The sequence below is a fragment of the Tauraco erythrolophus genome, chromosome 7 (genome assembly GCF_009769465.1).
Source record: "Tauraco erythrolophus isolate bTauEry1 chromosome 7, bTauEry1.pri, whole genome shotgun sequence".
In the NCBI taxonomy this organism is placed as follows: Eukaryota; Metazoa; Chordata; class Aves; order Musophagiformes; family Musophagidae; genus Tauraco; species Tauraco erythrolophus.
In genome coordinates, this window is record NC_141471.1 from 43,098,317 (window position 1) to 43,242,495 (window position 144,179).

Here is a 144,179-nt window from a genome sequence, read left to right on the forward strand (position 1 = left end):
CTGAACACAAGACAAGAAGGAAATTGCTACTTTTTTAGTCAATTTCATTTCTTCATTTAGCATCGCCTCTGTTTAACTAATATGCAGTTTGATTTTAGCCAGACACTCAGAGACAGCTTTTATGACACTCACATCAGAAGAAGCAGAAAGGGATGTCCTCTCTGCACTGCTGATACTGAGGCTTTCCATGATTTATTTCAGCAGCATCACATGGATATTGAAAAGGACAGCAGAAACACACGATCCCACAAGTGATATTTCATGTACTTCCCACCAGACTTATCTGGAAACATGCAAAAAAAGCATTGAAGACATCCTTTTCCTGTTGCTTTCCCTAGTGTCCTGAGCAGGAAAATATTAAAAGTGTCAAAGACGACACACTAATCTAAATTAAGGCTGTAGGCATCTTCTCATTCAATGACAAAAAGAAGCTAACCTATCAGAGCAATTTTAGAATTAATAAGTTTTGTAAGTACTAATATATAGATCTAATCTACATTCAGTGTTATCCAAATTAACTTGTGCTGAAAGAAAAAGTTCTGTATAATGAAGAGAAACAAAGGAAGTTCACAGAAAAGCTGGGAGTTGCAATGGGAATCAGAGTCAGCACTACCTCATGTTCTGCGTTGAAAATTTATTCTTACCGTAATCCAGCTTCCTCATCCATAAGGTGGAGATAATACTCATCTCAGTTCCAACAATATGCCAGTAACATCTACAGATAAGCCATCAGAATTGCTATTACTAATATTATGTATGCTTGGTGTGCATTTTTTACTTCAAAACAGCTTTACAGATTGCATTTGTGGTCTACTCTCAGTGTTTTGAGGATCATTTTTTCAAACTTTAGAAAAGTTATTCACAATTTATTTACTACATTTGGGCATATTCTTTGCCACTGACTTTAATTCTGTTTTAGAGCTTATTAGTTTTACGTGATTTTATTCTCCGTATGATGTGGGAACTCAGTAGCACAACGACTCAACAAACACCAGTTTTACCAACCAGCCAGATTTAACAGGCTATTTCTTGTTGTATCCTATAAACACAGTGAGGAGCCAATCTGATATTTAATGATGCAAACCATAAGTAGAGGTAGTGTTTTGTGCCAAGATACAATATGTGGAGATTGCAAAAGCTCACAGCGAAATTTCTGCGGAAAAAAAAATACAGTATGGAGGCTTCTGAGTTGTTCTTTTATGGGAATCAAAACTTAGGATCTTTACCATGAAAAGCAGATAAATACATTAATTGCAAAAGATACTGATAGAATGAGAGAACACCTCATATTGCCCATGGAAGGTATTTGCAACAACTGTGCTTTTCATGGGAAAACTTTATCAGAACAGGATTCCCAGATTTATTTTCATGTTCTGCCATCCATGGCAGACTTTGGTCTGAACGATAAAGCAGTTTGATTATATGTGAAGCACAAAATGTACTAGCTTCTAAAGAAGGCTTATTTTTTAGTATCTGTGAAGTTGTTGAAGAATCTTACATAAGAAGTTATTTATAATGACTTAAAATTAGAATTTTCTTTGAGGTACCCTAACTAAATTATAGAAAAAAAAAGATGTGTGAAACAGGATGAGGTATGTTTTAAAAGTAGCTGCTTGTTTTTTTAAAAACATCTTTGTAGATCTCTCAAAAGTGAGAGTGGTATACTAAGGATTTTCTGAACAGGCACAAAAACTACAGCTTTATAGTGCAGAGTGCAGTGGACTATAAAGTGCTGCCTTTGCTCACATACAGACAATAAAATGAAACAAAAAAAAAGTCTTAAAAATTCAGAATGAAAAAGTAGAGTTGCCAGTAATGACCTGACTCACAGCTCCTGAGTGCCTGCAATTGACAGTAATGGATCATTGGAAATGTTTTAGTAACACAGACATCTCTCCTGAACAAACTGACATTACTACAATCCATCAATTTGCTGGAATTCACAACCACGCTGGGCTTTATTTCTGAGCTATTGTGGTCAACAGCTACAGTCAAAATATGTGTTTCTCTTCCAGTTCTCTTTTTTAAATCATATATCCTTTTATTGCATTTTACATGTATTTCTTCATTTGGTTTTACTCATCCTTACACTTTTTTGTAGAGTTATGGGCTACAATTTGTGAAAACTCTGCACAGTTGTAGAAACAAATATTCTGTTTGATCCTCCAGGACAGATTTAAGAAGTCATTGTCAGCTTTAGCATATCTGTCTGTATTAGTCATCCTGCATTAAGATAGTAAGAGAAAAGATAAGGGTTTGTATAAGGCCCATTGAAACAGAGGGAGTCTTTCTATTGACATCAGCTATTTTGTACCATGTTCCTCTAGCACGGATTAGGACACAAAGAAGAGCTTCTCATGCCAAATTCTGTACTTACTTCTTCATGTGTGCTTATTTTTATTGAGCAGGCTCAATAAAGTCTACTGGGACTGTCACTCCTGCAACCTTTATACAACTTTTACCTTACTTTATGCAGTCTGTCTGGGCGAGGGGCCAGCCCTTCATATTTTACAAAGGAAAGCCTTTTTCTCTGCCCATCTGAGTTCATTCCTTCGCTTCACCCTCTTATTTACTGTACCCCCTTCACTAGGCTCAAAGAGTTTGGTCCTTTGTTGGTCATTTACTCTTTGGAAGCAATAACACTGGCAAAGAGATGGCTTTTTCAAAATCAAGCCCAAAATATTTGCCCACGGGAACATATCATTTAGGGACATTACCTTTAGGGACAAAACGGTCTGCCTGCCGAGCGCCGGAGCACAGTTCCCCTTTGACATCTTGCCAGATTGGCTCACGCCTGCCATTTTCACACGAGCTACTGCCCTCAGCCTGCAGGTCATGCAGCCGCCGGCAATGCTGCGTCTACCACTCTCCCACTCCCGCAGTGCCCAAGGTCTGTTTTCCTTTCGACACTGAAAACTTCCTGTAGAATCCCAGATGTCAATCCCAACCCACCTGTGAAGTCTGGGTGGGAATCTCTACCCCAGGGGAAGACACCAGGCAGGCAGAGCGGCGCTGCCAATGCTGCCTACAAAAGTGATGGATAGTTGGATTTCACTCATGGGTGAAGGAGAGCTTGGCGAGAAACAGCTGAGTGTCATAGACAAAGAAAGGGGAGGACAGGGGACCTGCCAGGGAGTACAACTGTCAGCAGGACCTACCATGTCACCTAAGGCCAGGATTACCTAGGCAATGGTGGCTGAAAAAACAAGTTGAGATGGATGTGGAAAAACTGGGATCAAGAGGAGAAAAAGCAATTAAAAGCAGGTTGTTTATTTGGGAGGAGACTGAGGTGGAGAAAAAAGGTACAAGGGCAGAAAAAAGGAGAGTCAAGAAATGGGATAATAGGAGATACTAATAATATTAACTGAGGCTGCTTGGGAGTATCTGTCAGGTGGCCATGCCCTTGACTACTGCAGCCTGTTGTCCTGAACCACAACAACCACTCAAGCCTGTTGTTCTCAGCACACCGTGTGTGCCAACCTGCTGGCATTGTCAGGAGGACTGGGCGAGATGGGCACAGGGGAACATCTGAGGCAGATGGATTAAGCATCTGGTGTTGCCATGGTGGTACCTGTGCCAGGCCTGATAGTGTCAGCCTCTTCCTGACCTCCTCCTCCTCACACACACACCAGCAGAAGGAAATCCTCTCTTGCCACTACAGCGTCATCTCCCCCGAACTGCTTGAGTGAAACCGATAGAGGCAGTGGAGCTTTTTCATTGGCATAGCTTCATACATATTAGGGGCTTTGCCAGAATAATTTCACTGGCTAGGAGGGGATGATTATTTTTATATGCCTCTACATAACATATGTGTGCTGGCAAAATCATCCGAAGTCACTTCACTGCTTGCCTAGTCCCAAAGAAGGAGTTAACACCTTCAAATTCAGTGAGTGGCAGAGCGGGTAATGAAACTCAATTGCACCTATTTCTTCACAAAAACCCTACATGAAATTATTGCATACTTCCATTGAAAGTGTTATTTTTGTGACAATAGGGACTAGGTGAAAACAGAAGTCTCTTCCTTTCAAATTGTTTTTTCCACTGACACTTTTGCAAAATAACCCTTAAATCTTTTTTTCAGTTTCCTACAGACAGAACTTTCCTTGCAAGTATTACCATCTATAGATATTGCACAAATTATCCTTAAAAAGAGTATGTAGCATATTATCCTCAGACACATATGAATCCAAATACTCACTGATGCTGATGGGTGAAATAACTAAGGCTTAGTTTTCCAGCAGACAGATGTGCTGCCTTTGAGTGCCGGCGAGGCTTATGAAGTTTGGCTTCAAATATGAAGTGAGATTATCAGTGAGGAAAAAGAATTTGTCTACAAGAGTCAATATTCTCAAAAACAAAAAGAGGAGTCCTACAACTCTCACTGAAGACAGACAAGAAGAAGAAAAAGAGGCTTGTTCATTAAGCAGAAGACTTCATAAAACCCAGAGAGCAGCTTGCAGAAAGAAACCTGACTGGCTCCACACCAAGATCTCTATAGTGGAGATAAACCCAAAAACTTCACTAAATAGATTGCCTCTTACTCACTCCAAGATTTTTTTAATGAAAAACTGTTCCATTTTCTCAGAGACAGTGACTGAATCTCCACTGAATAGCACCTCCTGCGTTCATAGCACATTTACAGCTGAGCAAAGCACTGCTAAACGCTACAAACGAAGAGAGTTACACAAAGTACTGTAAAACTGGAGAATCCAGGCACTCCTAGGAAAAATATGGGATTTGAGATGTTGGCCATTGCCAGCATTTTTCTTGTTTAGTTTAGCAGCCCACTAGAATATTTAACAATAACATATATTCTTTGTTAACACTCTCTCATGTAGAGGGATATTTTATACATAGTGCCTTTTTCAATAGGAATAAGATTTTAAGCTGCTAAAGGAAAAGCTCTATTTATTGCAATTCGTGCATCACTGAAATAGCCAATAACTTGGAAGTAGATAAACCTACATGCAGTGTCAAAAATCACCTTTACAAGCTAAATCATGTAAAATGACCCACATACTTTTTTATTGTTGTTGTTACTGCACTGCGAGGAAAACTTCTGACATGCAGGTAAAATGATTTTTGTTTCTTATTGGAAAATATTGCATTTCCAACATATTTTTAAATTAATGAAATCAGATGGAAAGAACTTGCACTGATTCAATTTTAAAAAACCAAGATGAATATATATTGAATATATATTGACAAATGCTCTTCCATAATTCTTAGCAGCAGTAATCACACCTCTCCAGGTTTTTGATCTAGAACTGAGAATTTATTTGGGACCCAGATATAACATTTGGTAGCTGTACACAAGAACAATCACAAGTGAAGCCTCTCTTTACAATGATCATCTGTTCCCTCTTTCAGATGGGTTGGATAAAGATGAGATTCCCAACTGAAATACTTTGACTTTGCGAAAGCAAAAAACTGACAAGCAGTCTGATCCTGAATCATAGCCTGATCTTGTTCCCATTTAACTCCAGAGAATTTCTACCCACTGCTTATATTCTTTCATGAAAAAGCAGAGATAGCTCAAGGCAGTAGGCAAGGTAGGCAGCAGCCTAGAGCAGAAAGCTGCCTACACCATCCGGGAGAAGATGGAGCGTGGTGCTCATTTGCAATTCCACAGCCCTCACTCGTACACTGTCTCACAACTCAAATGCACTGATTAAGACCAAGGGCTTCAGCTGAAATTCTATCAGGCTATGAGTACACATCAGTCTCAGCTGCTCTGGAACTGGATAGCTGATTTCTGAAATATTCTTCTGCCTTACAAATTTTGTATTACCATGTAATTCGCCTCTTGAAGAAATTTATGTTTATGTATTCATCAAATAAACCCTCACTTGATGCTGGGGAATATCTGTTTCTCTCAATATGCTTTCATAGCTGATGGATATTTTGTTTTGCTTTGTTCTGGTTTTTAAATCCATGTAAAACAACTCTGGGCTGATTTCAGTTTCACGCTGCACATATTTCTCCCAGAAGAGACTGACATTTTTCTTTCTATGGTTTCAGGGAATATTTAAACATTTTGTATAGAAAGAACAGCAGCTTCAGCAGAGATCCTGAGAGACCCCCACCATGGCCAATGCTACCTACCTAGCAAGGAGGCACAGAGCTGGATATCAATTCAGAGAGAAGATGGGAGACAGGAATAGGAAAGCTTCAGTGCTGCAAATGTGATCGGTCATGTATAAGGCTTTTCCTCCTGCTTTTGGGAGACAAGGACGAATCTGACTTGCCTGGCTCCAGAACTGTGCACTCTCAGCCCAAATTCACTAGTTTAGGGGTGAGGCTTAGCTTCTGCTCCTCTCCAAGGCATCTCTCACTATTGGCAGCTGGAGCTGGTTCATGTATAAGTGCCATAAAGAACCCCGAGAACTAAGCCTGAAATGATCCTCAGACTCTTAGAAATAGGCGTCATGAAGCAAAATCTTCATGTATTTTCCTACAAAGGACTCCTATGCTGCCCTTAGCATTTGGATCTCCAAATAAAGTCACTGGTCCTTCTAGTGTGCAGGTGCTCAGCTCCTTGAAGGAACACAGGATAAAGCTCATATTCTGTTTGTTAGGCTTCTTTCATTCCCCCTTCATATCGACTCCTAAATTTTCATCTTTCTGGTCTCCCTTAACAGTGAGGAAATATAAAGAAATCTGTGGGTGTTTTTAAGCACTTTAGTTGCCAAAGTATGACTTGAATGGCTATAATATGTGATTCAACTCAAATGAGTATCTGTGTGTTCTCACCATTTCAAGATTACCCAAAAGATTACACTTCCTTAGAGCTGTTTGTATTGCCAAATCAGAAACTTCAAATGAAAATCTGGTATTTGCACATTCTTAGTCAGAAACCATAGCAAGTGTTATTAGCTTTCTGAACAATAGCATGTAGAAAACAATTTCACCAATAAGGAAGAAAACTTAGCAGGAATCCATTGATCAGAAGATACAGGAATTATTACCATTTAATTCAGGGGTTTTATGTGATAATAATTTCTTGTTAAAAAATGAGGGCTGTTAAAGACATCACAAAAGTACTGTCAGAGACTTTAACTAAGAAAAAAATATCCTTGGATGTTGCCAAGAGAACGGAGAACATTTTTGGAGTGGAGCATATTCTCCTCTGTTTTCCCAAACAGGAATACTTTCCCAAAATAAGGACAATAGCAGATTCCCCCTTTAGGGCTTCAGTCTTTTAGCAATGGTCAGTCCACAACCATTTGCATGAATTCTGATTTGCAAATATAAACCTGAAGTTTTTGTGTATTTCTGTAGCTGGTTGCAAAGGATTTTAATTTCAGTATAACGCTACATTACTGAGTATGTGCTAACGCTCTTACTCCTCTATGTTGCTATTACAAGTCAGTCTGCTGGTCAGGAAATCTGCGTTCGTTAATCTTGCCAATTCTCTGCACTGTGTCATGCGCTGCTCATTAGGAGCCACGGGCAACCAGACTGTCTCAGCTGATCAGTTAAAGAAGTTACAGGAGCCTTTCCCATCGCGCTGCTAGTAAAGACATGAAGTCTGCCACTATGGCAGTTCTCTTCAGAAGAAGAAAAGCAGCAAATGCTAATTAAAGAAGGTGCCACAGTAGGCTGTACAGCAAACGGCATTCAGAATGAATGTTGGAGCGTGAAGAATGGAAAACTTTCCTTCCTCTTTCCAAGAAACACAGCAGAAAGTTAAACACCAAATAACCTCTCTGAAATAGTACGATTTGCATGTATTTTCCCAATTTGTGTATAGCAATGAAATATCCTTTAGCCTTGCTTTAAGAACTTAATGGCAGCTTCCAATGGACTTTCAGCATTTCAACAACTCAGAAGTTCATTTTCCCAACGCAGGCTTCAGCCCCAATCCAGCGGTGGATTTACTTGGCCTGTCCGTAGGGACATACTGGCAGGGTGGGTACTGCTGTAATTCAGGAGCAGGGTTTGCAGTTAAGCGCACAGTGAAATAGTGAAGGACAGAAAAGCTTGAAAGGGTTTTCATCTTACAGGGTTTTATATAAATTCTAGTGTACTACAGGTTACATATCAGGACTACTATAGCATATCTTGCATGAGACGAAGTGTGGGACTACAGATTTTCTAGTTGGCGTACATCTCCTGTAAATCCAGGCCCATTTTATGCTATCTTTGAATGTCACACCTCCCCTAAGCAAACTTTTCTATTGATCATCTCTTTCGTTAGAGTGTTTTTCTCACAGAAAACCAGAGTTCTTTTGCTGTAAATTGCACTCCCAGTGTCCTGCTATGTTCACAAGCAATGCTGGCTGTCCCTCTTCTTTGCAGCTAACTTTTATGCATTTCATGAGAACTATTATCATGGTCTGCCCACTCAACTTTTTGCACAACTATGCAGCTATGCTTCAATAACCTTTTCAGCATTCAAGCTTCCTAAGCCTTTGATGTTTCTCCATACTCTTGTCTAGACTCTCTCCTGTTGCTCATTATTTCTCCTACAATACAAAACTGGAGTGGGTATTTCACCTGGGACCTCAGCAGGACAACATAGTTACATACGTATTTTTCAGTTATTACTTAGGGCAATCTACACATTAACTATTCTGGATTATTTCCTCCAGAGTAAGTCTGTTTTCAGTTTAAATTAAACTATGTAGAGACCCATTTATATAGCTCACCTGGAGTAGCTACTCCATCTCAAGTTTTCAGTTGACATTTTTCCAAATTAATGTTGTCAGTATGTGCACACATGCAAATATATGCATTCTCCCATTTCAGACCTACCACCTAGATCTATCCTGTACAAGATGGTTAAACTTACAACAGTTCTGCACTTTAGTGACAGCTACCAAAGACAGAAGGAGAATGTCAGTCAGCATTGCCAAAAACAAGACTTAGCTTTGCAACACCATCCTTTTCAGCTATCTAGAAGCCATCTAGATTTATTTTTATTACTGCAAAGGACCTTTTTATTATTGTAATGGATTGGATGTCATTATTGTTCACCTAAAAATATATTTAAATGAAGTCTTCAATGTTATTTTACGAGATTAATCAACGCATCACAGCACCAATTTTCATTCACATGGCAGAAAAGGTCAGTATGCAAACGCAATATGCTAAAAATGGATCTGCTCTGAGTAATGCCCAATCAAGTTAATGAAACTAGATCCTAAAGACAAACCTTAGATTTTGTTTTACCTCTGATATTTTGAATCTGTTCTACAGACTAGCACTTGATTCAAAACGTCAGGGAGAAAAAGAGAAATTAAGTAATGTAGAAGTAACATTTTCTTTCGTTATGCACAATCTATTTATAAAGTGGCAATCTTTGCATTACTTTTTCCATGAAAAAACACTGATTATCAATCAAAGTTTATTCTACTTTTCTTCAACTTCAATCTTTTTCTATTTAAACTTGAGTATAAAATTACTTATTACTTCTATATATATTAAATGAACATTAAAACTACATTATCATATGCTATCTTTTTTTGTACCAGGGAAGAAATAATAATTGTTTAAGCTATTTGAATGCAACTACATAATTCTGAAGAGCGGTCTGGTCAGTATAATCTTGAGCCTTTTGCGGGTGACGAAGAATTTTGCAAATATTTTTTGTTCGAAGTTGGGAAATTTTAACATCATATAAAACATAAACCATAAGCGAAATGATGGAAAGACCCATGACTTCATAAAAGCATGATTAGAATATTTTTTCTCCTATTAAAGATCTGAAATCTTCAGATATATGGGGAGGGAAAGCAGAAAGCATTAAGTGCAGTACGTGTACCACACTTAATGTGCAAGTTTGTAACTAAGAGAACAACTGAAATATATACAAAATATGTAATAGTTATTATACTTGCAAAGTAACTATGGCAAAGTTGTTAATGTTACACAGTTATGGACATGATATCAGTGCTTAATACCTACAGCCACAAGTTTTGCTAGGTAATATTGCTCAGGAATAAAGGTATCAGGATTTGATAGGTATCATAGTTGTATGCACATACATCTGAATCCACCCCTCAAAAGTCCTTTGTGACTAACACATCCTGGAATAAAACATAATAGAAGACTGGTACGACACAGTGAAGTACACATAACTTTCCCCAGCTGAACTATCCTTATTTATTAAGGAGGGCTTCTGTTCAGCATCAAGTTACTCATATTTGTTAACTCTTCCCAGCATGAAATTTCATACAGATAAGGCTTTACTCTTCTTATTTTTCAGATACGTTCTTCGTATTTTTCTTTCTTAATTACCAGTACGATTATCTGCTAGGTTCTTCCATCAAAGTGTTACAATATTGATAGCCATTAATACTGGAAACATAGAAAGGAATAAAATTCAGAGTCTATCTTCACTATCACAGGGGTTCTAGATCATGCCAGAAAAAGATGTACCTAAGAATGGAAAATATTAGATCATGCTGTTACATGTCTCTGACATTACAGATATAAACAACTCACAGGTCAGAACAAAGATTTCATCACTTGGATGCAGACCGATGTAGAGGGAAACATGGAGAATACGGCATTTTTCTCTGTTCCCTTCCTAAAAATTCCCAACATTTGTTTCTGACCTCTGAAGGGCATTCAGCTGTTACCTTTATAAAAGCATCTGTTAAACACTAGCACTTTTTCCTGAGTGCTCGCTGATCCACTATCACTGCCATTCTTCTCCATGCAAAATGTTTTAACATTTACTGTCACTGAATCTCCTCTGCCATCTTGTTACTTGGTCACACTCAGTACAGTCAGATCCTTCTGCAACTCTTCCTAGTTGACTCTAGCACTGTCAGCAGGCTTTATTACTTCAGTATTACCTCCCTTTTCCATTTGTTGAACCACCCAGGCACTTGGACTGATGCCTACAGGACTCCATTGGTGACTTCCCTCCATTGTAAAACTTGACCATCTACTCCCCGTTGCTTCCTAACTTGTAACCTGCTAATAATTCACAACAGGAGTTTCCCTTTCATCGCACGGCAGGTTTCTTTATAAGCCTTCAGGAAAGAATTCTACTGAAAACTTTCAGAAATTGAAGTAGATTATATCCAGATCACATTTTTCCCCAAAATCATTGCGTCCCTTGGAGAGTCGAGAGAGCCTTGTTTTGACCTCTCCCTGTTAAGCCATGATGTTTAGCCTGCACAACGAACAACACAATCCTAAATTATAACTGACTCCCTGTTCTTATTCATTCCATGTGGCACTGCTGAACTGTAGCTGTGATTTGATAACACTCATCATCCCAATCAGCTCTTTACACACATGTGACAAGAGTCTGGCTGTCAGAAAATGAACAGATATGAATGATGGAAAAAAAATTTTTTACAAGATTGTTATTTCCCATATCAGTTTTTTCTTTCTTTCTTTCTCCAATGCAATGAAAATGAATGGAGGTGTAGGAGAGAGGAGAAAGACCTCCAAATGGTGAAGGCAGCTTTCTTGGAGTGCATAGTAAAGGAAACCAACAAGCCTAACACCAATGGAGCAGCCCAAAATGAAGGCTTACAAGCTCACAGGTGTCTTCAACCCTTCAGGAGACAGAAGATACGGACATTTCTAATGCAATTCCCTACGGAAATCAGGTTTACTGGTGCAGCTGCACACCTCTCTACCATCCCCTTCCCTCCCTCTGCCCCGTACCTTCTGCCTGTCAGATGACTTTCACCCAGCTCGACAGGGACGTCGAAGTCCGAAAAACCTCCAGGTTCTGTCAAGCGCTATGGCAAGGCAGGAGTCGGACGCAGGGAAAGAGAGGCCAGCAGTGCCTCCCTTGAGCGGGAAGCTGGGAGGAGTGGAGCACTCATCCCCTGCGGCCAGGCACTCGGAGGACAAGAAGAAGGAGGAGGAGGAGGAGGACACTGAGCCTGGAGTGACCCGCAGCACAGCTGGGAGGAAATGGGGTGCAGTGCACTATTTGGTAAATTTACACGGTTTCTCTCCACATCTCCACAAAACCCCTTTCCACTGATGTTGTACTTGTTGCAGATGTCTTGTTATCCAAAGTTTCAAGAAAATGCGGTTTGCGTCATGCACCCTGGACCTGCAGCCTTTCAGAGAAGCTGGAACGTAGGTGCAGGCGGGGGCCTCAGGATATACAGGCACAGCTGAGGGGTGCAGGGCCACCAGCTCCTGGTGGTTGGGGAGCCTGTCCTACTCGTTGGCTTAGGCAACACCAGGCACCTCACTATGGAGCAGTGTGCCAGGATGAAAACAGAGTCATCAGGGAATTGTCCCCGAGTCCAGCACAGGCTTACCTAAACCAAGAGGGTTTGAATTGAACTTCTCATTCAGAAAATTGTAATTTTCCATTTAAAATTTCATTGTGATGCTCTGTTAAGAGAGCTCTAATGTATTTCATTTTGTGCTGCCACACAGCAATAAAGCAATACTGTCACAGCGTATCTGACACTGGAGCGGTAGGTATGGGCTGATGATTTAATGATGCGCTTTTACTGTCATGTCTAAAGAATTTTGGCTGGCTGGTAAAGCGGATAGCAGACAAAGGGCAAAGTACAGTTATTCACACCCTGTTTTATGGTTTGGTTTTTCTCATGTTATGACATGAGATGCAAGGAACACAGCACAAAGGTTTCTATCTGCAAGCAAAGAGAAATGCAAGATTCCTAACACAGAAGGAAAATCCATGGTGATATGCCCCTAAGTATTACAGTGCTTATCTTTTGAGATACTTATAACTATCCAAATATATTCATAGATACAGATATACGTATAGACGTACTAAACCAGAAAAAGCTTATGTCTTATTCTAGATAACAATTAAAACATACTATATGCAACTATGATGTCCTTTCAAAAGTGACTATTTTGTTACAGATTCATGTTCATCCAAAGAAACTATAAACAAATCAGCTCATGCTTACTAGAAGGGGTATATTTTCCTGGATTTATTATTATAATTTAAAAAAAATATAATGCTTACGGATCAATCTTGGTAAAAATACTTGAAAGCAGCAATATAAGAGCCACAGCCACCTTTCCTAAAGATGTGTTCCAAGCAAAATCCAGGTTCCAGTTCCCTGGATTCTAATGCTGGTAGCCAGTTACTTTTCCTGTAATAGTGTGAACAAGATCCTAAATCAAAAAAAAATAACAAGCTCTAAGAACATTCAGGTCGAGAAATGCATGTTCCATGAGAACTTTTACTCTGAAGTAACCTTCTTCAATTGTATATACAATTTTAAAGAAAGTGAAGGCAAGGTCTGAGCAAATCAAGGTGCAAAATTGGAAGCAGAGGGAAGGGAAAGACTTTCACAAATTAAACTTTTACACACTACAGAGTTTTGCATAGGTAGGTCAGAAAACAAAAATACATGAAAGAGCTGAAAAGTAAAACAATGTAGGTTTTAAAAGCCAAGATTAATCATCTCTCTTCCCTTTGAAAAAGAGCATTTCAAAAAAGCATCAACAAAATGCAAGTAAGATGCCACAATAAAAAGATATATTATATACCAACAAATACATAGTGTTTGAAGAGGCATCACAAAGCCTGCATCACAGCCTTGAAATAGATATTTAATCCCACAGACAAACCTTAGTTTAACTGGGTACAAAGAAAAGTGGCTTACATGTCAGTTTCCCTATATTGAGCTCAGACAGAAAGGCATTTGCCTTATTTTTTTTTTTATTTTTTCTGCTGGTAACAAATCTAGAAGAAATAGGGGTTTGCTCTTTTTGTACATTAATGCATATTTTTGCTACATTAACGTGAAAGAATTTTTCATCCCGTATATTTTAGCTGCACACATAAATATCAGAGGCAAATATCACAGAAAAAAACAAACCTGGTTTAGAAACAGACTTTATGCCGTAACATATCACAAGCAGAGAGTTAACTTTTTAGTTTCCAAATCACAAATACTGAAACATTCTTTGAAATGTTAACATTTAATTCTTTAATAGTATCCTCAGAGACTTCACAACTCTCACCTAATTTGAAGGTAATAGGTTACAGCAACTTTTATTGCTGCACTGGACATAATTCTTTTTCTGTGTGCTTTTATGTTATGCCAAAATTGCCTAAGTGCATATGAGTAAGTAGGGGGGAGGAGGTGGTTTTGTTCGTTTTTTTTTTTTTAAAGAATACATTTAAATGAACGCTTTTGCTTTCTGCTTTGGTTTTCTACGAGCAGCATTTCTGACCATGCAGCATCTTGCTATTGTTCCTGTCCGTACGCACCACATCTGTTCCACAGAACTTCCCAATTTTTACTTTTTTTTTTTTTCCCATAAATCACGTTGTATTTCATATGCATACCTTATCCAGAAGCGAAAAGAATTCAGTGAAATGTCCTTGACAGCCCATCAGAGCCCTGCTTTGCGTGTGGGAAGGTGGCAGTCATCTGACCCCGGCTGGGCTCTCTGTATGCCTCTCCCTGTCTTGTTCTGGCAGAGGAGAGCCCACCAGAAAACTGCTGGCTTCTCTCTTTCAAAAAGCTCTCTAAATGCCACATCTTGAAAGCACGATGAGGAAATATACATTTAGAAATTGATTTGCTGACTGTGGCAGAGCCTGCGAAGCAGCAGCAGAGAAAAAGGAAAGAGGACTCACCAAGATACATCCTGGCGTGGGGAGAACAGTTTTGGTAGCAACCCTCAACAGTCTGGAAGTTAATACTCTGCTTCTCTCCTCTTTTCCTTTCTCAGTTCCCCCCAATCCTAATTTCCCCATTTAAGGGAGAAAATAACAAGGCAGAAGACGCCAAGAGACTTTCATGACATAAACAATAAGGCCTTCCTGTGCCAACATTTCCTTTAAAAACACTTGCCAATAAAGCTCCTGGAGGCCAGCAAGAGAAAGAAATGCCGAAACAGCCGTGACATGAACTTGGCATATTTTCTGACTCACTCACTTCCCTTGAGACAATCCCTCCAAGAGAATGCTGAAGGATAATGGGAAAAGAAAATTTCTTCCAGTGAGAAGGACTTCAGCTGCCCATGCCATAGAAGAAAACTGCCAATTAACTTTATTTCTGTTTACCTACAGACTCACTCACGCACCCACCTCCGCTGGCATGTTTCCTGACTCACATACTGAGGTTTGCACATTCATCTCGTAATCCTGATGTCTGAAAAAGGCAAGAAGACTGTTTTCTTTTAAACATAAAATACTGAGAAACCTCAACTCCAAATAATTTCCGAACAGCAGAGAGAATGATCAATAACTGATAAAGGGTAGCCAAACACTTGGCTGCTTCATATAGTAAATCCAGATTTCCTTTTTCCTTATCTCTGCTATTTATACTTTTAATCATTTTTTAGTGCCAGATGCGCAAAGCTAAAACTATAAAACATTAAGGATACTCACATATCTTTTGTATCTGTAACAAAAGATTGTCAAGACTATTTTGTCTTGTCAATCCATCTCATTTTGAGTAATACCATGTTTTGAAAACTAAATGGTATGTTAAGAACCAGAAATTACAATCTCTTTGGAAATCAGCACCTTACATGCACCAACACGTGTTCACTCCCTCACTCCCGGGCTATGGCCGTCCCCTGCCTGAAGTCCCTCACGGGCAGGAACCTGGCGGCTTCAGCCGTATCTTCTCATCTGTGCCTCCGTCTCCACCTCCAGTGCAGGGGGACCCTCCCCAGGGGGCTAGAGCCCAGCTCCTGAGGGAAGGAACGGGCAAGAAGCAGGCGGCAACACAGCCGCTCCTCCGCTGCGGGGTCATGGCAGCTCCTGCCTGTCCATGGCAGGGGCAGGCAGGTGGAATAGGATCTGGCCAGGCTTTGCTCCAGGGCTGCCACCCTTCTGTGCTCCCCTCTAATGCCAGACCAGGCGGCGAAGCCCCACCTTGCTGGAAGACAGAACAAGCAGAAATTTCTGTTGCTTTGGGGGGGCTGTTTGATTGCTGGCCTTAGTCTTGCGATAGGGAGACACCACCTCCTCCTCCCACATGTACCTGATTCAGGGGACTGTGCAAAGATCCATCCATCCCTCCAGGTGAACTTTGTGCCCTGTTGCTGAGTGAGCTCGTGCTCGTTCTCCGTTCCTAAGAAGGCAGCAAGCACTGCCAAGGGCTCCTAGCTCGGCTAAGGGTTGCTACTGCTGCTGGGGTTTCTTTGGTTTTGTGTTCAACTTCTTAGATCAGCATCAGGTATCACACATCAAAATAACCACTGGTGAGGATCTGCTGGCCTGCTCAGAAGTGAGGGTTCACCAGACCTGCAGCTGCATAACTTTACCGTAACATAGTCTGCTATCATACACCCCTGGCTTATACCTTCTAATAACTTGCTTGCTCCTTTAGCACTTGGGCTTATGTCACACTCAGCAAATCTCCTGACTCTCACTAAGAGCCTGCCTACCCCTGGAGGCCCTCAGAAATCGTATCTAAGCCAGCACCACCAGACCGCATAATTTTGGTTTGATTTTTTTGTGGATTTTTTTTTTTTTTTGGCATTCCCAGCTAGTATGGTGCTGCTGGTAAAATACTCAAGTATGCTATAATGTATGTAATCTACATTAGGAGCTACCTACTAGCTCACCTTGACTCCTTCATGACTGCTGAGCACCTTGTCAACACACTCTCTCTCTCTGCAAGCTTCTTTTTTCTTAACCATCTTTTTCTGCCTACTGCAATGCTGACACTAGTTTGTTTTTAGGCTTGTTTTCATCAAAATCTGAGAAAAAACGTGTTTTTTTGTAACACCACCAGGGCAAGCCATCTGTGGTTGGCTGGCAAACTCTGAAATTCAGGGCTGGGGCAGAAATATTTAGGAGTCAAAAAAAGCTGACTTGCTCAAGAAATTAAAGTCATTCTGACAATCTTCCAGAGAGCCCCTGAGGAAAAGGGAGGGAACGAGAGAGACTCAAGGAAAATGGATGGGAGCCCAGCATGGAGATTCACGCCAGAATGGTTCCTGGCCAAGAAGGAAGGTTGGCAAGTAGACAAATACAGGCTTTCATAGGCAGCATTGTAAACAAGACATTAAAAATATTAATCCATTTAGATTTCAAGTACCAAGATGAGATTTACTTAAGAAGCAGAATTATGCTGGTAATGGCTCCTCAAATATTTCAGCTGAATGTCAAAATTTTTGCTCAACTGTATCAAGTGAAAATACAAGGAGCCGTTGACACTACAATATTCAAACATTCAGTCGTATGGCAGTGCTGGAAAAACCCAAAGGAAGGCAATGGAATGCTTGAGCCTTGGGCAGAAACTCAAGCCCTCGCAAGGAAACTGCATTCCTAAATTATTTTTACCTTCATTTCTACACCAAAACACCAAATTGAAGGGGTGAAATGGTTTCTTAAAACCAAGCTTCCTTTCAGAAATCTTTTCAAATAAAACGTAAATTACCCCTATTGAAATACTTTGTTTTCAAGTAGAAACAGTATGCTAGAACAGAATGTCTTTCCGTGTGAAAGAAAGTTTAAGTAAATTTGAACATCTAGGACATTCAAAAAAGTTTCTTCTCTCCTACAGGAATCTGCAGGTTTCCCCTTTTCCCCTTAGAAAATACTCAATCATTTAGAAAAAGTGTGTATTTTAATTTCTTTTTTTCAGTGTATTGGAAAAGTAATTTCCCCCCAAAGCAAACAGGCATTTATCACAACTGAAGTACAGAAACATAGAAGAAAGACCTGCTTTTTTAGTGCACATGGTGTCATGTCACCTTCAGCCTGACACAGCCAGGAGACTCATGGATCATCTTCTATATGCTGGTGAGTAGAGTTCACCAGCTTGTCCATCAAGGGGCAAGCATGTCAGGCGCGGCCCACAGGGCAAAACAAGTGCCTTAAACAGTGAGAAAAATATGAGCTGCAGTCACTATATGGGATTCAGGAACGAAGAGAGTCAGGAATCGGAAGATTCCTGTATTGGGGTAAAGGAAAGACTAGTATTTCCTGAACTAATGATGTCGATCCCTCATGGAAGTACACGTACACAGCTTGTGCTCAAGAGAGATCTTTTTACTCTCTCACTAGCACCAACAATCATTGTAAAATGCCACGAGCAGAAAGACTGAGATATCTCCATTCAAAGCACTAAAAGTATTCTAAAGAAAAGGCTAACATTCTCCGCTGTCTTTAGTCACTTGAAAAAGCATTAACTTAGTAAAAAGGATAGAACAGCATCCCTTCTCTCACAACCTAGGATATACTATACACCCCTCAGAATTATATTTCTTATCAGGTTCCTTAAAGAAATAACAAAAATGAAAAAATAAAAAAACGCCACTAAGCTCTTTCCTTGCTTCTGTCTGTAGCCACTCAAACTTATCTAAGCTTTCCACAGTATCTGCAATGGAAGATTTGAGCAAAGAAAAACCTCAAAATACAGAGTTAAAGCAGCAGTAACTCCATTGTGCTTAGGACTGAAAAAACTAGATTAAAGATTAAAGAAACTGAGATTTTATAACAGTTTAAACATTTAAATGCAAATGCAAGTAGCAACACATGAATAATAGAAATTCTGTAGCACTCCTGATCTTATGAATCATACTACAAAATCTGCTTTATGCTCTCTCAATGTAACCAGAATGAAATACTGGCATCTCAGATATTTTGAAATGATACACAAGCAGCACATTTAATAGCATTAATTTTATTAAGTTAAGCATTCTATCTCGGATGCATCTGTTTCAAAATGTTCTAGCTGAAGGTGTTTTTAAGAAAGCTGTTTGCCTATTACATACCACAACCAGTGCAACTTCACAGTCCAGGGAGGCATTTTCATCACAAGAGAGGAGAAGCTATTAGCGAAATACTGCTTGGCAAACAGTAGCTCACACACTGAAGCTGCAATATTATCCCAGCTTTCCTACATATTAAGCATAGGACTATGTTCAAAGAAAACATGTGGTCATAATTAAATAATAATTATGACTAACATTTGTGTAACACCATTCATCCAAATAGTTTAAAGCATTAGGTAAATCTGTAAACAATGGGTCTAATCCTGCACCCTTTACTCACCTAATACCATGCAGTTCAAATGGACTATGTAGATCTTGTCTACACACAAGATTTAATTGTTCTCAATTAACTCCATGTGTCAGCACTCCAGCGTTTCTTGTTCCTGGTTTAGCTTAATTCACTCATTGCTTACTACAGGTGAACATACTGTTTCTACACTCTCACTGATTAAGCATCACTTTTACAGACACTTTCCTACATGTATCCCACAGGGCTTTTCAAATGTCAGAGTGGCCTCGCTTCTCCTACATGTTTCTAATAAGCCAAATATTATTTTACAGATGAAGAAGCTCACTTGTTGTGTGCTTAAGGGACTGACCATCACATCTGACTTGCATCTGTAAACTCAGGAGGTACAACTTCTATTCTCATACCTTAATCACACAAATAGCCTTCTTCATCCATCACGCTCCAGAGTAAAACCACAGGAAATGGTAAGAACAGGGGAAAATTCTGCAGTTTCTAAAAATAAAATATATTTGGAAGCAGACATGCTCAAACCACTTTTATACATCCTGGTTCAAACGATGTCTGTTGCAGAGAATCAAAGTTGCTAAATGAGTTAAAAAAAAAAAAAAACAAACAAGAACTTGCAGACCCTCTGGACATTTTGGTGTCAGTCTGCCTTGACAGTCAAGTAACAGGAGAACAAGGCGAGAAACCAGGAATACCTTAGTCAGATTTCATTTTGGCTCTGCTATGGACAGTTACTTAATTTCTTTGCTTCAGCTGCAGCATCTGTAAGTCAAGCCAAATCATCCCTTCCTCTTACAGATCTTTTGAAATTCATGAAAATCCCTATGGCCCTTTGAAGACAAATACTGTTTACTAGTGTTGCTATTATTTAACTTTTAGCATTTTTCATCTTGTATCTTCAATTTTGCATAGAAGAAAGTCACTGTCATATCTCATTCACACTACAATTTAGTATATTTTCCTTCCAATTTTACTCTTCCTTTGCAAGAGGTATGCTCAATTTTAGCTCTTATATATACTCCATGTAACTTTGGCATACATCAGAAAGCCTTTTTTTTAGCACCAGACAAAAGCACTGTCACAACATCGATCCCTCCTATAGAAGAAATTGTGCAAAAGTCACTGCAACTGCTTACACCCTGTGGAAGGATTTCTCTTGAATTCAGGAGAAGCAGCTGCACAGCTGCTAGTTAGTACGGACACAGCACTCCTTGTTCACTGATAATACCTACAGCTATGCACACTTAATCCTACATATAGATAGTGTTTGTGGACCCTATATATGATTGAAAATGAGGGTATTAATGGTTTAATCTGCAACACATTAAGAGCTTAGTTTTAACATGCAATGAAAAGGACACGTTACATTAAAGCGCATTACCTTCACATGCGAGGGTGGGGATGGAGAGGTTTGCTTATCTCATCAGTGGTACAGGCAGCATCTGTCTGCAGCACAAACGGGCAGTGGGCAGGGGAGCTCTCTCATCCTGTCCTGCCAAAAAAAGCAGCAGAGGTGCTATGCTGTCTCCTGCCAGGACACCCAGAGCAGCACTTCTGCTCAACAGCACCTCTTCATTTATTTCTGCAGTGCCTAGGACAGGACTGCAGCTGTAAAAGCCAACCAGTCTCTCTCCCTTCCCATGGACCAGATCTTGAGAGACCACGGCTAAACATTGAGCCAAGGCAGAGAAACCAACAGCAACTCTATTCAAAACCAGGCTGTAGCCACCTCTGCTCCTTATCTGTGCTCTTTTCTTGGGGTCAGGCCAGAAAGAGCCCATAACCCTGCTGGCAAGAGCACCTCTGGCACTGCTCCACATCCTCACTTATGGCGGGAGGTGGGCAGCACGCAGCCCAGACAGGGAAGGGATCCTGAGGGGAAATGGGTGTCACGCTGCCAGGCACCACAGAGCTGCCTATAAACACAGAGACTCTCAACACTACCTCTCAGCAAATCTATAATCCTGGGGAACTTGTTCACAGTAAGCTGTAAGCCACGTCACGCAGGATACAATTCACTGATGCACCACTAAGCACAGCACTGAAACAATTCACACAAGGCTTTGAAAGGGTCTTCTCGTGGCACTGGATTTCAGCCAGGACGGCTGAGAAACTACCCGAAGTGAAAATGAAATGAAATTTCATTAAATGAAAGCAGACAGGACAAACAGGCTCGGCTGTTTGGATTTCCGGAGCTTCTGAGGAGTAAAAACCAACTATCAGGTTTGATACAATGACAGGCTGGTCCATGCTTTCAATTCACTAGCAGTGATAACTGGCTTTTGCTTGGAAAGCCTTTATGTTTAATGCTAGAAATACAAAATCAAATCTGCCTGAGATACTAGGTATGTTTGTCAAAATAGCCAAAAGTTTTAGCTGACATTACGGTAGCTTATAAACTGCGATAGCTCAGGAGTGTGCCCGATAGAAGTAGCAGCTCCAGAGGATAACAACCATTTCAGGCATCTTAGCTATACGCCCCTGAGTCGGGAGTTGGCTGTAAGCACATCTACAGAAGATATGAAAAAACGTTCAGGGGCAGAAAGCAAGTCAAAACTTTTACTGAATCTAATTAGGACAAATGAAGGTAAAAAATTCAATTTTTCTTTCATTTTAAACCAGCCACTTCTTATTGCTATAACTGCATCTCACTATCACTCCTGTTGTTTATTTATCACGATTCACTTACAGACACATCCTGGCACTACACGAGTTTATTATACCACTGATCTTAAATTTTCATATGCTGCTATTCTGGGGCTCTTGCGTCCCTGAAGATGTAGCACTCCAAATCTCTGTAAGTACAACAGATTCTGAACATCCTCACGGTACATCTTTCTGACATGGAAGCAAATTCAGCAGACAGTAAATACGTAACTAATATCAAAACACTTCTTCAGACCTGACCAAACTGCTGGTTGCATTTAACACTGAATAATGAACAGGTAAAGGCCACTCTTCCAAGAGAGATGACATTTCTCAGTGTAAAATAGAGGCCAGATTCTGATGAGATCCTTCTGTTCATCTAATTTCACTGGCTTTGACAGATTTTCTTGAGGCTGAAATCGTGCTGCGATAGAGACCAAGACTAGGCAGTTCAGTTCAGTTGTCCACACATGACCTCAAGTATCCTGCCTGGCCTCTACCAGCTGCTCTGGACCCCGTATGAGTCTGAGTAGGTTACATGTAGCATCAGCCAAGCTAGATGCCTACCTTTGTTCATCCCTCCATGAACTGATTGCTGTTCCTAAAAGACCTGAAACCTGGACAATTGTTTCCCTCCAATTTCTAGTGGGCTGGGTGTTTAGACCCTTGAGGATCCTGGACATATTTCTGCTCCAGGTTCTGGAGCATCACAAACAGAATAAGACTATAGTGCTATCTGCAGAACTCACATCTGAGCAGAGCATATTCCATATTCTTCTCAAAGGAAGCTTTGAGACCTTCCATCTCCTGGAGTGTACACATGCAACAACCAAGAAAAAAAATCCACCAGTGTCCTCAGGCAATTTCTATCTCATTAAGATGTAGCAGAAGCCATTGGCCACATAGAAATGGCAATTCTTTTGCTATTTGTCTTTGAAATGCTGCATATCATGACACCTCAAATCTTCAAACTGAAAACTTTAATGAAGGATAATCTGATCAGCCTCCTCCTCACTGGATGAGTATACTTCCACTTGAAGCTAATAATAAACTTTCCTTCCATTGAGATTTAACAACACAAGGACATAATCTAAAAAGGAAACCTGAAAATTAGGCTAAATTTTAAACTAAAATACAAAATGTGATTTTTCACCTTATACCTGCATCACCTTCTGATATATGCAGCTGTGGGAGGGTATTTTCAGAAGGGAGGAAAGTCCTAGGAAATAAAATGCTTTTAGTAGAGTGCTGAATGGTTTCATTGAGTACTTTTAGCCTGGCCTCTGGAGATGCTCTGCAAACATTTGCAAAACTCTAAAACAGAGCCAGGGTTATGTCACTATCTTTGGTACAAATAATTTGTTAGGAACTATTTTGTTCTGGCACAGGGATATATCAAGAGAAGATGCGTGAACTGGATTGTTTTCTTTTGGTTTAATGTTGTTTGTCAACTGAAGGCTGTCTTTATGAAGAAAGAGCAAGGTGCCAAGAAGTACATTTCACCATGCCAAAATTAAAGGGAGGAGTTCAGAAGCAGGCTTTTATTACCTAATTAGTTTTATCAAATGACACAGATCAACTAACAGGAGATAATTAACAGGAAAAAGGGGTCTAATGAAAAAGTTATCATCTGGATGCTCTCCAGAAAACAATTCTCTCTCTAGGTAAACAAGTACTACTGTTGGGAGGTCAGACATAAAGCGCAAGGAATGGAAGTCTTCTCAGGATAACAGCCCTCAGTGGAGTTGAAATGGAAGAAAAAAGTAGTGGGATAAACTACACCGAGAAGAAGGGATAACTTTTTACTAAAGAAGCTAGTAACTTTAGATAAAATTATTCCTATATGGCCTATAGATATCCCACCAGTTGTTTGTGTTTTTTTTGAAACACAAATCAAATACGTCTTGCCAGATTAAGATCTCTATTCAAAATGAAAATTAGGACTTCAATAACAACAGCCACATTCACCTGCTCAAGAACAAATTACCAGAATAAATTTTTTACAGCTAGCAGGGAAAACAGCAGCTCACATATTTTATCTTGATTGCCCTCCTAAGACTGAGAAGGATGATTGCAAAAAGAAATACAGAATTTCAGATAATCTGCTTTATCCAGAATAACCAAATGTAGTATCTGGAAGGTATACAACATGTACTTAGGTTTCCTTTCCATTATTTTCCCAATTGCATGATCTAAACTAGTCAGACAATTCAGACTGGTGTGGCTCACATTCAGATTACATCAACTTTTAATTCCTACTTTGAACAATACTTTCAAGTTTTCCATTATTATTTGCTTATCTAGTATATACCTAAAATACGCAAAATTTGACCAATTATTTTAGCTAGTAAAATGATACCAGACACGCTTAACAGTACAAAGACATTTAAGAATCCCTGCCGGAGATTAAAAAAACACAATCAAAAATGAGAATTTAACTAAAGACATGCGCCCCCCAGCAACTTGAAGAGAAGTAACATCAATTTTTATAAACATTCTTTAAGAATCGTAAGTGATGCAACAGAGGAGTTTCATTATGCTATTCTTTCCCTTCATCCACCCCCTCATCCATCATCAGTTAATTTGAAAACAGATGGGGCAAAGAATTTATGGGAAAATAACTATTTCTTGCGGTCAACAGTTCCACCTTTACTGCAGAGATGTGGGGACCACAGGAAAGTTTCATATGTATTTACAGTACACTGTAGCAAGGACTGCTAGACCCAGAACTACTAAAGGAACCTAAACAACAGTCACTTTAAATGGAAATACCAACAACTGCCATCCCAGAACTATGTTAAGAGCAGGCATAAGATGTTTATGAGGCCTTGGGATGTCCTGGGCAGGGTTGGGTAGCACTGCTGGGAAAGAGCTGTCCGTTTGGCTCCTGCTAGCACACCTTTCCCTGCACGGAAAGGCTGAGTTATGGATGAAGTCCTAAATCAGATAAGACATCTTGACGACCCTGCATCCAGTCGAGAACACCTGCAGGGACAGAGACTTCAGCCTAGACTTAAATTGCTGATCCAGACTGTCATGACCCTTTCCACAGGAGCGCTGACATTCCCAACAGCCTGCGTGGGGAACAGCTATCACCAGTTCTCTGTGTCCAAATGAACTTAGAAGTCTGATACTGGATTTTAGGGTCTCTGTGATAAGATATTCCAGGAAAAATACAAGAAAAAAGAAAGAGAGAGCTCAGTACAGGAACACAAATGAGTGAGCTCACGCAGGCACAAATAGAAAGCAGGTTTAATTGAGGAATGAAATAACCAGTAGATGAACTTATTCCATATGCCATTCACCTTTAAAGCCCTGCAACAGAAAAGACTGTAAGACTCACAGTCTTCACAAGTCCCCAAGTGACTCCGCAAAGAGCAGGGATTCTTTGCCAAAAACAGTCAGCCTTCTCTTTCCCCTAGAGAGTCAGTCCTTGGCTGGCAAACCTTAACCACTGCGATATCCAGACCTGCACATGGATGAGGTCACTGGCCATCATCAGCACATCAGCATGTGTGGTGCAGATCTCAATGCACACGAGAGCCAGCTTCTCTCCTAACATATGATCCTTCATTCCCACAAAACAGCACAGCTCTCTCTCTTCTCTCCCTGCCCCACCACCGCCTCCTTCATGTTCTTTCTTCCATCGTTTCCCGTTACGCTAGAACTGACTGCAAGGCTGCAAGGCATGGTGCCATCATACTGGGGCAAAATCATCCTCAGCTCTGCCCACCTTGAAAAAGACTAGCAGAGGAGGAAAAATTGGCCAAGCCAGGACAGTGAGCAGAACCAGAAAAATAACCATCACCACTCTCACCATGATCACCTTAAGATTCCATCAACCACCTTCCTTCTTCCAAAAGAACTTGCCCAAATAACAAATTACTATTTTAACTGCACAGTCTTTCTCTCATAGTTTCTAGCAGGTTTTGATTGTATGTGCTATGCACAGACACTGAATTTCCAAATGCTTTGCTTACTTCTTCTCTTTTAATCCTCCCCCTCCTGTGTGTCCTAACCAGCAAGTATCTACTACGTCTACCAAAGAACTAAGTAGCAGAGGTTCCTGGACTCAAAGTCCCAAATCAAACTATTTAATGTTGGGCAATGATTTTCTGGGTTCAGTTAGGCCACTCAAACTTATTCACCCCTACCTGTAATGTTGGGAGGAGACTCTTCCCATAAATGGGTCCACAGAGTGGATCTCCTGAGATCATCCACAACCCAGAGTGATCTCCTGAGATCATCGTTCCTCCACGCCTACGGCATTCCTGCAGACAGCTCTGCTGAAAATTATAAGCTTTAAGGCAGTGTTCTCTGCACACAACCTTCCTTCTTTTTCCTAATTTGCAGGGAAGTTTCAGCCTTCCTGCCCTAGCACCCCACACCCCAGACTTATACTGGTGGCACAACATGAACCCAACAGAACAAACAAGCTGAAGGAAAGGTTCACACTTAATACTGCTTCTGCGATAGCACCCTGGCATTTTCAATCTGGTCCTAGGAGTACTGAGGCTAAATGCAACACACCACCAACCCGTGGCCACAGTACCGAGACCTCTCCACAAAGATGGAGTTGGTTTGGGAAGCATACCTGAACATAGGGAAAAAGTTATTATAAGGAATGTGGGCAAGAGAGGTCATCCAAACAAAAAAGCCTCAGTTGACCAGATCACTGTCCTTGCCTAGGAATACAGGCATCGTACACAGGAGGAAAGTCATCTGTGCTCAAGCTGCATTTAACACCCAGATGCATGTGCTGTTTTCCACAAGGAAAAGCTGTGTGTCAGGTCAGAAGACAATCAATCACGTTTTGTTTTGGATCAGCTTATTGTTTAGGACACACGAACACAGAAATATCAAAGGCTTTTTGAAATTAGCAATGTAGAATTATATGAAGCAAATGTAATGAAAACACAACAGTCTCTTTGCTAGGGGTAGGCAATACTCAGCCAAACCCTTCCTCTGATCACCACTGAGAACAATGCAATATGGAAAAAAATCAAATTATGTATTAGAAGAATGAAGACTGGAGCCTTTCCACTAAGTTACTGTTTTCCTGAATCATTAATTGCAAGACAGCTTTCTATGTCACAGCAGCATTTTAATTATTGACCTTTTATATGATAAATTTACTGTACATTTTTGAGGATGGACAAAAATTTTATAATTATTCTAACATGCTTAGTAGTAATAGTTACAAAGGACACCGAGAATTTGGTCCTTGGTTTGCTGTTATAGAACTCAAACCAGGCAAACGGATGATAAGCAATCAAAACAGGTTTAACAACACGTGATTAGTTGCAGTCATATTAAGATAGAGCGATTCTTATGCATCTTAAATGGATTATTTAATTAAGTGATATGCATTTCAGCAGAATGCACTATGTAAGAGTGTGTGCAAGTTGCATGCATGTCGAAAAGAAAGCGTTCTTGCAAATTCAATACATACAGGTGGGAGCTGTCACACAGCCTGTTACTAAGGATTATCCAATACTTCCCGTAAGATAGGATTTGCTTATAATTTTGACACACTAATTGTCTGGGCTGAAACTTTCCATGTTGGGTGTGTGCCTCAGGCTATTTTTTTCTTACTTCACCAAAACTGTTCAAGGATTTCCAAGATAAAAGCCAGGAAAAAAAAGACATTGTTTTACAGTGAGAAAATAATATCTGGTAGCTTTTCCTAAAAGAATTCAAATATCCTTGTTTTAAACAGGCAGAAGGTGCTTTTTATACAGGGAAGTGGCTTTTGCCAGGCCAGTTAAAACCAGTTCAAATCTGATTGCACTCCAGACATCTGCAAACTGGTGGGAGGTGCTGGATATGGGGTTTAACGCTGGGTACCATCCGTATGCAAGGAGAGGAAGGTGAGATGCCTTCCCTGCAATTGCTGGCACCTGTGCCACAGCTCAAGATGGAGGTCAGGTGGGACCAAGAGCAGGACAAGGCTGACCCACACTCTTGGGTGGAAAACTTGCTGAAAAGAGGAGAAAAAAGGTATACCTGGCCCATATAGACCACTTACGTAGAGAATAGAGAGTAGGATTCCCTGAAGAAGAGGTTGAAAAGAAGAGGATTTAATTAGCTGACTGAAGTGACTTGGATGTATGATGAAAAGAAACAGACGAGGTCACCGGGGCGGGGGGAGGGTACAGTGCTTCATTTTGCTCAATCTTCTGTGTGTTGTGCAGGTAGAGGACTGAAGTAAAAGTAAAATGCAGTTAAAATGATAACTCAGAAACAGACAAGGCAAAGCTAATGTTCTCAGATAACAACTACAACATGCCACTCCCAAATATTTAGGCACTTTTGTGAAGGTATTCTGTTATTTAGACTCTAAGTATCCCCATAACTGCAGTCAGAAATAAATCTCTGTTTCTCAGGAGCAGATCTCTCTTTTTAAAGGGTTTATAAACTCACCCCTCTGTCTCTATGGTTAGAAACCTGTCTATAAAACATGAGAAAGAAGATTCGAAGTACCTCAAACGGCAATCAGGTGGATAGCTCTGAGATTTTTTTAAGGAAATTTATGCCTTTGAAAATCTTCCCCGTTTCCTTAGAAATCCAGCTAAAGACAACTTCATTTCAGCAGTCCTGGAGAAAGGACACTGGGAGCTACCAATCACAAGTGAGAACAAAACTTTAAACAAAACCTTTTGGAAAGACAAACAGTGTGTTTACTCTATAGCTACTGTGTAGCCCAGCACGCACCTCCTTAGCTACCTACTACACAAGCCTAGTGGCAGCACAGAGTCAGTGTGGGCACAATCCCCATGCCCCTGCCTTCGGAGCAGCCACAGCTCCGACCCAGCTCCAGTGTGTTGCTCCACTATGGCTGCGACATGCTGGCACACCCGAGGTCACCCTGCCCAAAGGCAGCAGCAAAGCCAGGGAAGTCCTGAACTGCTGTCCTCTGCAGGCAGGCGAGCGGGACAGGGGCTCTGCCTCAGCAAAGGAGAGTTTCTCAGGGTTTTCACCGACTTCTGCAGTGATTTTTGAGCAACAACCAGAAAGGAAGCGCAAACGTTGGTTAATCATTTACCCTTCTTGTGTTGGTTGCTCAATATGGAGCTCACGCAACTACACCATGGTTTGGAGTCAAAACGGAATGAAATAAGGCAGAAAACTTTCTGTGACTGGGGGTTCAAGGTTATACCCAGAGATTATTATTAGAAATATACACAGAAATGTATTAATTTAAATTACTGATTACAATCTTTTTTCTTTTTTTTTTTTTTTCTCCAGTCTTCAGCTCACTTCTATGTTGTTCACCTGTTCTTTCAGCAGTGAATTCCACTTTCCACAACTAGCTGGTTATACAATAAATTAGTCTAAAAGGCAAAAGATGAAAAGGAATGCTGGCTGTGCAGTTGGACTCTGCTTTTCTTCCTACCTCATATGATATCATTTATTCTCAGACATAAACTTCAGCACCCATTACGACAACACTATTTTCATTGATTATGGGCTTTATAATACCGACTTTCCTTCAGCGAAGAAAATCACCTTCTCCCAGGAGAGAGATGATTTGCAATTTCATAATAATTGTGGTGTCTCTTAAGTAGTTGTAATTTTAACAGGACAAAGTACATCATTTACAAGGAAAGCAGAACCATTACACAGCACAGTGCTACAACCTTTTCAGAATGCAAGCATTTCCTTAGAGAGAGAAGAAAAGCAAATCTAATTATCTGTAAATTATTCTTTTTCTTATTATTTGGGACTTAGCATACCATGCATTTAAGACGACAAATACAGAAAAACAAGAGATTCAGAAAATTTAGGATCTTGAATAATTATCTTTCACTATTTTAATGTAAACTATTAGACAATATTTGAAGAATTTTGATGATGAAAAGGAATTCAACAGAAATTTCACAAGAGATGTATTTGTCGAAGACAGATCTTCTGCTCTCCAGTCCCGTTCCTCCATTGCACAAAACTATTCCCATTAGCGCTGGCTGATGTGGCACATGCTCCCAATAACATGGCAGAAGAGTGGCCTCAGTGGATACATAGCTTCTCCTCCCCCTCAGTTCTGGATACATTCAGTCTTACCACTTGTCACTGTCACCTGTTTCTTCCCTACAAAAATTAACTCTAGAACTAGCAGGAGAATTAAATACAATATACTTATGCTGCAACTCCTTGATTTATGTTTGATCTAATCGCTAAATAGTCTACTAGGGACTTGCTAGATTTGGCCCAAAAGTTACCATCAACAAATTATGACAAAATGTGCGTTGATGCACATAAAGTGAAAAGAATTGCCTCAGAAAAGCAACACAAAGCACCAAGTGAATTGGAAACGGTCTGTGAAAGGCAGAGGGCATGCCCTGTAGCTCTTTCATGCTCTGGTTGTTTTTTGTGAGCTTGATTTATGTATAATTAACCATTTTTTTTCCTGCAAATAATTTCATTCGAAGCTCTGCTATCACTTTACCCCTCATCCACCTGCCACCGCCACATAAAGCGGTCCTGCTTAAAATGGTGACAACTGAAACATGTTGCCACAGCAAGAGTCCAAACTCTCTGTGTTAGCATAAAATCGCACTCTCATCTCCCTCCTGCTCCTCCTATCATCACAGGAATGAAAAAAATTCATAAATTGTAACTCTCAGTCTAATAGAGCCTTGGCCAAAATTCAAACTCAATAATTAATTACATTCTGCCTCTCCAAATTCCCACACTAGGCTGACTAAGAGAAATAACTTTTCTTGTCCCCTCCTAGACAACAGGCTAGACAACGGGTTTTTATATGGCTAATGGACACAGCATTCCACCTCTGAGGGAGCTGTGAGGTTAACTGGAGAGAAATAAGAGGTATTTATAATACTTGGATAAGAAGACAGCAGCAGATGAAAAGAGAAGAGTATTGTAGGAAGTTTGAAGTGTACGTCAACTCAAAAGCTAAATCATTCTTTTCCAATAACACTTTCCATTGAGGTAGTAAAAGCACAGATGATCATACAGGACAGGCAGCTGTCAGGACTTGGTGTCTGAGAGACTGTCACACAGGCTGAATGATTTGGGATAGGGGAGCATTTGAGACAGTTCAGATATAGTTATGAAAAGCTGACAAATCAGTAAGGTAAAACACATGTAAATATAGCACTAGACCTCTATAAAACACTGAAGACACCCAAACCATTACAGTCTGAAGAATATGGAGTATTAACACTATCCTATGTTCTCAGACAGCCATAAAACAAATCAGCACCTCATGGCACTATTCAGTAAACTACCAATATATCAAGAGAAGGAAAACTATTATGATACTTGTGCTATGCACATAACATAAACCACTCATCGCACTGGGATTATAATTGGGATTTTCTTCTGAGGCTGATAGATGAAAACTATAACCTTAAGCAGCACTCTCAAAGATTTTATTTATTACATATTTCATGTGTATTTGTAAAGGACTTAATTAGCTTCTTTCCCTCCTAGTACAAAAGAATGTGCATCATCACTGAAAAAAAATCACAAGGCAAGGCTACCGTGAAGGGTCTTGCTAGTATTACATGTATTTCACAGTGACAAAACAACGGTGCAATTCTTTCTGAATACTGGAGGTATTGTCCATAAAACCTGTTTCGTTCCTTCCTTAATGTGGTCTGTGTCATATTTGCTGTGTCTCAGTTTTACAGATGCCATATTCCTGCAGCCTAGAGGTTGTATCCATGCAAGCAAAAGACATTATTAATATATAGTGACAAACTATTTTTTACATTGATCAGATTACTATGGAGAATATACGCAGTGGATGTTGCCAAAGCATAGGATTGTTTTCTATGAACCAGATGGTAACTTTCGATCCTGTTTCTTTTTAATTTTGGTTTCTAAAAACTCGTGCAATTCTAAATCAGAAGCAGGGTAATTTCCATCCAGCCTAACTTGAAAGCCAGTGTTGGAACAATTAATTCAACTCCAGTCCAATTCTTTGTTCATTCCACTCATTTTCAATCTGTAAGGCACAAAGCCTCCAATATTTTTATTCAAATAAGATTCAAGCTTAACATCCACTGCATACTGCGCCCATGTCCTGATGCACCCCGTGCATACTCTTGAGATTTACTGAAAGAATTCAGGCACCTAAGGCTTGGTCATCTACCCCAATGTCAACACCACACTGTCTGGGCAGAGACTCAGGAAAACAGCTCAGGTGACTAATTAGTATCACAAACTTTTGCACAAGAAATCAGTCTTCTGCAGTGGAAGTGCTGGGTCATCATACGCTGGCTGAGAGAGACAATAAAAACTCAGTTTTCTGAGCACAGAAATATTAAGCAGAATGTTTTTATGAATGTTTCCTTTACATAAAGCTTCGCATAAATTCTGAAAGAAAAAAAAAGTTACAATTGTTTACTATCCTGGTACTTCTTTAGATTTCACAAAAAAAAAAAATCAAGAACATATACACAAGTTTCTACATTGTTTAATTTACATATATTTTATACATAAAAGTCTAAATCATCCTTTGCATGTAAACAGACATAAAAAATACGACAAATAACTGCTTTTCTAAATACACTACTTTCTGTTACCAGGTGAAAAGGATGGAGCCATCAGACAAAGATTACCTCTATGCCAGTATTTGCTTTAAACTGGAACCTGTTCTCAGAACTATCATCCACGTATGTCCAAAGACTGGCAACCCTACATCTCCCAGTTCAAGAACCTGATTCACATGAACGCTCTTCCTTCTGATCAGATCTGTAACTCATCGCTATATAGACACTTCCTATTCATTTCAATTTCTTAACTATTCACATTATTGCTGGGTATGGTGAGACCACAACATACACTGCCTTCAAAGCATCATGTACTGGAACTTTTCAAGTCTCCAGTAAATGAGTAGCAGGAGTTAATTCCCATCTTTTGTTGAGCTGTAACATAATTTCATGGATTGAGATGCCATTAGTTTCAATTTATACATACCACAACCAAGGGAAACGTCGTATCACAGAAAGGGTGTTTCACTTTTATTTTTCACCCAAGTGTAGACATCTCAGTGCTTTTTTTCTTTGTGGTAGGTGTTTATTTTTTTTGTATATCACCATTTGATTTAGAACAGATTATCACATAACTCTCTTACAAGCATGGTCATCAATATCATGGTTTTCTTGCTTTCATCCTTATTACTCTCATTGAGGAAAGATTTGCAGTATACAACAAAAGAGCCTCAATACTGTTGCAATGCCAAAACACATGAAAAGCATCACAAATCACAGCACTGTGTATCATACTTTCTTCCTCCTCTGGTCACAAAATGTAATTACAGCTGAATCGAGGCACAATGCACAAATTGTTCTCACAGTGTTTTGCATGTACATCAAGCCTTTTATCTACAGATCCTAATGTTCTTCAGAAGTCTGAATTTAGATCTGCAGACTCCCCACAATACACAGCTAAGAGAACGAGATTCTGCAATTAGCTGACTATCATTGCATCAGGACACATAAAAGAAACGCTTTACTTGAAATGGTATTCCCAGTTTGAAGAGAATTCATGCACCTACTTTTTCAGACGCTTCACTGAACAATCCCCTCACTCTCATCCCAGCAGCTCGGACAGACTCCAAGGGGAATTTACGCTCCTAAACTCCAGATGATGAAAATAGTCTGAAAATAAAGGGGAAGAACTGTTAATTCACCTAAACTACCCTTAGCTCTGGCTGGGTATCCCGAGCAGAAGGAAAGGAGGCAACAGGAGGAATACATGCACTCCCCCACGCAAAGACACTTAGGAAACATCTACTCAGGGTTAGATCTATTCTCAGGGCTCATGTGCAAAGACAAACCATCATAGGGAGGGGAAAAGAGCCTGCTACGATCCTATTTACTAGCTCACATCCAGGTGGCCTCTTAGGGATGTTGGACTTGTCCAAATAGAGCATTTAAAGGAACAAGGGATTGGATTATCATTTAACATGGGCCACACCCTTTAAATAATCAACTCATATACAGAACCTGAATATACAGATACAATACAGATATACGATATAGATATACTACATAGATACTCATCTACAGATCCTGCCTAACTCATCTTCAACTTCAGCACGCCTTCCTTAAAGGCATCCAGGCTGAGTGCCTTTAAGGAAAACCCTAAATTGATGGAGAACCCAGGACTTTCTGTGGTAGTTCTCTTGGCATCTTTGAAATTTTTAGTCACAGCTCCTATTTCTTCCCAGAGTTGGAGGCACAGGCACTTGAGGAACAGAGTCCAAACTACAGCATACCCTTTGGGTCTTAAAAGAATTTTTGCTAATTAGTAAATGCAATATAACTGTCTCCTTGTAAAACTTCGTTTTTTAACTCAGTAACCATAATCATGGGGGTTTATAGCATTTGAGCTTAATTTTTTTTTCAGCTCTTCATGGGCTTTACACAACATTGAAGATCCTTCTCTGAGATCCTGGGACTTCAAATGAATACGGTGATAATTAGGTCAATCCTATGGAGCATAAATCTGAAATAAGGACTGAGACTTAAAAACTTTGTAAAAAAATGTGTAAACCCCTCCCCGGCCCCCCCCCCCCCCCCAAACCTCACAATGCTAATGATGAAACTCTTTGCAGTAAAATGGACAGTCTGTTTCTCTAAGATTTCCAGAATACCTGAGACATTGCTGAATCTGAGGAACTTAACTAGCAACAGTCTGATGTGATATGGGTTGGATCAAAAAGCTTTCTTGATTTCAAAGAATAGACCGGAACATCACCTGGAAAAGTGACTCTTTGGTAATCATAGAATGGCATAGGCTGGAAGGGACCTTAGAGATCATCTAATCCAACCTCCCTGTCATGGGCAGTCCTATCTAGGGACTAGATCAGGCTACTCAAGGCTCTGTCCAACTTGGCCTTGAACACCTCCAGGGAGGGGGCATCCACAACTTCTCTGGGCAATTTATTCCAAAGTCTTACCACCCTCGTAATGAAGAATTTCTTCCTAAGATCTAATCTAAATCTGTTCTCCTTCAACTTAAACCCATTTCCCCTTGTCCTATCAGTGGACACTCTTGTAAAAAGTCCCTCCCCAGCCTTCCTGTAGGTTCCCTTCAGGTATTGGAAGGCAGCTATTAGGTCCCCCCAAAGCCTTCTCTTTTCAAGGCTGAACAATCCCAGCTCCCGCAACCTGTCCTCATAGCAGTAGCTCTACTGATGATTTTAGTTTACTACCTATATTTTTAATATGTATTAGTCAGTACTCTATTTCCTCATTAATTTTATACCTTTTGTCACGGGCTGTTGTGGGTTAACCTGACTCATTGATAGCACTGTGAATGAGAATCAGTTTTGCAGATTTTAACTGAAACACAACTAGTGATAAAATATATGAACATCTGGATCCAAGAACTTCTTGAACAAGAATCTAAAAATGTCTCACACAACGGAGCCATTACATTACAGAATTACTGTACACTACATACATTACAGAAATGCTGTTTATATTTTGTTTTATTGACATGGTAAATTACCAGCCTCGTTCACTGTAACACATACTTTTAAATTATCTGTTCAGATTTATCAGTATAACTAGATTTATTACACATATGTAGACACCTGTTTTATAAAACGTATGAACTGTGCCAGAATGACCATGCTGGAATCCTCTGGCTCTCATCCAAGAGGAAACGCATTGCACGCTTAACTAAACTGCCCTAAGAAGCCTTCAATTTTATAATGAGATCACCAGCTAATGTAAGAGACATTTCATGATTTGCTAATCTCCATGTCAAAAAAGACTAAAGAAAAAATACTAAGTTTTGGTCATTTGGCCCTTATTACACAAGATGAAGACCAAGACTAACGCTTCCTTTCTTCTGAGAAGTGGCTGATATCTTTGCTGTCGATCTGGTCTCCTTTTACGCAAACATTTAAGTCTTATTTGTAACAGAAGAAAAAGTCAAAGGCAAAGGATGAAAATGGGAAAACCCCCAAATTCTCAGATGAATATAAATAACAAACCTGCTTGTTTCCAAGTACCACTCCAACATTCATCAGGGGGTATCTCCTACAGGAGACATCCTTCTAGAACCACTGCTGGAGGCCAAGTGGGACACCTCTTGTGAAACCTCAAGTATCACTGGGCAACAGTGTGTTGGCAACTGAACCGAGATGTTAGCTACATTCCCAAAGAGGAGATCGCAGTCAAAGGCATGCTTCATGACTCAGATTTGGTGTTGAAAAGCCTTCTGTGTTAGGAGTCTGGTGGGAGTAGTTAATGACAGTAACCTCTGGGGGATTCCACATGCACCACACCACTAGATGAAAGGATGCTTCGAAAAGGTTTCTGCGACTCTGCCTACCAAGACATCTCTGCCTTGATCAACGCACACTTTGGTGCTGCTGTAAATGGACTGGCCATTATCTTTCCAAGTACAATAGTTTAATAAAATAAATCAAGACTGAAAGCTCAAAACCTGCATTTAGTTGGCTTTTACTCACGTTTCTGAAACCTTTTGACAGGTAAAGTTTTGATTCAGGCCATCTCTATGGTGTACAGAAGATAATCCACCAGACAGATTACCAGGTCGTCTTCAGCTTTAATCTACAGTCAAGCTCTCACACTAAGCCAAAAATTCCTTATAAAATTTTCAGTGATTAAGAAGGGTGTGCACATGCAGAAGACTTAATATTGTTGTCTCCTGGCCAAACTAGCTGGAACAGCCCCTCTTCACATTTGTAACTGCTTAAATATTTCACCAGTATTTCACAGAAGCACATGGTACTGTCACTTGTTCAAAGTCAGCATTGTTCAGACAGAGGAAATATAGCCTTACTACGGTATGGTGCAATGGCCTTTACCACATGCATTCCGAATTCTTCTTAATGGCAAACAATGATGCTAGGCATCCAGAAATCGTGTCAACAATATTGTTATATTGAAGATTGAACAAATGGATTTCTCTGTAGCATTTCATAAGCATCAAAATACATTTCCATTCCTACTAAGCAAGAAGATGTTTTGTTCATTTAGTGCTAAGTGGAATAATGAACCAATTCAGTCGTGGGGTAAGACTGATTTCCAGAGGTCTTGAGAACAAACACTTCAGTAAACAAGTATTTTGATGTCTCTGTGTTTGTGTGAGGAATAGCCACAAACACAGGAGAAGGTAGGAAGAAAGGGAAAACACCCTCGAGCTACAGCTACTGTGGGACATTGACAAAAAATGAGAGAAGTGGAAAAGATGCTTTTGGGTAAAGTATTGCTAAAAGCATTTGTGTAAGGAAGCTCTTCTAAAAGTATACTAATGAAATTTTAGTGGTGATGCTTTTTTTTTTTTCAGTTCTACCACATTAAAAATTTTCCATCTTTCCTCAGCATTTGTGAAGATCTTAAGGAGCAAATTTTGATACAAATAAGCTGACCACGATAAAGAATAAGATGATTTTTACATATTAACCATTGAATGTTTCACAGATAGCAAGGATGCATCTCTGGTAAAGATATGCTTCAACTTTAGGGAAAGAACTCCAGAGTTTCTTTTTTTACAGTACTTAGAGAGGAAATCGTTTACCATGCTGATCTAGATAAATATTTCACGGTTCAATTAAGAGCTTTACTTAGATTTTAGACTTCATTTTGTCTTTTGCTTTTAGGGCTAATTTATCTTATTCTCCTCCTTACACTTCTCTAGTAAGGCTACGTATTAAAATTTCATGTCCTGTTCTATACAATAATTTAAAAAAAAAGCGACACACTATCGATGGTAAAAGAGAAAACCTGAGCAGACTGCCTTGCAATACACAGATTGCTTTAGAGAGCCACAATAAGAGAATAAAATAGTAGCATTATTAATAAATTTAGCAATGAATAATCACAGGTCTAAGAATTATCATTATCTGATAGTGCTTGAGCTAACAAGTAGGACAACAAACCATCTCATTTTTGAATGGCACTGTCAAACTATTTTAAGAAATTATTTTCATGTGACTGTTCCTTTTAAGAGTTTTGTGGAAATTGGAAATGGGAGAGTTTTCTTTTCAAGATTTTTGTTGTGCTCTGAACATACAGTAATTGTGTTAATGGTCCTGCTGAAAAGAGTTTAAAATCTGATATTTGCTATAAAACTGCAAATGCAAATCTGTGAACTTCTCAAAACCTAAGAAGAAATAAGACAACTGAAATTTGATACTTAGTCACTCCAAAGAGATCTTTTCCTATCTCTACAATTTCAGCTTGCACATATCATTATAGTCATAATAAAATTATTGCTCATTTTGCACTTTTACAAAAGGGGGCCAATGTCAGAAGTCAGTACCCCTGAGTCCCAATATATTTTCTGACGTTCATAACCAACATAAGATCTTTACAGCTTCCTCAAGCATAGCATAGTAAAACCTAAATTAATACCTAATCTAGGGAACTAAATTCGGATCACAAAAACAAAGGTTTGATACACTTTCATAGAAACTATTTCTCCTGAAAAACACTAGGATTTTTTTTTGTAAATAAAATTGTCATATCAAGGAGTTCACCAAGAAGAGGATCCTGCAGTTTCATTTTTTTGCCTTTCATTAAAAAAACTATCTTTTGCAATAAATAACAAGATAACACTATATTAATATGCATTACTTGGTTAATTTACTAAGATCCGTTCAGCTGTTTGTAGTGCACTCGATCTGCGTCTTCTTGGCCATCCAAGAGTCGTGCACAATCTTGACAGCTACGAATAGCGAATCCACTCTCCAACACACTGGAAAAAACTGCAAGAAGTGCCACATTTCCAACAACATCTGAGAAACTTCATGTAGTTGTAGCAAGGTCAAGCATACTCAGTCCAAATCTAGATGAAAGTCTGCACTTTAAACAGCCCTGACCTAGATGTGTGGAAAAGGTAAACAGTAAACACTGACCCTATAACTGTTTACTGAAAATGATATTTTTAAGTCCTTTTCCCATTTAATCTCATCTGTAAATACGTAAGTCTCAAAAAATTGATCTCCATTTCCATAAACTCAATTTGATTATCTTGGCGATGACGTTGAAAGCATTTTTGGCAGTTGCAACTGAAATGGTTAAAATCTGAATACCTTCAGAGATCTCCAAAACCTTCAGTAAAAAATTCTATTTTTATATTCAACTACCTGGCAAGTATCTCAAGAGTAATAGTAGCCTATCTCTTGCTATAGGATGCAGAAAATGTAGATCTGTGCAACACTATACAAAATCATATGTGTAAAATTGTTACTCTAAATATATAACAAAGTGGCTTTCAGATCACTGTAAATTTTTAATAAAATAATGAAATTGCTTGTAGAAGTGCAGACAGATAACATAATGTAATGTTACCCTACTGATATATAGAATCATAGAATCATAGAATGGTTAGGGCTGGAAGGGACCTTCAAAGGTCACCTAGTCCAACCCCCCTGCAAGGAACAGGGATATCTCCAACTAGATCAGGTTGCTCAGGGCCTCATCCAACCTGGCCTTGAATGTCTCCAGGGATGGAGCATCCACCACCTCTCTGGGCAACCTGTTCCAGTGTTCTACAACTCTCATGGTAAAAAATTTTTTCCTAATATCCAACCTGAATCTACCTCCCTCTATTTTAAAACCATTACCCCTTGTCCTATCACAACTGGCCCTCCTGAATAGCCTCTCCCCATCTTTCCTGTAGGCCCCCTTGAGGTACTGGAAGACTGCTATAAGGTCACCCCGGAGCCTCCTCTTCTCCAGGCTGAACAGCCCCAACTCTTTCAGCCTGTCCTCATAGGAAAGGTGCTCCAGCCCTCTTATCATCTTCGTGGCCCTCCTCTGGACCCTCTCCAACTGGTCCATGTCCTTCTTATGTTGGGGGCTCCAGAACTGGACGCAGTACTCCAGGTGAGGTCTCACGAGGGCAGAGTAGAGGGGAAGAATCACCTCCCTCGACCTGCTGGCCACGCTCCTCTTGATGCAGCCCAGGACGCGGTTGGCCTTCTGGGCCGCAAGAGCACATTGCCGGCTCGTATTGAGCTTCTCGTCCATCAGTACTCCCAAGTCCTTCTCCTCAGGGCTGCTCTCGATCCATTCTCCGCCCAGTCTGTATTTGTGCCTGGGATTGCCACGACCCAGATGTAGGACCTTGCATTTGGCCTGGTTGAACTTCATGAGGTTGGTACGGGCCCACCTCTCCAGCCTGTCAAGGTCCCTCTGGATGGCATCCCTCCCTTCCAGCGTGTTGACGGCACCACACAGCTTGGTGTCATCGGCGAACTTGCTGAGGGTGCACTCCATGCCACTGTCCACGTCACCGACAAAGATGTTGAAGAGGGCCGGGCCCAACACGGACCCCTGAGGGACGCCACTCGTGACCGGTCTCCACTTGGACATCGAGCCGTTGACCACTACTCTCTGAGTGCAGCCATTGAGCCAATAATATAATTTGAATGCTGCACAATCAAAAGAAATCTGTCATAACACCCCACACAATACAGAACAGTCAAACACTTTATTCTTCCTGTCAAACAATTAACTGCTGCTCTTTTATCACTGCAAGTGAGTGTATAAATATTATGCTAACTTGCAACAAAATGACCTGGAATTCAAATTTACACTTGGGCTGAAAACTCACAACTAGCATAGATAACTTAAACAACATTCTCCCGTAGAATGTATTAAGTAATTAATTGGGGTAAAAAAAAAACAAACAAACAAAAAATAAAATCACACGCCCAAACACAGGACAGAGTCCCTGCAATGCTTGCACTGGGTTAATTTTAAGCCATGTTCACCTTGCATGAAGCAGTACAGTTTCAAATGAAAAAATCAGGACATCTCTGAGCTCCAAGGATAAAACCTGGCATCAAAGAATTAAAACCAAAGGGACTATTTCAGTTTCAGATGTGCTTTTCAGGAACTGAGCTTGCGCTCTGTTTTCGTTACAAGCTGCTGACACCCTCCATGGGAAACATGGTTATTTCAGACTTGTACTGCAGCAAACAGCTCTGGCGATTCCCTCTGTCCCACGCTGGGTGGCCTTTCTCTTTTCCTGAAGGGAAGCAGAAATACTGTGCACAGCCGACGTCACTGCCTCATTGTCACCTTTCCGCGCAGCCACCAGACCTGCCTGCAAACTGTGTGGGATGCCAGGAGAGGAGGAAGATGCCGGTGGCAGCAGCTCCCCAGCCTGCCTCACCAGGGACGAGCGCCCCCGCCACTCTGCGCACCCCGCAGAGGAAGATCACACAGGGATGCTCCCCTCTGGGAAACGGTCTGGAGCACAACACGCCTTGGTTTTAGCGCAACCACCCATTTGTACCAGAGACAAGCCCTAGCCATGAGCTAGTAAAAAACATCACCTAAGCCTAAAACACCCTGGTCACGGTTCCATCACAGAGCGTAATCACCTTGCCGTGGGAGATTATCACCTTGTAACGTAGGGACTTGACAACAGCTATTTTATGGAAACAAGCATCATTTAAAAAAAAAAAATTAAGATTACAGGTAAACGTTAACATTAAGTTGAATCTAAACATGAAAGAAAAGCTGGGTTTTTCTTCCTTGCCTTGAACAAAATTATGCGTGCATAAAGGACCACCACAATCAAGAGAGAACTCTTATTACACGGTCACAAATAACGAAATGCTCTTGGCACTATTCACTCAGTTCTAATCAGCAGATAGAGTCAAAAAAAAAAAAAAACACCCAACCAAAACCAAAAGACAACACACTAAAAACACATAAAAAACCAACCTCAGGAACAACAGGAAGCAGTATCTTCTCAATGAAAGTCATGATTAAAGCTTTTCACCCAAGTAGGAACCTTCCCAATTATTTCCAGCACTGAGTAACATCTTGAATTTAGCAGCACTGACCTTCCCTTTCAGTTCGCTGCTGCAACGCTGTTTTCTAGCAAAGCAGCAATCTGCAATCGGAAATATAACACATACGCAACGCAGATTTCAAACAAAGGACCATTGTCACAACGAGGAGCCTACCACGAATAATCTTGTTACTGCCATCATGAATGATCTGAGTCATGAAGCATCTGAAGCAATGTTTCAGGCTACAGTGTCTTGCTCATGCACAAAGCACACCTGGCTATTTCACCCAGTAAACAGACGCTTGGCAAGGCTATGTGGTTTTATAAAGAGAAACCCTTGAGACAGTACAGCCAGGGCTGCAGAGTTACGAGGAAATTAATTCTTCTATCATTATGTGTTTACCTTTCCCTCCTTTGGGAAAAGGGGAGACATACCTACTCCTCCCTAGCATATTTTGCTTTTCACATCAGGATAAAACACTTCAAATAATTCAAGATACAACTGATGCAACCTTACACGGTCTGAAGTACTCAATACTCAACCAGCGCTGGCCTGTGCCTCGAGGAACACAGGCTGGGCAGCCAGCACCCACAGGTCACCTGCATCTGCTCCGGCACACAGTTACTGAGCAGTTCATCCGCCTTTATGGTCCTCACGAGCATCACGGGTTTGGTGACATCCACCCTTCTGAGCAAGGTATCGGCATGCAGAAATGCACGCAGAGTGAGGCTGCACGGCTGCTGAGCCAAAAGCCCTGGCAGTCCCTTACAATAATCCTGCTTAAATAAACGCTGGTGACACAGCGCTGCACAGGTACAAAGCTGGATGCACCCTGCTGGCATAGCGCCAGTTTTGATGGTTCTACAGGCTTTAGAGGGGAAAAGTGTCATTGTAAAGTCACTAAGGATTAATACCAGAAAACAAACATCCAGTTACAAAAAATATTCACAGAAGGGGAAAAAAAGTGCACAGGAGTCAAAATGCATCCTTCATAAACAAGAAACCAACTAATTTTAACTGCAGAACTCAGCAGCACCCTAACTACCAAACCTTCGCCAGCCCCGGACAGCCTGGGCAGGCAGGAGTCCAGAAAGTAATAAAATGATTATTTTAAAAAAAGATAATCTGAAACTGAAGAGAATACACAAGTCTTTCTTAATAAGGGAAATGAAGTTTCCTTATGAACATATTCTGAAGCTGAACATACATTTTAACCTGGAATAGAGGGAGTGCTTTGTAAAAGCATTATGTAGATCTGAAGCTGCTTTTATGTAACTCAATTTATTGGAGAAACACGTTGTATCATGTTTTTAAAATAGGATAGAGATAAAAGTATAATCACTGAAATATTTGCATATTTTGTAGTACAAAGAAATAATGTATCCTAACAGACTATTTGTTGTCACATTAACTTCAAACAAATAAGAAAATAAGGGTTGATTTATTACTGTGTGTCTTGGGCTGTAGGATGGTAAAATTCCACTGACTGTAGTTTAAATAAACATCTAATAAAAGTAATGGAAAAAATCCTATCAATTTCATAATTCAGAACAATGTGGTACGACATAAAAGTGTTTATTAAAATAATTTACGAATGTACCTTACTCATTTATACCATTTAAAGGACTAACTTGTAAACTGCAGTTTCTTAAATCTGCACTTTAAAGAAGTGTTGACATGTTGAGGGTTGCACACCATATCCTTCATAAATAACAAGCCAAATGAATCTGTTCTAACTGCAAAACTCAGCAGCATCTTTGCCTCCAGATGCCAGTCACGCAGCCTCCTGCCCTGCCCCTGCAGCCAGCCACGCCTCCTGGTACTCTCCAGTTCCATTTTTGACCCCACCATTACCACTGGGACACTCTCCAGAATCTGATAGTTCTAATTGTTATCTCCCAACTTCCATCTTTAATAAACTGCAGATCAGTTTGTAGATCCTCCCATGGCAATGTTGGCCTCAGTCAGCCAAATGAGTCTTCTCCCCTGCCTTGTGCCTCATTGCAGCAGGCAAGGAGGGACAGACAAGAGGAGGAAGGGGAAAATGAATTTCGGCATGCACATACACACATCTGCGTATAAATATGTATTTATGTGTATACAGTATACCTAAAATCAGGTTCAGAAACAGGGGAGGTATATATAATTAGAAATGAAAGATGGAGAGCTGAATCCACAGAATCATCAGCTGCTTTGGTTAACGGCTCCCAAGTTTTGCTCCTATTCACAAGGCAATTCTGGAGCAAAGCAGCACATACTGAAGTTCAGTGGCAAACCAAACGCAACAGCTGTGGTTTGATTTGGTATGTTGGTCGCATCCAAAAAAGTCTCACAAAAATTCTCTCAGCAAAACCTGATGCCCATGAAGGGCGTGAGGAATGTGTGTGCTCGCACCACCACACGGTTTAGTGCTCAGGAGCAAATGAAATGATACATAAAAAAGTACCGAATACCCTTGACCACATCCAGTAGTAGGATCACATTTAGAGTACTAACAGGATTTAATAAATCAATTTTTAAATAGTTTCAGCTCTTTCAGAGACGGCAAGTGGATTAACAGAGTGTTTATTTCAAGTAGTATAGCTAAGGCCATACAACTCCATGTGTAGATATCCCTCAGAGTAAGAATGTCCTGTCCTAGTTAAAATCAATCTAATGTAAACAGAGATCAAATTAAATCAAAAGACGACATTCTCAATGCAGTTCGAGACTTTCAACATAGTCCTTCATAATTCCACAGGTATTTTGGAATGGTACAGACCAACCACAGATTAAAAATGAAAGAATAATTCCCAGCTATGTATTTGTATCTATTTTTTCATGCTCTTCCAATAATAAAATATTCTCCCATAAATGCTATGGAATTGTAGCATCTTGGATTTCATCTTTCAAATAACAAGGATGTTTCTGTGTAGTAATAATCCTTGTGGAAGTATTAGCAGGTTATCATTCCATTTACATGTAACTTGAAAACAAAAATTTTAAAGAGGTGGAGAAGTTTGAGACTAATCTTTCTTTATGTCGTGCTACTAAGAAAAAAATTCTACAGTAGAGGCATAACCCCTAAATAAAATTGCTGATAAAGTCTTACATTTCAAAAAGCAGTAAAAAGTTCCAAATCTAACTTTAAAAAATAACTTAAAAAAATCAAGTTATGATGAAATTTCTTAACCCAGGTCATTAGCTGTGTTAACATTTGCAGCATATTAGGGGTATTAAGCAGAAGACATTTTTATTTGAGTGTAAAACTTTGGGACTTTCCTCATATGACCTTCCTGGCACACTGCCAAGGCTCAGCTCTTGTTGACATTTAATCTGAACATAATCCCCAAAATCTCTGTGCCATTGCTGAGTTGCATGGGAATGATTCCCCAACAACGTACAAGGAATTGTGCTGTAAATTTCATTTTCAGCTCATGGCTGTTCCCCTTCCTTTCCAGCTGCTGCAAATTATTTGAATAAAACTGAAAAATCTATACCCTTTATTTGTTACAGAGCCATACAGTACACCTAAAATAGAAAACAAGTCTGACACTTCTTATTTCAGTTGTTTTCCTACTGATGGCTATCATATTTTTAAGGCAGTGAACTCCAAAAAAAACAATAAAATTCAGCAGCTGATGAAAACCCTGGCTAATGAATTGCAGCAGCTCAAACAACCCCATCGACTCTAAGCAGGAGCAAGACCACACTGTAGCTGAGGGACAAGGGTTTCAGCTGAGGGTACTTGCACTTGACTGCAGTCTTCTGAATGAGCAATTGCCTTCACAAGACAAGCAGACACTTAAAGAGTTTTTTTTTTTTATTCAAAGATGCCTCTGATCTCTCAAGCCAACCACCTTTTGTCATGTAGGCTGTGAAAAATAACAGTGTCCAGGATTTCCACATCTGTGATTTTTGCCACTTGTGCAAGGGTAGGGACTGAATAACTGATGTCTGAACAACACTAACGAAGCTGAGACAACACAGCAATTTGTCCCGCGGGGAAGTGTAGAAAAGCCCCAAAATCACTGTAACAAGATGAGTGCGGACCTCTCATTGTTTTCCACGTGCTCAGGATTTCACAAGTATTTTTCCCCTGCATTCAGGAAGGAGCTAGGCAAAGCAGCACTGACTTTAATCTTGCTAATGCAGGTCCGAAAAGCAATAAATCATACAGCAGTATAAGCTTCACTATGGGATGGAGAGACCTACCCACTGACCTGCATACTTAGTTCAGGAACAACTTAAGTGTCATTACAGTTCATGTGAGCTCGTGCTGGTCTACCTGCATTTGCCGTGGCCAATTCCTGCCTGAAGCAGAGATTGGCTCTTATTGGGGCTTCTTATTTCCTGAGTGATGCCAAGATTTTCCACCTCCTGTATAAATTAACTAAGTAAAATGAACAAGAAAGATTAAATTAATTATTCCCTGCAAAAGATGAACTCAATTTAAGAAAGTGTAAAAGGATGACAGATAAAGTAATTTTAAATTTTTTAAACTCTTAATTTGCAGCAGAAAGTTTGCTTTGTTCAGCAGACTCTTCTCCCTGTGCATTAAGTCCTACAAAAACACTTCCTATGCCAAGCTGACAAGGTACCAAGGATCATAATTCCATGAGAAAAGGAAGTGCTCTAAAGCATTCATGAAGGCTTATTCTATTATCTGTAAGTTACTTCTAATGCTAATCTCTCCATACAAGTAAACACATATCCACTTTCAAAGGCATTCCTCTGGGATGGGGGTCCAGAGGACCTTTCAGTTCTTCTCCTTCTGCTCTTCAAGAAAGCTAAACTCCAAAGAAAAATAGGAGCTACTGCTCCAGTCCTCTGTTTCCTATAACAGAGTGTCTTAAACCAACCATCAGCCGCTTAAGTCAACGGGGAGCTGTCAGTGTTTGGTTTAGGCCATGTAAGAGCAAGAAATCGAGAAACATGTTTTTACCTGGCCTTCAGCCAGGTATGGTGCCACCACTCATGAGTGGCTGCTATAATGAGATCTTTTGAAAGAGTCATATCTGAGATGTGAATCAATGAACACAATGCAAACCCCATCCCCTTCTCAGAGGGGAAAAATCATTGCAGGTTTATCATAAATATTTTTAAATGTTCTGGTGCCAGCCTACTGCCAAAAGAATTCACTGATAGGGGAAGGGCAAGGTCTGTTTGCGATGCAGTCCTCCCCAGGGAGATGCATTTCACGGCTCACAGCCAAAGCCTCCAAAACGCCTCCAGGGTAGCAGTTGGGCTGGAGCTGCCCCATCACGCCTTTCCACTGCAGCCGGATTTGCCTATTTTTGCAGCTGGCACCACCAAAGGCTACAAAAACTTGTAGTCAGCAAAATCCCTTCCAGATCAACTTTTCAGTCTCTCCAGTTAATAAATACCAAGAGCAGTACCTGGACTGGCAACAACTGTAAACATAGTTTACAGAGGAGTCTCTGTACCTCTTTCAGCCTTTTCTCTCTCGTAACCATTTCTGTGTGACTGCTATCATCATGGCCCTCACTAGCCTCAAATGAAAACTGCCCACAAATCAGTTTGTAGAATCATCATTTCACCTGGCACTGACACAACAAAATCCTTTTCGCTCATTGTTTCCAGTCCCCAGTGCTGTACACAGAGCGTCATGATGAAGAAAAGCTATACTGGTTAGTCCAACTACTCAGCGGTGGTTTCTTTCATTGCTGCTCCAGAGGCACCAAGAACTGACTCAGGAGGTTAAACCTTGATACTAAATACAGGTTCACTGTGCAGCCAATCCTATCATTTTCAAGACAAAAATACCAAGTCTGTGCAGCCTACAACTACTAGTGACGTACATCCTACTAGTACACCATATACTACTTAAATGAAAAAATACTTTCAATGGTGAGTGAGTGAGGAAGACTATGGTGTTAATAATGTCTCCATTTGCAACTAAAAACTCAGACAACAGAAAACAAAGTCAGAAAGAGAGCAACCAAGGATCATAAAGAATATTGCATATATAGGTACATCTTACACAAACCATTTTTGGAAGAACACATTCAGCCAAAGCATCAGCATTGCTCAGGAATCCAACAATCCCTTCCAACGCAGAACTGCAGATGGCTTTACAAACTAGAAGTCCCATAGAGGCAAGTAAACACTACCTATTTTCATGTAAAGTGTTACAAGTGAACCCTGAAGGGTGAATCGTAAGTGTGAAGTTAAAAAAAAAAAAAATCCTTGTGTGCAAGCAAATGCGTGATCTGTATGTGCAATTACCGTGCCTCTATGTGATAAGTAAATAAATACATACCAGAACAATAATTACTTCTCTAACTTGCTGTTGTGGACCTGTGACAACACCGGCTTTGTGAGCAACTGTTGTACGTCTGCTGGAAAATGAGCTGCACGATGGAAGACCACTCTCTAGAAAGCCCACTCAAGCTCACAGGGTTTGGTTTTGTAGTGTTGACAGATTGACATAAAACTTGAGTTGTGCCCCTAACCTGACTCTTATTCAAAGAGACAAGATCTTAGCACTATGGAAGTGGTGCTGTAAGCCTGAGCAGATGGCCCACAGGGAGGAGGAGGAGGCGGCTTGATATTGTTGCAGATAACAGCGCTAGCAATGCAGTCAGGAACCAAAAGCTTGTATTTCAGCACCCTCCTCAAATGCTAAGCCCGAAAGAGACTGGTCTAGTGTATAATATGCACCAGGATTCAAAAGCTTGTGGGGAACTGGCACAGCCAGCTCAAATCTGCATTTCTACATTTTTTCCCTGCAAAACATGGTTACCTTTTCAATAATGCCTGCTGAGAACAGTCCCTCTCCCACACCATTATGCCACAGGTGTCATCTGGGAGCATGCTAGTTGGCACGGGCCATAACCATGTCACAGAATGGGCTACTGGCAGGCAGCCAAACACCACCCAGCCATTCGCTCACTCCCCTCCACAGTGGGATGGGGGAGAGAATCGAAAAAAAGGTAAAACTTGTGGGTTGAGATAAAGGCAGTTTAATAGGACAGAAAAGGAAGGGATAATAAAGATAAAAGAATATACAAAACAAGTGATGCACAATGCAACTGCTCACCACTCGATGCCCAATGCCCAGCCAATCACTGAGCAGTGGCTGCCGTCTCCTGGCCAATTTTCCCCCAGCCAGCTCCTCCCCAGTGTTACTGTTCAGCATGATGTCATATGATATGGAATATCCCTGTGGCCAGTTTGGGTCAGCTGTCCTGGCTGTGTCCTGTCCCAGCTTCTTGTGCACCGCCTCCTCAGCCTCCTCACCGGCAGGGCAATACAAGAAGCTGAAGAGTCCTTGACTTGGTGTAAGCACAGCTCAGCAACAACTAAAACATCGGTTTGTTATCAACATTAATCTCTTCCTAGATCCAAAACATGGCACTATACTAGCTACTAGGAAGAAAATTAATTCTATCCCAGCCAAAACTAGGACAGCTAGAAATTAAACGATATGGGCAACCATAAGATACAAGTCCTGGCCCTGGTTAATTTACCAAAGTAGACAGTCTAGGTGAAGTGAAGCGGAGTCTTTCAAGCCCATCACTGTAGCTAAAATACAAACATCGGAAACAGGGCGGTACAGCATCAAAGAGTAAGACTCCAAATCATAGTCCTGTAGCCACAACACGATCATGTTCACACCATGAGAAAGTGGGACACACAAATAACTTCTAAATGCAAAGTACAATATTTCTCTGAAAATAAAGAGGCCAGAAGATGAGTGCTACAATAGATATCAGGGTGCTGGCAAAGGCAAAGTGTGAAATGGATGCTTTCCAGCATTCAGTTTAGGAAGACAAACATTGTTTCACAAATTCACTGTAGCCCTTATTTTCCAAGCTCCTTAACTCATGCCAAAGGGCTTGGACTTTCCGAACATCCTGTTCTGTTTCCTCCACCGCTAGCCTGTGTCCCCAGTGCTAAACGTCTTTATTTTAGAGCCTCATTTTCTATCATTTTATTCCAAACTCCTTGCTCTGTAGGCTTTGTATTTTACCTCTGGGTAAGAGTGAAGACAAGCAGATTAATGAGACGTCTGAACAGCACATTAAGTTACACCTATTTTAAGAGCCTTCCACAGTAAGCATCCCAAGGCGCTGTATAAAAATAAAACTACACAAATTGCATTTAAAACTAACAAAAAGCTTGCAGATGCTGGCATGCCTTGAAGCATAAAGATCGATGATTAAATGATTCAGCAGTTCCCCAAAGTCTCAGAGCCACATGAACACAGACCATTTTACCTGTCATTGCCTGGATGCATTAGCAATCGGCTTGGGTGTAAAGCTGAGGCATCTCCATGACTGGCAGGAAAAATATCCCCCCTGATGAGGGCAGGAAATCAGCTGGAAAACTGACTAAAGGCAACGCCTCCTGCACCTCTCAAAGGCAGCTGCAGAACACATTTCTGGTCCATTCTTTGCCTCTCCACAGCTGCAAGAACTTCAAGGTAGAAGTGGTCCCTCATGGGGGTGACTACAGCAGCAAAGGGTCGGGCAGAGACAGGAAAGTCGTCTCTCATCCCAACGACTTCTATCCCCCAGATCCACTGCTCTTGGGACTCCCCTAGCGATGCAAGAAACACAAGCAATGACCTTGGCATGGCTGATGTGCACACTGGGCCCAGTTCATCCATCCACACAGACACATCTCCTGGCTGCTGAGGTAGGGTGACATAGGAGGAGGCATTCCTCCTTGGTATGAGGGAACTGCTGCTGTTGATGTGGACAGAAAAGCAGTCCACTTTCTTCCTGCTTCTCTGCATAAGAGTTCCCATCTTGCTTCCTTCCTCTTCCTTCCCATAGCAGCATTTCAGGGTGAGACCAAGGCACGCAGTCACAGATGCAAGGAACCAGCTGTGACCTCCTTTGCCTTAATGAGCTGCATCTCTACACTGTCCAGTCACAGTGCTCCTACAGATGCTCAGACCCAATGATTCCAGAAGGCACCTCTGAAGCACCCCAGTGAGGAATCTGGGTGACCCAGCACTTGGTCTCGTGCTCATCAGGAGCTGCTGCTGGCTGTCAGTACCTATGTCATGAGACCGTGTGGCAGAGCTACGAGAAGCCGGCACAGGTCCTGCCGTGCTCCAAAACCCCAGGCCCCTCTGTGCAACCCTGTTCTAGGAATGCTCCAGCGTGGATCTTCATTCCCAGTTACCAGGCTGACCATGCTGCTGTTTGGTAAACGTCTCTCCCGTGTGAAGCTCCCATGTAACTACTTCATCTTGCCCTGTCATTTTGAGGCAGAAATAGTTAAAGCAGCATACAGACAACCAGCTGGTCGTTGCTGAAACCTACTTACCTTTCTTGAGATAGTTTAGGAGAAAAGAAGCAAGCGATGCATTTGTGGCCTCTTCAAGCAAGTAGTGGTGGAAGATCAGCTTTGGCCTGTAAACCTTACCAAACAGCAGTGTGGCTCATGCTAGATTCAGCCCTACTTTAAAATTACTTATTTATTCACACACACAGAAGAGAAAAAATATGTAACAGCACAAATTGTAAGTGGACAGTAGGCTGCGGTTGTCACAGTGAAACCAAGCTGAGGCGCGAGGGCCAGCAAAACTTTCATCAGTTCACATTACTTTGTGTGCAGCTGAGGTGATCATCAGCACGTGCATATTCTAGAATTTCTGGAATTAAAAATAAAAAAAAAAATGTTATAGCTGCCAACATAGTGACATTAGTGAAAAGTATTGACTCTAGTAAGTTAGGTAAAACCCGAACTACAAACTTAGGAAAGAGAGGTGGAGTAACAACGTAAGCAGAACTGGAGGTCCTGAACAATGCTGGAATCACATTTTGAAACCGACTCAAGAGTGTGCCTGTGAAATCAACCGAACAGACAAAGCTGGGATGAAATGTGTTTCATTTTACACTGATGCTTCAGTAAAGAAGGCCCAGACAGACAAGACTTCAAGCTCACACTGCTCAAGTAAGGAACGCTTTCCTCACCATCTGGCTTAGAAGTCACTTGGATTCCAAAGTAGCCTTCTAATTGCCAACAGGAAAGCAGGGAAACTATTTTAAGTAAGCATCACTAAAATTAAATGGGAGATGCAATGAAAGGAAAAAAGAAAGTGGTCAGTGATAAATACAGTATAAAGATTTCACTATTTATACTTTTAAGACTATTTATACTTTTAAGGCTATTTATATTTGAAAGCTTTTCCTTTGAGACACTGACAGGCAGGCTTCCAAATTCATCAGTCTGGTATTCATTCAACTACATAGTATTTATAGAAACATGAAAAGGCCAACAGAAATAAGACAGATATTAAAATTAATTTCTGTCACAATTCGGGGTTATTATTATCATGTCACTTTCAAGTTCAGTCACACATAAACAAAACATTTCCCAACATTACACTGGTTAAGTGTTTTGAATGAACTCCATGAAATCTTGCTCAAGCAACACAGCACACCATGAAAAAACGGTTTGACACAGTCTGACACAACTTATGTTGCCAGCAGATAAGCTCTTTTAGATGAATTTGCTGTGCGGGTTTGATTTTTTTGTGGGTTTGCTTGCTTTGATTTCCCAAAATGCTGAACACTTGATGTCATTCAGGACAACAGCACAGCACCTGAGATGACAGGGCCATGAAGAACCTATACAATACCAACTCACCACAGCACAAATCTAAAGGGCAGAACTGAATGGGAAAGGATGCCTGAGAGCAGGATGACTGGTGAAAGACTGGCAATATGCTGGAGAACTGCTGAAATACTCTGCACAGTCCTTGCCCAAAATGTTACATTTGGCTCTGCAGAAGCCAAGGTATTTGAAAGCAAAGTGCAACTGCTCTTGCACATCTCTGAAGTTCCTCAGAAAACATCGACTGCGCATCTGGTTAAGACATCCACAAATCCAAGTTAGAAAACACAAGGTGCACGCTGCTTCTCCAGTAACCCAGATGACCTAACTTAGTTTCAGAGTCAACCAACTGCTTTCTCCTAAAACTGAAATCTGTTACTAGCTTTGTTCATATGTCAACACTGTTTAGTTTAATTAGCTGGCTTTCCTCTCTAGCAGTCTTTTCCCTGATGTATTTATTAAGAACTATCTTATCATGCCTCAGGTTTTACTTTGCTAGCCTATTCTGCTAAGATATAGGCTCTCAGAAATGCTTTTTCTCTCCATACCTGTTCTAGTTTGAATCAAATTATATACAGTGCAACACATGAAATTTAATGTTGTACATTTTTCTACAATGATCATAAAATTTCCATGCCTCTACCTGTTGCTCAGCAACATAGGCTGCAGCTCCACAACAGGTTGTTGCATCTCCTGCAGCCAGGAGGAAATGGCCCACCTTTTGCAGGAAGGTCCTAAACCTTAATTAATTACATAATTAAAAATTCATACCAGCTGGATGCATATCCATAATTCCCCCTTTTTGTTTACTAGTTTTTAGGACTTCATGGTGAGCAGAGACCCAGTTAAATAGTTCCAAAGATTTTTATTCATTCTGTCCATAACATTCCAACTCCATAAATTCTCACTTCCCTCCTTCTGTCAGGATAGCAGCTTTATCTTCTTTGGCAAAGGAATTCTTACTCTGGCTCAGGGTCTCCTTATTCTATCAAAGATTCTTCAATCACATCAGGGCCACCAGATGTTGCTCACCAACATGGGCTACAGCTCCACAGCAAGCTATTGCATCTCCCACAGCCAGGAGGAAATGGCCCACCTTTTGTAGGAAGGGCCTAAACCTTAATTAATTATGTAATTACAAATTCATACCAGCTGGATGCATATCCATATCTATCACTTTCACAATACCCCTATTCCCTTCTAGATCTGTATTTATCTTTCCAGGGGCCACAAACACTTATCCAATTAGGTCTGGAGATTTGCCTTGTTTTGATACAAGTTTCAAGGACTTTTTAAAATATTTTCTCTACTTTTAAATGTTTAGGCTTTTTAGTCCAGCCAACTTAACTACATACCAACTTCACTACCTTTTTTCCTTAATTTCACAGCCTGTTCTTCTGTGAGAAAAAAGTGTTATTTATGGACTCAAGTTTGCTTATGTTTGTATTAAATTTAAATGGAAACAATTAAATGCAAGGTTCATCCAAGCTTATTCTGCATAACCAACTCTTCTATAATGTCCTCATGCTACATCAAAACGAAGCCTGAGAGAGCACATCAATATCTCAGTTCAGTAACCTTTTTTAAGAAGAAATCATATTCATAGCCTGTCACAGCTTGCACCCAAGACGGTCAATGTCCTAGGTTTCCAAGGGATCGCATCTACTGAGCCATTTACAGCTATATTTCTAGAAGCAAAATAAACATGCCCAAGACTGTTGAGACCAACTGGCACAGAAAGGTGCCATGCTATTCAACTCTCACCCTCCAAAACAGGGTGGCTGCTTCCAAACTGCCTACTGGGAATAATCCCAAGACAACTTTCAAACTTTACCTGGGAATAGTTCAGGTGAGCTCCCGTAAATATAAATCAAAACTAGGCCAGGAACAGATACCAGTAGGGACAATTAATTTCCAGGACCTGGGAATGCTTCCTAGCACCATTTAACTTACTAGTACAGACATGTCCATTGCATGAAGACCTCTTAATGCTTGCTTGGACGACCCCGAGTTCTTCATGACTCTTTGTAGATCTTCATTAGCTTGTCATTCTTTCACCTACCTTCTCAGAGATCAAAATAATTCTACTGAGAGCATACCAGCCACAGCTTTTAGGAGACTTTTCTCTGGTTCTACATATTAATCTTTGTTTTGTTTCAACAGGGATGCTGAGATCTTTGTCTCAAGTTTCTTCTTCAGGACCGTTTTCAGCTTTACATTCGTATGGTGTTTCTTTGCCTCTGGCAAACAAAACACTGCTCTTTCCCCTAGCTATGCTCTCCTGACGGATGTGTCTTTCCACGGAAAGAAACGGAGTCTTCTTCCTCGTATTGCTAGGAGTCCCAGATCTTCATGTTGTTTTTTTTTTCCTTTTTTCCAACTAGTTATCTCCATTTTACCTTCCTTTTTTTTTTTTTTTTCCTCCTGGCACCACTCTTCTTTAGTGTCATCTGTTTCTCCCTTTTTGTCCTGAGTTCTCCATCACAACAAATCAGTCTTTCACTTGATTTCTCCACTACCAACTAGTGCTAGCCTCTACACTGTGATTATAGCCACATGCATCTGTGGTCAGCTTCCTCAAAGACCTCTCCCTTCCAACTACTATTTTTATATACAGCTGTGCATTCAGATCACCTCAACTGCTTCTTCTCTTCCCTCATGTCTTTAGCTCCCTGCCTCTAGCTGCATCTAAACTACTCAGATATTCTCTCTCCTGACTTCTGTCAGGTGACATTTCTATGTAAAAATAGACCCTATCAGGTAACACTAAAGAAAGTAAATCTCTTTCTGTTCCTGCATCCAGTCGCAGTGTCTTCTCTGCTATCCTTCATTCAGTGCTGCATCATTGCACATCCTTCCTTGTCTCTGCCTTCAAGGAAAATAAACAGCCAGACAAAATCCATCCAGACTCTAAATTTTCATTAAATGCTGGCTTCCTCTGGCCACTGACTTTTAAATTTTTGGCCACATCTGAAACACAGTTATCTGCCCAGTCTAAACTAAGCTTTCTCAGGTGAAAGGCTTCAGTTGTGACCCAAGGCAGAAAATCTCCATATCCTTCAGCTACAATAAGTTTAATCCACTGACAGTTGCAAATAGGTCCTGCAAACACCCGAGAAAGGAAAAGAAGAAAGTGTAATTACAATGTACGGCAGGAATTCTTGTACATGAAGCTTTACTACAACTTAAAGAAAAATTGATGCCTACCTAAATAGAAGAAAACGAAAGAAGTAGTGGGAAGAATTTCATGTCAGAGATCAATAAGCTCAGTTTGAGTAATCTTCATTTTCTGATAACAGGCTAGGTACTAAGAGATAACTGCTCATGCTTGTGAAATAGGAAAAAAAATGTTTACATGAACCTCAGATACAGAACATAATTATGGGAGTTTTCTGCAAATTGGAAATGATTGCAGAAGCATGTGGCTAAAAAGAAAACACAGTTCAATGATTTAAAAAGGATATATTTTTGCAAATCAAAGTACAGATCCCAACCCTTGATTATTCCCATCAAAGTGTGAAACCATATTAAGGAGTTGGATCATACGATGTAAACTGCACTTTATTGTGTTTTTTTTTTTCCCTTGAAACAACACAGGTTTTACAGGACAAATAATAAGGACAGATCTTCAAACGTCATGTGGATGTGTAGGAACAGAGTGCAAAGCAGAGCGTCTTCTGAACTTTTTATTATATGATAAAAATAGCACTTTATTTTGAGAATTAGGAGTTTATCGGTTTCTGAGAATTGGGAGTTTATCGGTTTCACTCTCAGTGCAAGGCTTTCCTGCATATCCATGCATGCAAGAAAGGACAAGAAATGAACGGCAGGAAAGCCTTGTGCCCTTAATGCTTTGGTTTATCTCCAGAACTTAAAATCCAGCAATGCCGCTAAATATATCAGGCACACTGAGACACAAACAGAAAGAGTATGCCAATTGCTTTCATGTGAAAAAGCATCCAGGCATCAAATTTAATTGTCAATAACTGAGAGGATTTTCAAAGATGCATATGGACATAAGCGCCAAGTTCAAAAGATATTCCAGGTTGGTCTAAGTGATCTAATTGCTCCTGCAAATCCACAGTTCCTGAAATCTATGAAGTCTCCCTCACTGTTGTTAAAAATTCTGGAACGTGTATCCACTATAAACACGATACTAATTATAATTAATTACATTAATTTTCTCTCATAATTTCCACAGTGAGTCTCCTAAAACGAAGCAGGCCAAGAATACGTCCAAACAGGTATTTCCTCTGCTAGGTCACCGAAGCATGCTGTTGTACCTGGCCCATTGACCTTGGCAGACCTCCACCTAAAACTGATTTAGGACATCAGTGAAAATGAGCTCGAAGGAGTTTTTGTCTTTTGAATCATCATAAAATCACCACGAAGTCTGAAACTGCTAGACATTTATTGCCAGAAGACGTCCCGGAGTCTCTAACAGTGTATCACCACCAGTCAGGTTGGTACTACAGGGAGCCTCACACTTCACCTGACTGCACCAGCCTCACCTGAACCAGTTGCAGAAAACCTGTTAACACCTCTCTGGCAGATCACATTTATCTGCGACCTCTGTTACAAACCACAGTGCAGAGACTGATCCACAGACCCTGGCAAAAAAAAATGGAATCTTTTAGCTGGCTTTAAATCAGTGTCATTTTTTCCCTTTCCTAAAAATGTTTTCCCTCTTCCCTTAAATGCAGATGAAAGTGCAGTCCCTGCCTCTGACCAGTGCTGACATGCATAATTTTTTAGAAAGATGTATTAGAGTAAAACAAAAAAGAAGATGTATCAGAGTAAAAGCCTACAACATTAATTCCATACTTGATATAAAATTTATGGAGATAAAACAAAGCGCAAGCCTTTCAGAGTTCCTTCTAAAACTTCAGAAATCTTCCTCTGAATTCCCATTGTTGCTTTGACTTGCTTTTTCGACTAATTCTTTGCCAGAGGTGCTGTATAATTGTTTATGTCTCATCTAACCTTAAGTGGAAGTTGAAATTCAACAAATAAATATGCAAATATCTGCTAGTGATTTGTACTTGCAAAATATAATCCAAACGTTTATTGCATTCCTATTTAAGAAGTTCCCAGTAGACACATTTCTAGCAACGAATTAAATGCCAATAAGATCAGATTTCCTGAGAGCCAAACGTGATGGGCTAGGAAATCCATGTAAAGAAATTTCTGAACAAGATTCCAAAGATAAATCCTTTTGTTACAAAAAATATTTGAAGAAGTATGCTTAACAGGGAAATGTGACTTATTGGTTCAGTATTCAACTACTCGCCACACATTTACATCAAGGAAAAGCATTTTTCCCACCAGTTGGAGAATTTGATTGCATGGGGTACCGGAAAAACAAAATAAATAAAAAAATCCATTGTGAGAGGGCTCTTTCACCATTCTAGTCAAAGTGGATGTCTTAGAATATGTCAGCTGGACAAACCAAAAATACAAAAATAAAAGATGATTAAAGATAGTGTATCTTCACCTAGCAATTGGTAACTATGTGTTCCAGCCAGAGAAAACACTGGGAAAGCTACTGGAGGAGTTTTCCTTTGGCTCAGGGAACAGATGAGCAAGAGCTCTCCTAAGGCATTGCTCACAAAGCCAAAAGCTGTTAAATTCAGCGGCGGCTAAAGCAAGTTGCAACACAGTCTGCTCCAGCCTATGTGGACAGAGCCAAGCTGCAGTATAATAACATTTAGGGGAAAAAGAGAGAAAGAAAACATACTTTATGGTTTTATCCCAAGTCCAAACCATGCTCACGAAGCTGTCTCAAGCAAGTCAGAATACAGAGGTAGAAAAGACTTTCTGCGGAGAGTGCTCACCTCTAGCAGCACAGGTTTTATACTGGTATTTTCTAGTGCTTATTCAACCATGTTTTCAATTCCCGAAGAATAAGGACACTTTCTTTAGAAAATTATGCCACTTGCTGTCCTCTAGGAAGACCCTTCCAGTCCAATAAACGGCATCTCTCCTGACATGCATTCTTTCCCAGTTAATCTAATTGTTCCTATATGCCACTTCACCATCCCAAGCATTTTGATCAAACCGTTCTTACAGCACTGCTTTCTCCACGCCCTCCTCCAACACGAAACCTCTGTCTTCATCTGTCCTTGCACATTTCTTCATGCCCATTCCTTCATGCTTCATTTTTCTTTCTCTTCTCAGAATTTCAGTTAAACCACATAAAATCATAAATAAAGACTAGAGGGAAGTTTAAAAAGCCACTGAAGCAAAAAACAGGCTGGAATCATGAATTAAGGACTGTTTTCTGGTCAGCTGTGACACTCTAGCTCATTGCATAAGCATGAGTGTAAAATTGTTCTGCAGCTTCAAATAACTCCTATCTGTGTAATTTCCACTTAATTTAAGAATTAGCTGGAGCAAACTGTACTGGCATTCTAAGGAAGGCAGAAAAAGTTAAGAGGATCTAGCAGGTTTTGATACAATGAGTGCAAATCAGCCAGTTTTTAGGATCCCACAAGAACAAGAAATCACTGCAGGTTCTCTTTTAATATTATTTCAAGGAAGCAGGGAATAATAAAATTTAAACAAAACTATGAATGCTAATACATTTTACAGCAGTTTCTTGTTTAACCTCTGCCTTCTCCTGTATGTTAAAGCTTTACCTTCAGACAATCTTTGGAAACATAGAACATTGAATCCACCCATGCAGAGTGGGAATCCACCAGGGTCAGCCTGCCATTTTCCCACTGAGGACATGTTGCCAAAAGAAGTGAGCACTCCCTGTCAATTTCACTTATCTTTTGCTGCCAGCCAAGCTGGTGCTCTTCCCATAAATCCCAGTAATTTCCAGTCGGTTGGTGTTCAGCAAGAGAATTTTAGCCAGAAAAATACAACCTCCTGTATCTCAAGAAATTCAGAGCTAGTGAACATCTGCATTGTGGCTACTTATCAGGAAATCTTGATGGGTTAGTACTGCCATTGTATGTTGAAGTGGCTCTACACTCAGTTTTTTAGTACCTTGTATGTCTGTATGTCTTACAAACCCACTCTGAACCTGTGAGAAGTCAGGCTCTCTCAGTCGGCCCCAGTCAGGGTGAGACTAATGGTGTGCACAGTTAGCATCTTAATATAAAGGAAGTCAGAAATGGCAAAACTTGTCATAACTGCTCAATAGGATTCTATCTCAGTACTACACAGCTACTGTAACTAAAGGACTACGACATGTTTTAACCTGACACTCTCACAGTCAGCAAAAATTCCGTACTTTTCCGTGGTTACAGTCAGACGTGGCAGAGAACACTTTCCTTGGTTTCTGGGTGACCTTTATGGAAAATCTGCAGCTTTTCTGTGAGATGCACATTCACTTCAAGTCTAAGTTCAGAACGTATAATTTCTCTCCCTGAAATTTTATTATTTTACCTTAACTTCTGCTTTTTTTCTGTGATTATTAAATCAAAGGAGGGATGGTTGGTTTTTAAATTAATTTGTGAAAGGACAATGAAAGACGCTGATGGCTAGAAGGATGGGAACGAGCTTCTAAGAGATCAAAAGAGAGAGAACATTAATGAGCAGATGTGTCCTGAAAGTTTTCTTAAATGCAAGCACAACGACTGTCTCAGGACTGATTCATTACAAATACAGGTCTGCCCATCCTGGTACTAGGGAAGAGCTCTTACTGAATCCCGAGTAGAAAGGGAAAACAGCAGAAGGAGCCCCAGCCATTTTTTCCTTCACATTTGAAGGAAAAAATACAGTAGACTCCATTTAGTCCTTGCTCCTCTACAAACAAAATCATCCCAAGTGAAAACACAGGAGTGGCATCCTCCTGCCTGATGAGGATCGCAGGAGCTGCGGCTTTTGTAGGAAACCATCTCTGACCCCTCAACCGCACTCTGACTTCAGCAGTACCCAGAGCCCACAGAGAGCTCGTGCCCTCCGAGGGCCAAACTCTGCTGCTGCTCTTCACAGAGCAGCTCAGATACGAAATACTCCCTGCACACAATATCCTTGCCTATTACACAAGAGAAACACCTAATTAAAGAGCCCTATATATCACATAAGACCAAGGAATGAAAAATTAACCAGTCAGTGCAACTTTCAGAGCCATTAGACCGTCCTCTTCAGCCACTGAGTTGGGCTGGCAAGGTCGAGACAGCTTTGTGACTGAAAAGCAAAGCATTTGAGGCTGTATTTCTTCTTTATTTTCCAATGTAATTTTAACTGGTTTAGGTCATCATACAACTCAAATCAATCAAATAGACACACTGGGTTACAGTTTGGTTTATGTTTATCTTTCTGTGTTCTCTTCTTTAGGAGGGGCACTTTTTAACTTTGAAATAAACTGTTCTCTGTCAGGAATACCATTAGCCATCAAATCTGGCTGGCTGCACCTAAAATCCATTTTAAAAAAAACCTAGGATATACATGCATTTTAGTTTGAATTTCCTGATAGATTGCATTTGCACTTACTTGAGTAAAAAGTTAAAACTTCTACACCTCTCACTGCCTGAGGGAATCAAAAAATATTAGCGCTGATTAAATATTTATTTTGCAGCAACATGAAATCTATCATGCTGCAGAAAATTATTTTGAATGATACCGCTTCAGCAAGGCTGTGACTTACAGCTTTTCATTTTACCAAGTTATATGTTCAATAAAGTTACAGCTGGGCCAAGAAAACTCTGTTTTGTTTTGGCAACGCATCAGACAGCATCTTCTGGTTTGCCAACACAGGCAGAATCTTGTCGAGCTGTGGGATGCTCTTGGATTTACTACCTATTAGCAAAAGTATTAAGAACCACTGAAAGGTTCCAGCCTCTTCTACAGGCTTGCATTAGTTTGCACGCTCTGAGTTTGCACACAAAAATATAGCAGTCTTTTCCCACCTTTCAGGGACAAATTAATAGGAGAGTGTTAAGTTTCATGCTACTAGGACTTCATTACTTTTACAAGCTATGCTAAATAATTCAACTGCACTTGTCAAATAAGTGATTAGAGAACATTTTGTGCTGCAGTGTATGTTTTTACTGTCTGTTTACCTCAATTGACAATATTAAATCATTCACAGAGTCTCCTGCACAACAGTGCAAACAATTGAGACTCTAAACTCGGAGAGGAGAGCTGTGGGACTCAACGGACAAGTGTATATAGGATGTGATTAAAGAAAAGAGCACTGGATTAAAGCCACAGATGAGGAAATTGAAACAACAGAATTGAAGCCTGCTCTGAGGATGCTGCTGAATGAGAATGACCTAGAAGCAAAGCTAGCTAACACTATGCAGATTTGTAGCAGCTTCTAGACAGGCTTTCTATAGAGTCTCAGACCCTGAAAGTGGGCAGAAAGGCAGGGAATGGATTTATGTTGCTTGGAGAGACTAGGACTAATAATATTCAGCCAACGTTGACTTTCTCAACCTTTGAGTTACTTTCTCATCCATATTTTCACAGTAATATATATCAGGGGGGCAGGAGGTTTTGGCTAGTGCTAGTAGCAGGGTACAGTAATCTGAAGTATTCTGTATTAAAGAGGAACCCTCAGGGCTGAAATAAAGGTGCTTCTATGTGTGAAATGACAATGGTAGAAGAATTAGATTAGCAACCTCCCCTTCCACCACATTCAGAAGGCAAGACCGTTTCTGCAATTCCAAAAACCAAACAGAATTTCTGACCCAGTTCACGTTGTCCTACCTGCCTCTCTTCTGCATGGGCCAGGTCCTAGGAGCCCACTCCACTCAGTAGGACGACCCACACAGCCAAACGGTGCAGATGTAGCCACATGAACAGCTGTCTCTCCTGCTGATGGGAATTGATCTGTTTGGCCAATCGGCAATTTTTCAGAAGCAGTCTTCTAAAGGCTATTCAAAACAAAACACTGTCCGGATCCAAATCCCTTCTGGTAGCAGCCACGCATACGCTGTACCAGCCTTCTGCTACCAGAGCCACATTGTCCTCCCAGGGCTGCAGTAAACAGCAGGACCTGCTGCCCTGAACATCACCGTGATGTTCAAGTTGGACTCTATGTCAACACGCACACACACACAATCTGCTATTTTTTAAATGTACTAGTCACCAAATGCCACATTTCCATTAAGCAGGAGAGAACATTCCCGATCCTCGCATTCTCTCACGGCAGTAGAATTTCCCTGAATCAACACTTTTTGCAAAGTTATGTAACAGTGAGCACAGCACGCTTAACTCTCATCTGAGTAGACATTGCGAGCACAGTATAAGCACCAGGGTACTCCTCTACACCAAACTGTGCTCTAACCCAGCATGTGAATTTTAAAAATAAAAAAAAAAAAAGAAAAGAAAAGAAAAGTGGATTTATTTCTTGGAAGAGAACAGTAAGCTACCCAGGCAAAATGATGGATTCTTGTATAGGGTTTATTAAATAAACAAAGTGCAGGAAACAAGATTCAATAGCTTTTAAATGCAGTAAAATTGAGCTTTTAAAGCAAGAGCAGTTCTTCAACATAAATAACAAATTCAGGACTAGTAGTGCATTGGAAATGAGCCAAAGGAACTTCCCAGACCTCAACACAACTCCTCCTTTTTGTCATTTGGAGTGCTTTCACAGCATTGCCTGAACTGAAAGAAATGCCACAGAAGCTCTTCATGATAACCAAAATCAATTTTGCAGCCTTGTGTCCTACTGTCCAGTACAGGCATGTTACAGTACAGTAGGAAAGACTGTTTTCCTTTACCTTAAATGACTTAGCCATGAGCTTTCACATGGAAGAAAACAGCAGCAATTCGATGGCTCAAATACATTTACTAATGGAGATGGCAATTTTCTTCCATGGCACAGCCTCCTCCACTCCTTTGCAGAACTGAAGTATCCATTAAGAGGGACTCAGTGGTAGCAAAAACATGAAAAAAAGACATCCTGAAGTTTGTTTTCAAATACTCTCCATGGTCAGTATTATGGCTATCAGGAATTTGCGAAAACCATAGGTATGTAATATATTTTCAAAAAAATCACAACTGTTACTGCACAGCAACCAGCCAAACATGTTTGACTCCTGACTAACCAAAGTCTTCTCTCCCTTCTACTTCACCACAGCCACGAATCCCTCACCTACTAGCAAGGATAATTAATCTTTTTTTATCCTTTTCCAACCTCTTGCCCTTCCCCACCTTTCTCTTTTTCTTGGAAGTCCATGAAAGCAGGCATAGCCTCCATGCGCAGGGACACAGATTTACTTATCTCAGCCACCTTACTTTGAGTTATCACACACAAGGGTATTTCTCTTCTCTACTTTACTTTTCCTATTGGTTTAGTCTAATAATTTTCCCAATTCAGGTTTAGACTGCCATGTGTAAACCATATGTACACATTAGTCCGGAAAAGGAGAGCAGTAGGGATGGTCAGAGTACAGCAACCACAAGCTGGGTACCAAGTGCCCACTACCTGCTCACAGGTCGGGTATCAGGTATTCTGGAACATGGAATCCTCTGATATGCCTGGGCTCACCCTCAAATTACCCTGGATAGCTCTAGTTTCTTAAAGTTTTACAGAAGAGCTTTTTCGCAGGTCTTTCAACAGAGCCGGAATCACGTGAAAACTCTCCTGAATATTTTTTTTTTTCATGCACACACACAGCCAGCACAACTCTTAGCTATTGCTCCTGTCATAACACTGTGGAGTTACATTGTACATTCCTGTAACAGAAGCTGCGCTACGTAAGTCCAGTAGGATGACATAATTCTGAGCTCAAGTTGATGGGTTTTCCATTTGCAAGATTTTGCACAGTAAGTCCCAATTATTTTTGGGTGTTAAAATTAATGAGATTATCAAAGTAACAAAAAGGAGTCAGGGCTATTCTTGTTCTACATAGTGCTTCGTTTTTCTTCTAGTATAAAATAACTTTTTTTGATCAACTAGTTTAATGTATTTTCTATGAAAAGGATTTGCTGCCTCTTATGCAGTAAAACAACTCCCTGCAGTTGATGAGAACTGAAAGATGAGTATCCTCCACATCCTCTCAGTATCCTGTACAGGTCCCAGAACAAACATACAAGTTATTTCTTTTTCAGTTTTGGAAAAAGCAGATTATTTTGTATTAGGAATTCTACATAATCTGCTAAAAATTTATCCTGCCCTTTCTACTCACACGGATATTAACATTTCAGATATAGCCTTTGGCTATAGAAAATCCTATGTTAAAGATGATGGCCTTATGCTCACAAAATAATTGTAAGAAATGCTGAATTCATTCAGGATTTTAGTTATATCACAGAAGGGATTCAATAAACATCATAGATAAATTACCAGTTTTCAGTGCTCTCAATACAAAACACAAGCTACTAAGTCAGTCAGGTGAAATATTAGATTATGCAGAAAGATGTGTCTATGGACTCATCAGTCAAGAGCAGAAATTGGCCGAGTACTGGTACGGATGACCACAGCACACAAAACCTGCACACTCAGTGGGGCTGTACCCATCTCTGCGTTTCTTCAAGGATCTGCTCAAAGACTTTTCAACGTTTCACCACTGAAACAAGAGTGACCTGCTCCGGGCTCTGATTTTGGAAATCCTGTGGCTGCCTGTACCACATAAGAGCCTTTGTTGGTGGAGATGTGGATTTAAAAGGCCTGAAGGAACTCTTACGATAATCTGGTCTGACTTCCTGCCTGGCACAGGCAGTAATACCTCACGCAGCAATTTCTTTGCAAAGCACGAGAACTTGTAACTCTACTAGAAGATATTTCAGAAGGCGATCTAATCTTGATTTAATTACTTCGAGTGATCTACCACATTCCTTTCTAAGTGTTTCCAATCGTTAATTACACCTACGGTATCATATTTCCAATGTGAACTCCTCCTGCTTATCTTGCTGTGTTTTTGTCTGTTGGAGCTCTATCCTATCTCCCTACACAGATATTTTTAGATACTAACCACATCACACCTCAAAACTCTCTTACCCAAGATAAACAGTTTGCCTGCTTAGCAAATCAAAATAGGGATTCCTGAATCCAACGCACAGCAGCTGTGGTGGTATTATAGATAGCTTTTGCATATACAAACTAAAAGAGAAAAGTCAATTCAAGTGCAAGGGGATGGCACCGAGCATCTTCTTTAACAAGCTTTTCCAGCTTTCATAGCAATCACCCATTTGTAAGACCTGGAAATTTGGGATAAATAGCACTGCAATCTGGCCAGTTTCATGTTTAACTTAATTGATAAATTCCAGCTCAAACCAGATTAGCAGTTATTAAATACTATAGTTAACTCATAAAGAAATAGGTGGTTGACAGCAGGTGGTTTTCTACTACTCGTATGTCGAAATCACATAAAAACTGTGCTAACAGAATGACCCAGTACTTCTGCAGGCACTGCCAAGGCAGAAATCCAGGAGTGAGCAATATGTACCCTAAACCACTTCCAGTTGTGACTCTGGGAAACAAAATGAGTAAATTTCCACTACAGCTGTCACGCTATATTACTTAGGCATATTGCTCAGACATTTGTATTACTGTAGCATTCAGAGGCTCCACAGAAGGCTCTCTTGTGTTAGGTGATGAACTACAAACAGAGCGAGGCTTAATTCGTTTTTGCAGCATTTGCCCAGTTCTTGTATGGCTGAATCCTGGTAAGGAGACAGAAGGAGGACTTGTGTCCTGCCTGGATCACGGACGCTGACGAGATCAGTGTACAAAGACTGCTCAGAACTAGAACTTTTTCTGGTGTTTACTACATCCCTGTGCTACCCATGCGATTCTCAACACGTTATAAAGTTCCTTAGCTGACTCTCTATTCCCGAAGGGCTTTCAGTCCTTCACACTGATTTAGTGTAGAAGAGCAGCGTCTTGCTGTCTCTGAGATACACTATATATGCACACACCTTTGTAACTGCTAATACGTGGACATACTCTCCATATACTGATACAGAGCAAGAATACGCAAAGCCAGATTGTCTGTTATTTACAACATCACTTTAAAATTTTCCGCAACAAAAAAACGTGCTATGACACCTCATTACTTTTTCACAACACTTCTGTTTTTTCCATTAATATTTCACATTTCTACTCACTTGTGGTTTCAAACAGTTTACATTTTGCATAGCTCAACTGGTATTTTTTTTTTTTTAGCTTCCCTCTTCCCTATTCCAAGGATGGCCCTCTGCAGATCAGGAATACAGTTTATGTAGATGTATCAACTTTTACTGGTTTAAGATGTCAGCAGGTTTAAAAAACATTCCTTCTAATCACAGTTCCATTTGGAAGGTGTTTGGCTTGAAATAGGTGCACGAAATCCAGCTAACAACTCTGCAAGCTCTTACTTTAACCACCGATAAAAAACAAAACAGGCAAATATGAGGGGAAAGGAAAACAGTAACCAACACCCCTTCCTCGGTATCCTGTCAGCAGCTATTAAAATTGAAACTATTACTCATGACTGAAAAGTAATTACTGTATTTCTGTAATGCTCTGAACAGGTTCATATGGCAGCTGCCTGTACGAACAACTTAATATCGTAGACCTGGTTATGTTATTTGACATGGCTGCTTCATTTTCTACATAACACAGCACATGAGTATCAGCATTCTCACTAGCAATGAAAGAAATAAAAGATAAAAGCCTCTTTTTAACACCCCTTGCTGTTGGTAAGAAAGACCTTCTTCTGCTATTTGCTTATCTAGCAGATGCATAGAGAATCTGTTTTCAGAATGCAGCAGCCTGAATCACATGACATAGAAGAGGAAATATTCACTCCTAGAAAAACTTGCTCTGTCTCTACAGATACATTTATTTAAGTATGTAATTCATAAACTCCCACCACCACATCTCAAAAAACAAGAATTTACTACAAAGCTATCTATTTTACCAGCATGTACTCTAATATTTCAAACTGCAAAAAAAGTTCTCCTTATAAGTGAAGATTTTAATTGACTGAGTAGTGAAAACTATTATAGTCTGCTGAAAAATAATTACTCATAAATTCCTTATAGGCAAAAAGAAGTTTCCAAATCTATGCAGGGATCTAATTTTGATTAAAAGACCAAATAGAGGTTTAGTAACAATAAAAACAGCCAAATTTTGTTACACTCATTCTGCAATACTGTCCCCTTTTCGTTTTGTGTTTTAATATATTGACCCACAGTATGTCTAGGATCTACTCTGAAATGTTTAAGCATAGTTGTTAAAAATTACCTCCAATTACTTGAATATCTTACTAGAGTGGAATAAAAAAAAATCTTACCTTATCAGAGCTTCATTTTCTGTTCTTTCACTGAAAAGAGTAAAGAAATCTGTATTAAAGATCCATTTGGTAAAAAATACTTTCTAAAGTTACTATTTTAGTTTCACTTCAATTTACACCAAAACGATGGGGTTCTTTTCACATAACTGAAATAAATTTCCGTTATTTTGGAGAGTTAACCATTCTCAGCACTCCGAGGTGGAGGCCTTTATTTATTTACTATCTTAACAAGCTGTTCTGACCAAACATTTCAAATGCTTTGGAAATATCAATACAAACAAAAGATCTTGTCAAGCCATCACCTAAACTGCAGGCTGATTAGGCACACTTTATAGGTTTGTTTTCATTGCAAGCAGTTATTTTATGATCAGTATTTGTATTGCTATTATTTTTATTGGGCACTTGGTATTTTCTATTATAAGATGGACTTGCATTGCAGTATGCCCATTCAAAGAGCTTCCCAGCCTGGAAGGTTTTTTTAAAAGTAGCTGTTTTCTACTCGATCCCAAAACAGGTAGGGTCAGCCACAGCTGTAAAAGAATGAAAGCATCAAGTCATATAATTAAATGTATGCTTCAAATAAGCCATTCTAAATGGCACATTTGCTAACAGCTTACCAATATATATAATGAAATCCAAAACCTGAAAAAGTTTTAAGACTATTTTGATAAAGTTCCAGCATGACTCAGAACAATCAATGAATTCTGAGGTCTGCAAAAATATTAATTAACCTTTAATTTCTTTGTGACTTTTGCTCAGTCCTTTACAACTGAGGCAAACTATTTGCAGGCATCAGCATTATAATTGAGAATTGGGTTCTGGTATCTCTGAAGTAAATGGGCATTTTTTGTCACTAATGTATGTAATAACAGAATCACACTTTATCTTACTTCATTTGCTAAATTAGCATAATACACAGCATGAAATAGAAAATAAAGAGCCAAGTTAATAAAATCTCACAATTATTATTGGTATTTTTGAAAAGCAGATAAAATCACGCTGAGTCACAAAAAAGCATCTTCACCTCTAGCACTTTCTGTACACTTCATTAGCCATCAGTCAGCATGGTTAGAAATCTACAGATGAAGGGAAAACACAGAGACCTTGCTCATCATCTTTGTCAAGGACGAATTTGTAGCTTGACCTCAAAGCATGTGATCAATGCAGTGGCTGAAGAGATGAATTCTCTGCTCTACAATGAAAATACCGTGTTTGGGGGGACAGAAGGGTTAGTAACAGAGTCTTCTAGGAATGGCTTTGACTCTGTCAATCTGAGGGAAGTAAAGCTAAAGTGAATAGCAGAAGTGCTTCTTCCTTTAATTTAGAGTAGGTTCACCTGAAATTTTATGAGAGATCTATAGAATAAGCCTATTTCAGAAATGGAACAGGTAAACAAGAGAGGTCCATGAAGTGCAGAAATCCATTTTGAGAAAAGGCATAAGATCTCATTTTTATCAATCAGTTGACATTTGCAACGTCCTGATTTCACACAGTGGAGTATCTGCATATGCTCACCTTTAAAGGAAGAAGAGTAACTACGAGGTCATTTCATTGCTTAACAAAATATATAAAAAGCTCATAGGTTTAATTTTCTACAGCTCTTAATACAGAGGTAGAGATAATCAGCTCTTAAAACATGCCTCAACACCAGATCACTTCACATTTACCCATCCGGCTTTAGGTCTGGATCACTCACTGGACGTAACTTAAGAAAGGTTTTGCAGGCATCAAGGGACAGAACCAGTAGGTATTGTATCACTGGATGCTACGCAGGGTTCCAATAGGATTGAGTGGGATTTATTTCAGCATGAGCCAAATCCTTCTTACTTTTCTCATGCAAAACACCCATTGAAGATGCCCAGAGTGCAACTGAGGACACATTATGTCTCTGATTCTTTATTACTCACCTGTCTCAATACTACAGCGCTTCACAGCACAAAGTTTATGGGACCAGAATGGTTCTTTGTGGGCAGGGAAAGGAATATCTTACAGAATAGCCTGTTTTAATCACAAAGCAGTTACAGAGGCAAGTCCAAAGAAGACTAAAAGTCAGCCTGGACTTGTGACAAGATGCACAGCTTTTGAAGCAAAGTATTTCTATGCTAGAAACACTCACAGCACAGGCTGCTTTGAAGCATATTTAACTCATCCTACGTACTTTTAAAAGAATGAAAGCTGACTTTGGCAAGGTTTATGACTCCTAGAAAAAAAAAAAAAATCTAGCATGCTTAAAGAAACAGTTTGCATAAGCTTCCCTTATCTGATCTAGCTGTTGATAACAGGACAAGCTATAATGAGGGCCATGAGCACCTCCCATCACACGTTCTCACGGACCCTGCTGCCTGCCTAGCTTCATGGTCTCAGTAGCCCTCAGTAGTCCAAGAGAAGAAAAAGAAGAAAAGAAGGGCCCACTATTGTTCTCCATCAGGTAGAAGGAAGCTTCTCTCTATCTGCACATCATCTGGCTTCTATCAAAGTGGAGATAACTTCCAGCCCAGTGAGCCCAAAACCACTGGATAAGTGAGGCTCCGAGCATTCAGTGGTCCCTGCAGAAGACTTGTCAGGCTTCCTGCCTTATCTTCCTCTGACACCTTGGCAAAGAGTTTCACATGGGCTCTTTGCTTTCACGTAAAAATACAACATTTCCTGTTAAATGCTTGCACTGCTTTCACGCTTAATGACCTCCTTGCTTAGATGGAGCAGAAGATCTCTACAAAAAAAAAAAAAAGCTGACATTTTCATTGCAATATTCAGATGTGTCATATTTCTAAGCATATGCCTCTTTACAGTAAAAACTGTACTCTGTGCCTGTCATCAAATGTGTTACCTTTAGATGCAGTCTGGAGGGATTCTAGCAGACTGCTTCAAAAGCACATCAATACAATGAAGTTAAACTAAGCAGACAACTGTCCACACTCAGTGACAAAAGGCTCTGTCATTTCAACAAGGTAATTACCTTTGTCCTTTCAATTCAGATACAAAAAAAAATCATAAATCATTTTGCAAGCTCCATCTTTTTCAGAACTCCTTATGAATCAGCTTTGTAAATACTAACACTGAAAAAAACTACTGACAGAGATTGCTTTAACAACATACTTTCCTACTGATGCTGTTCAGGAGTCTTGTTAGAGCTTAAGACTCACCACCAACTCCAGTCAAACCACAGAAAACTAACACTGCCAAATTGATTAGATGGCAGAATAGATACAGATGAAAATTTCCTCCTTTACCAGACTTAGAAAATTTTTGACTGCATGAAGTTGTACAGATAAAAGCGTTCCTTTTAGTTTCAGGCGCTATTATTTCATCTTTTATGTTGCACGCTGTTTAGCAGAAATTGCAAACCTGAAGGAAGATAAAGCAAGATATCCTGCCATTAACCAAACCATGGGTTTGATCCCTATAATGAATACACCCAATTAGCTAGAACAAGTTCTTTCCAAATGATTCAGCATTTATCCAGTACATAGTAAGAGAAAAGGCATCCAGGTGCACATCACAAAATTTAGATACAAATGACATACTCTGCCTAAGTCTTTTGAACAGATATCCCATTAGGGATGAGGGCACTACTCTTCTTCTACATATATTATTATCCAAAAAAATCCTATTAATCCTATTAAAAATTACTTTTAGGCTCCTGAAAGCCTTCGCAGACCTTCTCAATTGGAAAGAAATAACTAGAGGGAAATTCTTTAAAGTTACAGAAAGATGCAAATTGTTCCACTCTTCTAGATAGATTCACCATCGTCCCAGAATTTGCTTCAGTTTACTTTCGTAGTCCTCACAGGATGCTCTGATGTTCAGAAAGCCGAGCAGGCCTGGAAAGGCAACCAAGTTCTTGCTTCATCACAGCCAAGGAAGGAAAAAGAAAGGGGTGCGAGATGAAGAATCCCAACCAGGAGATAAATTCATTCCCAAAGCCACTCCAGTAAGTTCGGCTTTCAGTTCTGCTGTTTAGCAGCTCCCAGTAAGAACTAAAATGCACATCAGGAAAAAAAAAAAACACCAAGAAACAAACTCAGGAAAAAAAAAAAGCAGGGGAAACTCACTGACCTCCCTCAGCAAAATTCTTCCTCAAGATACAAGGAACTCTGCTGGCACAGAAACATAATTTAATTCTTCCTGCCCCGCCAGTCTTGACCCAAGGTCATTTGATTTCACAGTTTCAGCACTTGCAGTAGTTCACAAGTTGTGCCATGCACTTCGTAGAGTGAAAAGCCATGACTGCAGCATGCCAAAGTCTAAACTCTGAAAGACATTTTCATTTCTGAAACTCTACACAGCATGCCTTGGACTGTTTGGTGCTTCCTTAGGGAGACCCAGGCTCCGCAGGTGTGGGGAGGCCGTGGATATGCGTATGTGCAGGTTAAACTCTGGCACCTACAGATGCATCCTGAGAGTATTTACTAACAGTACAACCCTAATCATAATTATATGATATGCTCTCTGCAGGATAAAAGGCTAGAAGAAAGCCCATCTTTAAATTGGAGAGCAAAGACAAGATCATAGCTGGAAGGCAGAAAACACATAAAATCGCTCCATATAAGGCATATGTACAGATTAAAAATTAACCATCATTGCCAAAAAACTGCATATAACCCCACCCACAGCTCTACAGGCCCACACATAACTGCAGGAGGAACATGTGGTCCGTGTTCTGCTGCCCCATCAGCATGACCAGTCACAAAGCCACTGTCTCATGTCTGTCCTTCTCCCAAAGAAGGGCTGAATGCGCAGGCACGTTCCTCTGTCTTCACTCACCATTCGTTACTGCTCTTGATGACTGGCTGTCACATAAATCATAAAGTCCAATGATAGTTTTTGGAAGCTAGTCCTCCTTCTTGGTCTAAGAAGTTTTAAATTTCAGCCAAGTGGCTTGACCTAACTGTTCAGAGGCAGAATAAGGAGGAAGCAAAAATCACCACTGCTACTGTTGTATGTTTGTTGAGTCCATCCTAAAGAACTAAAAACTCACAGCTGCTTTACTGATAATGCTACGAATACGCTGTGCAGAAGCTATTATCTTCTCCGGTAAACGGTGAGTCCACAGACAGTAATGTCCATAGTTCTGTTTTGCCAGCACTTCCATTACAATTCTCTGTTTTAATGAAGAATTAACAAAATTAAAATACACTTTGGCTAGTAAACCTTCAAGTTCTACTACAGCATATTTCATTTACGTTATAAATGTTAATGTCACCATTTTCCTTGACTTAAAATAAAGACAAAGATAAGCTGATTTACTTTTAAAATACAAATTGTACCAAAAATTATTGTTTCAATTCCATAAACTTATTTCCTACTCTCTTAAAAAAAGATACTATTTGTGCCATTAAAAGGAGAAGCTAATGTATTATTCCAACATAGCCATTTCATAAAATTCAAGAGAGCTAAGTAGATCTCAGAAAAACATATGCATAACATAATCACATGCCCTAAAACCAATTTGTTTCTCCTTCTGAAAGGTATTTAAGGATGTCATCTCTGTAGGGTCTAGTTCAGTGCCACCAGAAGTGCAACAATTCACATTTAAGTCAATGAGAAGTTTTCTATTCACCTTAGAATCAAAAATCTTGCCTAAGATCAAGAACGCAATTAAAAAAGGCATCAACAAGTTGAAAAGAAGCCTTCATACATCTTTTTGAACTATCAGTGTTCACCACTTTTCTGAGTATTGTCCAAAACTTCACAAAAAACTAACAATAGTCAAATCTGAGGGGAACCTTCAAGCTTCAAATGCAACATACAAACGTGGTGAAACACAAAGTTTTAGGGACTTTGGGATATTCGTCCCACATGTGTTTAACCACATACTGCATTTATTGGTGGAAGCTATTGCTTCTGAGATTGATTTTCTCCTCTCCTCCTTCCTCCTCTTCAACTGAGGAGGAACCCAGAAAGCAGACAAGCTGAGGCAGCCAAAACAAGGTGAGACATTTCATCCTTAGTTTCATATAGTTTTACACCAGATGCCTGATTTTAATCATTGTCTGTATGTCTGCGTAAGCAGAAACTACAGCAGAGATAAGACTTGGACCTTCAAACCTTGTATCAGAAAGGACCTATTTTTCTGCTTATAATCACCCCACTGACACGAGAATGACTATGATTGTCTTAATTGCCCCTAGTTCGTCTTCTATGGGATGGCAGAATTAAAAAAGCTAGTATCTTCAAGGACTAATGTACAGTAAATACTGCTGCACAACATCCCCAGCCAGTGAATGCCATCATTGAGTCCTGGAATAAAAGATGACAGGCTTTGCTATGTTGCCTTTCCCAGGGTGCCAGTCACAATCCAACACATCCCAGAGCTTAAAGCCTGGCAGCCTCCATCAACTTATGATACATCCAGAACACATACTTTTTCCCCAATACATTTTCTAATAACTAAGTTGGTGGTGCCATGTCCTCCTTGGGATGGCAGATGACACTCATCACGCCTGCATGCTGGAATGCAGCTCTCATGGTAATTCCCATCAAAAATTAAAGCAAGAAAGTTCTATGAAAGCAGAGGTTTAACACATGCATCTAATGAAAAAAATCCCAAAATTACAGTGAACTACCCCATAGTACATTAACTGCTTTATCTTTGACTTTAAGATCTTTTTTTTTTTTTACATTTCTTTCTTCTGTTTTTTGCTATGTGTATGGCACACGCCCTCATTTATGTCTCACATAAAGCACATGTCCCAGTAAATCGTCTCAATGCAGTTCAGAACTATGGCCACACACTACAGGATTTAATCAAGGAATATATGTCCTTAAGCTCTGCATACATTTGGAAAGCTATGAAAAATACCCTCAGAATAAATAAAACCAAAATCTGCCATTTGAAAGTGAGTGCAAAGCAAGCTTAGAGATGAGAATAATTTCTTCGTATTTATGGTACAGTAAAGATTTTAAGGAGTATTGTACAACAACACTATAGAATCATCAGGCCAACAATTCTGCTGGGAAGTGGTTTTCAAACGGTAGCTTTGGTTGCCTGTATTAGAGAAACAGACAATGTAAAAGAAACAAGTATTTCTAAGAAGGCTTTGGAAAATGTGTCCCTATGTCCAGTATATACAGCACATATAAATCTTCACTGAAACACAGTCACGTTTAAGTAGTCTCTGCAGCTGCCTAACTCCTCTTCATCATTTGTGAAGAGGTGGTGGTAAACATCATTAGTGACAATGACATCATTTGCTAGTGATAACCAACTATGACTAAATTCAAAATACTGTTGAATCAAGATTTTCTGGCTAAGCTAAAAGGATAAAAGCCTTAAGAAATGATATTTGCTTTATTTTCTGGAGATAAGGTCAAGAATGCTGAAGCTCCAGGTTTTTTTGAATGGTGGAATTGGGCTAAACTCCGATTAAGAGACAAACTGACAGATTTAGACATTTGTTTAGTACCTATATAGTAATGTATCAAAGTCAATCTGTTGCAACTGCTTTTTTTTTTATTTCTACCAAAAAAAAATTATCAAAGTACTCAAATTCAAAAATGCAATCAGGCACATTGAGAACTTCTGAATGTACGACTCGCAGGAAAGGGGAAAGCCGTATTTTCCCTATTTTTGATGCTCCATTAAAAAAGCTTAATTTACACATCTGCATTTTTAGAAAGACAGTAGTGTTTGCTTGTTTTTTCCTTTTTTATCACAGATAATACTCAGCTGCTGGGTTTAGGAGGTATTTGCAGTTGTAACTCAACAGACAAATCCTTTGTCAAAAACAGAGAACAAATAATGGGGATTTACAAAGCTGTAATTATACTGAGAGGGTTTATGCATAAGGATGTATTAAAAGAAACACTGTAAGCAAAATAATTTTTTTTTAAGAAATCCTCTGAGCATTATCACCATTTACGCTAAGGACCCTTCTATAACGTTACCATAAAAGGGATTTTACATGCATGTCATCCCTAAAGGACAGCTGCATCTGCCAAGCTCTGCTACATAAGCTGAAGTTGGTAGCATATACCTGTTTTACGGTTAGCAAATAGATGATAAACGAGCAGAGCGCACGTTGAGCCCAAAGCAGTAAACCACGCTAAAGGTAGACGATGTACTCCAGCAACCAGCCAAAGCACGTCAGCTGCTGAAGCCTTGGCAGAGAAACAGGAGCAGAGACCAAAAAGCGATGCCTGCAGCCCCGCTAGCCAGCTCCCAGCAGCCGCACGGTTGCAGATGAGCATAAGCAGGAGAACAATTGACCGATGAGCCCACTCCAGCTACAGATCAGGCCACTGGCACGCGATCGACTGCACAGCACTTGAGTAACACACCGCCGAGGAGGAAGACCATGTTCTTGCCTTTGCACTGATCCATCCGCTCAAGAAAGGCATCTGGACACACAGGAGTGGGATGCCCCAACCCATGGTGGACGTGGCCAGTGTTTCAGATCTCCTGTTTCACCAGCAGCCTCCTGAGGACAGGCACTCCCTGAGCACCAGAGACCTCTTGCTGGCTGCACGGCATTCCGCAGCGGCTTTGTACCAGTTACAGCTGTGTCTGAGGATGCTCAGAAGCAAACTGCCCACCAGCTTGTCCCAAGACTAGAGAAACATAAAAGCAAAGATGACTTCAAGCATTCCACTATCTGAATTAAAGAGGTTAGGTTTCACTTTGATACATTCCATGAGCAGAATCTAGCCGAGAAGTTATTTTACAATATGGCGCACATTCTTGAGCTGGGAATCAAAAACAAAATAATTTTGTTTAAAATAAAACATAAAAACATCATCTTTATGATCTTACTGGTTTATTGTTAAACTAAAATGGGAGAATCTGACTGTTACTCAAGAAACTATAGTAAATAAAACCTGGATTACTTCCCCAAACCTGTTCTCTAATATCAGTGACTCATTATCGTAGTTTAAATTTCATAAATAATTAATTATTGGTGGGCAGTAGCATGCAGAGTTATGCACTGGATTTTTAAGGTTACCCTTCAACACACCAAAACAGTTGCTAGTGCTATGTATAAAAAAAACCCACACTGGTTTATAATTAATCACTGTGATGGAGACAGGCACTACGATTAATTAGATGGTCAAGAGAAATCCAGATCGAATGCAATAGACATCAAAACCCCAAACAATATGTCCCCCATGTAGAACTTTTTTTATAATATATTCATCATAATGTTTTGACTTCTGGCACGGATCTCTGAACCAGACAGGGCTGAAGGATGGCACTGAGACAGGAATGCACGGGGAGAAATAAAGTGGTATGAGGCATGTGCAGCAAACCTATGGGAGGAATGGGTGGCATCACCCCCACTATCCTTCCACATCAGTGTAGAGCTGGTGGTGAAAGGAGATGCTCAAAGCCCGCTGGTAGTGGAGAGGGGCAGAGAAGCGACTCAGAGAGAACACGGTGAGGAGAGGCAAAGGTTCACTGTCTTCCACTCTGATCACTCTGATGCTCCATGTCCATAGCCAACAGGCAGGCACAAAATATCCTTCTTTCTCTTTTCTCTATTTTGTTCAAAAAAGGTTTTCATTCTTGTTTTGCTTCCTGGTTATAAAGAAGGAATTCTTTTCTGCAAATGCATCAGAAGTACAATATGACAAAGCAACTGAATATTTCAGCTAAGTTACAATGCGGTAGAAATCTGCATTTTTCATTTTACAAACCAAAAGAGTTTTTGTTCCATATATCGTTTCAACATGGTTTGGTTCTGGTTTGGTTTTTTTTTTTTCAGGCTCAATCTATTACTTTCATATTTGGGATCGGTCATATGGACTATGTAATGGAAAAGCTCTATAACTTATCTGAATCATTATTTTATTTTGTTCTCCTGTGGTTCCAATTGTTCATTGTTAATTAGATCCAGCCATAACATCTCATTGTGCAAAAGGCATACTCTGTTTTAATCAAAATCTTGGACGGCATTTTGGATGGCATCTTTAACAACTTGGACAGAACATTCTGTGGTTTCCTCACCGATGAAGAATCAAAATGATTAACTATGAACATGTCTTCCACTGAATGCTGACAGTTATTATCAGGATACTTGGATGAATATCTGCCAGTTTCATGGAACCATTTTTACATTTCCTTGCCTTTTTTACCCTATTTCTTCACTCAAAAAAAGAAAAAAAAAAAGAACTGTAAACCTGTCCCATAGGACGCATCCATGGTGAACTCCTAAATTTCTCATTTTATGCTATGCTGAAAGTGATGTTGTAAACACAAAATATGGCTGTGATAGTCTCATTTATTTGAAATCAGACCTTTTTATTATGATGTGTTCCCTGGAAGTGTTCAAGACCAGGTTGGATGAGGCTTTGAGCAATCTGATCTAGTGGAAGGTGTCCTTGCTGATGGCAGGGGAGTTGGAACTAGATGATCTTTAAGGTCCCTTCCAACCCAAACCATTCTATGATTCTATGATTCTATGTTCAAATGATTTTCCCCATTGTTTTAGCAGTGAAGAGAAACGGCTGGTGTTTCGGAATGAAACACACCAACAAGCTCATGCTTACGGACTGTCTTCCTAGCTGTATTTGCTGTTACCTAATCACCTGTCAGTAGCAGCTCCATCACCAGCTAAAAGCAACTGGAGAAACAGCCACGAAAATCATTCAATGCCATCCTAACAGTAACTGTAATTGTAAGGAGAAAATTATAGAGACTTCTCTTATCCAGCTAGAATTGTCTAGAGTTTAGGAAACCAAGATCATAATAGCTTATAGCTATGCAACTACACCGTCTGCCTGACTGTAGCATAAAAATCAGCAAAATCTAATACGTTGTCTAGCCATCAGTTATTCTTGCTTGCCTTCCCTTTGCAAGAATACAGGCAATAATGTAGTTGTTTTATAAAAAAACTGTATTATAAATTATAATATCATCACATCACATTTTGTTATGTAATTACAGATAGATGTAAAAATTTGTTTGCTTTTAATCTTCTAACTTTTTCAAATAATGAAAAGCTTTCAAACGTAGCCTGAAAGGAAATCTAATAAGCTATATTTGCACATACACGCGGTGATTTTGGATGCCTGGGCATTTCGCTGACAAACTGAAATGTCTTTAATGGAACTCTGTTTCCAGTAAGAACTGAATACCATCTTTCAGATGTTTTAGGTTATGCACTCTAAAATGGCCTTATGCCAACTCATGAGTCACTTCTGAAAATGTAAGATCCCATATCCAGTATCAAAAAAACAGCAAAAAATAAATTCCTTAACTATTATCAGAGTATCACCATATTTTGGAGAAAATGAAAAGCCCACTTTGGTTGGTTTCTTTCCTAAAATAAAACAAAACACCACGGCAAAGATTTTCAACCGACAAGTTAAAAAAAAACACTCCCCACAAAAATAAGCTGCCTTCTTAAACGGGGGAAAAAATCTTATTTTAGATTTCTCAAAATTAAACAACTTCTGCCTGTATTTTAGAAGACAAATCAAAATAGCAGTAACAAAAGCTTGTCTACTTGTTTGACGTGGTGGTATGTAGGCCACTTTAGCCCATTTCAAGCACCATGCCTCTAGGAGTTTAAACCAAACATATCATATATCTACCATGGAATAGAAATGCTAAGGGTCAAAATTCAAAAAAATTTGCTCATCAAAACTATCAGAAGCAGCAGTTTGCCTGCACACAGCTTGAGGAATTGACATTTCCAAACTCTTAAATCCTGCTTTGCCCTGAGTTCACATACGATTGCTTCTGTTGCACAGCACAAATCCTGCATTCATGTGAAAAGACACTGAAAAGCAGAGACCAGTGGGATAGCAGCCCAATTCCTCATCACACAACTTTTATATGCGTAATTCCTAGCAAGTTCTGTAAAATGACTGACAGACATAGACTTTCGGGAAAAAAAAATTTCAACGTAGCTGAAATTGTGTTGGTTTAATGCTACGGCACAGAAGACAGCAGCTCTATATGCCAGCAGAGCGGGAAAAAACTCAATTGCTTTTAATAGACAAGCATTTAGTGCAACTAGTATAATCTGCAGTGACGTTTGCCCGTCCGTTACGTAAATCGAAAGCTAAATTTTTGCTTTTGTACAGCATATTGCCTATCTCCAACACAGTGCCTTATCAGCTTTATCTCCATTTTTAACATATTTTAGCAGCAAAAGAGGGGGGAACTTATCAGATTCTTGAGATGCTTTCTACAACTCCTGTTTTCTTCCATTCTCTGTTTATGTTTCCATGCAAATATCAATTCAGACAGGCTTCAATAGGAAATATTATTTGTTTAGTTAAAATGGCTCATATTCCATGTCTAACAACTCTGAGAAGTTTAATGCTCCATGGAAAATCATTTAAAAGGAAAGAAAAATTCAGGAAATTCCATGAAGAAAAGCTGCGATTTCAAAAATCAAGGACGGCCAATCCATGTAACCCATGTCATTCCCTCTTTTTCTACATTTCAGAAAAAAAGTGAAAAAGCAAGGAAATGGGTAGTTAGAGACATCACTATTTTTACAACCCAGACATCATACAGAACATACGAATATCTATAGAAAATCTACAAATGCATCTTAAGAAGCAAGGTGCCTACCTTGCCTTACATTTCAGTGGTGCACAATCCCTAACTTTTGGGGGCACAAAAAGAAACTCTAAACATGACGATTCTTAACACAATGGCTACAGAGATAACTTCATGCGCGTGAACTGACCAAGCTGTGTTTCAGGGTGCCTGAATCAACACGGTCACAAAACACCAAGCATGCTCCCGTCACCTTCCTGCAACCTTCCTGGCAGCAGTTATACTTGAGAAAGTTTCCAAAGCGACATTCAGCAGTGGACACAGAGACTGGGAGCTGCCCACAGAAAGAGCAAAATAGATAATGACGGACCTGCTCTGGTAAAACATCAGTTTATAACTTCAAGATACTTAGATTAACATTTAATTCTCTCCCAATCTATCTGTCCATCTATCTACCGCTATCCACCTCTGCTGCCACTGGGTAAAGGTGATATCTTGATCTTAACCCTTTTGAGATAGCCAGCTCCCATAGACTAACTTGGTTTTAATGTATTTTGATAGACAAATAAAGATAAGTGCCAACAAGTCTGCAGGTTTAGGATTCAGTGAGCAAAGAATCGAGTGATTAAAATCTAGTGATTTTGCAAGACAAGTTCATAAGAACTATAAATACAGCACACAGCATCAAAAGACCTCATCAGCCAGACATCTGAGTACCAGAGGAGATACAAGGCATAAAAGAAATCAAACCTTCAAAAACAACATACCAAATTGATTGGGCAACACTGGAGTCTTACAGGAGACGCTTTACTGTGTGCATATGCCAAACATGTTTATGATTTCTCTTAAAAGGCCTATCTTGCGTTATCCTGATAGTAACAGAGAGCTTGTGCCATGCCTGCCTTCCCACTCTGTGTATCCCACAATAACAACGCTGCCTGCGTGAGACAGAACGTCCCTTCCAGGTACGTATCGCCTCCTAAAAGGGTACTAAAACCGTCCCACGCCGATGCTTTCAAGGCTGGATCGTGAGCAAAAATCTCCGACTTTCCCAATCTGAGGCACGAGCACAGAGCATACGCGCACGGAGGGTGCTGCCAGCTCGCCGGGAAACGTATGAGTGCAAAAGAGACGCCGATCGCTCGGCCAGCTCTGCAGACCATGCGCAGCCTGGAAATCTCTCTCTCTCCAAGACGAATTGCACGTTTGCTAAACCATGCTGCTGACGCTTCCACGCGCGTCCGACGGAAAGCCGCCTCCATGTGAAGCTGTCCTGCAGGAGCACTGGGGTGGATGCCAGGCAGCGGCAGCCGCCACGCCGGCTCACTCAGCACCCCAGGTACCCATGCCCAGCTCTCCCTGACACAAAACCTCCCACAGACAGACCAGAGCACACGAGTGTGCCTGGCAGCTCCTCAACAACAGGATAAGAAGACAGTTTGGAAAAGCATTACATGAGGAGGAGAGAAATCCACGAAACTGCTGACAAACTCACTCAGAAACCTCATGATGCTCGTGCAAGAAGCAGTAACTGGAATTTCAAATATAAAATATACCGTCTACCCCTATACTAAACAATGCTCTCTGTCTTATGTTGAGATTGTGCACAGGGGCTGAAAAGGCTGCCTATGTCCACCGGCTGGAGAGGACCGTGACACCAGCACCGGCCGATGCTCTGCCCTTTTTCAGAAAAGAGGTGCTGAATGAGACAAGCAATGGCAAAACAACAACCCTAAGCTGTCTCAGTGCAAAGGGAATTTTTTCCTCATTACAGTGCAAAAAACATGGGGAGGCTGTGTTTTCATTTAGTTTTCTTTGAGTGTGCTTTCTTCTTTTATTTCAGACAGGTCTCAAGCTAGTAAGGCCAAGAGCAATCTCGTATTTACCCGGCAGACCCCAGCTGTGGGTAAGGTCCTCACATCACGGTAGCATTACTAACATTTTTCCCTCTAATTATTTTTGCCCAGTTTTTTATTCTCTGGGTCAAAAAGCAAGGAAGAGCTTTTAAAACTTAACAGGGATACCTCCTCCTAAAAAGAATTATCTAGAAAAACTGCAATTCAGAATTAGCAAAGCCTCATGTCTCTTCTATAGAGGCTTTTCGAGCCCTGTAAGCAGAGATCTTTTTATTTATCAGGCAGCAGAAAGGGAAGGGCTTTCCATCAGGTGACTTTGAAATTCTTGGTCAAAGGTTAACTCCGTTTTTAACGTCAAAGTACAGAAAATCTTAGAGGCTGGAAGAATACAGGGGTAAGGGCTGCCCTGAAAAAAAAACAACTTTGGAGGGACGTTACCAACCCGAAACCAGGCAATGAAGGCACATAAAGTTGCCTCCTGCACTACACCTTTTCTCACTCTGGGTTTCACAGACAGAACCTAAGAAGTGAAAAGGCAAAGTTCGTTTCGGAAAGTTTGAAATATAATCAGGTTTTTCTGGCTGGCAGCACCGAAGGAAGAAAGGCAATTTCACTAATTAAGACCTGAACTTCTGCTTCGACTTCAGTTTTTCATGATGTTACTAGATATTTAAAAATATGGTACTCATTCATTGCAGGGTGCAGCACCCGCAGGGCAGTGAGTAATGGTTTTACCCCTGGTTCGGTACTGGCAGCAGCATGTTGGACTGGAAAATGAACCTCTATTTCCTATCTATTTTTATAATCAGTTTATCTATCATCTGCTTAATTCTTACCCTCATATGCACGATGGAAACAAAACATTTAAGTCTCAGTAGTACGCTGCCATTGACTCAGACAGCTAACCAGCGACACTGACTTGTAACTGAGGACAGCATTTGGCCCCAAACAGTACGTCTGTAGTCTACATGAAAAATTCATGAGCTAAATCTTTTCACTTCTTTTATAAATAGGAGACAAAACGAGAGAGTCATCACTTAGTCAGCCAGGGAATGATTCAAAATCTAAACCTAGGATATCATTTTAAAGATAGAAGCTGGTAATAGAAACAAAGTATATTTTCTTCTCATAACAGAAGGAGGACGGGATTAAGTTATTTTATTTTATGCCATTTTTTTTGCTTTCATTAATTGAAGAAGTATAAAATATCAGCGAAACATGGCAGTAAGATATCAGACACAAAATAGAAATCTGTAGTATTATATGCCTGGGTATATTTTGTTGCAGCCCTGAAGTCATACATGTTATTGAGTTCTTGTTTATTTGCAAGCTTTCCTGTTTCTCTAAAAACAGACATTACTTTTGGTATGTTGCAACTAACTCTATATTATGAAGTGATATCAGCTGTGGGGGTGACAGCTGGCAGGAACTTTTGAATCGGAGGGTCTCTTTCTAACTGATACACACGAAGCTCTGTATTAGCTCTCACAAGATGCACTGTTTACTAAAGATGATTATCCATGAGTAAATAATGAGTCATGGTATCCTTAAAAAAGCAAACACACAGAGTTAAAGAATAATTTCTAACATGGGTAAACAGACAGCACTGAAAATTGAATCACTTACACATATTTTTTCTTAATAAACTGTTAAAAAATAGAAAAGCTATAAAAATAGCCATAAGTACATAAAAATATGTTAGAAGATCTTGGAAAGACTGTATCATCTCTTTTCATATGTCTGCACCATTTACAGACATACAAACAGGTAAATACAATCTTAAATACAGGCAGGAACAAATGGAAGAGGGATTTTTATTTGGATGACAACACAAACACACCACGGTAATTATGTCATTCTTGATGGGTTACTACACTATCCTTATACAAATGCAGACGGTTGAAATGCTACATATTGGTAATCAGGCAGAAAAGCAGCACTGTAAATCTAACACTGCAATTACAACATGCAGATAAACTGCTCGTTTTTCCTATATGTTATCAGACAACTTCCTAGCACTTTGAGAATTTACTGTTGGGGCATTCATCTCCAGACAATCACCATCAGGGGTGAAATACTCTCCTCTTCGTTATTGCTACTTTACATATGCATCTTATTTCTAATGTTACCTTATACGTTTCTACATTCACCATTAGGCTCCAAAAGTTCCTCTGGGGAGCATGAAGGGAGAATGAAGATTATGAAAAATATGCTTGTATGATGTCCATTCAAAACACCATTCGTTTGTAAGGTCTTGGCCCACAACAGTTTGTTCCCAGCCGTGCTGCATAACCTCCTAGACACCTGTGAAGCTGACCAGCAGTTTTAAAATAAAAATTAAATGGAAGCTAATGATCCTTGTGACATCTCAGCAGCTGAGAGTGGTGGCTCTGGAGTGACTGCAAGAGTTAAAGACCATAAACATACTCTACTGGAACTGCACCTTCTCATATAACCTTCTGAAATGTTTACTTGTAAGGACTAAAGCAGAACAACCTGGACTCTAACAAAAAAAAAAAAATATATATATATATTTAAGGACATTAAGGAATTATGTGAATAGAGGAAAAAACATGCACCTAACTTGCTTGCTTTGTGAACACTGCTGCGTTAGAAAAAGATCCAGACCAAAAGTTGAAATGGGTGCTGTCCAAGTGTTAGGACTTTATGTTAGGACATGCTCTTTACTTGACATTCTACATTCTAAAATTAAGGAAGTCATGAAATATTTGAAAATTTCATGAGGATGAAACAGTCACACTAGATTTCTTTGGGAAGTTGGGTTTTACCCTGACACCTCCATTCAGGCTGGGTATGGCCAACACGTTTTGAAGAGTGCTGCCCTGCTGGGGTATCAACCAACTAGGGGAACACATGCCAAACGTGGTAGTTCTGACATGGAGACAGGGGTGCTTTTCCTCCTTTCTTCCTTGTGTACTTCTCCTAGCGTATTGGTCTTGAAATGTAGTCGCTTGTGCTTTGACCAATATACAACCTCCATACAGTTAATGACAGTTCAGTTTCTTGAGACTATATGATTTTAAATCACAAGTTTCTAAAAAGTTGTCATTAATATTTTAAATAGCATTTTTTAGAGAAGAACCAGACAGCTAGTGAGATGGCCAACCACAGAATGGATCACACAACCTGTCCTACAAGTTTCTTAAATTACAGACACTTACACTTCTGAGTCAGGGTCATATGTGCACATAAACTGCAGTTGTATGAGGTACTCCTCATTTTTTGGCTTACTGATGATTGCTAAGATCACTGAAAAGGCACTGAGTAGCTTTAGCTGCCAATGACCATAACAGAAAGGATGGCACTTCTTCCTCAATGGTCCTCAAAACTTAAAACACTACCATAAAGAAAAGGAAAAGGAAGAAAAGATGAGCAATCGGAGCACTTCAACTAGAATAAAGACCCCTTTAGGGTACTTCAACTGCCAGTCTGAAGCTTAAAGGGAAAATGAAATAAAATCTAAAATGTCACATGGAACTTACAAAGTTATATACACCAAACGTTAGGCAAATACAACAGAATCTTATTTTTGCTGTATTTTGCTTTATATTATTGTGTATCTTTAATTAAGAAAAAAATATTACACTAAAAATAGGAAATACTTCAAGGTGAGTATTTTCCTCATTCTTTTTGTGATATAAAGGGTTCGTATATCTCAATGTTGTTATACCAGAGTTAAATTAGGTCAAAGGCATTATTTAGTGTTCAAAACCAGAACATGTCACCACTATTAAAAATGATCATACATGAGGGGACTTCAGTAGCTGCCTATCCCTCATGCTACCAAAGTTGTATCATTCCATATTATACAGCTGCTGGTACTTTATACAACTCAGATTCCTATCGATGACTACCAAGGTGATAACACCATCACACACAGACCAAAGTGTTAGATCCATCCTTTCTAATAAGTAGATCTCTTTGTTAAAATTAAAAAACCCCTACCACTTTCACTTTTTACAGTTACCTTTTACAACTACTTTCAGACAATTCAGACGTGTCCCCAACATACACACGCAGACACCTTGCAGTCTTTGCTAATGTCATGTGCTTTCACTCTCTCTATTCCAACTCCTCCCTGAACTCTCTTCTGTTTAAACTCTTCTGGTTAGAAAAAATAATAAATAACGAGGAGTACACAAAAGGGAACGCAGTGTTCTAGGACCTGGCTTATGTGAGCCATAGGAAAACAGTAGAAAGCTGAGAAGAGCTGGGATTGCCGTAGCGTGACGTCATGACCTCTGTTTACACCCATAAATTATATCAGCAAAGTGACAGTGTTCTGCATGACCCTGTATTGCTTAATTTTTTCTTTCTTTTTTTTTTATTATTAGTGTGATGGTCTTTGCTTTACCGATTCTAGTTACTTCCTCCAATGTGATAACGGTCTAACAAAACACATATTTCTCCTACACGTCCAAACACAAGACCCAATTTTACTGTCAACACAGCCAGATCAAAGCAGCTAACCTGTTATGGAAACATCAAGGCCAACACCCTAATAATGTCCCAATTTCTTATGTTAACCAAAGCGATAAAATTATTCTTAATTAACGGGTAATTCAGCAGAAACAAAACTTGAAGATAAGTGTTGACAGAAAACAAAATTTATTGACTCAAAAATATAATGCATTTACTACCAGAAATTCAGCTACTGATCTACAAAATTCTCAAAGGTATAAAAATATGTGTTATGCTGCACATCCAGAGATAACAAGAGTACAGTATCTTAATTCAGTAGGGTTTGTTGAATTACATAACATTGATTAGAATACATTAGCTTGGATTAAAATAGAAGAGCATGAATTGCTTTAAATATTAATACCACTGGCTAACACACATATAAAGGTATAAGGACTCTTATACCAAGTTCTCACAAACTTTTGCCAAATTTTTCATAAAGGTATCAGTAAACAAGAAATACAACAAAATTCACCAGTGAGATTCTGCATTACATCAGAAAAAAAAAAAAAACCACAAGTGATATAGCAAAAGTCTGAAGAAAAACAAGAGCGCGGTATAAACTTAATCCCTAAATATTAGACTTGCCATATATATAGATGCAGATGGCTGGGTATACTGTTTCCAAATTTAGTACTGTAGATAAAATTATTTCCATCTTAAAAACACACTGTAAGCAGATCATTCTGCTCACAAAACCACTGAACTTTGGAAAATGGTAAGCTTATATCTACCTACCTTTATTTTTGCCTTTCTCATTTCTCTGGCAGTAATGACTGCTGAAAGCAATCTCACACTAAGTTTCATTCTGGAGTCCCAACCCCTGATTTCAAAAATTGCAGGAAGATGTATATTTATTACACATACATAATGTTGACTGAATTTCAAAAATCATTGTTGAGATCATAACTTTTTCTTCCTGACATATCACTGCTGGGCACTACTTAAGGTCATAATTTGCCTTTGATACTCACCGAGACTTTTTCACATGGAAATGAGACAGTAATTCCACCTCTTTGATATTATTAAAAAGGTAGCTTGTTCTCCACTAGCAACATTATTGAAGAAAACACAGCCAAGTAAATTAAAAGTAAGGTATCACGAAGACTGCTGGCATCTGCTGGCTATAACCTAGTAGCTCAGATTTGCTATGCTGATACAGTATATAAAAGAAGTAACACCAGACATCATTTTTTCTGACTCACAAAACATCCATCCAGAAATACAAAAAGCATGCAACAAAGACGAATCCCCAAAGATTATCCTCAATACAGATAAACTCAGCAAAAGTAAGCATTTAAACTGTAACTTCTATCTGCCCATCTGCTTTCCCCACTTAGCCTGGCTCTCCTGATGGGAAAACAGGTGAGGTCTTGAATTACTCATATGTCGCTCTGTAGTTTTGCCCACGCCCTTCTTCCTGTTACACCATCACCCCAGTGTTGTGAAATTTGGACCTCCTAACAGAGATTGCAGCTCTTAACCTTCACACAGCCATAGGGAAAGCTTAGTCCTATTCAGTCCCATGCCTTACAACATCTGCCAGGTTGAATCTCTCAAATTCTTTCTGCCTGCTGCTCTTTCTGCGTTTAATACTCATTCTCTTACAGAAGAAAAAACGACATTGAGGTTTTCACAATCCTAATTCACAAATTGTTTCAAGATCTTTTAGATTAGATTACTTTCCAAAGCAAACACAGTAACACTAAACTACTCTCATTTCCCAAACACAGGCTGGCTTACGACTGTGCAGGGCACGCAATGCATTTGCTTCTTTCAGCTGCCCAAGTTCACAAATGGCTTTCACAGACTTCAGGAGATCTTTGCAAAAGTATGGCACGTTCCACTCATCCAAAGGTATTCAAAGGAGCAAGACCTAAAGAAATACTGACAAGATCAGGCATGATGTATCAGGAAACCCTTAGCAACAAAACATAAAAAAAAATAAATACAGACTGTAGATTTGATCTTATAGATCAGGACCTATGAGTGGTAAAGGTCTGCCTTTAAATATATTTATTGTGCCATCAATTGATTAACTCAGCTGCAGACTTAGGATCATCAAAATGGACTACAGCTATATCTACACAGACATGTTTTGAAGCTCAAGTTATAAATTGGCTTGAAGTTGAACTTCATAAAGGGGAGTCCAAGCTTTTTGTCTTGTTGCACGTTATGCTTGCCTGGACAGTGAGCAATATCCTGTCAGCAATCCACTTCCTTTTTGCCTTCCATCTCCAAGGTAAATTGCTGACAAGCCTTCCTGCTAGTCCTCCTAGCTGAGGAAACAAAATACATAAAAAACACTGAGAAATAGAAAGCTTTTAGAAAAAAGGCAGCCTGCAGTCTTGCTGCAAAACACAGGTTAAAGTGATGTGAACTTAACATTATGGGTGTAAATTTTCAGCTGCCATTTGTTGATGAGCTCGAGGTATGAGCAAAGGTAAGGAAATGTCTGGTACACGCCTTGGCTGCTAGCCAGTGTCCATACTGGTCCCCACAGGGCTGTCTCATGAGTAGGGGTAGTAGTAATGGGAGAGGGAAGACTGTCTGCTTGAGTTCAGGTTTTGTGGATGCAATTCCACCACTTTCTTGCTTTCGGAACTCGGTTTTTTTTTGCTAGAGAGACATGTAATCCAAGAAAGAGATCTCTGGAAAGCTCTGCGAGCCAAACTGGGCAGCAAAGGTCAAGGGAGAGGTGAGGGCAAGGGTTCATAGAGTAGTTTGCTTATGTAAATGTGGCTTTTTACACTTAAATTCCTATGAACAAAGTATGATCATAAAATTACTCCTAAACAGCAGCCAAGTCCTGGCTACTTTTTATGCCAGTATGACTCCATGGGATCAAAGGCAATGATCCTGAGCACTGGCCCCTTACGTGCAAAGAAGAGAGCATGAATTCTGGTTCTAGGTTTTAAATAAGCTCGTAACTTCAATGTGTGCACGGAAAAATGCATTTAGGGCACTTTTTAAAGTTACAGAGAAGCTTAAGTTGTTTGTGTAGACAGAAGTAGTAAGATTTGCTGTTATTTTGGTTATGAATTCATATTTTTATTGACTCCTCTGAGTTTATTATGGGCAAGCCTGACAGACCAGCTTATTTCTGAAGCGTGCTCTACACTTCCCATTAAATGAATCTATCTTAAACTATTTTTTACTTCACTCATGTCTAACCAAGTGAACTGCAATTCCCCACATCAGACTGCCTATCTCAAGTTGAACTATTTCAGAAAGTTTCCATCACTGAATGGCTGAGACTGCAAAGCACCTCTGGAGACTGTCTAGTTGACCCCCCCCCCCGCTCAAGCAGGGTTACCTGAAGCAGGTCACCCAGGACTGCATTCACCTAGGTTTATATTATCTCCAAGGATGGAGACACCACAATCTCCCTGGGCAACCTGTGCTAGTGTTCAACCAGTCAAAATGGTCTTGCTATTTCTGCAGAAATAGCCAAAGGAAATGTGGGGTGTTTTTCCTATATGCAAAGTTTTAGACTCTTTTTCTTTCAACTACTTGAGTTCTCCTATTCTTAGAAAAGAACCTGTAATTTGGCAAGCAAGGCCTTATGACAAGAATTAAGCCTGCCATTCCTGTGAAAAATCTAGTCAAAAAGGGAAAATGAGGGAGAGGAGCTTGCCTAAGTTTATTTATGCTCCACAAAAAATGTTACGGGATTTGAGTAGAAGACTTGTTTCATTCAGATTCTTGAGTTTACCAGCTTCAGGCATTTCAGAAGATCTGAAGACATCTGAAAACAGAAAGAAGCATAGTATATGTACATATGTTTCTCCATATATATAGCTCCACACCAGGTAACAGGCACTGTAAAGAAGACAGTGCAGAACCTGAAGGCCAAAGATACAGTCCTAGCTGCAGAAACAAGCGCAGCCAGGTCTGCCCTCTCCCCCAAGAAAGCCCAGTGAGCCTACGGAAGTTCAGTCTCTTGCCAGCTAGCTAGCCACGGTGCCTGCCCCATGCTCCTCAGACTGCAGTCTGGCAAACTAAGATGGACTGGGGTAAAGGAGGAAAGGCCAAGGGAGAGCAGTTGCCTGGCACAGCAACCATTGGTCTAGCTCAGTCTGGGGAAAGCCTGCTTGTCCCTCCTCTTCCAGTCATCAGCCCAGAGCCATTATTTGGATGGGCTGGCATGGCTCCATCCACTCCACATCCTCTGGTTTGGAGCTATGAAAGCCCCTCACCAACAGATGTCAACAAGAATACTTCCAAAACCTGGCCACTGGGCACTAACTTCTTCTGCCTCTCACAAAAAAAGGCAAAAGAAGGGCTGGATAATGATGAATTTATTGTTAGGCAGGTAGAGGACAATTGCTGAAACACTCCACAACCACAGCTGACAAGTTCGATCATAACCAGGTTTGACCAAAATTGGTGAACACTGACAGCATGCAGAGCCGTGCCACAAAAGGAGGGCTGAAGGCAAACACCTGTAGGTCCATGTAAGAAATGGGCAGTCTGTCCTAAAAAGAAAGTAAGGCAGAGGAAGGAAGGAGATGGAAGCAGCAGAGGAAGGGAAGCACCCTACCCCAGCCTCCTCCCAAGTATCCTATGCCAAAGCAAGCCGCCTTATCCACGTCACCAGAGGTAGGACAGGGAGACCAGGAAGGCTAGCTCAGGGAACAGTTCTATAGAGAGGGTATGACTAGGGTGCTCCCTCCCTCAGGAATTAGAGAATTCAGCACCTCCCTGTCCCAGGCCACACCATTCCCACCCACACCTAATCTCCTAGGAAAGAAAGCACTTCTATCTTTGCAAAACTGAGGAGTGTTTTGATGCAAGGCCTCTTGAAGAGATCACAGTAGAAGATCCTTCTGCCTTGCAGAACACACTCCGACCATTCACAGACCAGAAACGCATGGCCAGAATGGCTGCAAGCACATTCTCTCATTCCTACCAGGAGAGTGACCATGGGTGAGATTCATCTTTCCCAGGCACAGGATGAAAGCAGAAGGGCTTCCCAGGAGGACTGACTATCAGAGCAGTTTCTGGTTTCTCCCAGAGTTCAACGGAAACGAAGACAGCTGCCATCAGGACGGTATCTTGTGCAGCAACCTACCTGGCAAGAAAGAAGGCTTCATACATCTTGGAGGCTATCCCCATTTTTGCCGAAGTCTCACAGCATGTGGCAGTGGTCACATACATATGCAGCATAGCTACTAAATGTGGAGGGCAAGGGAGGGCGATGCCAAAAGGCAGTGGGATGAGGGACCAAAAAAACCCCATAACAACAACAAAGAACCCAACAATCACTCATGCAGAAAGATGAGAAGACAAAAGCATAGGGTCCAGTCAACACAATGGGTAGCAAGACTCTTGTCACTGACTTATCCCTTTCCGTGGCAAGAAGACCCTGTCAGAAGGAACCAAGGACAGTCCAGCCCACTCTGCCAAATGCAGGAGTATGGCAGCTGCCTTCAACATGTGCCAGATTCAGCAAACAGGGCAAGTGACAGGACATGCTATGGGGCAATAGGGTTGAGGATGGCATCTCCATGCACAGGCACAGGACTCTTCAAGGAAAGAAAATGTCTCTAGCATCCCCATCCTATTTCTGGCAAAGGAGAAAAGTGTGAAGTAGCTGAGGCAGGAGACTTTGGTGGGGGGAGGGCACAGGGGGGGAGAGCACTGAACGGTTTACAGTAGTTGAATGCTAAGATGGATAATCAGAGTAGATACCCTTATGGTGCAGAGTTAAGCCATTTTCAACTCAAAATTCACAATAACCAGTGACAAATTACTGCTACATGTGTATCATTTACAGGCAAGGACTACATGCTCCTCGTATTCCACGTAACCAACAGCATTCCCTGCGATCTGATGTTCAGAAGTTCCATAGTTTCAAATGAAGTTAAGAGGAACTGTAGTTTTCAAGCACACATATCACTACATGATGCTAAGCACCCTGAAAAGCGAAGCAGCACCATCTGTGACTCTAAACCTTCGTTTATCTGAATATACTCAAAGACTTTAGTCTGGAGGAAAGGAGGCTGAAGGGAGACCTTATCGCTCTCAACAATCACCTGAAAGGAGGTTACAGTAAGGTGGTCTCTTTTCCCAGGTAACAAGTGATAGGACAAGAGGAAACAGCCTCAAATTGCATTAGAGGAGGTTTAGACTGGATATTAGGAAAAATTTCTTCACTGAAAGGGTTGTCAAGCAGTGGAATAGGCTGTCCAGGGAAGCGGACAGCCAGGTGGAGTCACCACCCCTGAGGGCACTTAAAAGATGTGTAGATGTGGTGCTTAGAGACATGGTTTAGTGGTGGACTTGGCAGTGCTAGGTTAACGGTTTAACTCCATGATCTTAAAGGTCTTTTCCAATCCAAATGATTATATTATTTTATACCCAAACTAAGGCTGCATAATCAATCCCAATTCTGGTATTTCTTTTCCTTAGTGCTTGACATTACAACCTTAATAATCAGTAATTTATGCTGTTAAACAGTTGATCCAAGTCCTCTGGCCCAACTAAGCTGTTTTATTCTGGTCACATAGAGAACTTCAATAAACCAAATCACTTCAGTAAGTCACATCAGTGAAACAACTACAGCACAAAATACATCCAGTTCCACGCTGCATAGGACGTACTCTGTGTTCCAGATATAATTTTCTCTATATTTGCAGAAATAAAATAATACTTTAACATTTAATGGAAGTAATTATTTTGCTTTAATTTTTTTTCACAAATATTTTATAGGCCAATACTCTTTTAATGCATATGTGCATGGGCATGTATATTCTAGATTTACATGGATACAACTATGAACAGAATCTTTCCCTGTTTATCTAACTGGATAATGTGTTTCACCTTATCTTTTTTAGGAGGATAAATGCAATATGGAAAGTAAGACACCTAACTTAAAAAAGAAGGCTTAAGACAAACTCTTCCATTTCCTGAAGCCATGAAAAAAGTTATTCTAACCCTTATACAGAAATGCTACAGCTCCTAATTACACTTTGAAGCACCTTGCACACAAACATGCTCCATTTTTTAAAGAGGTGTTTGAAATACTAAAAAAAAAAAGCCAGAGATAGGTTAATAAACTATGGAAATAAAATTATTTTCATGTAAAGCTAGAAAACAGAAGGTATGATGTCATATGAAGACAATCCTACCTGTCAAGAATTGCAAGGTGGTAGGCAAATAGGCCAGGAATGATAAGATTGTACTGAAGGCCAGAGGAGAAAACATAGCTAAAGAAGAAATATTTTCAATTTATTAGTGCTTGTTCTTTCTATAGGTAGGAAACCCAGAAGCAGTGGCAGCAGCGCTCCATACCTGCTGAAGTACAGCTTGGCTGGAGCACATGGCAAGTAGCTGGCATGGCTGAGTCGAGGGAAATAATGCAAAGTCATGGGTGCGAGGTGCGGAGTTAGCAGTGTGCTAAGGGAGGCCAAGGTCCAAGACCAAGGCAGTGGAAGAAAGACGTGAAGGTTTGCAAATCCATGAAGCATGAGAAAGGAAAAGGCCCAGAGTTCAAGAACATTGTACAGATGTAGATAATGAGAGCAAACATGACCCATGACTCAAGGAAGCTGACTTGTAATGGTGATGAAAGCAGCTGTTCTAACCCCCAGAAGTACATTTTTCTTGTGAATATTAAAATGGTTCATCCATATGTGTATGTCACTAAGATTATCAGTTACTGAGCAAGTGACCAGTGATCCAACTACTTAGGTAGTTGACAAGTACTTCTAATTTTCTTCAGAGCTCCTCTATTTTCCTACACCACAGCTGTTTCAAAGTACATCTTACAATCAAACAACATTGTTGCTGTACCTGTGGCTTACAGATCTTTCCTACCAACTCCCATGAAGTAATCCAGAAGGCATTCAGACATCAGTGCTAGAAGAAGCAAAATATTTAGCAGGTGACCAGAATTAGTGATCTTCTACCCAAGATAAAAAAGCATGTATGGTGTATGCATACCTATAAGTAATTTGCTTCTACACTTATCGACTTCACTCCTTTCTCATCCAGCAAAGGAAAGACTGACATTTTGACTTTATATTCACTTGAAGAGACATTGATCTTCTTGCCCTGTTTTCTACCTTCCTATTCAGCAGCCTGACAATTACTCCTTTTATTTCTTCAAATGGAAAACAGAACCCTAATTTATTGGGTTAGGTTCACCAGAGGACACAGAACAGTTCTGTAATCTAGAATGATCACACTGCTTTCATGCGTATAATCTAATTATAACATAAGAGTATTTGCCGTTTTAGTTCATCAGTAAAAATTATTACAATTCTGTATATTTAAGACACTTGAGGATATACAGTAATTTTTTTTGAACTGCAGTTTATTCCTCTATTCTAGTTTATTGGTTTAAGCACCTTCAATTTCTAATAAGCTACAATAGGTCAGAGCAAAATGAGAATTTTTATGATCAGAAGCATTCAGAATTGAATACACAACTTAATTTTCTTTTTTTAAAAAGGCATTTTATTTGCTTACAATTTCACTCTGTCTAGTTAGAGGCTGTGACATGCACTTTGGCAGTGTGACCATAAACTGAAAAGGCTAACAACAGAACCAAATTTTTCAACCGATCTTTTTACTTGCAGTGTCACCCTACCATAACCACGTTGAAAGTAGTAGTGGTGAGTGATGGAACTGATCTCATTCACAAGTGAATTAAACAAGAGAAACAACTTATGCAAGATTCAGTTACTTTATTCAGAATGTCCTCTTGGACCACATACAACTGATGAAACAACAGAGAATTGAAAAATTACAATTCTTTAATCTTTACACAGAAATTAAGTTTATTTATAGTCTGCTCTCAATTTTCATAACAAAGGTTCTCGTAATGCATGCGTTGTTTGTTTAGTTATCCCTGTAAAACATGTAAAATCCTCGCTCATCCCTGAGAAGACGGAGTATTTCCCCACTGCACACTGACAAGTTCACAAAGCGTCAGAAGCAGTAGTGCCACACTTACGGCCACGTTGATCATTCTGCTGCCTTTTTTGACGGGATACATTAACCCAAGCAGACTCCTGGACTAACATACCCACACTGCATTTCCAGTGTAGACTTCCTCAACCGCTCGGAGGCCTTACTTCAGTCAAGTAGACAGAAGAAGAGTACTGCCTGTGTGACTTGGCAGAATTCTGCTGCCCTAAACCTGAAGAGACACTGATCTGAACTTATTTATTCATTTGAATGGGACCATGTAGGAGAGAATCTAGGAACGCACATGTAACCGTTTCTGAAATTTGGAAAGGAGGGAACACAGACAAACTGTGGAAATATTAAGAAAAATCTTTCCTGATCCATCCTCTGACTGTGTCTGACAGAAAATGCACAAATTTAGATTCTGACCATACTCCCTAGAAACCCATGGCATGGATGTGCTGCCTTGTTCCCTGCAGGCAGGCAGGCAGAAAGTGCCTCAGCAGCACCTCTGCCTTTCCTCCAGACGCCAGATTCTCACGTGCTCTGGAAATCCAGCATGTGAAAGGACAAGATAGAGGAAATATGCAGCTCTGCATTGCTACCCTGCATCCTGCAGTACAGCTCTGCCTTCTGCCATGACAGCCATCTCCTATTACAGAACAAATTAGTTTGGCTGGAAGAATTCGCACTTTCCAAGTCCTAGAAGAAAATCCAAGGCATGAGGGCTCACAGAAATTGTGCTATCGTCCTTCTTGTGCCTTCTCTCATCTCAGGCTATCTACCTGAGCTTCTTTCACATTGCATGCCTCTTTTGCCTTCTTCAACTTTTAGTAATAAGCAAACTCCAAATCAGTAAACCAGAATATGATGAAGGAGAGATAATGAGCTCCAGAATTTCCTTTTCCAAGGAGCCAAAATTCCTGGTCTCACCCTTCCGGTGGCAAATGAGATTCTTGCTGGAGGATGTCCTGCCTCAAATCAGGTGTTTTTTTTGAGGTTTCATCTCTTGACTCCCTTCCAAATAGAATCGAATTTCAAGACAGGCTACACTAGACAATAAACTCTGATAAACTTCCATGATTTAAGTTTAGTAATCTTTCTCCTCCCTACTTTTATCTTGGCTGGGTTTTTACATATAGCCAAGAGGAAAAATCCTGTTCATCATCAACAACACGGAAGCCAGGAGAGGATATATGCCTACCACAGGTATGTGTTATTCTGCAAGCTTCTTTATGGAACATCAGTATCTGCTATCAATAACAACTTTCTCCCTTTCACCTTTAAAAAAAAAAAAAAAAAAAAGTGGCAAACGACCATATACCGAACAAGTGAAGTACAATATGGACATGAGAGAAAGACAACTTCAGATGTCCTGCTACTGTAAACTCTTTGAAAAATACCTAAAGAAACCTGTCTGCAAGATAAGCAGCCTTCAGTGAAAGCAGATTCACTTTTTCCAAAATCTTCTGGTTTGGGTGGAATTTGGAAAAAGCATACATGTTGTCCTCACATAATAGAAAATGATCAGACAATAAAATTAATACTGCAGCATATAAAAGAGTGAACAAAAACACCACTACCACTTTCTACTCAGCAAAAGAACATTCCCACACAGAAGGAGACAGCAAAATAAATCTGACTTTACATAATGACTTGGATATGCAAAGAATTTCAAAAGCACTGAACAATTTGGAGTAGCCATGATGTGCTCAACACTAGCTCATACAAGACTTGATCCAAAACCACTAAAATGAATGGGAGATTTTCCATCGACACTAACAGACTTTGGTTTGAGCCCTTTCAGCTCTGAACACCAGAGTCCACACAGTTAAAAAGCTGATGCAAACCACAGCTAAATCCTCCCTCTTCCAACATGGAGCCATAGGACATTTAAATTTCCTCAGGACCATCCAGCAGCATCACCCTCAGTTTCACAACTGGTACGTCAGAACTAGATTATTCCATCATTAGCAAGTAACAATGGAACACACCAGCTCATCCAAAGGTCAACAATTCAAATAAACCGAAGGAAGGCCGAGACTAATTTAAGGGTCCTGGGACTAACATGAAGGGCGATTTTGAGACAGTTAGTAGAAAAGAAATAAAAAGTATTATGAGAAAGGAAGTAGGCATATCCAGTTTCACAAAACTTTTGTTGTTATTGTGCCTTAAACAGCTGTTCTATGAGAAAATGAAGCGCTATACTTTCCAGTGACTTAGTCCATCTTATTCATTTTTTAAAAGACTATACATTTAAAGTTATATTATTTACAGTCCAAAGTAAGGGGGAGAACTCAAGCCTCTCATTGTAAGGCAAGCACTGCTAACTAATGCAATTGCATTGATTATGATAAAGTCTCTTCAAAATTACCCTTTTACTACAGAAATTTCTTATCAAGAACAAACCCTTTTCTCTGGTGTTTTTTTTTCCTCGAATGTTTATGACACAAGTAGCACTGAACCGTAAAATGAAAACAAATCGTTTTATGAAAAGATTCACAGTCTATCAATTATGCAAATATGTATTTACGACAGACTAAGTTTTGTAAATAAAAGCTAAATATATTATTGTAACTAGCAGATGGCTCAGTCTGGACGTATGAATTTTGTGTTGTTAAAATAATAAAAGGAACATGCGTATACTGTAGAAAAAAAGTCTCATTCGCCCTCCTGAGTCAGAGCTGGTATTTATTACAGCATTTTTAACGTGTCTTTCTCCTTTCAACGCCTGGATCACGGGAGTGCAAACAAGGTTTCTGGGGATCACGGATCTATCGGGCTCCGGCCACTCACCGGAACAGGTGCGATCGTTTCTACCGGCAAATGGCTTCTTAAGGCTGCCAATTTTCCCTTTTCCTTTTTACTCATACGCTGCCTGATCAATCCACCCACAGCAGCTTTCAAGCTTTCCTCTTCTATATTTAGTTATCAATTAACACATTTAGCTTTTTAACTTCACGGATTTCTGTTGTTGTTGCTGCTGCTTTAGAAAGTCAAACAAAACTTGAATGGATAAACTCTTAACGAGGAAATACCACCTATGCTGCAAACATAAATAAATAAGGAAACGCCAGCAGACACGCGCACCGCCGGCTCCCCCCTCCACCTCCCCGGCACCGCCGATCCCCGCGGTGATGAATCCCGGCGGGTGCCGTGGTTCCCCTCCCCGCCTTCCCCACCGGGCCGGGCCGCCGCTCGCCCCCGCCGCCCTCGGATGCTGCGGGCGGGCGGCCGGCGCCCCGACGGGCCGAAGGATCTCTCCCTCCGACAGCGCTGGCGCGCCGCTGCCGCCGCTCTCCCCGCCGGTGACGGCTAAATATAGTGAGCGGCCAGGGAGCGCGGCGCGCCTCCTCCGCAGCCCCACCGGGACGGGGAACGGCCACGACGGAGGGTAACGCGGCGTGCCCCAGGGGCACTCCGGGATGCCAACCTGCGGAGCCCGCAACCCCTGCCCGCCGCCGGAGCGCCCGCCCACGCCTGCGGCCGGGACGCGCTGCTCCCCCGACCCCGCACCGAGCGGGAGCCCGAGTGACTTACCGGCGGAGCGGAGCGACCCCGCTTGCCCCGCGCCCCTCGCCGGGCGCGGCGCGCTGCCTCTCTCCGCGTCGCTCCCTCCCGCCAGCCGCCGTCTGGCTGCGGACGTGACCTGGATTCCCCCCGCCTGCGCCGCCGCCTCCCGCGGGGCCGCGCACACGCCGCGCCGCGCTGCGCCCCCCGGCCCCGCCCGCCCCGCCGCTGCTGCCGCCGCCGCTCACCTCCGGCCGCGGCGACCTGCTTCGCCTCGCCTGGCGTCCGCGCCTCCTCGCCGCCCCGAGCGACGCGCGGCAGAGCGGAGCGGAGCGCAGCGTTACGCAACGCGCCCCGCGGCCCCTCCGCGCCGCGGAGAGGGTCGCCAGGAGGCGGGCGTGGGGCGGAGGGAAACCGCGGCGGAGCCGAAACCGCCCCCGGCGGCCACTTGTAGCGCCGCTGGGGCTGGCGCCCGCGGGCGGCCGGGATCCCCCCGGCTGCGCCGCGGCACGGCGGGCGGCGCCCGGGCAGGGCGGGCCCCGGGGCGCCGCCGAGTCACCCCTTCGCCTCGCGGGCCCCGGCGGCGGGTGCGGGGACCGGGCTGCGGGCGGACCCGCGGCGCTCGTCTGCCGCGGAAATTAAAATCCCGCGGCGGTAACGCTGCAACCGTGGATCGCCCTGACAGAGGGGCACGGGCAGGGAAGGAGGAGGAGGAGGAAGAGGACTCTCCTGTGGGGAGAGGCTGAAGGCAGCGGCCTCCGATGCAACTTTGCCGCAGACACAGAAGCTGTGCCTCAGCCTCTGGAAGCGGGCACGCCGGGCAGCCGCGTTTGTGCGCGCACACACACACAGAGTCAAAGGGCTTTTTGATTGCACCTTCTGCATCCTGCCAGGCCGTCCCGGTTATTTACCGCGTGCCTTTCCCAGATAGGCGTTGACAGGTGCACCACGCCCCGAGGCCTCCATCACAGGGGTGCAGGCAGCCCCGGTGGGCGCAAGCGGCTGGAGGTGCCATCTGTGCAGGGGATGCCCAGCGAGGCTCTCGCCTTGCCCCCGCGCCTCTGGGTTTGAGGAACGAGCCCAGACCCAGGGCTGGGCATGAGGGCGGATGGGCAGAACACTGCCCTGCAGCCGACCCGTGCAGGAGTCGGCAGGGATGAGGTTGGCTGTAACCAGCACACCCACTCTGACAGGAAAACGAAGGCTGATGGGCCAAAAGCCTACAAAAATTTGGGATAAATGGGGGAAATTGAGTCTGAGAAACACGATTGCTCTGCCTCGGCCCAGCAGAAACGCTGCGTCTTGCTCATAGCAAGGCAGGCAGTTCTGGGAGGCCATAGGTTCTGGGAGGCCTTCAGTCACGCTGGGAAGGACGTGCTCAGAAAAAGATGACGGTGCATCCCCACCACCCATCTCTAATTCATGACGCAGGAAAATCAGGGAAGGAGAAGTACCCAGACTCTCATTAACAGCTATCAGCTTGAGCGAGAAAGATGGCGTCTGAAGTAATAGGCGTGAAAGCAATAGCTACTTGAAAGAATAAGATCAGTTTGTTTTTCCTTAAGGAATTACAGGAATATTAAACCCTTCTTGCAGTTATAAATCATTTAATGCAAATCATTTAATCCAAACAGAATTTTTACAGGCTCATGAGGCTCACTCATTTTGCCAAGAGTGAGTCATGTACAAATAAAACGAAACCAACAAAGAAAAGAGCTCTCATACCATGTGTATGTGGGTGATCCTTTGAAAAACTTGTAATTATTTTTTTAACTCTACCACAGCCAGGGAGACAGGTTTGCGGAGCAAGAGTGAACCTTGATAACTGAGCTGTAGCCCATCAACATGTAGTTTTTCCTTTGCCCAGAAATAAACACAACAGGTCCCTCGTCAGGCCGACAGCAACGGCGTGACTAATATATCAGCAGTCCCTCAAAGGCTGTGATTTCAAACCAAGTTGTGTGCTGACATACTAAGGAAGCAAAAGACTTTTCAAAAAAACAAAAATAATGTTAAGTGATTAATACTTAGTAAAAGAATGCAGTAGGCAGTTAATCCCTCACTTACGGGTGAGCTAAGGACATGAGTTAAACTTCATTCTCCACTCCCCGTGTCATAAATATGTGCTGCTAAACACAGAGCACAGCATGAGCCAGTGGGGTGGTGATGCACTGCTCTGAAATGACTAAAATGCAGGGACAAAAAGTCATGTGACAGTGAGAATGGGAGCATTAAAATGTGTCATCATCCTCATTGTATTAAGCCGATCCCTAACGCCATTCACCAACAGCAACGGCAAATATTTGTGGATTCTAGAGAAGTATGGCTTCCAAGTACATTCTGATGCTGGCTCCCCGAAACAGACAAAGCATCATTTGGACAAGATATGTCAGAGTATCTCCAAGTGCCCCTCCAGCCACCTACTTTGCGCTTTTAACATGAGGACAGATGCTGCTGGGTCCTCAGGCGAACACGGCCTCCCTTCCACCTGCCTGGCCAGAAGATGACGCTGCCTATCGACTGTAGCTCTTCTTGTGTGCAGAAGGACAGAAGCGGGGAAGGAACGGGAGAGAACCCAGCAGCATTTCAGTAACAAGTCAAGGGGTTGGACTTAGGGCATACAGCTTCGCAGGTCCAGTGAGTGGTGTGGACACCAGTGGAGCAGAGAGCCCCAGATTTAGGCAATCCAGGACCCTAAGCCCTCAGTGACTTTTTCACTATCAATGGTCCCTGCCAGTGCCTGAAATGTCAGTCTTGCCTGGCAGAAAGAGAGGTCCTTTTGTTCCCTTCAGGAGTTTGAGGTAATCTCTGCTTGCCTTGTTGCTACCAGGGATGTGCCTGGTCCACCACACAATCACAGAAATGCTTTTCTTAGGCAGAGACCGTGAGACAGGGATTCAGGACAACTGCAGGGCATGTAGAAGAGCCTCTGAAACCCTGCAGGATCTGTACTGACTGACCTGGAGCAGGCACTAAAGAGGGAGGGAGGCACAGAGGGAGGGAGCACATAGCTTGTACAGCCAGGAAAGTAATGACAACATTTTCCTCCTCCCTCAGAACAGAAGTTCAGGTCATCTGCAGCCATAACCTCCCACTGCATCAGTTACCCATGGGCTGTGACTTTGTTCACAAACACAAGGGTCAGAAACTTCCTTCAGTTAAAAAGCAAGCTAACGCTGACCTCATCGAATGACCGAGAGCTGGACCAGGAGTGTGTATGATGTAATCCAGCTCTGAGATGACCTGGAAGAGAATCTCCTCATCTTTCAGGGCATAAGGCTTTTGTCAATTAAATAGTATTTCTTCTTTCACGTTTTAACACAAAGACATAACTTGGTACCTTGGTGGATTTCAGCTTTTTATCCCTTATTGCTTTCAATTTACTTCTCCTCTCAAGTATTTTTTTGTCCGGCTTTCATACCTTGGGGATGGGCAGGCAGGGGAGATCTTCAGTTCAGCTGGGCTTTCTGATTGCAATGGGCACCTGGCATCTGCCATCAACTGATAGATTTCATTGTTACTGGTTATTTTGATTGTTTTTCCCTATGTATTTTTCATATTAGAATGGCTGCTTGGCACATCAGTTCACATACAAATGACTTTGTGTTTTTCTCAGAGGTATTACACACCTCATCTGTTCTTTTCTGAGGAGGGGCGTTACTAATTTGTTTATACACAAGCAGGCAGATAGCACAGGCAATGAAACGTGAGCTAAGGAAGCAGCTGAAGCACTTGACCACCTAGCACACATTACCTGTTGGACAGAGGAGCCCCTAAGCACTTTCCAAAGGAGGGTTTTATGAGACATGCAAGTTTCCTTATTATTATTATTTGTAATTTCTCAGGCGTCTTATTTCCTCTGTCCTCTGAAATAGCATGCACTACAGTGCATGGGAAAATGGCAACTGAAGACAAAAACAGTTATGGTAAAGCCACACAAAGCGTCAGTAGTTTAAGATCATTCTGGAGTCTGCTGATTAAATGAGAACCTTACCTTTTGACAGACAAAAAGAATCCAAACCATTTTGTTTTAAAAACCTTACAAGGAATGTTGAAATCAGGAAGCATACATGTCCCTTTTTGTTTTCTAGACTACCAGTAGCAAGCCAGCACAGCAGGAAAGCATCCTGTGTAAGTCCCTCTTTAAACCATGGATAACCAGTGCTTATGCACACAACAAAACTAATGGGCAAAACTAACGGGCAGTATGTGAATACAATTTCCATTTATTGTGAGATTAATTTCCATTTATTATTAATGACAGCTGAGGCCAATCTACTCTAAATGCCATGAAAGACTTCAAAACATTTTGGTGTTAACCGAAGGTATTTGGTCAACATCCTCTAGTCTTTGTCTGGGGTTAATATCCATTTCCTGAAAAAAAATGATACTAAACCACTAATACTATATATTGTTTAACTTTAATTCTTTTCCTCTTTGATTTCCAGTTTACCATACAGTGTAATATATGTCTGTTTCAAGATTTCTGGGCAACCTAAAAATAACCTACTGTAATAATACTTTGTTTTTCCATAGAGATCCAATTCCATCCTGCCATCAGAACTGGAGGGGAACCACAGCGGATGTGTGAGAACAGAAGAGAAATGAACGAAAATCGAGACAAAATAGGAAAGAAAAATGAATAACAAGAAGGAAAGCAAAAGAGAAAGAAACAAACCTAGAGGCACAATAGCAAAAAAAAACCAAAGCACAGTTCATATCCATTTTTGGTCTTCCATGCAAAAACACAGCAGGGATTTTTCAAGTTATGCAGGGATGCACATGGCACAGGACATTAGTGCTCGGTCCACAAAACAAATGAGCAAGGGCAAAAAAATCTGAACTGAAAGAAAATCAGCAAAATTATGTTATCAACAAAAATTATTTTTAAGATCTGTGTTTCTAAATGGCAATAACAAAGTACTAGAGAAAACAGTCTTAGCCCTCCTACACTGAAGCAGGCTTCTAGACTAAGTAGGAATTTGTGCACATTCTCCTTTTTATTGCAAAAGCTGTTTTACTAAAAAAGGCTATTTGGACTGTCATCAAAGGATGATGTGGAGGTTCAAGAAAGTTCAAAATGGATTGGTAATTTATGGTCGATATGTCTATTGATGGCTAGTAAACATGATGATGCAATCCAGTGAAATCTCTGGCTCAGGAAATTCCCATAACCTCCAACTGCCAGAAGTTAGGAAATCCTGCGCTTGTCGTGCTTCTTCCAGCCTTTCTGCAAGCACTCTATACTTCTCAGTCAGTCAAAGGCAACCAGGCTAGATGGGCTACTGGAGTAAATAAAACTGGTAGTTCATACTTCTTGTGCTCTGAAGAGATGATCAAGGCCATTCTTGTCATATTATGCTACCACCCATTCTGAAAAATTTTACAGTCCAAATCACAGCTCCAAATCTGATAAAAATTATAGTGGGACTAGTTTGAATTTCACAAAAATACCCAGCAGAAGCAACTCCACATTAGTAAATTAATATTAATGGCAAAACTAGATGACAAATGACAGGCTTTACTAGCTCAAAGCCGTAGCTTTTCCTTCATACTAAATGAGATGGACAAAAGGTGAGATGGGCACACCAGTAAGGACAGCCCATCACGCAAGAAAAAATCGCATTTAACTGACCTGCAGCAAAGTCCGTAGCTTGAAAGGGTGGGACAGCACCAAAGGCTTTGCACACAGTCCCCTTTCAGTGGTGGATAAGGGACATCTCTTTCAAGAAGAATCAAAACAGCTCTGACAGAAGGTAGAGTGGGAGGATGGCTAGAAGCCCTATTGAAGCCAGATCCTTTGTCCCAAACTGCTGCGGTTTCAGTTAAAAGATTAGGGTGTGGAAAGACTCCTGCAGCTGGAATAATTATAACTGGGTTACTCTGAGGGAAAGCTAAAACTCACTGGAGAGAGACTTGATTTTGGAGGCCTGACAGAAGCAAGAGCTTTGCAAGTTCTCTCATTCCTAATCTAAGACTGTATGGAGCTCAGCTACTAGGTGGGTGAATGTATTAATTGAGGGAACGTGCAGCTTATCGTATTCTGAATCAACTTGTTCTTCATAAGTGACCATTACTATGGAAAACATAATAAGAAACACAGAGATGCCAGGAAACAACCTCCACCTCTAAGTAAAAATAACAAAAATTAGGAATTGAGATTCCACCTTTCTACTAAGCTCAGAACAGAATGTAAGAAGCCTGGTGTCTCTTCTCTGCAGAAGATGAGGACATCTACTCATGTAGTAAGTGAAAACATGTAAAATAATGCACTATCATCTTTCCATTCATTCTCCATCTCTTGCTGTAGCAGTATTTTGCTAAGCTTTATTTTAGTAGGCATAAAACACGGAGTGAATGAGATCACTTTACCATCTTCATCCTGAATCCAATCATAGTTGGATTTCTAGAATAATGCAGAGACATACAGAGTTTTCACTGAAGTATTTTGGTTCCTAATTTCTCTTCAAAGGTATGGAAGAGAAATATTACCATGGTGCTAGCAGGAATGCTGTAACGCTATAGCACTATGATTCTAATCTTTTAGAAGGGCTCTTGCCATGTTTTGCTCCACGTATAGCACCTAGTGTAGTAGATATACCTGCTCAGTGTAATATGTAGCGCAGGTACAGTTCCAACTGTCGTATTTCAGTAAATGCCAATTTAAACACAATTTGCCTGACATACATGAGGAAAGCATTGTCTGAGTGTGATTATGGGCTTCATGTTGTGATACTTATGCTAATAGTGTCTGAAAAAAGAAGCAGTTCCTTCCCCTAGAAAACCTGATCTGCCAGGAATCCCAGAAGATGTTTTGGAGGCCAGCTTAAAAAATCTCTCTGTAGGACCTGCCAAGTTTAGTCAAAACTCTGGCTTTTCAAGTGACCTTACCCAGCATAATGGTGCTGCAGCAGAGCGGCAGTGTTACGCAGTGTGCATAAATCTTTACAGAGGGAAGCACCTCAGTGAAAGCTCTTGCTTGACTTCTGAAGAGTAAATATAGCAAGTCATAGCATAGCACTCAGCAGTGCTATACTTTCTTACAGTTACCTGGTCAGCCAAAACCCAATAACATGAAAATTAAAAAGCTAATTACGACTCAAATACAATGACAATTATTATGGAAACACCTACAGATCCTACCTGCTGCACTCAGACCCACGGCTATGAACTCCTGGAACAAATTAGAAACTGGTGCTACCGTAACGGCTCAGTATCTCATTTCTTTGGGATACATCTGGATAAGGAAAGCATGAACAAACAAGCAATGGATGAGACAGATAACTAGCTAATTCCAACACGCAGGAACCTCCTGCTTGTTAACTTACCCACTCTAGTCAGCCCTCTGACTATAGAAAAAACTATCCATCAAACCTATATGCATGTACCAGGGCAATAAACAAAGTAGAAATGCACAGACAAGCTGAACAACTTTGCACATTGTTTTTAAATTGTCTTTATAAAAAGAAGAATTTGAGGAAGATCTGGGGATGATTAGAAACTGAGGATGGCATACACTGCCTGCTTTTCCTGCCTCCAAACATATACTTCATTTCTTTCAATTCAGCAGGTCTTCAGACACACCAAGAGCAGTTGTTCTTTCTGAAGACTTTTTAAAAGCTGGCATTTACACTTTTACCACCGTGAAGAGGAAATAAACCTTTGAAGAAATCTTACCTGTTGAAATCACTTTTTAATGGTCTAACGATTTTTAAAAAACAACTTGAATTTTGCCCAAAATTTCATTACAAAACAGAATGAAAGTGCTTCTCCACTCTGACTGTAGAATTCTTGATACAATGCGATGATCATCTGAAGGGAGGAGATTCTCTAGAAAAAAACATGTATTTACTGTTGATTACACTGCCGTGTTTCATCATTCAGCCTTGAAAATGCCTGTTAATAAAATAGCATTCATTGGTTTTATAACAATTCCAGTTCAAAATCTTCTTTTTGGAACTCTAAATGATCCTCCAAATGAGCTTTATTAATCATTGACGGAAAACTGGCAAAATCCTACCCCATACTTTGGCAACCTTTCAAAATGTCCAATTAGGTCAAATCAAGAAAGCTCTAGAAACCAATTACAGCAGAACTTCTAAGCCAAAAAAAACCTCATTGTATTCTGAAACAGCTACAACATTATAGGAAAGAAACCAAACCAAAACCCTCAATCACAATCCGGTTATGCACCTGAAATACCACCTCCGTAGAAACATGCCAAATAGCCACTCCTTGAACCACATCAATTAATGATACTTGCTCACAGATTTGCTTTATCAGTGTCATAAATGTCACCAAGCAGTTCACCATTAGGAACAGTGCCAGCCAGTTCCTTAATCTGTCAAGTGAACACTTAACTCTCCTTCAGCATTTTTCTGTAGATATCATCTTCAGTGCTCTAATTTCACATGTATACAAAAAGTCTTCACCTTTTTGTGAGTTTCATGTGTTCTGTATCTCACCTGCATGTTTGTACATTAACAAATATGTTGACAATGTGATAAAAATAATCTTGGCAGCAAGAACAATAGCAGCCTTTATCTAATTTCTCAAGAATGTAATCTTTGCTTCTGCAGTACTACTGCAAATACAGCCATAGGTGCTGGTCGGCTGTTTAAGGTGCGTATTGCTGCCAATCCTAATCCCACCACCCACAGCTAAGAATTAATTAGGACTTGAATTTGCCAGAGGGAGGCAAAACAAACAAAAATAGCATTTTAATTAACTGTAAACAATAATTAAAATTCTGCATTATGTTTAGCATCTGTACATTTCTAGACTTAACTGCAGTGACTCTGAATCTAATGAGATCATCCGACTAAATCCCAGAGGACTGGACAGATCTTGGATCCTAAGTACATCTCCTGTCATAACTCAAAATGGTAAATAATGCATGTATCTTTATCGTGAAGACCAGTAATTAAAAATAAAAAATAATAACACTGTAAAGGAACCAAAATCCATATACCTTGTCAAGACTAAAGGAGAACAAAATGTGCACACATACAACAAGTAGGATTTGAGTTTCTCATTCCAGATGTACATTTGTTCTGCAATTTCATAACACAATGGTCCCCACTTTACTATACTTAGTTTAGTTAGTTATTTTATTATTTATGTATTTTCTTATTTACAGTTCTCTTTTATTTTATTAACCTTTTTTTCTTAACCTGCCATTACACTAATGAAATTAGGAAAGTGGTGTTATACAATATTCTTTTGCTAAAGTCACAGAACTTGTTTCCAACATTCTCTACTATGATGCGCTTTTAATTAAAATGTTGAAACATAGAACCCTCCAAGTTACTAAGATGTCTAAGTTTTAGTTACTCAGTTTTCTCTGCCATTTGATCTTTGGCTGGCTAGTTTACAAATGGTATCTCATCAGTTCATCTCAACACAAAGTATTACATTCCCTCAACTCATTCTCGAAACAGTCACTTGTCATTCAGATGTCAAACCTCTTAACAAAAATCTCCTTACCTTCACCAGGAGAACAGGTGAACTTCCTGAAGTTTTACTTTACCATGACCTTGATCAAGTGTAACCACCAGGACCTAGTCATACAGAAGAAAGTCAAGGGTTTCTCTTATGCCCATCTCTAGAAACCTGAAGGAAAACATCTGCCTGAAGCAACCACGTGGCTTTTGTATTCTGTCATTTTCCAAAAAATGGCTAGACCGAACCTCTTAATGTTTGTTAACTACAGCTAAAACTTTAATTCACAAATGAAGGATAACCAAATTCATGATACCATTTACATAATGCACTCAATACTACAGCCCCAAATATCTCATTGGAATTATAGCGACTACATGGCAGGCAATCGCCATGTTTTAGCTAATATGTTGAAAGCTTTGTGTGGATCCTTTTCTTCCTCCCATTATTTGTTTACTAATCCATTAATACAGAAAATCAGGAAATGTTTGGAGGATCCTGCGCATCTCTAGCCCTCTTTCAGCTTGAGTTTCATAGGTTCCTCAGGTTTCATAGGTTCATAGGTTTCATATATTCTCCTTTACATTTTGCTAAACTATTAGGTGCAGAAGATTAACTGATCAGGAATGATTTTATTAATGCCAGTTCCATGGCACATTTTTGAACTGCAAATTAAAGAATTATAACGGAAGTATTAATAACTTCATAGAACAGTAAAAACAGACTGGTACGTTTTCAGGAAGCCAAGGTCAGACCTAAGCATAAGGTCTATGTCAGGATGCATCCTAATGTAAGGATATCTTTTGTTAGAATAACTGCCATTATTTATGACTGATTGCAAATGTGGCTGAATTGCTTTGTCGACCTGAAAAGGTCAGGAAGTTTACTCCATACATCTTGGTTTTCCTCTCATTTTATTTATGTCGCACCTTTTCTTTAACTATCTATACTCTTATAACTGCACCACTTCGCTACTTTTGTCTTTCTACAAAAGCTTTCCTTGCATTTTCCTTTTTATTCTTTTTTTTTTTACTGTTATGTTGGAAAACACCTCATTAAAAGTGCTACATTTCCTTTGAGTGTATGAAGAAACCAGTAACTGCCCCTCTTTCTTCACATGAAATGCTGTTTTGCCATGGCCTAGAAGGCCCACCTTGGTACAACACAGCTATAGGCTGCTCCCTTGTCTGAGGGACATCCTGTAACAGACCATACCTTATAGTCCCGTACGTGCTGCTGCTGTTGAACCTCAGCCCTTATCACAGTTACTCCTTCTGGCTGGTGATACTTTCCAGGAAATCACCTCACAATCTTTTGTCTTTCTTTCACATGTATGTAAAATCCGTATGTCCTGTAAGTGCCCTTGGTTCGCAGTGCCCCATAAGGGAGCTTCAGTTTTTCCTCCTTAACTTTTTTTGGCCTTCCCTGTGACAACCCCCAGCTGGGGCAGATATACTATTCTGTATCAGCTGTTTTGTTGCTTTGCTTCCCCTTTCCTGGAAAAGCAGCCCCTAGCACATTCAAGAATTTCTCAGGTTTCTCCAGTGCATCTTCATTTGCCCAGAAAGTCAAACAGTAAGATCTCAGGGTTTGGGGTTCTAGTTTTATCTGCCACCCCTATAGCACAATTAGCCCACAGTTGCCTAGGACAGAAGTTTTGCATCTCTCCCTCCCAGATTTTCCAGGAAGGTCTGTAACAGTTCAGCTACCTACTTAATGGTCTGTTTTCTGCTCTCTTCTCCTAATCCTTTTCTACAAGCTACCTCTCTTTTTGTGCCTTATGCTGGTTGATCTCCAGATCTCAACAATTCATGTGATGAAAATAAATGTACCTCATCTCTTTCATCTCAGCTGCTTTCTGAGTAATACTAACCTGTGTCTTTTTGTTTGACTCCTCTAAGCTGGTCAGCTAACTCCAATATTACCTTCTGAAAATGTTTATTTTAGCTGGAGCTCTTCAAATTCTTTTTAATAAGAGGTTTCCATCACTATCAAAGGCATTTCTTTGGATTTCATTTTTTTTCCCCAGCCTTTTTTCTCAAACCTTTTCCATTTCAGCTTTTTCCATGAAAACAAAGCATTGTTATATTAGTAGGTTCCCTTTCTTTCTTTCTTCTAGGTCTCATTTTTTAAGAGATTTCCTTTTTAAATCTGAGACAATATGTCTTTCTTCATTTCCCTAATAAATCCTGATAAAATTTCCCAGGCCTTTTTTACTAACAATGCCTTCTCATTTATCCTATTCAAGTTTCATCTCAACTGCTCAGTATAAGTTTGTATTAAAAGCTGTATATTTTCATTTTTTGTTTATTGATCCAATGAAAAAGACACAGACCTTAAACTTAAACTTGCAGTCCAACATGCTGTTACGCTTTGAATTCTTAACCAAGTCTTAACTGCTTTTGGAAATTTTGCTTTTTTTGTGATACACAGTATCTTTCTGCTTTCCTTTGCAACTGGGTTAGTGCCTCAGTCGCCTGCAGTATTTTCTTTCAGGCATAGTTTCTGGGAAAAAAATCTTTAACATGTGAAAGTGCTGTGATTTGACTATCCTATAGATATGCTCTGCAGTCCTTTCTTTTCATCGAGGTTCTGTCTGCTTTGCACTGCCTCCTGATTGCTACAGGGCACAAACGATCCACACTGCACGACTTAGCAGCGTCCTTCTGTGGCAACAGTGGTCACCTCACAACATACGGCAGTATTGGTCCCGGGAAAGCCTCTATATCCTCACCAGAATGACACTTTTCAGATCATATGATTTTAACACAAGTTACAGGGACGTTTCTTTTTTCGCCCAGAGGTGCTTTCCTAGTCTAATACTAATAAATTAATCTCAGTGCTTTATCAAAGCTGTAGTAAGCAAGAGCTGATCCTGCCTTCCTTGCAGCTGATGGTATTTTGCCTCTGGTTTGGTGAGAGGAAGCTCTGCCCCTAATGGAGGAAGATTGTGCTATGACAGAGATGCGAGACAGAGCATCAGGACATGCAGTCTCCCTTTCTCAGCTCTGCCACCTGTTGCTGTAGGACTTAGAATTAAGTTACTCCATATTCCCGTCTTGCATTTTCCACATAATGCGTATGCTGTGTTAGTTTGTTTACATCTCTCCTGCAGAAGCATACCACAGAACACACTACACAACTGTATGTTTTTTCCATGAGGTACTGAGTTCACTCGACTACGAGGCCAGTAATGCCTACTTTTAAAAAAATATTGGTTAATTACCCTTTGTAGTCACACGCATGATTAACAAACAGCATTACTACATTCACAGAGAGATTCTTACAATTTTTGTCTCAGTTTGTCAGCTGGTCACAAAGTACAGTCTGGAATGATAACCCTACCCGGGTGTGCCCATCTGGGACCCGAACTCCCCGGCGTTTCCCAGCCATCTCCCATGCGACCATCCCAGCTGAGCTCGGCGCTCCCAGACGCAGCGCACAAGGAAAGCAGCGTGAAGCCCTTGGGAAGCAGCCCAGCCCCTCCTGCAAAGTCTGTGCAGCTCCCGGGGGTGGGGGACGGGGATGAACTCTGCAGAAGCAGCAAACACGACGTAGCCCTTCCTGAAGCCTATTTTCTTCCCGTGTAACGAGTAAATACATCTGGGAAGCCGAGGGGCCGGGGGACGCTCAATATTTGAGGCTGCCCTTGCAGCTCCGGCCCAATCCTCGCACCCGCGGTCCAGCGTGGGGAGCCCCGCGGTCAGGAGGGGAGCCCAGGCACGGCTGAGAAGGGGAAGGAGCCGCGTTCCCCGGGCGGCAGCACACCGGGGCCTCACCGCCGCGGCGGCAGCCCGGGCCCCGCGCTGCGGGGGCGGCCGGCGGCGCCGCTCCCGCCCGGCCGCCTCCATCCCCGGCGGTGCGCAGCCGCCCCCAGCCGAGCACCGGCACCGGAGCGGCCCCGGGCCCCCGCCCGCCCCGCCTGCGGAACCCCCGCTCGGGCTTCCCGCCCCACCTCGCCGCCGCCGCTCCGACGGGCTCCCCCCGGCCCCGGGAAAGCGTGCCGGGCGGCCGCCGGGGCAGCGGGGAGGGACGCGGGGAGTCTCACCTGCCACAGGCGAGCGCCGAGCGGGAGGCGCCGGGGCGGCTGCGGCGCTTCCTGCGGCGGGAGGCGGGCGCTGTCCCCAGCTGACCCCGCGGGGGGGCGGTGGCGGGACGCGGGGCTGGGGAGCCGAGCGGGCGGCCGCCTCTCCGGGGAGGAGGGAGGCGGCCGGGAGCGGGGCGGGCTCGGGCAGCGGCGGGGCCGTGTGGCGCGGCGGCAGCGGCCGGTGACCGCCCCGGCGCTGCGCGCTGTCATGGCAGCGCGGCCTGGCGCGGCGCGGCGCCACACGGCTCCCGGCGGCGGCGCGGCCCGGCCCGAGGGGAGCCCCGCTCCGCGCCGCCGCTCGCCTCTCGCCGCGGAGCCCCCTCCGCCGCGCAGCTGCCCTCCCGGGGGGCAGTCGGGGGAGACATGCCAGCCGAGGACGGCGTCCCCGTCGGGTGAAGCAGCCTCGGGGGAAGAGGGCGAAGCGCCGTCCGTCTGCGCGCTGCGATCCGTGCGAAGCGCACAACACACCGGCGGAGGGAGCGGTCATCCCGCCGGCACCGGCGCCAGCGGAGCGGCCCCGGCTTCCGCGCTTCTGCCGGCTCCTGCTGCCTCACGCCTCTGCTGGGCGCTTCTGCCGGCCTGGCCGGGGACGGTACCCGGAGTGTCGCCGTTCGAGTCCGCGGAGTGGCACCGCCGCCCGGCCCCAGCCCGCAGCACCGCGCCATCTCGCTGCCGGAACGCTTTCTTCAGCGCCAAAACTGCCAGCAAATTAATTGTGTTAAATGAGCGCTCGAGGGGTGCAGGGAGTTCTGTGGTTATTAACGAAATGCCAAAGCAGCACTCAAGGCTAATGCAGAACCGTCCGAGCAGGACAGCGCGGCTGCCTAAATGCGCTGGCCGTGCTCCGCTCCGTCACGTTGCAGGCAGTTTTGCAAGCAGTGGACACTGAACACTGTGTTTCTTCCAGATTGCAAAGAATGTAGTTTGTTGGTTTGTTGTTTGTTGTGGTTTTTTTTTTTTCTTTTTTTTGTCTTTCCTTCGTACCGCTATTCCCCAGTGGCCAGGTGTGGAGGCTGATCTACAGAGCAGCCAAAATATATGCCCATTTGGTTTACAGGTTTTCATTGGCTTGCTTCTTTACCGGTATTTTTTACATGTCATAGGGACTGAAAGGAAAGAAAAAGAGACAAGGGCAAAGTATAGTTTAGCTATCACGGTACTGCCTGCATTAGAAATGTATAAATAAGATAAGCACCTACACGACTCCTACTAGGGGATGCAATTAATCTGACCAGACAGCCTCATAATATTACAGTTGAGACAGAATTGTGGTTTGAAGGCAGTAAAAAGATTAAAGCTCCATCCCAGTTAGCATTTAAACTTCTTGAACACTGGTCCTCTATAACGTAATTCTGCTCCGAAAACATGATACCGTGCACTTACTGTGCCTCAGTGCTTTCTGCATCATGGGCTCACTTCACATGTAAAAGATGTTGCCACTGAATTACAACCCTGCAAAGCCAACTGAGATCTTTTCTTCAACTAATAGAATAATTTACTTAAGTACAGCACACTGGATAGATTGAAAGTCTAACTTTCAAATTAAAATTCATTTCGTTATGTAGCTTAAAAAATGACAGCAAAACTCAACAAACACGAATGGGTCTGAGCAGGAAATAGTGCAGGTGGGCAAACAAACTTCTCTATTCACATTGTATAATACTTTGGCCCTGACTCCTGGTAGCACATTGCAGAGGGTCTCCCCAGATCACACTTGTGGATCTATTGAATTAGGAACTCGCTGTAGTAAACAGCTGTCTAAAAAGTTTCGATGTATTCTAGAAACACTAGTGAGGACGGTTCTGGCTCTAGAGAAAAAAAAATACATGCTTTAAAATATCTAGGGGTAATGAACTGAACTACATTCATTCATTTTTATACAAATTACAGTTTTTCAGCTAGCACAAATACATGAGGTGTGATTGAACCACATTTGTCCCTTAAGCCCAGTTGCTCTGTATAGGAGAAGGTCTGTAGACTAAGACTATAATAAGCCAGCAAAAAGAGCTGATAAGGCCACACTGTTACATGACAAAAGATGAGGGGAGTGATGATGATAAAATAAAAAAATCAGTGACAAAGGAGCAAGGTGAAGGCAAGTAAGGACCTAAACTTTAGCTTAACATAGCAGGGCAAGGAAAGCCAGGTGAATGCTCAGTAGAGGTGATGTATCCAGGAGCACAAGGAGTGATGGTGACTATCAGGAAATAAGGGTGTCTTCAAAGCCTTTCTCAAGATGCATTTTAAGGGTTTTGTTTTCCGTGGAATCTCCATAGTTCCATTCAGCAGCAAAAGAATATATCTAATCTAGGCATGATTTTATGATTAATGCAGTTTTCTTTTTTCTATGCTAAAGGACTATACAGGAAGACACATCTGGCTGGAACTGGGACATACTGAGAGGTATGTTAGAGTATACAAGGCCCAGTGTAATGAAATGCAATGTCTGGAGGAGGGTCTGAAACTTAGCTATTCATGCTTCCTTATAGATTGTCACATTATTTTTATAACGATGATTTTATTCAAAGTATAGAAATAAAAATTAGAATACCATTTCTGTATTCTCTTACCAAAAAAAAAAAAAAAAAAAAAAAGACGACCTTTTCCCGCAGACTTTACCCTTAAAATGTCGAGTGGAGCGACTCCACTGGAAAACCCCTAGCCACACAGTGCAGCCGCACGAAGCAGCTGCGTGATGCGCGCAAGCGGCGCCTGTCCTGCCGAGTGGCGCAAACTCAAGGAAACTCAGGAACGCCCTCAATGCTCACGACGTCAGCTTCGTGAGAGTCCATCTGAAAGGTGGATGCTTATTTTCCGAAACGGCAGCTGTCCCTCGGCTCGGCGGCGGCCGTCCCGAGCTCCCTCCCGCTCCAGCGCCGGCGCAGCGGGCGGGGCCCGGCCGGGCTCCCGGGAGCTGTCCGTGGTCGGGCGCGCGGGCGCAGCCTCCCTGCGCCGGCCCGGGGCCGCGTCCCACACCCCGTGTAGGATCTTCGCGGTCGGGAGTCCCGTCGGCGCGACCCGTCACGGTGTTCGGCGGAAGGTGTGCTTCTCGTTCTCCCTTTTTGCATGGACTTCCACTTCTGAACCTACTTCCACCTGGTAGATGCTTCATTTTTATTAATAACACTTAGCCCAGATACACCCATCGTGGTTTGCTGTTTTTTTCTTTCTTTCTTTTATATCTGACATGAGATACTAATAAATTTTGGAAAATTGGTTAGAAATTAACTTATTTTTAAAAAGTACTATTTTTCTAAGTTTAAGTTTTTCTGAGTGTTTTATCAGGCTTCTTAGATGACTGCCCATACTTTTGGTAGATTTCCAGCTTTCACATCCATCTGTTAAGTTGAAAATAACACGAATTGAATATTCAGTTTGTTCTTCAAGTTGTAGATTTCCAAGGACTGAATCTTATTTAAGCAGATAAATGCACTTGCTTCCTTGCCAATTTGTGACATTATTTCGTTCTAGATGTCCCCACTGGCTTGCATTTTACTGCCAAGGTATTGAGATTGACTCATCTCTTGCACTCTTTTGCCTTCTAAAGCAATGCTTGAATTTTAGATTTCTTGTTGGATTTTTTTTTCATATTATTGTTAACCCTATATTTACTATCATGCTCAGTAGTCTTTTAGTTCACCTAAAAGTGGACACTAGTTCACCTTCTGAGTGGACACTGAAGACTTAAGTCACTAGCAAAGTAAAATTTCAGCATATTGCTATTGAGCCATGTAATGTCTAATAGTCTGGCTGTCTAAACCTTTCTGATAGCAAATCAATAGCAACCCCAAAACATTTAATGGTTTACACTGTCAGTTTTTGTTGTTGGACCTTGATGTTCAAAAGCTTTGGCATCTCGTTGTCAAATGCAACCTTTTTCAATGTTAATCATCAAGCAGAATATTTAATCTCATTTCACTCATGCTTCATCTGTTCATGTTACACCTGGATATAAAGCTGTGTTGGTATTAATTACTTTCCTTAACATTGGTTCAAGATACAATAAAACAAATCAGGATAGACACTGTCAAATGCTTCTGTGATATGTGTGTTGTTTATATTAGTGGGGTTTCTGCTATTTAGTCTTCCTCTGATGACTTTTCAGGCTACGCTGATACACACTCTGAGAAGTTAAAGTAACAACAGATCAGTAGGAAAATGATGCATGACAGAAAATGAACGAGAGCAATGCCCTCTCTACAGTTGCAAAAAAATAAGCCAAAGTTTATATGGAGAAAGATGCAGTTTAGCTTGCTAGGTCAAATGCTGACCAGTCACTGCTGGGGCCACCACATAAAGTATACTGGAGCTAGGTTTACACTAGTTATCTTTAAACCAGCAATGACTGTAGCGTAATGATCCTCTGAGGTGAATATATGGTAAAACTTTGTTGGGACGAAAGCTTCTGCCCTGAGTTCTGCCTCAGCCAGAGGCATATGAAAAGATTTATCCGCCAAGAAGAAATAAAAGGACAGACAAATATTGTGAAGATCACTTCATGGACTCTCCTGACATTGTTACTCTAAGAAGATGGATTTAAGAGTTGAAAAACTTCAGAAAGAGAAAAGCCCTCAACTGTGCAGTCGTTCCCATCCAGTGAAGTCAACACGAGCTGCTTGGACAGCTCCAGTCCTCACACGGCTCCCCCATCTCTGCTTGCACCTGGCCCTTCCTTTCTGCCAGCTGCAGAGCTCTGCTGTGGCCATTCCTTCTGTCTCCAGTCCACTAACCCTCCCTTTCACCTTGCTGGTTAACTCTCTCGCTTCATGTGATCCCCAGATGAAATCCGCAATTAGTGGTATTAGGAGACTACGTAAGCCCCTAAGCGAGTTCCGTTTGTGCTCCTATAGGAAAGCGTGGCAGTTCATGTTTCAAAATACAGATTTCAGAGAGTATGGCTGTGGGCTTGTGATGTTCCTGGTAGGAACATACAAGGCAATTTCAATACTTCGTTCTGATCCAAAGCGCACTGGAAATTGCCATCGTTATCACTCTGTTAGGGGGCCTCATTGGTTTAAAATCAATATTAGATATACAGTTGTTGAAATGGCAATTTTATTCAAGATTTCTTCTGTAGTAATATGCTGTCATAAAAGTTCTAAGTGCCCATATGGCAGACTTCCATATACCATCTCATTTTAAGCAAATCATATATATATATTTCTTCTTATAACTCCCTGCAGGAACAGGAAGGAGGAAAGCCTTACAATAGAAACTAATTCTAACCTCTGCAGTTTTGCTAGTGGGTAAGAAATCCACTTCACTTAAGAGAAGGCATCATTTGTTCATTCACACAGGGATCCGTTAGGGAATAGGATCCTCTGTAAAGGGGAGAGAGAGGGAAAGCAAGCAAGCACAGCAACTCCATTTTTTTGGTTCTATTTTCTGCCTGTGTTAAATGACCCATGTAACGAGTAAAGAATTGTTTAGATTGAGTAGTATGCAAGCATGTTAGGTCAATAACTTCTCTACTGCTAGCTGGCAGTCTGAACCAGCCATGAACAAAATCAGTGCAGTCATTTCATATCTTCTTTAAACCAACACAACTACAGAAATATTTCCTAGAACAGATAGATTCTTTTGCTACATGGCAATTAACACCAAGACCTTAAAGATGCAGAGAGGCTGATGCGCTTTTTTTAAAAGCCTAAATGCCTCCTGGGTTGGCCAATGGAGCACTAATGGTGAATAAAATATTCCAGGAGGAGTATTCTGAGATTATTTTTTTTTCTAAAAAAGAACAACTATCAGGGCTTCTCAAGATGCACTTTTGACTAACCTAAATTAGTGTATTTTTTGTGCCACCTCTTCTACTTACTGATTTGCTGGGAGCTTTTAAATTACTGTGCAAATTCCATAGGGTAAGAGCTACAACTGGGTTTGCATCACACCTAACCCAGAAGAGACACCTAGAACCAGAAAACAGCATTTTTACGGAGAGTGAAAAAGAGATGGAAAAAAACGTGAGAAATGTGACTACTCAAATCTTTAAAACTATGATAGAGAAGTGATGGGTGTCTTGACTTTTGATCAAAATTACAGACCACTAACCCCTGTGTTTTGAAGGATAGGTTGTGAACAGGCGTCAAAGGACACAGTGACACTACTCTTATCCAATGGGAGTGTGGTGTCATTAGAGAAGACATCAAGATGATCTCTGTGCAAGAGATGATCTGGAGAAGAAAAGGCTTTGCTATACCACACTCCCAGAATCTTCTGGTTCAGGTCATCTCTCACAAAGTGTAACTTCTTGACAAATCTTACCTTTTTTGTTACTATTTTTATAAGCTACATGGACAATTAGTAAATGTTTCCATGGCAATTCATCGACAGTTTCTCATAGATTAAGACAGATTTTAGCATTCGTAGACAAAGACTCCATTCTTCCTTTCTGTTTTCAAAGTATTTTTAAGGCTAACCAAGTAGGATCATGTAGGAGTATGTTCTGTTACAGTAGCAATACCACTGTGAGGATATTTAGGGAGGTCCAAGTTAAAAGTAGTCTATTAATATCTTAAACATCCATGTTAAAAACACATTCAGATGAGATCAGAGTGTATGTAAATCACTGGGTTTCATGCTGTAGAGAGGAAAATGTCTTATGGTCTTTCCTCAACAGAAGCTGCAATCAGAATAAGGTCAAGAAAGGGCTCCCCTGTCTTTGTAGAGCAGCCAATCCTCAATGTACCCAGATGCCTGCTGGGATCAAATAAAATCTAAGACAAGGTAGCCTAATAAGGGGACAAAACCACACTTGTAAATTATCTTAGGATCAGAGAGACTGTAAAACTCTAAATGTAATTGGCTCAGTTGTTCCAGAAAAACATTAACTGATCATATTCTTGGAGAGAAAGGTTGATACTGGATTAACAGGAAAAACTAGCACCTTGCAGGTAGTATCTTCTTGTCTGCACCAAGATTAGAGCTCTACTGGGAAAGAGGTCTGGGATGCAAGAAACAAACCCCAGACCTCCAGAATAGGGTTATATTTTGGAGTTTCGAAGAGAATTAACAGTGTGAACTTGGGCAGAGTTATGATGGACTCAACTAGTTTAAGAGCCATGGGTTAGTCATTTCATTTATTTCATTTCAGATAGCCAACATGCAGTGAGAAACTGTGCAGACATACTTACTTCTCACTTTTGAAGTGCACTTGGACAGTCCACAGGAAATATCTTGGAAATGAGAACTGCAAAAACAAACAAACAAACAAAGGAAAAGCATGTCAAGTTACTTAACAAGGATCAGAAAGAAAAAGCCTGCTCATTCCTCTTCCACAGGAAAGCCACTTGACAAGAGCATCTCTTTGTGAAGAGGAGAAAAGGACGAACTGCTGACACTTACTGCAAAGTGAAATTCTGGCTGCCTAACCTATGGCTATACTCTCATTAGTATTTTACCCTGTGAGCAACTGAATGAAGAGGAGCAGATAGTGGGGAGGTGAGCAGGGAGAAGGGGGCAGGCATAATAAGCCATCCCTAACTCAGGATTTAAACTGAAGTTTCAATCCTATTCATAAATGATTTTATTGTTGATGCCTAGAAGTATAAGGCTAGTTTACCAATTCACCTTTCTAACCATCTCTTAGCTTTCTTTTTTCATTTCTTATAAATAAGATAAAACTTCTTGCAACTGCTGCATATTATAAATAGTCCTTCTTGCCCACCCTGCCAATATTCAGCATATATTTTGAAGGGAAACATAAATTCTTTTTGAACTGATGATACGGTGTGTTTTACAGAACTACTGCATTTTTTACAATTCAGCAGGCTCTTCAAACATCCAGAGGAGTTATTCTGTCTGCGATGTCACGAGTGCGTTATACTTAAGACCAGTTCATGCTGGCTCCATAGGGCACTAGTGTTTGCTGCTCAGGGAACCTGAAGCACAACGGTATAAGGTATCTCACAAGTAGCTACGTGACAGAAACTGGTGTTCCTACGAACACTAATCCTGTTTATTCTTAAAAGTAACTTAAACATAGATGAACTACACCATGTGTTTTTAAAATAGGATATTTTTTTTTCTCTATGATATAATGACTTTTTATTACGGTGGGAAAAACTGGTGAAACCTCTTCTTCTTATAGGAACTGCTGCAGTGCATAGACTTCTGTGTAATCATGAGCACCCACCTGAAGCCTTACAGCAAAAAACTGAAGAGTCTTAGATTTGGTTACATAGCTTGTTTGGCTTCTCAGACCAGTTTATTTCCTTGCTTGGAACTGAGTTTTAGAACCAAGCCTTTATATACACGTATATATATATTTATATTCCTTAAAAAAAGAACATAACCCCCCCCTAAAATAAACTAAATATATATATACATGTATTTGTAGTTTCATGACAAGCAAATATGCTCCATCCTCTTCCCAAAGCAATTTACATAGTTTATAGGTGGACCTCTGCATGGAAAGAGTGTTAATACTCCAGCCTTCTAGAAACAGAAATGAATGGACGTTGTAGGAAAATTACAGTGGAGCAGAATATTAGGCCTCTGTGAGCATGTTAAAATAAAACTGCTTATCTACTGTCCAGCATCCTCCCATGTGTGTACTGGAAACTTTCCCTTGAAAGCAAGATCTGCAAACCTGCAGCACCGCTAGCCCAGCTTATATTAGATGCTACCTGTGGTTCGCTTCAGGTGATGCCAAATGGCAGCACAGTCAAGGGCAGTGGCATGAGACTGAGCTGCAAGTAGTGTTACTAGGACTGCTACCATCTTCCTCTGTATTCTTACACAGGCTTTTAATTCCCTTTGTTTCTTGTTTTCCCTGAGAATAAAATGGAGGTGACACTGCTTGCTCACTTCAGCAAAACAATTTAAAAGCAGCATATGAAAACTGGTAAATACTACTAATTCAATAAATTTAGGTGCAACATCGGAGTGGTGCTAAAATCTAATAAGCAGACAAATCTGTGGATTTAGTGAGCAACTGAATGCACTGAATTATCTGCACAGCAAAGGCCACTGAAACAATTTGAATTTTCTGAAGTTCAAACCTACTTATAACAAGTTCATGGTGGTAAGGAAGCGAGGTGAAGTCAGTTCTGGTATCTAGTATCTCATTACACAGTAATTACACAAAGCCTTGTAAACAGTTTAATAAACATTAAAAAAACACAAACACATGAATAGTCATAGAATATCTGAGCAGGGTGGAAACAAAAGAAATTACATAATAATTTCAACATGCAGTTCTCAAAGTAGATCTGGATGACATGCTACTGTGGTTTTTTCACAGTAATAAACAAAGGTTAGTGCTGCAAGCAGATGCTTTTCCTCAATACTGAAAATAGCATTGTAATACACTGTTGCTGCATTTCCAAACAGTTGAGGGTATTACCGAGAAGACAAAAGAGAAAAAGACTGAAGGAATAATATTTCTATGCTGTATCATTCTAGAAGCAGCTTTTGCAGTTGTGACCAAAGATACAAACAATTAGGTAGTTTCCACCATTCAATTCGGGCAACTGATGTTTATTGAAAATAAATAATACTTCAGTGTCTGTGTGTGTTTTCTTTTCAAGTGTGGGCTAAACAGAGGCGTAGGGAAAAAATAGCTACCACATTGACTGCAACAGGCTTGAATTTCACCCAAGTGATCTTAACTGTGTACATCTCTCTGTAAAAGCACTGCTGAAATTCCAGTTTTTTTCACTTAATATTACAAGCAGAAACTGAGATAGCAGGTTAAATTTCAACCCCACTGAATCTAGCAGCAAGACTCCTGCTAACTTCCCTTGCATGTGCAAAACACAAACATATGGCTGAATCAAGACCAAAGGAAAAGCAGGAAATGCTGTCACTGGCTGAAAGCAAGGCAGGTGGACAGTGCCCAACCTTGCCCATACTGGTTTCCACTGTAATTTCACTGCCAACTAGGAGAGCTACTCCTTCTTCCACCAAAAGCAATGATTTGCACCTAACAGGGCTGGCAATTACAGAGCTAACTGCCAACATGACAAGAGAGTAAGGAGCTGAACAGCTGAAGAATACTCAAGCAGTTACTGAAAGCTGTGGGAGACCATAAGAAGACGAGGTGGAGAAAATTGGGGGGGATTCCTGCCTGGAACAGGACAAACTCAGAAGGACAAAGCTCAATTGGTTTCCACGTTGCTACATCTGCCCACTGCAGCAATGGCATTAACCATAAACCTGCTCATAGCTTTGACAGTGATGAGAAAAGCAGTCTCTTTTTCTTCTGCAGGCTTGCACATAAATAGGCTAGAAGAAGTCCAGTTAGAGAACTGGGTGGATAGTTTTTTAATATTGCTATTTTTAGACTGCCTAAGAGATAGAGCTGCTGGGGAGTCTGTTATTTTAAACCAATGGTAGATTACTTCTTTCTCTTACATGCATAAAGCTGTGTCATGACTGAAAAATAAACACATGGTTGAGAGATTTCTTGAACTCCTGCATGGTGGTTAATTTTTCAACAGTTCTTTTAATGGCTTTGAGAGCATAATACAGCAGAATCCACTAAGAGTCAACTCTCACTGTCAGTTCTGCATCACGCTGTTGGAGAAAATCCCATCTGTCTTCCAATGTTTTAATTTTCAGCTATGTTGTTTCCCTCTCTCTCTGGTCAGCTTTTGAATGAATTGCAAATTTTGGGTCTGATTTTTGAAACAGTCTACAAAAGCATTGCTTTTTTAACCATGTTTGCATAACTCTCCATCTGACTAACCTGCAAAATTCCTTGTCCCAATAGACATACAGATATGACCCATTTTAGTGGTGTGCTGACTGTATACTTAAGGGCTGCGTAAGTTTGCCTGACAGGCCACAAACAATCCCTAAACTGTCTCTGAATAACCTCTGATTTTTTTATTGTAATGAAGCTTTTTTTTTTCCCCTCCTCTTCCAGGGCAACAGGAAAAAAAAAAGTAATTGAAATAGATTGGAAAGCTTGGTGTCTTGCGATTTAATATCCAAAACCAGCTCAGTTACATGTGGCGAATCATTTTTGGTTTATGATGGGCTATGGAAGACAATAAAGTTCTCTTACTGTTCCCAGTAGCCAGCTATTCATATCCCAGACTCACCAGTGCATCTGAATTACTAGTGTGCTTTTTGGCAATCAGAGAAGAAAGGCTGCAGGCTGAATGAGTGCCAAGATGGATGTATAATGTGGGCCAACACTCCCAAAAAAGACAGATGCAACCTTGCTGAGTGGACCAGACATTTGACAGCACAGTTTGAGGAGCAGCAAGGGAGTAAGAGAGAGACTGCCTGTGCCCTAGGCACAGCCTCCCTTTGTTTTCTGAGGCAGGGCAGCTTCCCATGAGATCCTGCAGAAGTTTGGCCATCATTGCTGCAGCCTTGGTCCATGTGTGTTCATATTGATTTGTTTGCATGGGGGTTTGTGGTTTGTTTTTGGCTCCTGTAAGCTCTGCATAGCTAGGCAGACCAGAAGAAGTGATATGGATTCTGTTATTTCTCTTGTACAACATCAGAATCCATTGTGTGTGTGCAGAGCTACTGAAGACAATCTGATTGCCAAGTGTTTCTGGTGGCAGAACTGGCCTGCTGGTGACAACACAATGGAAAAACAAGAGAAGGAATCCAAAATTGTATTCCATTTCTAAGCCAGTTGATAGAGCCAAGTATTGGCAAGTTAATACATTAGGACTGAGAAGGGAGATAGCTTTCCTTTCTGCTTGTAAATTTGATACATTTTGTCTGGAACAAATCAGAACAATATAAAAATACAACTTGGTTATGTAATTTTTTTGGCATCTTTTTTTTTTTTTTTTAGAAAATAGATTTGTAATTTAAGGTGCTATGTAGTGCCTGGGACAGTCTCTATCTGAAGCACCAGGATCTTCTTCAGATTTTTGTGGGAACTAGTTGAGGATGCTGAATACACCTACTTCACCACCACCAAAAGCTCAGGAGTATAAAGTCTTATTGATCTGGTTATATTTTGAAGCTTTATACATTAATCTCATTATGCAGACTTGTGAGAACATGATGGGAGAAGAGTTAGATGAGGAGGAAGCTTTTAGCTGTGTAGTAAATACAAAGAAGAAGATAACCTTAAACCTCTCAATGGGTCCTGCTGAGTGGGAGAGACACTGCACCACCCCTCACTAACGGAGCAGTCTGTGGTTGTTCTCATGAATAGAAGCTTTGTGCCCAAAGGAACACTGACTTTGAAAGGAACCAGTCAGACCCAAACAAATTATTTTAGTAAACTGAGTTGGTTTGTCCTTTGTGTTCTGAGATAAACACATTCACAGTGACTGTTTTTCATAAGCTTGTTTCTCAATTTAAAAAAGTGTGATCCCACAAATGTTATGATTTCATCATCTTTGCTGCTATAGTCCTCTACTGGACACCGGATCCTTCAGTCTGCCAGCAGCTCAGTGAGTTGGACAAACTACTGGACAATGACCCAAAGGAGAAATTTAACCATGTTAATACAGACAGTGACCGGGAAGATCTGGCAATAGTTTATCTGGCAAGAATGAATTAATGGAAATACAAGCTACATCATCAAGGTCTCCTGATACTATTTTTCCAATAAGAAGATACCAGAATTCTATCAGATAGAATACAAACAAAATACAAGTTAAAACTTCAGAACTATAATTTTTTTTGAAATGAGTATTTCCTTTATTGATTATGTCTCTTGGGTTTAATGAATTTAACAATGAAGATGAAGAATTATTCTTCTTAATGGATTTTAAAATATAATGCACTCAGAAGCAGACAATGTAAGAGTATTTATTACAACAGCGAGCATCAGAGAACCTTTTGTTGCAGAAGGAAATTTACTAGTCAGAGTAAAACTCAATAAAAAAGCCATAAAACCAAAATTCAAGTCACTTTCTGATGTGTAATGGGATTAAAGAGATGAAATCCCATAGATGTGTTATATGTCCTCCTTCCAATACTGGACGTCTAGGAAGAAATAATTCAGTTGCCTGTTAAATTTGTTAGGATTGGGTTTTGTTGCTTTATTTTTTCATTTGTGGGGGTTTGTGGGATTTCTTTCTTTTACTTTAAAGGATTTGGGGTTGGGATCTTTTCTACAGGAACAGACTGACGGCTATACACAATGGCTTCACCTGCACTAATTTCAGCAGTGGGGAGCTAAAGCAGGGCGCACTTCCCAACCCAGCTCCACAGTGCAGCTTGCCACCAGTGGGATGTTGGTAGCATCCCATTTAGCTGGCTGCTAAATTCTGTTCCTGTTCGTAGCAGACAACATAGGAAAGAGATGAAAGATTCCCTGGTAGCTTGATGTCATCACTAGAGCGGATGATTAACTGACATGGTGCCATTGAATCAAGACTGTGGGTAGTTAGATGCTTGTAACTGGAAGGCAGAGCTGTCCAGTCTATAGAGGTTGAGTGCGAACATACAGCTACCAGCAGAGGTATGCATGAGAGCCTCATTGGCTTCAGAGAGATATTTTTAAAATGAAGTGCCACTTAAACTTAACGAAAGTATCAGAATATGGACTTTTGCCTCTTCCCTCAATAACCCAGGGCAGGTTTGGTCAGCCTATTCTACATGGCATATATTATACGAAATGAGATCTCTCACATGCTTAAATGTGACTCTTGAATTAGACATGAGATATCACCAAAGGGCTGAATACTTCCAGTACTCCCCAACTATTTGCAGGAACAGGCCTCAAAATTGGATTGGAGTCAGACTATGTTTCTATCTGAAACTTTGCTGTACAAAGGATTCTTGCAATGGGCTTTATCGCCTAAAAAATAGTACAAACAGGATTTGTCTCTGTCTTCTTCAGAGCCAGTACTGAAATTGCAAATGAAAATAAATTCAATTTTAACTACTGACAATTCTTTTAATTTGGTTACACTGTTTATATTTGCCCAGTAATATATTTATTCATGCTTTACACATCAGCGCAGATAAAAGGAAAACTGATGAATGAATTCCACAATCAAAGGAACTGCAAGAAAGTATTTCAATACATGTTTTTTTCCTTTGTAAATTTTACAAAATAAATCTGTCCTGAGCTTCACTGTATCAAATGCTTTCAAATCTTTTTTACATTATTTTATCCTTCCTGCTTCTGAAGCAAGAAATCTTTGTGACACTCTGCAGTGAGTCTGTGCCTAGGGACACAAAGAATGACTTGGAAATCATCCAAAAAAGGACCTCCTTCCATGAGAGATGGGTCAGTATTAATTATAAATTGCGATCGTCATATAATGGCTTAGGATGGACTATGATAGTTATTATCTGTGTCATGCTACATTTGTGTTATTCCTACATTCTGTACGCAGGATAGGTTGAAGAAATCATGTGCCCAAATTCATCAATCAGGAAACTTTTATTCTGTTATATTATTTTTCTGCATTTACAGCTATGTATGTTTAAATCCTAACAACATCTGATTCCCCAGAAGTATGATTCATTTGACAGATCTAATAACTACTAAGTGTAAGATTTCACCAGACCTTGTAATTTTGTTTGTGTGACTTGGCAGGGAGGTTTCATGCACTGAATTTGGAATGTATCACTTATTACACTTTAATACTTAAATCCTAATATGACAGAGGAGAAATAAAAAGTTCTAAGGAAGAAGTGCAAATCGAGGCATTGACCATGGTGGGTTTGTCAGAGAGACCAAGGGGATTACAGCCTTCTTCGTACTGCCCCATGCAATAATCCCTCCTGAATTGCTCAAAGAGGGACCAGCCTTCACAGCCTTCCCATCCACTGGATTGCAGTCAGCCTTATCCAAACTTTCAATGGCAGTGGCTTGGGACTCTTTGCACCCACCCTGCTGCCCTAAGGGCCAAACCATATGCACTAAGGTATTCACATGAGGAGCTGAGGAACATCACTTGTTGCTTTTCCTTAATGGAAAAGCAAAATATGTCAGGGTTTTATTTGATGTTAGGTTTTTAGCCCCTTTATTAAAAAGAGCCAGTATGTCCTATACTGACATCCCTATTCATGGGAGCTTTGCCTAAATAAAGTTTAAATATTGGCAAATACTTCAGTCTTACAGAGGATAGCAAAACACATACTTTGCTAGGGAAAAAAGTAAAATAAACTTTTCTCAGTATCATGATGAGCTCATTTCTGTCCAAGGGGAATTAAAAGTTATTCCGTTGATTTAAACAGAAGCAGGGTCAGGTCCTTTTTATGAGGGACTAATTCATAGCCTAGGAAAAAATAAATAGAGAATCTTATGAATATTTTAAGATTTCTGCTGGTCTATGTACCTATGCATACAGGGGGATGTCTCAGTGTAGGAGGAACCACATTACCTAAATTAAAAATAGATGGATTATTTATAAATGCAAAAATAAATGCAAGGCAATCAAATTATTACATAAGAAAATCCTGCAAGGAATACTTGAGCACCAAAGAACATATTTCAAACAGCTTGACTTGGCAACAGCATGACAATGTAAAGAAACTGAAGAAAGGAGAGAGATGCATTTCTCACATAGCACCATGCCTGAATCCCAGCATTTGGGTTCTCCAGTCATCTCCAAATCAGAGGTGAGACTCAGGAGCAGAGCAGCACTTTTCCATTTGGTGAACTCCCATTCTGTTTCCACAGAAACTTGGGCACTGGGGCCAGGGACCATGTGGCTGCACATCGGTGACATTTTTTCTGAAAATTGGTCATGGATTCCTACACTGAGCCCCAGGAGACTGAAAGCTTTCAACTGGTATGGACAGAGCCAAAGAGAGGCAGATCTTAAAGTTCTTCTTTGGGTCAAAAGTGGCTTCACTGACTTCACTGTGAATAGTCCTCCATGGATGTCAATGACTGATCCAGCGATCCACACAATGGAAAAAGTAAAATGCCACTCTAGCAATAGAAATAGACACGTTTGAACTCAATGTTCAAGTTTGGACTTGGTTGGGCTTCATGATCTTAAGGGTCTTTTCCAAACTAAATGATTCTGTCATGCTATGATTCTATTTCAAGTGATTTCCCCAATAATATAGTCTTGGATTGCTTTGTAAAAACCAGCATCAGCATGAAGTTTGTGAAATATTTGATTTAAAATGTATGTATAAAGGCAAGCACAAGGCTTCTGAACTCTTGGAATATAGCAGTTTGGTCCAGGCATTTTGAATACACAGACACACTTAGTAGATGTTTCAATCACATAGATAGTAACCTATCATTTCAATACTTACAAACTCTTATTGTAAAGCTGAGTAATGTGATATTTAAAATACTTATTACATAAGTAGTCAAGGGGGTTACTATTTTTTTAATTATGGGTAATATCTAGTTCCCATTGGAGTTGGTGGACATTACTCTATCGAACTATCTTAAATGATGTATTCAACAGCACGTACAGCTACATGTTTAATGTTGAGGATGAACAGTAGTTGCTGAGAAATTTTGAGAACTAGCAGTGATTCAGAGCTCCACAAAGTCTGGCCTCTTGCGCTCAGCAAGGAAGGGAGTTCTCTCTGGGTTATTTCTTCACATGTGATGTGGTGGAAGGAACTGCGCTTTCTGAGCCTGCTTCAAACTCCTTCCAGCATAACCTTCTTTCAAGCGTATGAAACAACTTAAATGAGTCTAAATGATTCTATGAAACAAAGCCTCTTTTTATTCCAGCTGGCCAAAGTATTCACTGCAACTAACTAGAATTATGAAACTCTGAATTATAATGAGAAAACTTGAGAAAAGACTAAGCTAGGTGTAACGATATCAGAAGAATCTTCTCAAGAATTGGCACAAAGTGGATATATTTTACAGACTGGAATGTGGACTGCTAGAACTCAGGAGGTTTAGTGTAGGAAGACAGTGCCATTATAGATTGTTTAAATCAACAACTTCAGAAGCTGTTAGAGCCTTAGTCATTCTGAAAAGGACACTTATTTTTCACTGTTTAAGGTTTAATCCTATCAGGTGCCAAGAATTTCGTATCTGATGTACCCAGAGATATTGTTTCTGGCTCCTGCTTTCATAACTTTTCATTAAAAAATAAGAAAAGGAATAAACGTAGCTCGCAGTTATACACTGTTCAAATATATGAAATGTCACTAGAAGAGCAGTAAAGAAAGTCATCTTTCTATATCCCTTCACAATCCTTTGGAAATACCATGCATTTATTCAATTATGGGCTATCATATAACACAATCTGGAGTTGTAACTACTGGGTGGCAAAGCTCAATACATCTTTATTGGGCCACATTTGCAGATGACAAATCAAAGGCTCAATTCAGCAAATGTGTATCTTGTGTATCTTCTAACTGATTTCAAACCCTTATTTATATAAATCTTTCCATTGCCCCTCAGTAGTACTAACTGTGAGAGTAAGAGTTTCCAGCATCAGTCTTTAAAGTATTTGTGGGTTTTTTTCATGAGCAGATGTCATAAATTCTACTGAGTAAATTAGCAGTTATAGATTGCTTAAAGGATATGTGTTAAATGATTATTCATCGGCATCAGAATTATTCCTTATTGTTGTTCCTTTTTTGGAGGGGGGAGGGGGGGAGGAGGGGGGCGGGTAAAGCTGTGTTCCTTCCTCTTCTCCAAGAGCTTAAAATTTATGTGTAGGAGGAAAAAATAGAACATATGTCTAGAATAAACAAGATTATATACAGTTACCACAGACAAAATAGAATAGACAGAGAAACAGACTTTCTCAATTAAGACAGTAAATCCAATGGAAATGCCAGTAGTGGGATTTATCTCACCTCACTTTAGCTGTATAAAAGTAAGGCATTTGGTCTTAGACACCTAGGCTCTTGCCATAGTCCATGGAGAGAGACAGGTACATGAAATGGGCCATTCACCCAATATATTTTAGGACATGATGAACCACTTTCTGCACGTGGTTGTGTCCATTGACTGCCGAAGGCACCTAGGTAACTAGTCTATGTTTAGTGCTTAAATGCCTTTTAGATGGCTAAATTAGGTAAGAGAACCCAATCCAGATGCCTTGTAAAGGTCAGGGTACATATAAGGGTGGAGGTGAGTTTTAAGGAAGGATTTACAGACGGTAAATTCGGTTAGATCATCAGCACAAGAAACAAGTCATTAGATTTGTTTGTGAATGTTGTATCTTGGGTTGACAGATCAGGCATGAAATATATCAAGCATATTTTCACACGCTATCAGCTTTCCCGTCCATTCTTGCCTTTTCAAACATATATCTTGGCTTTTAAAACCATTTTAACTTCCCCTTGCTGCTGTGTACGAGGGAAAATAAACTGGGTTGTATAACAAGACAGTGAAACTGGTGTGAAGGTGCTGCTAAATGCTCAGAGCAGAAAGCTGAAAAACACTAATTTGCTTTTTAGGCACAGTTTTATAGAAGACAATGCACAAAACCAGAAGGAAAATAACTTTCAAAAATATTTTAAATGGAAGTTAAAATCAGATAGTGGGAAAATGGTGAAAGGTAGAAAATACCAGAACTAGATAAACATTATCTCTGACAGGCAATATTTTCAGAAATGGCCATTGACTTCACAGGTCTCCACGCAGCTAACAAAATATTCACTGGATGTTTGTGAAATTTTTGATCAAAAATAATTCTTGCATGAGATCTTTGAGCCCTTGTAGTCGTAAGTTTTTATGGAAGAGAAGTCTTGATAAATGCAGGAAAGGTATGTGAAATCTGTATTACATTTAGAGAAAGAGCAAATAATAGCCTGTTACATGGGGTTTTTTGTCAGCTGAGATTTATTTGTATTTCCCTTACTTTAAGGTTTAATTTTTTTATAGTTTACTTGATGCAGTTGCAAAATGTCTAGAAACGGTAATTTAAAAAAAGAAATTAAAGATTTTACATAGTTTAAAGGAAATAGTCCTTCATAACCAACCATATCCTGGGCTGCATCAAAAGAAGCGTGGCCAGCAGGTCAAGGGAGGTGATTCTGCCCCTCTACTCTGCTCTCCTGAGACCCCACCTGGAATACTGTGTTCAGCTCTGGAGTCCCCAACACAAGGAGGACATGGAACTGCTGGAGGGAGTCCAGAGGAGGGCCGTGAAGATGATCCGAGGGCTGGAGCACCTCTCCTATGAAGACAGACTGAGACAGTTGGGGCTGTTCAGCCTGGAGAAAAGAAGGGTCCGGGGTGATCTTATTGCAGCCTTCCAGAAAAGAAGGCTTCCTACAAGAAAGCAGGAGAGGGACTTTTTATAAGGGTACATAGTGATAAGACAAGGGGCAATGGCTTTAAACTGAAAGAGGGCAGATTTAGATTAGATCTAAGGAAGGAATTTTTCACTCTGAGGGTGGTGAGGCACTGGAACAGGTTGCCCAGAGAAGTTGTGAGTGCCCCTTCCCTGGAAGTGTTCAAGGCCAGGTTGGATGAGGCGTTAAAAAACCTGGTGTAGTGGAAGGTGTCCCTGCCCATGGCAGGGGGGTTGGAACTAGATGATCTTTGAGGTCCCTTCCAACCCTAACCATTCTATGATTCTATGATTCTATGAGCCTATGAATCTATGATTCTATAACTATTGTTATAATTTGTATTATATAAATAATGATCTAATAATAAAATCATGTCTTAAGAAAATATTATATAAATAGTTCTCCCATTTACAGCAAGTGAAATCCATAATGCAAGGAGCCAGTCTTGGAGACTATGGTCTCAGCAGGAGAGCAGATAAATCAAAGTAAAGAGGACTGCCAAACTTGTACGTGACATTGAAATGATCCTGGGTAACCTTCAGGTCTCAAATCTATTTTTGTGTTTGCAGAAGCACCTTGATATTAGAATGGTTCCAGTAAATCTCTCTCTCAATGTCAACCTGTTAATATTAATAAACAATAATAATCCTTATGTCAATCCATTAAATGCTATAGACACCAGCCTTGTAATTTTTTCCACTTCAACTTTTCCCCTAGTGCTGATAAAACCATCTATCACATTTTCCGACAAAAGTTGGTGACCAAAAAAAGCTTTCTTGATCTAGTGATACATTCAATCTGTTTTCTAGACATGACTTCAAATTAGACATAACAACTGAATCTAATATTCACAGCATTTGTTTATTCTGTGAAAATGTATGGACTGTTATTACAGTCAAGTTTGCCTAAGTTAGTAGTGAAAGACTTCATCATGAAGTCCTGCTGTAGTTTCAGAACAGTGCTGGCATAGCTTAGAAAAATTTACTATAATGATCCTTGAAATCCAGCCCATTTTCTTGCAGCTTAACTCCAGTCTATGTACTTGTGGCATGGGTGGGGAATCTGGACCCCTTCTCCATACTAGCACTGTCGCAAAAGTTATGAAGAGCTCAGACTTTAGAGAAAGGATGCCTTGTTCAGTTATGTATACTATCACCTACAAAAGAAAATGGGAGCAAGGCAAAGTCTATCCTTTATCCCCACAAATTCATCAATCCAGGGAAAAGATATTCTTTTGTTGTTGTTGTTCAGATAAAAAATACTTGGAAAGAACTAATTTCATAAGCAGCACTCTGATTTTAGCTCTCCCTCTAGTAGCCTTGAACTCAGACACTTCAAGGGACGGGCTGGAAAATGCCCTGGTCCAAGCCCATCTCTGCTAAATGCTGTGATTTGGTGAACATCTATCCTGCAGATTGGAGATTTCAGTTAAGATACTGTCGTGGTATCTTAACATGGTATTCCCCAGGTGATGGGGAAGAGAATTAAAGGGGAAAAGGGAAAGAGACCCATTGAGATAAGAACAATTTCATACTACTACTACTACTACTATATGAATATGTACATATGTATAATGATAATAATATATAAAAACAAGTGATGCACAGTATAATTGCTTACTACCCTTTGACCAAGGCCCGTCCGGTTCTGGACTAATGATCCCCAAACAGATATGTCCCAACACCGTAATCCCAGATAAACGAGAGGCCCAAAGAGAGAGAAGCAAAAGCAAAAGTCCTTCTTTCCAGTCAACCCTCATCTTTATACTGGGCATGACGCTGCATGATGTGGAGTACTTCATTGGCTGATTTAGCCCTCAATCCTGAGTCTAAGTTCAAATCATAAGGGCAGTTGTGGAGCCTCTGTCCCTGCCATGCTCCCCACTATCCTGTTGTGCTCCTGCACACTGGCAAGAACATGGCAACCTGAAAAGTCCTTGAGGTCGCAGTGCCAACTATCAACATCAGTGCACTATCAACATTCTTCTCTTAACAAGCTCCAGACTAAAACCAAAACACAGAGCTCTTCTAGCTGCTAAAACGAAGCACTAACTCTGTCCCAGCTGAAAGCAGGACAGATAAATCAAGGTAGTTTTACACAAACTAGATCAGATATCAGATATAATCTGGGACAATGCAGAGCTAGTCAGTAAAGGCAGTGGCTCTCACTGTGTGGGACTGGATCCTTGCCAGCGAGGCCCCTGCCCTGCCTGCCTTGTTGTCACCCTCTACACAGCCAGTTCTCACCATGTCCTGACATCAGCAGCCTTCTCTATGTCTCCATTTGCTCTTCAGCTAGGAGGCAAAAAACTTGCTGGAGTAGGTGGGTATCTACATAATGCTCACAGCTGTGATAGGAGAAGACTGAGATGGCCCACTGCATGGGACAGGGCACAAGTCAGCTGCACAAGGAGACAGGAGAGAGAAGCAGGACATAGGGAGAAAGAGGAAGAAAGCCTGGAGAGAGAAGAGAAAGGCAATACAGTTCCTCAAACACCACAAGAAGATAAGCGTAGATGAGTGGACACAGTAAAAGAGCGGTTACTTCCTAGCTTGGGGTCACCCACTTAGGGCAATCAGCACATGAGCTACAACCTATTGCTCGAACATTCATACCAAAAAATCTAGAGAAAAGAGAACAGGCAGAGTCCTGTGCATATGAGAACTTCCATGTGTGCTTTTGCTGTTTGTTGGCAAGCAGATAAAGTCTGCAATGGCTTTAAAAGTGCATGGTTTGGACTCCTGTTGTGTTTGTTAATAAGTTGTTTCAACTGTGCCATATATTGCTATGTAAACACATGAGAAAGAGTGAAGAGTAACAAAATGGGCTGTAAAGTTGTTAACATTATCAAAATTTCATAATTACATAAAAGCAACAGGAAATAAACTGATACAGATACTGCAACAGTGTACGTTATCGTTTCCTCCCCCTGAAGATGACATTGTCTTTCCTCAAGATCATCTTTCTGCATGATGCAAGGGTATGAGCATGGAAGACACGTCTTACTTCCTTTTGCTTATCTGGATTTAGCTTCAGAGCTGAGCGATATATTTTCTAGGTGCTGCCCAGAAGTATGTCCACTGAGGCAGCAATTCCCATCCATATCCCAAATCTCTCAGTTCCAGTTAGCTGAAATGCTAACTGAATGCAAGATTGATAACCTCCTCTTTCCCCTCTTCCCTTTTATCCCAGGCCTCCCATAGAATGTGTCTTACAGATCTCTACTACCGAAGCACTGGCAGCTGATGGATCAATGCCAGAAGGGCTAGCCATTAGCTTGCTGACTGGAAGAAAAGCTGTTCCTTTATGGGTTTTACTTAGCTGAAGGTTCCTTGGTAACCCTGAAGAATGGGGCTGAAATGCAAAAGAACTCCACAACCTCCCCCTGGGTGACTTGCATTTGAGGAAGAGTAGAAAAGTCTCTCAGTCTATAGCTGATTGGAACCCTGGGTGCACCTAAGTCCACAGAGGTTTTCTTCTTGCCTATCCAGCCTCACCAGGAGGTAGCCTCTGTATCACAGAACTGACCTCTGCAGTTGTATATCCTTGGCATGGCAGATTTTTTTGAGGGCCTTCTTTTTCTTGAAGTTGCTCTAGAGACTTGCACACATAGATTGAGAGGCTCTTCAGGGGCAGATCCTGGTATTCTGTGTACTTGTGGCATCACCAAGTGTCAAAGTAATACCATAACTGTAGCAGCAGCCAAGACAATAATGCCAAAGTTGGCCTCCATTCACACCGTACAGTTTACATTACCATTCAAGTAAAAGGGAAGAAAATAACTTGTGTTTTAGGAGGTTCATGGCTTGCTAACTCATGCAAAAGTAATTATAAAGTCATACTTTATTGTGATTCATAGGAAGAAATGAAATACAAGTCAACATATGCCAAACATACTAGTTCCTGCCTACGTATAGATAATGAAAAAAACTGTAGTTAGCTTTACTCAATTCCTTTCCAGCTGACTCTTACAGGGTCCCTAAGCTATTTTCTAGACACTAAATCAGACTTGTCCTAAACAGGAATACAGGACTGAGTCATCTAATCCTGTTCTCTGTTATCATAGGCAACATTTTGCAATCCTTCTTATTACAAATCAATCTTCATCTTTCAAAATAGTTTGAAGTTTTTGCTTCTTGTCCTCCTAGCAAAAAAAATTCATATATATATGATAGCAAAGTTTTGATTTCCCTGTGTAAGCAAAGTTCTATTTTTTTGTGTGTGGGCTTGTTGCCATAATATCTGATTGCTCTGGAATGCTGTGGGTTAGGTACAAGTGTTCAGAGAAAACATGAGGAAAAATCATATGTACTCATTAGTAAAAAAGATCATCATGACAGATTGCTCTCCATATGTGGAATTTCTGTACGGTAATCTTGCTATTCACATGACACATTAAAAATGTATCATTTTCTAATGACAAATTTAATTTTATATAATATCTTATTAATCATAAAGACATGAAAAAAGTTATTTCATTTATATCTACTTCATTAGGAATGACCTTTCATAAATTTAATGTGTTATATTTATTGCTTTAGCATTAATGTCTTTGTTGATATCACTGCAAAACATGGATATTGCAATACTGTTTGGAACCAACAGAAATTAAACAGGCCAGAATAATTAGCCTATAAGTGATGTTATGAAGCTCAGACAATTCTCTATACTTCAGAAGTTTACCTCCAGCAGTTCTGTGATGTACTGTACGTGAGAAAAAGGAAGTATTTATTAGTAAGTCAAAGAAGCCAATTAAATCTTGCAATGCAAATGCCAGAATTTACTTACACTTAATTAAACCTTACTGAATAATTTTAATTAGATTAATTATTTGCAAAATATTAGTAATATTGAAATATTAGTCAAATGATTCCCTCCATTTTCTTCCTTGACATTTGAATATTTTTAGACATTAAATATTTATAAAGAAAAGTGTCATTTAGGAGAATAAAATAATAAGATAGAGCAGAAAAGTACGCAATCTGTTAAGCAGATGACTCTTTCTTTATGGCAGTTTTTTTTCAGTCTTGTTTAAGTACTCAGTTGTCCAGCAAAAATGTTACATGGAAATCTCTTTAAATAGGTATTTCCTTAATTTCTCAAAATAGAATTATATTCCTGTGATCTTTACTTAGGCAGAACCTTAAATGGCTTAAAGACATGCAGGATCTGTTGCAAAACTCATGTAATCGGAGGAAACATTTCCACTTACTTCAGTGAATTTTGGAAAAGGATATATCACAAAAAGTAGTAGGCTGCTATGTCATGTTTTCGGACAGTAAGTACACAACATTTTTGCAACTGTGTCCAAACTATTTTAAACTCCAGCATAGACTATTGCACATGATATTCAGAGACCTAAACTTCCCTTTTGGGAGAAAACTATGCCTGAAAATTCAAGATTTTTTTCAGATACTTTGGATGAAAAAAGGCAGATAAACTGAGTTTTTGTTGCTTTGCAGAACTGCTACGTAGAACTGCTTATCTTATGGTAGGGATTTTCCTTCATGGGGCTTGAAATATACCATAGTGACGTGGGGAAATACATCTGTCTCCACATTGAAACTGTTGGTAATTTTTAATTATTAATATTTTGAAAAAAAACTCAGAATATAACAGGCATATTACAGTATTTTTCCATAATGACAGAATCAGAAATGTAACAGACCTATATATTTGATTATCAATGCATGTCTTTTAAAGACTAAACTTAGCTTCCTCTAAATGAATAAGCGTTTTGAGAAGTTTCACCTTTATTCGTTGTCTTTTCTTGTACTTAGTGTAACCAGATAAATACATAAAAAAGCAACTGTACCAAAAGGTGATTTCATTTAACTTTCATTAAAGTTCTCAGATAAACACCTGAAGAGTACAAAGGATAATTTTACCACATTACTTCATCTAACACAGTGTGCCTCCAACACAAGAATTTATTGCTTTCTGGACAAATGCATATATCTGCTGGAATAAATCATTTTCTGGTATTACAGAATAAGATTTTATGGGGCCATTAATTAGGTACTTCAGCTGGAGGAGTTTTTGCATGAGTTATAGACAGGTCTGTGACAACAGTGAAGAACTATATTAATCACTTGCAGATATTTGCAAGGAACCTGTTAGCAATTGCAAATTTTATACGTAACACTCCAAAATGAGTCAAATGAACTATTTGTTTGGGAATGGCTATATCCTGTTTGTTACTATTCTATCAAGATACCTTAACTGGTATTCACTGGTTTAGAAACAGTGCTGGTTCTTAGAAAAAATATCTTTCTTGAGCACAGTGTTAGCAACAACTATAGTAGTAGAAAATAAAAATTATGTCCTAGTTTACTTGCAGAATTCTCACAATACTTCAACAAATATTGTAAATTTGAAGACTCAGGTCTTAATTTTTTTTATTTATTTATTTGTGATCTGTTAATACTTTAAGGCTATGGAGAGCCCCTATCTTTCATGCTTAGATACGAGGGCCAGCAGCCTGGCCCAAGTTGGCCTTGTGGAGCTATTGATACCTTACCAGATGCTATTGATATCTTACCATTTACAAGCAACAAATTACCAAGTAAACATATTCAAAAGGCTTTTTGATCTTATTAGTTATGAAATGATCTTGAAGTTCATTACACAGTCTCACTACAATTTATTGGGGTTTTATTTGAGTAAGGACTGATCCCACATGGATTTCTCTGATGAAGAAAAAAACAGGTTGGGTTGTTAAATGGAATTTCCTCTGTATTGCCCTAAGAACTGCACTTATTTCAGGAGGACAACACTGAAACCATCTTCAGAAAGGCCTTTTGGCACAGAAATCAGAGCAAAAATAAAAAATAAAAACAAACACAGAAATAAAATAATTCGCATAGAAGTTTAATTCTTTTCCATACACACGAAAGAAAGAAAAAGAAATAAGGGTCACCTTTGCTGGAAGGGTCACCATTGCTAATCATTGCAACTCAGATTGCTCGGCGACGCGGGCAGGCTGTGTGCTATTAGCCTGGGAAAGCAGGCAGGCAGGAAGAGTAGGAGTATTTCACACAAGTTGGCTGCTTTTGCATGTCTTTTATCTTGTCCGTGATCAGCTCTTAAGTGCCTGATATGTATGTGTGGTTTCTTAAACATCCTATTTTGTAGCTAGTACTAATTTGGTCTTAGTAATGTTTTGTTTGGCTGTGATTCACTTTGAACAAAGCCTTTCAGGAAACCCCTCCAAGCAGCTGCTGTGTTCTGAGGCCTTCTGCTGACAGACTCAGAATCCCAGACAAAGTCCTTTTATTTAATTATCGAAAAATAATTATGAAAAGCCAGTATCTGAAGAAGTTGGATATAATGTGGGCTTGAGAAAAAAACACTACTCAATGTGCCCGATGATGTTCAACAGTTAATTTTTTACTGAGAAGTGAATTCCTTGGGTAATTCCAAAGCTATAAAATACACAGATTCCTTTCTATCTGTCATCTCTTTTATTTGGTATCACTGAAGTCAAGGGAAAAACTTCCACTGACCTTACTTGGCTCTACATGTTATAACAAAGACCCACGCAATGTTTAGAGTTTCTCATGTATATTTGCACATTTGAATGATCCAGGGCTCAAAGTTTCTATTCCAACTCCAAGTTATTGAGTTCTGTCTATTCAGTCCAGACCCCTAAGAGTACTGGGACTTTCTGAAGGAACTCAGTATTTTAAAGATGTTTGCTATCCAGTAATAAATGTGTATATTAAGCTAACCAAATGTACATACTGATGATTACGTGTCAGGACATAACATAGGAAGTACAGTGGGTGTCACTTAGTGATAAGATGCATAATAGACAATATTTCTCACACAGACCACCAGACAGAGGAAAGAGCCTGTGTAACTTCGTCAAGCTTATATGAACTAGGGGAAACATACTGGTTTAGATTTGCATTAAGAATATTCACAAATGTTTCATTTTAAAAGCTACAAGGTATGCATTACAAAAAGCAAGATGTTGGCATACAGGCATTAGAAATGTCCCTTGAATGCTGAGAAGGTTTTTTCTGAGGAACAGCATCTTGCAGCTTCTATAGTTACCACAGTAACTTCTTAGTATTTCTCAGAGAGTCTCAACAGACTATCACCAGGGAAAAAATGAAATTTAATTTTCCCCATGTTGGTTTTTTTTCAGGAAAAAGCGACTTTTCAGACACTAGTCAGATTTCTCAAAATTCAGTGGAATTATTTTTGGAAAACCAGCAAAAGTTTTCCATTACTTATAGACCAGGGGCAAACAAGAAATTGTATTTTCTTATTAATATCAACTACTCTATATATTTGTAACAAAAAAGACTTTATGTTCTTATTTAAACATGAGACGTTGAACCAAACCTATGCATTGACAGCAATCATATCAATTGCCATCAATTACACTCATGATCTAACTAATTTACCATCTTAATGTGACCATTATGGAGAAGCATTAATTATTCCTCCAGATTAGATTGAAGTAACTTTTCACTGTTGGCTTGAATTTGAAATTCCCCCCATATTCCTCTCCTTTATTTCTGAATTTTTGGCTGCCTTGTTTTATTGAAGGAATAGGGCTAGTATTTGAGGGCAAAAATAATAGCTGCCTGCCTGGAAAAACTCAGACAAGGACCAGATCTTCATCTGGTGTTAATGAATCTAGAGGTTTCAGTTTCGTAGAAGAGAAGTTATATTAACCAGATGAGGATTTGGCTCACATAATTTTGTACATTAACTTGTCATTCATTTTTTGAAACTTTCCCAAATGTTTCTGTCCATCCATGAAATCTCCACAATGGCTTCTTCTAGCATACTTGAATTTGTTTACTCCTTTGGCTTTGCTTAAGAAAAGTATCTGTAATATGCTAGGGACGTTACCCCTAGATCTAGTAGTATCATGAACTTAAGAATCCTGAAAAGCATCATCAGACAACTTTGTCTGTGGGACAGTATCCTCTACTCTTACCAACCTGCACTTAATGCTTATGCAGAAGGAAAGGTAGAAAATGGATATGCAGCACCTTTGTTCCTCTTAATTTTTTTTTTGACTCTGCCAAAGGCTCCCTTACCAAAGCCAGAGCTGCTACAAAATTCCTTCGTGTTTTGACTGCAGCAGTTCCCAGCAGACCTCTCATGCAGCTGAAGCATATGTAGAGCACAGTAGCGCTCCAGCCTAATCCGCTTGCCCTATGTTCCTAAGCCAGGAGGCAGAAGAGATACTCTGCTCCCTCTATGGATATCTCTGAAAGCAGGCAAAGTTCCCATTACCAGTATTACATGAATTATGCTTCTGAAGCAATACGAATACTATGGACCACAGAAGATCCAGTTCACAAAGGCTACAGTGATGATGAATGGTAAATGCCAGCAAAGAATCATGACTCTAACCATCAAATCACTAGGTAGTTATGAACAACTTCTTCTTAGTGACTTTATATTTCACTTACAAGCTCAAGATCAAAGTTTTCAAGCTGGTGGCACAGGACTGGATGACAGTGATGAATTTAAGAAATTTATCACCATGAGATTATGTGCAGTTTAGCACAACGCTTATTCAGATCATTTAAAATATAGATGGAGTCTTAAAATAATTGTAGAAATCAAAACCAGTAAGTGTATCATCTTCCTACTATCAGATTCTAAAAAGCAGATGTATTCAGAGTTTACAAGGTTCTTATTGATTTTCTGTATTATATATTCTTGATATCTTTATTAAACATCTTTAGAACCATATTTTATATTTTCCTGAGGGAACATGCTGTGTCTGAGTAGTCTCTATGCAAAGCATAAGATTAGGTAAACTTTTTAAATACTGACATTAATAATGCTACGAACAATTTGCAACCCATGCCAAAGCAAAATGTCACTTAGAGGAAGGTGGAGAATATTCTAGATTTCTTCTCGCCAAGATACAGATAATTAATTTTAATCTTTCACAAACAATAGTCAGAGAAGAAAAATATACGGCAGTTATTTTTTGGCAGGTAAGTACTAAAGAATTAGGAGAAAGAAAACAAAATGCAAATGTCTGGAGACTGGAGGAAAAAAAAAACCTTCCATCTTCCTACTGAAAAAGAGAATAGCCACAGACAGGAACTGTCTGAGAGGAAGTAGGCATTTTCCTTTAAATGGCAAAAGAAAATAAACTTGTTGAATAAAACAAACTGGCAAGATGTTACATTTATGCCTTCCACTGGAAGCTTGTGTTAAACACAACAAAGCCCTTTCCCAGGGACCATTTGTGTGAGTAAAAACAGATTTCCACAGCACACATTGAAAAATCTGGTGGTCTACTGCTTTATAACATTGACAATAGCAGCAGAGTTGGCCCAGCAGCTCCTACGTCAGGGTGGTGATCTGGGGGGGGGGTTCCTGTGCCATGTGCTCTCTGCGAGGGGGGACACGGCTCTGCGCTTCTCCCCATCGGCACTGAGCGTGCAGCCTCCCAGCCAGCACCTCTTGCCCCGGGGGCTGCCAAACTCGGAACAGATGCCTCAGTTACCTCAGCATCATCCACATACCTATCCATAGTCTGAGTGCCTTAATACATTAAAGAAAACAAATAGTGTAACAAAAAAGTTACAAGCAAAAAAAACCCACAAATGCCTTTCCATTCTCCTCAACTGTATTATTTCAACCATGGTTTTTGGTATTTCTTACTGACAGCTCTTCTGAGCGTGCTGCGCATGCAAGTCAGAGGCCCAGATCTCATAGCAAAATCAGATGCTCCCCACTTACCCCGAGCTTTGACTTACCTCCCTTTCAGTGACTTCCATTTGTATTCCCTTGGACACAGTCTTTGAGATACCGACGCAGATTGTTCTCTCTGGACAGCATCTTGAGCACATTAGTGTTATTCCTCTTTACTGCACCAAAACCTCCAGTGGGTATGACAACCATCTACGTGATTATCTAATTGCTCTTGCCTGCCTTTCCTGGGGTTGAGTCCTTGCACTGCATGGAGGCAACTCCCTCTCTTCCTCTTAGGTTGACTGCTGGGTGGCTCCCCCCTCGTTTTTTACTGCTGAGAATCAGTCAGGGCTGCTACTACACTCAAAAGGTTACACAAAGCAACTCTTACATATATGTTTTCTTGAGAATGCTTTCTGGTGTAACTTTCAGTGGAAAACATGGCATTAAGACAAATGACAGACTTGGTCAGAAGGGTCAGTTCAAGCCTGAAGGCTCCAGTCACTCTCCAGTCACTGCTTATCTAGAGACCACAGGCAGCTACAGCCCCAAGACACTCATGGTGGTTGAGCACCTGCAGTTAGATGAGACAAATTCAGGCCTGTTGCTCAGCCTACGCACATCTATGACAGCAACTTCCTCCTCTCCAGCTTTTACCAGTGTTTCTGTTGGACCATAAGGATCTCAAAACATGTGTTGTGGTTTAGCCAAAACCAGGACAACACGTTACAAAAGCTTTGCAGGAATGGCAGGAATACTATGTTAGAGAGTAAACCGAAGCAAAAGGTGGACTGTGAAAGTGTGCAAGGGGCCTCTCTTCTACTCCCATGTGCTAAACCGAGGTCCTATCCTGTTTGCTTCACCCAACAAGCACACAGAGCCCCAAAGGAGGTGACCAGCCCCTCTCTCACAGGGGCTATTCGGCGTGGGGAACATGCACATTACAGTCTGCATGGGGCTTTCCTCCTCTCTTGGTGGAAACATACTTTCTCTCTAATCATTGCTTTGCCTAGTGCACAGATGCCACACAAATGGCATCCCAGCCTACATGCCTAAAACTACTCTGCCTTCCAGGAGGGCGAGGGGAGGGCAAAGGCGGTTTGGCCCTGTTAGTGCTGGCTCAGTTCTGGTGACAGTAAATGTTACAGTCTGTGTGTTATTCTGACCACTAAACATCATTGCTCTTGGCCAAGTGCTTAGAGCAGCCAGAATCTTCAACCAAACCTGTTCTTTCTTCCCAAAGTGTCCATCAGACTGGTTTACACGTCTTCTGCTCATTTGAAAGGGTGGAGTAAATGCCTCACTGCAGTCAGCGATCCCTGCTAGCACAGGCTGGTGCTATTTGCATGTCCTATTGCCAACAGCAAGCCCTGAGAGTCATGAATGAGAGCCCAAACATCACAAGATCGCCTAAAAATTTTTAAAACAACATTTTAAAATAACAAAGGCAGGTTCTTTTCATTATGCTTCAGATACTGGAAATTTAGGCTCGTTTTTTTCCACTCCTTTTCCATGGTCTTGCAGCCTGGAAATATTTTGTAGAAACGAAAGCTGAGATTTATACACTTCTGAGTGCCAGTACATTACAGTTTCTATCAAATTTCATGATAAGGCCCTGGGAGCCGGTAATATCATGCAAATTCCACTTAAATAGTTACTTTGAATTTGCAAACAAAGTTAAGGAAATGAACTCAACAGAGCATTTCTTACTATTTTAAAATAATTTAAATATTTAACATACATAATAGACCACATTTTAAGTGATGCAAGGCCTGACATGATTGCTACAGCATCTGGAAGTGAAAATATGGTTGATTTGATCCTGAATCTCTTGCCATGTATGTGTTCACAGGAGACCAATAGCTATCCAAACCCTGCTTTCATGTGCAAAACAAATTGCATGCCCATAAAAATGCAGTAGCAAAGCACGAGACTGTTTTAGGAAAGGAGGTTCATTTCCTTAGTGTTGCAAAGGCAGGAACTGGACCTTTTGCACTACCCAGCCAATGCATTCACACTTGTAAACAATATTACATGGATAAAAGTTTTCTTTTTCTATATAATTCTATAATTGAAAACTGCTGTTCATATTAGAAACAGTACTTTTAGTGCTTAAATTTGACTATGTGTTTTTCTCTTCTCTCTATTTCACACCTTCTAAAAATGCAGATTTCCTTTCACTACTTCAAATTTCCAATGCCACTCCATTCTTTTCAACTCTGCCCTGGACAAGCCCCAGAAAATCCGGTTACCACCTTCTTCATTTTGAACAATCTGGTTCAGGGTTGGTCTAAATCAAACAAGCTTCCATTAAGTGACACTATCTTCTCCTAAATTGCCATTAGTGGCGCTGAATCTTCACACCTGCTCTTCTGGAAGACTTATTAGTTTTAAGAAATTTCTCTGAAATTCAAGTTTCCAGTTATAAATGGTTTCATTGTGGTTCTCATTTGGATCTTTGTCACCCTCTAGTGTCACGACAATGGAAGCCAGAAGCAAAAAAGGCGAGTTACAGTGCAAAAAGTACCTGAAACCTATCCACACAGACCTAGGATTATAGCT